Here is a 143161-nt window from a genome sequence, read left to right on the forward strand (position 1 = left end):
GCCTCCTACATACAGATGAACTCTGGGTAAATGTTTGACTGTGAGCTTCTCTACTCATTATACTTGTTTCATGCCAGTAAGGGTCTTTGATGGGGGGGGGGGACGTTGGAACAGACACAAAGAACCAACCCGACTTTCATCGTGTGTAATTATCCTATTTGAAGCTGCTCGTACTGTTTGTCTGCCGCACCGTTAAGCTTTCAGTCATTATTTACTTACTCAAGCCCTTAATTTAATATTTGTTCAGCGTATAAACATGACCACACGGCGCGTACACTTAGGGCTCACTGTTGAGATTCATCAGATGAGGAGGCCTCGGACTCAGGAAGGCTTTAAGGATTTACTGCGAGGTTGGAGATGAATGATGGCAGGCAGAGGTCCAGGAGCGAAGAGGGCGGTGGCGAGAGGGTGTCGGGGTGGGTTGAAGAGGCCGTGGATGGCGCGGCTGAACACTTCATACGGGCGAGTGTGAGAGAGAGACACAAGGAGGAAAATGTGAAAGCAATCCCACGAGGAACAAACGGGAAGCTTTTAATTACCACCACGAGAACAGCGGCTACAACTGTGGGGTTGAGGAGGATCTGGAGGAGACCCGTGGAGTAGATCAGCGGCTGCTATGGAGGAGGTGGGGGAGGGATGAGGAGCAGGTGTTCAGGGGCCTCGGGAGACTAACGGGGAGAAGAAAGCAGAAAGCGAGAAAAACAAGGCAATGGCGGTAGACACCATCGTTAGTGTTTGTTTACGTTACGCTGTGTCTAAATAATGGTGTTTTTTCAGTTCACGTGTACATTATCAGACGTATAACACAGCAGCAAGCAGGATATAAAATAGGCTTTTATTTTATTACGTGTAGTTTGTTACAAAAGCTCATGAAACAAAACGGGTTCTGAGTGGATTTCAGCTGGAAGCCACAGTGACTTTTCAGCTGGGTGAGACATTACTCACGAATCTGATTTCCCATGGTCGTAGTTTCTGTCTTAAAGGAATATTTCATCCATTTAGCTCTGCGATCATGTGGAAAAGTTTGACACATTTACTGGTTTAGCTGTCGTAAAGCTTCCCGAAAGGCCTCTGTGTGGAGAAGTAGAGCAGGACTGATGTGCTAACAGCTAGTCCAAGTGACGCCATGACAGATAAACAAAAATCAGTTCGTGCAACATTACTTTAGAAACTGTTACAGATGCCAACGGTTTTCGTATTACATTTTCACCACACCTCTCCCTCCTGCTGATTGAAAACAGAATTACAACTTTCACAAAAAAAATCCTGCAGTAGCTAGTGCTAACAACGAGCTAACACTAACCCCTATTTCACATCAGCAACGGAACGGTTTATGGTAAATGGTAAATGGCCTTGGGGGGTTCCAGGTAGAGTCCTGGAACCCCCCAAGGCGCTTTACAACACAATCAGTCATTCACCCATTCACACACACATTCACACACTGGTGGTGATGAGCTACGATGTAGCCACAGCTGCCCTGGGGTGCACTGACAGAGGCGAGGCTGCCGAGCACTGGCGCCACCGGTCCCTCCGACCACCACCAGCAGGCAACGTGGGTTAAGTGTCTTGCCCAAGGACACAACGACAGTGACAGACTGAGCGGGGCTCGAACCTGCAACCTTCCGATTACCGGGCGAGCACTTAACTCCTGTGCCACCGTCGCCCCCGTGAGCTTCAAAGAGGGTAAAGGTCACAATTCGGTCAAATGTCCGTTTTACCGCGGGCGTCAGATACCGACGCTCTGGCACAGCGCAGGGTCACCTGCTGTCTTTTCCGAGGACTGCATCTTGCGGGTCATTATCCCGTGACAGCGACTAGTCTAAGAACGTCATAAAAAGTCACTACAGAGCAGTGAAGTCGACTAGTTGAGACAACCCCTACTGCATAGATGCAATACTTTTAATTTAAAAATTACTGGAGATTTTACACTGAAACCGTGTGTGATTTCCTGTCTAGCCCCGCTTTAACTGCGGGAATTGTCGTGTCCCAGAAGTGGCTCAAAAAGAACCGGGTCCTATCTTCAGCGGCGCGGCGTGCTGCTTCTGGAACGCGTCTGAAAACTGCTGCGTTGCGGCTGGTTTGGAACACCCTCGTAGCCTGTAACGGATTCTACTTGAAGCGGTGATGTTCCGCTGCCGTTACGCACCGCAGATGCGTTTCTGTTTCTCTAAACAGAAACTATTCAGGAAACAAACTATTATAAAATAAATTAAAATAAATTAGTCTGTTTAAAAAGCTTCTAAAAGACTTCATTAGTCAGACTTTGGTGGAAAGTTACCATCTCATAAAGATCTACCAGCTATGCCGAGCTTTTTCCACCTCCATGGGAAACACGGTCTCCTTGCAATTTAGAAGCATTAAAATATAAAATATTCTTCTTTCTGGTTGAAATTCTGACATTAATTGTGGCGTTTGGTCGGCATGTGCTCGTGCATTTACAAATGAAGAGCAGAGAGGCCAGTGTGTGGTCACGGCAGTCTTTAAAACTCTAAATTAAGACCACCAACACTTCTGCTCTGTTAGTCCACCACTTGCATTTCAGCTGGAGACTGCATGCGCTGATGCATTTAGACGAATTTCACAGGAAAATGCACTTTCCCTCCGGAAAACTCAAAATGACAATAAACAGACTAAGGCCAGATTGCCTGAAGCGTCATTCTTTTTCTAAACGGGTTCATTTATTTTATACATTAATGAAATGTAACATTTAAGCCAATTGCTGGACGACTTCACAAACCTGTCATTGTGTAAAATAACTCATCAATTTATCATGATGGCATTTTATTAGCACGTTTAGGAGCCATTTTTTATTTAAAGCATGTAAAATTAACTTCAGTAGATGTTTAAAGAACAGATTCACGCAGAAACCATTTTTACTTATTAGTTTTGAAAATTGTCAACCACTCTGAGATTTGCTTGCAGCACTGAATGTGTCTTCTACCCCGATTTCCTGCGTTTGCTTCTGAGAAAAAAAAGGACAGAAAACACTCGATTCAGAAAATCCTGACAGATCCACGTCACTCCACATTCACGGACTCCCCATCTAGACTCAGGACAGGAAAAGCTGCCGTTGGTTTAGCGTCCAGGAAACAGCAGAGAACATCTTGAGGAGTGGAAGATAACAGTTAACATTAGCAACTCCATCACACAGCAGAACAGAAGATAAAACATCAACATTGCAGAACGGCCAGAGTCGGTGGTGAGTCGTGTTGCTGTTATCCAGTCAGAGGTTAGAAGTCCAAATATCAGGAAGTAAGACTCTAAATCCTGCTGTCTGAAGCTCCCCTCTAACCTGGAAATCCTGAAACATAAAACAAGCATTCACGCTGAAAAGGTTGATCAAATAAAGTAAAATGAATAAATACTGCAATTTATTTCATTTAAAGGGACATTACGGAGTTTTGAATTTTTATGCTCGTGATCGCCCCCTCAGGCCAAAAGCGTAACAGCAGCTTCAATAGTAGGCTCGTGCACGAGGCGCGCATGCTGTACGTGCACACTCCTTAACGAAAATAACAGCTGAGACAGTCCCGTGTGTGTGTGTGTGTGTGTGTGTGTGTGTGTGTGTGTGTGTGTGTGTGTGTGTGTGTGTGTGTGTAGCCCAGAGGACAGAGGACAGGAGAACGCGCAGCTAATTAATTAAATAATTTGGTTCTGTACCTTTCTCTTCAGCACAGCCGACAAAGGTTTATGATGGGTCAGTCCTCCTGCATGCTCAGATCATTCCCTTCCCTTGCTTGAAAAATTGTTCCAAAATGAAAGTTGAACCCACATCTTTTTTATCTGTGAATTCAATGCCGTTCAGCGAGTCTCTAATAAAAATTTGGGCATCTTACTGTAAAAAAAATATACCATTAATGTAAAAAAGAAACTCTAAATGAACTATGTTCACATCCAGAATTGAACCCAGGTCTTCCGCACAAGAGGCTGCCATCTTACTAGGTGAGCTAAAGCACCAGTGATGTCTTTTGTATCTGTAACATTTATATCCTTGATGACACCTGAAACAAAGAACGGTTCGGAGCAAAAATGGCTATTTTGTTGCTAATTTGCAGGAAATATCTAGAAGAAAGTTCTACAGAAAGTAGCTAAGGGTCCTCAGAAATGTAGCTAGCTTTGTCACTAGGCGCTAGGAACAGCGACAAAGTGGCACTGCCTCTCTCTCTGCTGCTAAAGCTACGGATAGCAAATGCTACGGGCGATGCCTGAGCGTGAACATGCATGAAGCAGCCTGCTCGACCCGAGCATCTCTCTTTTTCTGTGATTTTACAGAAAAACAGGCAATCACAGTAAAAATGCCAGGGCTCATTCTACAGGACCAGGGCATTGCAGGAGAATGTATGAAGAAGACATTTATTATTTCTATTCATGTTTTGGCTGTCAAACTTCCATAATGTCCATTTAAAACTAAGTTTCTTTAATTAAAAATACATTTTTATTATTATTTCGTAAAGCTGACATTCTCATATGTAAGAAGGTTAAAATTGTTGTACTTTGCATAGTTTATAGTTGTATTTTGTCTTTTATTTAATCGATTTATTGAAAGATTTTATTGTTGTCATAAAACAATTAAAATGATGAAATTTGGACTCTGGCTGCAGATACTTTATATCGGGCAAACACTCTTTTCATTCTGTTGATATTTTCTGATTCTGATTTAATAATAGTACAAATAAAACAAGACATTTGTAACAAAGAAAAATAAACGTAAAACGACACCTCTAAAGCTGAACCCGCTAGTTTGCTCGTGAAATGTACACAAATATTGTTTTAATGTTTTTTTTGTGTGCCAGTAAATCATAAAGAGCCATAATTATTTATGTAACCATTCTGAAAACCTAGTTTTACATCTTTGTGACTGGTTTGCCGTGTGCGTTTGCTCTAAAAACTATTGGGAATAACAGAGATTAATGCAACAAAATGAAATTAGACATGGTTTTTGTGTTTAGGGAAGAAAACGTTGCCATTAGCGAGCTGTAATAAACACTGATTAATCTGTGACTGGGTTCCTACAATTCTGCTCACCAGAACATCTCTGGTATTGGTTGCTAATCCCAGATAATCTCAGATGGTCAGAATGTACACTTCTTTTAAATGACCTTCATAACGTCCTCTCAGATTTCGTTTCTATAATGTTCCAGTAATCCATTAAAACAACGTTTGCCGTTTGTGATCATTAAAAAAGATGCCATTGATTTAATCTGTGATGCGCGTCTATTTCCAAGGACACACAATCATTTCCATCCCTCTGCATTCCAGCGTCCTCTCCCACTCTTTTCTAATTCTCACCCACACTGCTCACAGTTAAACGTCTGTCTGTGGGAGTTTTCCTCGCTGAAGTCTGCGGGTTTTATCAGAGGTGTCCCACCTGGAGGGAATCTGGGAGTGAAAACAGCTTCAGACAGATTTAGAGCTCTTTCTGCTCCACAGGAATGAATGGACAGTGTTTGTGTTTGAATAGCGCTCTATTTGGAGTGACTTTCACGTAAGTGGCTCCCTGAGTGAGAGGATGCACGGACGGGACGGATGCAGGGTAAAAACGCTGCTTCTGTAATAAAAACAAGAATAAAGACGACAAAAAAGCATCTGGGGAATCATTTAGAAAAACAGAAAGAAAGTTAAAAACTCTTGGCCTGAAACCAGTTTTCCACATGTAAACTTTCTCCTTTATAACATTTGTGTCCTGAGTTTTCATCACCTCGTTTATCGGCAGAGCGCTTGATAGGAACATAAATTTGTCAGTTTAAGCGTCACAATGAAAACACTATAAACTTGAGCTGTTGGCATTTATTATATGTTCTCTGAGGATGGCTGAGAAAGACATGTGTTGAGCATCTGTCTGCGTTGAGAGCTCCGTGTCACTTTAAAATATAGTCTGGGACCAGGAATAGTTATGCTCCAGGGCCCGGAATGTGACTCCGATTAGACTTAGCCGGACTGCGAACAACTTTAACAAAGGTAACTCATAAAAATCTCAACCTTATGTAACATGAGGCCAAACGTCTCTGCTACTTTTTGCCCACCTCCAAAGAGCAAAACAAGGTTTTTGCCGCCGTGCGTGCGTGCGTGCGTGTGTGTGTGTGTGTGTGTGTGTGTGTGTGTGTGTGTGTGTGTGTGTGTGTGTGTGTGTGTGTGTGTGTGTGAAATATCTCCCAAAAGACTAGACAAATTTTCAAACTCCCAAATCGTCTTCAACAGATATACATCTTTGACTCTTTAATGTCTCCAAGATGGCCTCCAAAACAAATTAGCATTGCTAAAGTTGAAGATAGTTATTTGTATCTTTATTCTCTGCCCGTCAGTGGCGGTTTTACCATTAGGCATAGGTCAGCGGCCGCCTGGGGCCCCCTGATGTTGGGGGCCCCCTACAGCTTGGTTTATGCTTGACGCATTTACTCTCCGCTTGGTGATGTGGCTCGCGGATGGAACGTGCTTCACAACTCGCAGCGTTTATGGTTCATGCGGCTTGTCTCTGCGGTGAGCTAATATTCTCCCAAACTGTAGGGGGCAGCATGGAGCTCTACGGCATGCATCCAACACTACACCATAGTAGAAGTAAAAATGACTGTTTACAACATGGCATTCCAGCATTTTTAACAGCGTCCTCGTCTTTTCCGACAGTGTGAGCTATTTCTCTCCAAGAATTATTAACAACATGTTGATCACGGTGATCTTTGAGAGCTGAATCATACAAATGTCTGTATTTACGAACCTCTGCCGTACTAGTTCTTGCCAGTCCGCCATGTTTTTCCGCGTCTGACCGTACGCGTGGTTAGAAAATTTCCTAGGTGCGCGGTGCGGAAAGTTTGGGCCGTGCAGAGGCGCGGTGGAGGGGCGTCGTTGTTAAAATGACGTAATTTCGCCGCGCGGAGCCGTGCGAACCTCACGGACGCGTCAAGCATAAACCAACCTTAAGCCTGACTGCTGGCACCCCTCTGTTAATGCCACAATGGACTTTTCCTTTAAGACGGCGATGCACAAACAGGAAGTGATTGGTAGTCATTCCACTCCGATCCGGTTGGTGGCAGTAATGCACCAAATTATTGTTTGCCAAGTGCCATAAGACCACAAATAATAAGAAGAAGAGAGGCGGGAGCGTTCGCAAAAAAACTCAAAGCGGTAGTCAAAACATGAAGCCTGAACTGAAGTTATCCTAGTGGCTCCAATTAGAGAAAGAAGCAACATGCTTCAAAAAAGCTTTCATCTTCACTTCCGAAAGTGAAGTTTTTTTATGTAAACATCAAAAGGAAGCAGAAAAGGAAAGACAATAGAAAACGTTTAAAGGGAGGAAAACGTAGACCAAAATGGAAAATAGAAAAAATAAAAAAACAAAGGCAAAAGCACAGGAGCACTGACAGGAAGAAGAAAGCAGAGCAGATACTGAAAGCACTCAAAGAGAGGGAAAGACAGGGAAAACGAGGAGGACTAATAAAAAGTGTAAATAACTCGTGTCAGAAGAGGGGAGAGTTAAAGATGAGATTGTCGACAATTTAGAGTAAGGGGGCCCCATGTCTGTGTTTGCCTTGGGCCCCCAAATTGCTAAATTGCTAATTGCCTGTGTAATTTTTTGTCAGTCATATTTGGTTTATTACCCTAGAAATCTAAAAAAAAGGTAAACTAGGCGACGGGAGGAGTATCTCACACACAGAAAATCTGCTCTTACTAAACAAAAGCTCTGATTTAACGTCTCATCTGTCTGAATTTTAGCTAAACGAGATGAACCGCTGTACAGACTGAGGATACAACCTGTTTTATTGGAAATCCACTTGTCACCACATCACTTATTACCTGACGTGGTCAAACCAATTCAAGATGTCTTCCAGAGCTAACCTAATATGTAGACCACAAAAATGCCCAGTTAACACTTTAGAATAAGGGTCCTTTTATTAAAGCTCCTGATATTGTTAAATATTAAATGTTCTTAAGGTTAGGACGAAGGGTCAGGTGGAGAGTGTCCGCTTAGTAATGCATTACATAATGTGCTTAAGCAGTTGTTAATTGTTTATTTGACAGTTTAATAATGCTTAATAATGCACTAACTAACGTTAATAAAGGGACTCTTATTGTAAAGTGTTACAAATGTCCATAACTCAGTGAATTTCACCAATATTGAAATCAAATCTGACATGGCTGCTGCTAAGAGTCATTCACAACACACAGTTTAAGTGCTAACAGCTTTCATTAGATTACGGTTGTCAATAATTTGATCAAAACCACTAAAACTTCGTAATTTCTCAGCATAAGATGATCTTGTTTTTTAAACTGGATTGAAAAGCAGCAGGTAAGGTGCATAAATTCAATGAATGGAAACTGGTAAACTAACTGCTTGGTTGGGCAGGTTTGACCCTCCATACCTAACTCGGGAAAAAACAGACATTAGTAATAAATTCTAAAACAAAAATGGATGTTTGCATACCAACATTTATACTTTCACATTCCATTGTTATTGGTTGTGGCAAATTTAATCTCATACAGTTATCTTCATTGCCCCCCAAAGTTGAAATTGAATGCTTTTCTTCTCACTGTGGAAGTTAAAGAGTTAATTTAGTATGTACAATAAAAATTGTACCATATTTTTGCATATATTGTATGGTACAATGTGTAAAACGACATATTATGCAAGGCACACCTTTTATATCATCCTTTTGGGCTGCCATGTGTGTTTAGACTGCTTCTGTAAATGTTCCAAACATGAAAAAACTTTTTTCTGTCACTGTGTCCAAAACAAGCCGTTTCAAAAAGTCCCCATTTGTGATGTCACAAACCAAGAAATTAAAATAAAACCACTGCTTCTGTGCAAGACAAAGCTGCTGCTGCTGGAGCGGTTCTACTTTGAGCCCTTGCAGATTTCAGAGCTTCTTAGCTGATAGCAGCTTGATAGAAGGATGGGTGGGCAGGGCCAGCTACGGCTTGTTTTCCTTAAAGTGACAGAGTGCTGACATGGCTCATTCTGGAAGGTACTGAAAATGACAAGAATAAAATCACTTTATGTGAGGGACTTTTTATTTATCAACCATAAAACTTTTATAACTTAAGAAGAAAGTCGCAATGTGTCCCCTTTATATAATATAGTAATCTCTAGTGTCCAGCTCATGTGTTTTAAGATTCACATGTGACTTAATTTATTTCCAATGTACAGAGTTTTATTTTCTATCAAATTTAGCCTTCACTTTTCCTCATAAACATTGATTTTGCATTGATAAGTCAGCAGTTTCAGTGATTTCTTGCAGAAGACAATGCTCTGAAGCTCTGGATGTCCGTTTGCTTCCTTTTGCAGCTGTTCTGTTTTTGAAACTGGGACAGAATTAGCCTCTGCAGGACTGGGTTGGTGTTAAACGGGGACACAGAATGACCAGACGAGGTATGACAGAGCTGCAGTGAAGGAGTCATGCATGTCTACCTGTATGGAAGCAGAGGAAAGGAAGAGATCTGCGGGCTAGACAAAGAGAGGGAAAGAAAACTCACATCCCAGTGGGAATAAAAAACACAGCATGCTGCCGTTGTTGTTCATTTTTTATTTGATAAAAGACACAAACATGGTTTTGTTGACAACTGCAAAGCAAGACAGTGAGAACAGGCACTGTCTTAAAGTGTAAAAAAAAACATCAACAAATTAAAAATCCGTGCTTGCACATCTGTTCTGTATAATTAGAGAGGGAGAAGGGCGTCAAAATAAGATCAAGAGAGATTATTGGAACAAGGTGAGAGGAGAGCAGGTGTCAAAAGGTGCTAATCTGAAGCTGTGTGCTCTGCTTTAATGATGCTGCTGCTGCCTGGTCAACATCAAGTTAAAGTCGGGTTACAGGGTCCAATCAGAGCACGAGAGGTCACGATAACAGGGAGGGCAGCAGGTACAGCACCGACAGAGGACCAAAACACTGGCTCGTATCAACCAGTTTGCTCTGTTTTTAGAGCAAAACATCTGCTTTTTATCTTGTTTTTGGCATTATGATCTAATCAAGTCTTTAATCGTTTATTTATAATGACTTAATTACGAATGCAAGAATGTATGCGAAGACTATCAAATGAACATTTAAGGCCTGAAAAACTTTATGCAAGCTTGTTTGTGTGTGACAGACGCAACACCGTACCTGCATCACCTCTCTGCTGTGACACCTGCGCTACCAGCAGCACTGACATTACACACCAAGTGTTTTCAGAGCCCAGCTACCATCTGAAAGCCCCGTGCTTCGTGCACAGAGGCCTGCAGGGCTGATTTCTCTGATAAGCTTCACTTAGAAATCCAGAGATGGAGTCCATGTGTTCATACCAGGAGCGAAACCGCGTCTGTATGAAACAGCTTAATGAAAAACATCAAGAGATTCCATAAAGTGCACCTGGACGCAAATATGTGGGCGTCTAATGTTCTCCAGGCTATTTTAAGGGCAGATGAAGGTTTCTGTTCTGAAAGGACTGAGCATCTGAGTTCTGTATTCACTATAGACCATCTGACTCACCCACACATCTAAATGGTTTGTTAAAACTTACATTTTTTTAGTGATGCACCGATATGACATTTTTGGGCCGATACCGATATCCGATATTAAGATCACTGTTATGGCCGATAACCGATATTAGCCGATATCGATACACTGACATTAATGCTTCTAAAATCAGCAGATTTTGCATAGAATGAAAACGATTAAAGCTGAATTTACATTATGTTTACACAACACAAATATTTAAGCTTCTGAAACAGGCAAACAAATGGAGACAAGATGGAAAAAATATCGGTTGTTAATATCAGCCTGGTTTTATTTATCGGACCGATACCGATACGTTAAAAAATGACTAACATCGGCCAATACCGATACCGATTGATGCCGATATATTGTCCATCCCTTTTTTTTCCCCAGTTTCATCTTCAAAATAAAACTGAAAAATACTTTTATGTGCAAACTCCGTGCATTTCCTCCGTAGCTATTGGTCTTCTAAAGATCAAGTTCACTGATAAACCGTTTTTGTTAGTTTTGAAACACGATCGGTCCCTCTGAGGTTAACATGCATTAGCCGCGGATGGAAAATAGACGGGAAATACTCGGATCAGAAAAGCCAGACAGATCTATGTCACACTGAAAATTAACATTCATGGACTCACCCATCTTGGCTCGCGTCGGGGAAGGCTGTTGTTGGTTCAGCACCCAGGAAACAGCAGAGCACGTCTCTGCCAGTAGATGCTAACCATTAGCATTAGCAACTCCATAAAAACTCCTTCAGGCTTGTTTTATTTTTGTTATTTATACATCAACGTTGCCAAATAAAGTCAGTTGTAGAATTGTGTTGCTGTTAGCCAATCAGAGGTGAGGTACCCAAATATCAGGATATAAGCCTCTAAATCCTGCTGTTTCCTGCTCAGACTAACTTCTACTTCCTGAAACGGGAGCGAGAGAGCCTTTCATCCCACAGAGATTGTCTCACAAGTTAAAAAAACAAGTGAACTTGGTTTTTAAACCATAACTCAGCATTTTAAAGCCCTTTAAGAACTTAAACAGAAAAAGACTTGACCAGTTGTATTTGTACAAAACTTGGAAGTCTTGGGTGGAAAACATGTTTGAACAGTCTAGTGTTGCTCTGAATCTTTTTTTTTCCCCTTCAGAGCGGACCTACGTTTAGGCCACATAAAAATAGGACATTACTGCACTAGAGTCTAAAAACAGGAGGGAAGGCATGCGCACCGTGTCAGATCTTTCTGCTAAACATAGAAAATGGAAAGCTCTCACCTTTAGAGTTCAGATAAAGTCAGACACCAAACTTCGTGTTATCAGAGAAACTAAATACAAAACATCTGGAGTAGCTTGAATCACCTGTATTTAAAAAATCCAGATTTCTTAAATTTGATTTGATCAAAAACATTTACATTCATAAAAACACAAAAATATTATCAGAAACTGGAATTTGTGAGGGAAACTAGTTTAAATGGAATGAATTAAACGTTTTTCATGGCTGAAATCGCACATTTGTGATAGTGTTCTTGACATTTTCTCTCCTCCACGACAAAGTGAGACTGATGTAAGCGAGCAATGATTTTGACAGCTTAATAGCTGAAAGAATGCCCTCTTTCCTACAAATGTGCTAAGCAATGATTCACCTAATGCGTTTAACAAACCCTTTAAGTCGCTTGGTTGTCCTCTTCCACGCTTTCTCTGGCTACAGAGGACGGCTGCGGTCAGGTTGAGGTATCACTGAAATAATCCGATCTACGACTAAAAAGGAGGAAAAATGACTGATGTGTTTCATTAAAGCAGTTTATTTTTGATTTTCTTCCTTTGTGCTTTCTGCTGAAGCTATTATAGCACAATCCACTGTTCTCATGAAAAAAGGAGAAAAGGAAAAAATGTACATCACTTGCCTGGTATGGACTTAACCTTAAACATGTCATGTTAACTCATTTAAAGCTATAAGTCATCCACATCTGAAACTGGGTTAAAGGTACAGCCTCTGGCTGGTGATTTGCTATTTAGTCTACAAGCAGAGATGCTAAACCAAGAAAATACCACCTGACAATCATCTGTTCTCGCTAAAATGGTATTTAGCCCACATTAGACTAGACTATAAAAATAAATGATGTAAAAAATTATTTCAATAAAGCTACGCATGAATATATGTACAATAGCTGTTATCTGCAGTGGCGCCCCGAAGGGGTGGCTGAGGAGGGGGCATGGCCACCCTTGGAAATTTGCTGGCCACCACAGCGAATATAACACCCACCCCACCTTTTAAAATCATATTCATATTCATACAAAGCATATCTCTTTATTCTAGAGATGAACGTAAAGCCAGTAAATAAATTTAATTAACGCGTTAATTTAATTATTGAGCAAAAAAAATCCTAATTTCAATACACTTTGCTTTAAAAAATTACTAAGCATCAGTAGTTTTTGTGCATGCAATTGTTAGGTCTGAAACAGGCAAATTAAACTATTCTAAAGCTATCAATTTTGAAACGAGAACTAAAATAACCACTTGAAATTTTGTCTTTTTCCTGAAATGTTTGTGTTTCTCAAATTTGAGATACATTTATTTGATGCTTTTTAGTGATAAAGAATAAAAGAGTGTGCAGTGCATCACCATGGACTAAACACTCCCATAGATACCAAATAAACCAAATTGGTGTGCCACTCCAAAATCCTCAGTGGACCCATTTGGCCCCCACTGTGAAAACAGGTTCATCAAGCAGGAAGATGTTAACCAAAAATGCTCACTATCAGTTCCTTCAGTGCAGCCGACCTACTTCCAAGGACAGTTGGTGTTTGAAGAAAACAAAGTGCTGTAAGAACATTTTGTGTTTGAATCGCTTTTGCATTCAAAGTTCAGCACCCCATTGATTTTCCTTTCAGCTGACTAAATGTGAGCCCATTTGTCCAAAGTATCTCCTGAATCATCTAGTGCTTAAATGAATTTAAAGCAAAGCTACAACATGTTTGAGAGAATTACAAATGGGAGGGCCAAAATGACTTCACAGCAATAGAATGATTTAACAGAGAACAGGCAAACAAGCAGGGCAACATTTACCAAGACTAAGTGAGGTAATAGGCTTCAAAACAACTGCCTAGCATAAGAAAGGCACACTGTGAGGTTCAATAGTTCAGATTTTTCCTTTAATTTGTTGCAGCCATAGAAGAAATTTACGGCCTCTGCTGCCCTCTAGAGGCGGTTGGTGTATTTGCAGAAACTACTTCAGCCTGTTCACAACTGTATTTACAGTCTATGGTTCACAATCACAAACTTAAACGCGATGATAAACGATGCATGTTTATCAATATCAATTCATAAATGATTACTGAGAGTTTTGAAGTATTTCTTGACTAAGAAAAAAATTGCAACTAGGTCTTGCTGCAGCTGTAAACAATTTATTTCGAGTTAGACAGAGATTTTGTTGTCGACGTTTACGTAAATACGCAGCACATTCATCGTTTCATTTCTGCATTCAGAAACGCGGGTACGCAAATAGTCATTGCTAGCAATTTGCTTCTTAATGGCTGGTGTAACAAGTTGAATAGATTCACAGTTCGTGCTAATGATAAATTATGGACTAATAGTAGCTAACACCAAATCAACTGTAGCTGATTTTTTATGGTTTTAGCTGTGGCCTTAACATAATTCTAGATCTAAACCACAACGTATGCGTCCGTTAAAAAGACCAGGACTGAACGGCCTGAACCATCTGGTCCCATGGTGTAATGGTTAGCACTCTGGACTTTGAATCCAGCGATCCGAGTTCAAATCTCGGTGGGACCTCATCCTTTTTTCGTTGTAAATTTACTAGTATCATTATTACACTCAAACTTTGAACGATTCAAATGAAGAATAATCAATTATAAAGGCACAACAATGCTATATTTACCCAGGTTTAACTTTGTTATGTGAAATCCTTTTTTTACATATAATCAGAATATACTCAAAGCCCCTTCCATTTTGTGATCATCAAAGAGCGGATAACATAGGTTGTTGAAACAGTTTTATTTTCTCACAATTACAAACACATATATAAAACATTTCTTTGGCTGCTTTTTTTCCCTGGAATGTTACTTAAATCTGTTCACCAATGACATCTGTAATGTTGGCCAAAGTGAACTGATAATCTATTTCACAGAACCCTCACATTCCCAGCTGTGTTCTCACAACAGCTGTCTTATTTACCACACATCTGCCTGCTATCTCTATGATGCTTGTGTGGGTTCATCTTGAAATTAAAGCGATGTTATTTTAAAAAGAGGAGTTTCTCAGTGTTCTGCTGAGAATGAAAAGGCAGTTATTGTAAAGCAAGTGATAAAACCTTTCTAAATGGCATCATTTTTAACATTGAACAGCTACAGATATGGATACAACATTAATGTCAATAAAAAGCAATAATAATAATAATAATAATACGTCTGCTTCCCATCTTTAATTTTACAAACCTGATTTACCTTTCTGTTGTTCTTGTCATTTTTATTTTAATTTTCAAGGAAATAAAAGCTTTAATTTGTAAAATATATATTCTGCAAAATATTGTTTCTAAGGCTCTCTTGTGCTGAAAACCCCTCAGCTTCTGGAGTGATTTAAAATCATTTTAAAACTTCCTTCTTAAAGGTACAATATGTAAGAATTTTACAATCACAAAACAGTCAAATGTCTCAATGTTGGAATGAAGGTTACATTGAAATAGATTTCCTTTTCAGCCGGCTGGGGGTTGTCAGAGTTTCTTCTTTAAAAATGGCTGAAGATGGTTGTAGTCTCTGTTTATGACCTGTGAGCCTGCGGGGTTGGCGAATCACCACGGAGTCAGCGATGAAGCTGGCCAAATGTAGCAATGTTTTTAACTCATTCACTGCCAGCCGTTTCCTGATCACTAACGGCCTTCGCTGCCAGCGTTTCTCACCGTTTTTACTGTTTTTTAAAGAGTCACAGAACGTTGCACGCTAGCATGATGTCGATGCCAAAACAACCAAAACAAAGAGGAGACTCACCTCTTACATCAGGAAGAAGCAGCGTGTTTTGAGCGTTATCCGTTCTTTCATAATCCGTTGTCGAATTGTGATCGGCAGACGCTTTTCCGGTCCGCGCCTCACTTTTTTTACCGGAACGGCCCAAAACAATCTCCTAACACATGGCTGTGCTGCTTCCTGATCATGTGACATGTGTCGTATGCGGACGAAGATCGGCTTCAGGGCTGAGATGTTTGTTCTCTCAGCGCGGGGGCTCGTTCCGATGCTCAAACAGTAAAAAAAAATGCAAATGACGACTTTAGTCGTCATTGGCAGTGAATGAGTTAAAAAAAATCTAAGCCAATTACATGAGCAACCCAGAAGTTATTTGTTGTACCCCTACGTAGCCACAGCATATTTTTAATATTGGGATTAGAAAGCTAGAGGCTAACATTGAGCTAACAATGCTGACAGTTATTTAGAAGAAAATAGTCAGCTCTACAAATATCTCGAGCTACATTATTAATTACAAACAACTTGATATTACAGTAAAATGTATTTATCTACTAATCAATCTTTAGTGTATGACTCGTTTTAACTCATCATTTTGAAATTTCTAGGGCTGAGCCATAGTTTGGGCGTGCTGCAGTAATTAAATTTGACCACAAGATGTCAGTCTTAACTCATTCTTCCATAATGCACCTTTAAAGCAGCAATTCAGAGTTTTCTTCCCCCTTTCAGGAATTATGAATGAATTTTTTTAGAAATCCATGAAAGTGACAGTGTTACCCTGTATTGTTAAATATTGTAAGAAATATATAATTTTTTACTGTAGATGCAATTTTAATGTTGCGCTGCTCAGAATTTGCTAATAACTATAGAAATCTGCTGACGTACAGATTGTCAATCACAGTGTGTGCACACATTTGCACTTACGCAGAATTGGCAACATTTTTATTTACAAGTAAGTCTTTAAAATGTATATTCATGAATAAACAGGAGAATAAAGATTCCTCTGTTGCCCAGCTACAGGTGTTCACTAACGAGGTGTTACTTCCAGTCCTAATCACGAAAGTGGGGAGGTGGGCTTAAGGTGCGATCATTTCCTTCTGCTTCTAGATGGTGCGCTCTGAGAAAAATGCAGTTTTTCTGCTTCAAGACTGCAACCCGATTATTGAGTGTATTTATTTATTTTCCCTTTTCCTCAAAGGATTAAACACAACTGGTAACCAGCCTATAATGATCATTGGTCACAGTGTTTTTTGGATAAAGCATTCAAGGATCCATAAGGCAACAGATTACACAAAATAACACAAAGAAATATACATCTCAGAGAGGAAATTTGGTATTTTCATCTTTTCAATCTGGCTGAAAATATATAAAAAGCCCTAAAAAAATACATGGATTCACTTAAATACAGCAACCAAGCAAATAAAAACATCAAGGCACAAACAATAAAGCTCTTTTTCTTTTTGTCAGTTCTAATAAAAAAATGGCTTCTTTTTTTAAAAATGTTTTATGTTTATTATATATTTTGGTGTATTATATACAAAGCAATCCCCCAACCCTTATTTTAAATTATTCCATTTAGTGTTTCCTGTGTGTACATGTGTGTGTTTACTCAATCTGTTCAGATGTCAGTGGTCTCCAAGTTGGAGACTCCAACGTGTTGGGAATGTCCACCTGCCCGTTGGTGCATGCCTTGCTCGTCCTCTCCTGCCCGTTGGTTTTGTGCTGCTTCGCGGTCCTGGTCAGCTGAAAAGACGACGTGGGGGCCAGATGCTCTAAGCCGCCATGGCCGGTGGCTCGACTGGTTTCCACAATGGACGAGTTGGTGTGGGAGCTGCAGTGGTTGTTGGTGGCGGGTGTTTGTCCCCAGCCAGTTTTCCCCCAGGCTGACTTCCACTGAAGCCACTTCCTGCGCAGCGCCGTTTGGGCCTGCAAATCAGCAACGAGAGAATTTAAACGTTTAATTCACATTCTGATTTAGTGTCCTAACTTTCTAAGATCTTATTTTCTTGACTGTGAAATTAAATTTCTCCCAGCTGTTTGGGATTGAAAGCACCTCATTAACACACAAAAAAGTGTTTTAAAATAATTAACTTAGGCAATCCTGGTCCTTGAATGACGCTATCCAGCATGTTTTAGTTGTTTCCGTTTTCCAACACACCAGATTTTAATCGGTAGGTGATTAACAGGGTTCTGCAGAGCTTGATGACCTGGTAAACAGGTGATTCAACCACTGAATTAGGTGTGTTGGAGCAGGGAAACAACTAAAACATGGTGTATAGCAGCACTTGAGGATCAGGATTGCCTACCCCTTTCAAGTGCATTTCTCCTTCTTTAGAACTGCTCCAATGATACATACAAATGTTTTTTAATCCTCCCGCATTGTTAATGGGGTCAGATGGACCTCTGGTGTATTTTTATTTTTTATTTTAATATTTTTTAAGGGGTGCATCAATTCACTCTGTTTAACCACCCCCTGTCCTGGCGGGGTCACCTGATAGGAAAGTGGACAGGTTAAGGCTATATTAGCATTAGCCAGTAAATAGTTCAGTTTTACGCTATGATGATGATGATGTTTAGTATTTATTATGTCAGGGTTTAAAGTACAACATATACTAAAATAACCCCCCCCCCCCAAAAAAAAAAACACATTGTTGAACTATTATTGATGCCTTACAATTAAATCACGAGTGTTTATTTATGAGAATTGCAAGAATTTAACTTACCTCAGCATTGCAGAAACAGAATATGATGGCCACCAGGAGTCCCTAAAAAATAAGAGTCATTAGAGTGAAGCATTTTAAAAAATCTGTGCAAATATTTCTACAAAACTAACCTGCTCTGTTTGAAAAAGAAAAACCAGATTATTTTTTCTAGCGGTAGTTGTACACATATGGAACATTTGATAATTACACCCTTTTCAGGAGCACAATGTAAGCATTTTAATATTATTTTAAGTAAACAGTGTTTATTGCAAGGTGCAAATACCCATAACCCTTTAATTTATTCTAATAATCCATTTTTATTTGTTTGGAGCAACAAGGGTTATAGTAGCCTAAAGTGTAAAACAATAATAATAATAATATCACCGTAAACATTGGAAGGTAATAATGATCAAACTGTGTAGCAATAGTATTTTCCTTATTATTAAAACAACACAAAACCATGAGCTCAAATATGATTGGCTCTGGAACCAGGAAGTGTGGAGGCGGGGCAGATAGTGAACAAGCTTCGTTAGCACTTAAAAAGGAGAAAAGCTGGCATCCAGCCAGCTGAGAAAATCTGTTTCAATGTAACCTTTCATCCAGCACGTTCGAGACATTAGGCTGTTTTGTGATTTTTTTCACTGTAAAATTCTAACATGTTGCACCTTTAAACAAAAAGTGAATTTGTTTTAGGAAAATAGTTAAAACATGTCATTATTGCATCAGTCACAGTACTAGGTTTCATTCCCACACGCACCTGAAAGCTGGTGAACAGGCTCATGAAGAAGTCATAGACAGTCTGGCTAATGCGTCCCTCGGGCCTCCATGGAAGGAGGATGAAGGGGATTCCCAGCAGAGGGACCAGGATGAGGGTGGCTCTCACTGCCTTCATGTAGGTCATGGACTCAGCACAGTGTGTCTCCTTCAGCTTGGTGATCAGAACCCGCACAATGTTCAGGAGAAAGAAAAGATTTGCCTACAGAAAGAGCAAACAGAGGAGGAGGATTTAAAAAGCAGAAAAGTACAAAATTTTAAGGAGTGAGTGGTTCTATTTTGACTGAACTAATGCAAGGCAGCCAGATAGTGGCGCTAAAGCCACAGGTTCAAGTCAGTCACCATTTTCTCTCCCTTTTTTTTTTTATTGTTTTTTGAATGCTTTGTAATTCCAACCAGACACGGAGACAGAGGTGAAAAAGAAAGGAAGAGACAAAAGGAAGAGGTGTGGGGGGGTCCCACAAAAATTAACAATCAATGATGAACAAGAGTCGACTTCTAGACCTGTAGAAAGAGAAAAACAAACAAAACAAAAAGAAGGGGACACACAACAATACAACAAGAGCAAGCTATCACTGCATCAACCTGATGAGGAAATGTAAAATCAACACTGTTTTACTGAACGATCACGATAATAAATCACAGTGCAATTAGTGCCAACCACAGCCTTAAGCCACGTGTTGAACGTGCCCAAGCCCATACTTATGAGAGCACCATGTGAGCACCTGTGTGTGTACACGCGCTTGTTTATGTAAGGTTTCTCTATAGGAGTGTCCAATAGAGGATGTGAGGGGCCACAGATCTGCCCCCCAAAGATGCATAGGAGATGGAGGGAGCTCCAAGTCCCAGAGATCCAGGAGCTGCCCCAGAGCACAGGGACCCCAAGGAGACCATGACCAGAAAAGCAGAGGATTGACCCAGGGGCCACAACCAGCAGCCAGCAGAGTCCCGGAAGATATCAGCGGCAAGCCCACAGGCCCTCTCACAGCCTCCCACCCCCCTCCCAGCCGACCGAGCCCGGGACCCAGCAACCCGGGACCCAGGGGTGACTAGCCCCGCCGGGGACCCAACAAAGCCCAGGGACCCAGATCCCACCAGGCCGCCACCGGGATCAATCAGACAGATGCCAAAAATCTTAAACTTCCTGACACCAGAGCTGCGAACACTCAAGCAGACCAAGGCACCGCACTCCACACCAAGTGTGGCGGGGGGAAGGGTAGGTGAAGATGTGTAGCAGCACAAGAAGTCCCAGGAGAGTGACCAATCATATTTCACAAAATATCACAACATTTCTGTGTATCAATATTTTCATACATCTTTTAAAAATGTAAACACAAAAACACTGCTTATAACAGGGCTATGCAATTCCAGGCCCGGAGGGCCGGTGTCCAGCACGTTTAACTGTTTCAACACACCTGATTTCAATCAGCAGGTGATTGACAGGCTTCTGCAGAGCCTGATGAGCTGCTGCTCAGGTGAGTTAACCACTTAACCAAGTGTGTTGGACTAGAGAAACCACTGAAATGTGCTGGATGCCGGTCCTCGAGGCCCTGAATTAAACAGCCCTGCTTTCAAAAATTGATACTTACAAGCAAAGCAACTTGGATGGGTCCGTGGGTGATGTGGACAAGATTGGTGCGAGGGCTGATCCAACACCTAAACCACACAGACATACAGAAATTCTTCATAGCGCATCTCGTTTCCCACGTTGGTTTCTTTCAGCCTAATTTAAACTAGATGGAATATATTACTTTCCTCAAAGTTTTACACACAACACTGAATAACGACAACGTGAAAATAACTGATTTTTGTTCTTGTTTTTGATACTTTTGCAAATTTACAAAATAAGGTTTCTCAGCTGTTGCCATAAAGCTCAAAGCTGAGCTCAGACTTTTTTCTGTTTCAGCTAATCATCCTGGAGATGTTTCTGTAGCTTACCTGGAGTCCACCTGCTGTAAATTCTCTTGACATACTTTAGAAAAGCACAGACTCGTCTAAATAAGTTCCCTCAGTTGACCGTGCATGTCAGAGCACAAACCAAGCATGAAGTCAAAAGAATTGTCTGCAGTCCTCCAAGCCAGGATCGCCTCGAGGCTCAAATCAAATCAATTTGTTACTAGCGATGCAACGATACCACTTTTTTCCAAACCAATACGGTACTTAGATCATAGTACTCGCCGATACCGATAACCGATACTTCTACCACACAACAGGAAAAGACTGTGGGGTAGATAAAAAGTAAAATATATGAATAGAAATTATCACAAAACTAAAATATCGGTGAACAGAAATGACAAGTTACAGTGAAGCCACTTTCAAGCAGCGGTATTGGTATCGGTTAATTTTTATTGATACAGATACTGGTATCGGTATCGGTGCATCCCTATTTGTAACCACCAGGATTTTTTCTAGAACTAGCCAAATATCTAAAGTCCTGCCATGTTGTGGAGTTGCTTATGCTAACAGTTAGTTCCTACTAGCTGAGACGTGCTCTGCTCCCTCCTGGATGCTAAAATCAACACAACCTTTCCCGTCGTGGTTAATTTAGAAAATAGTGGTAGAAGACTATTTTGACGTTCAGCCTGCATGTTAAACTCGGAGTGACCAATAAAAAAAAATAAGTAAAAATGGTTTCTAAGTGAACTTGGCCTTTAAGGTTATTCAAATCTTAAAAATTATTAAACTTTCAACTTCAACCCTAACTCCAAACTCGTTCATTTCTGTGTGAAAATCTTCAAACAGATTAGGAAAAGCTAATAAATATACAAAGTCTTACTCGTCGTTGTAGAAAAGCCCACGAGCAATCGCATATGTGATAGCAGGAATGATGGGGAAGCCTGGGAAGAGAACCAAAACAGACCTACATTGTAAAGGCCCAAGTCAGGAAGGTAATATATTATTCAACTGAGGCAATACTGCAAATAACATTTATTATACATTTTTAATCAAACAGTCAAATATTGTTCTTTTTTTTAGCTTGGTTAAAATAATACAGAATAAAAAGTAAAAACAACATCTTTAACATGCTTGTCAAGTTTTGCTGACAATATTCCATGTATGGAAAATTGCAAAGTGTTAATTTTATAAAACAAAGTTGTGCAGAGAGGAAAAAAACATGACTTTGGCTTCATAAGTGAGTCGTAGCTAATGTGCTACATGCAGGACATGAAGCATGCAGGGCGATCCGAGTCACAGCTATAATAAAACATGAAGAGATTTTGAGATACATTAAAAATATCAGTTTCCATACATTAATGCAGGTTGTGGTTTCGCAGAAAGCCTCGCTAAGTGCTTCTTCTGAAAGCCCACTTATCAGAGGACGGGCACATTCAGTTGGCAAGGTTACATCTTTGTTCTGATTTATGTTGAAAAGTCAGTGCAAGAAAAGCAAGCCCAGCTAAAACCACTGACTGTACAATGTGCTGATGTGGATCATTTAAGATATGTTAAAGGTAGGATAGATGTTCCTGGAGAAAGGCGCTTAAGTGAGCTAAGTTTTGGAAAAAAAGCAAACATAAAACTTTTCTATGGTCCAACCCCCTTTCTTCAGGCTCCCTGCTAGAGTCACAAGATCTGATAGTCATAGAAAATGGTTTGGGTACTGTCAAGCAACCATGAAACAAAAAGGATGTCTGGTGTGTTCGACACGCTGTTGGCACCTTTACTGCCATAATCCCTAATGTAACACCACTATGTAACCATACACCAATTCACTCCACTAGCTGATACAGTGTGGTGTTTTAACGGGGATGAATTAGGTATTTTTAGTTTTCTTGGTTTATCCAAAACTTTAAAATTACAGCAGCTCAGTGCCACCAACAGTCTGGGAAAACACCACGAACAGCAGATGAAAACTTTCCGAACCCAAGATGTCCTCCCATTGGCTCTCTCCACTTGGCCAGCTTGGATCGCGACCAAGCCCCCACAATGCGGCTCAAAAATTGAAGCAATCCCGGAAGTACCAAAAATTGCAGTTCCACCCTCATCCGCTGGGGGCTGGTGTCAGAAGCGAGCAAATCCTCATTGACTCCCATGTTAAAAATACCAATTTCACAGCAGAAATAAACATGTTTACAGCCTGGTACCAAAACATGTTTTTGGTTTAAATGATCTAGTTTACACTCATGACAACTCTGAGGGGGGTGAATTTTTTTCTCACTCTTCCGTTTAAGTGTATTAAAAGCCTAATATTCTGTATAATTAATGAGCATCCGACCCACGTGACCACAGAGCTAGCTCCGGGGAAAGGCCTCAGTAGAGCCTCGGTCTGGCCTGGAAACTGCTCCGGGATTTTTAGTCTCCGTGTTTGTGTATTCTTTTGTGGATATTATTTGTGCAATTGTTGGACAAAATGACTTGATGTGGCATTAATTGCACTAACAGAGCGTCCAAGGAGTCTCCACTTCATTTTTTTCTGTAAGTAAAATTATATTTATGTATTTTAGGTCACTGCCGAGCTGAGCTTAGATTTTAACGTGTACTGTTTAACCATGAAATTTAAATGTAATAGGGTAAAACCCAGTGCATTTAACATAATGCTGCACTTTAGAAAATGGGTTGAAATATAACATGTTGGTGGAGCTGGGTTCCGACTATCGGCTTGTGGAGCTCTCGGGAGACCGATGTTTTCCACCCGTTCTCCCCTCCCCGCAGCTCGGCGCATTTCTGTCTGATCGCGGCTTCTGTCTGCTGCGCGGGCTGCTGGCTTGTGGAGCTCTGGGATGGAAACCTTTCCACCCAGTTCTCCCCAGCGGCAGCTCTGCGCATCTCAGATCGCAGCGGCGCTTGTCTGCTGTGTGGCTGCCGGCTTGTGGAGGTCTCGGAGACCTCTGTGTTCCACCAGGTTTTACCCAGCGGTCAGCCCGGCGTATCTCTGACTCAGAAGCTCTGGTGTTCTGCACAGTTAACATGGTTGTAGCTAGGTTGCTACCTCCATTAGCTTAGCTCCCACCTTCGCGTTAGCTTTGGGTTATCTTCAGGTTAGCTTGTAGCTAGTTCGACCGGATGTCGTCATTTGATCCCGGCCTTACAGCCCCACCCTCAGCTCCACCTCTCTTCCCTTTTGTGGAATTGTCTGGGCTTGACGGAACCTGTGACACGGTCAAAATGGCGGTGGTGGCCACCTCCATTTTATCTTCAAAAATGTGTTATTAGAGCTTATGGAAACCTATTGTCCTATATTTATATGTCGACGATCGCGACACACACACGTTTGTGTGCGTTAAACGTAGTTTATACTTCTATGATGGCAGGTTTAAACTCACATATTGATGGAGACATTTTCCTTATACTTCTTTGCTGGAGTGTCATTGTTATGCCTCCTGCTGTCAGCAAAGTTTGTACTCCGTCAGTCATGGATGTATTAACGTTTAAATCATCTGACTTTTTCCACAAGACATTCTTCAATCTGCTCCATGTCTGTCGCTAGATATCTTCAGCTCTCGTTTAATCTCTTTGAAGAGGAATAGGGAGCTAAGTCTCCTCCCTTTCCGGTCGGCTCATGGGTCTCCGTAAGAACAAAAAAAATTAATTCAAGACAACGGGGCTAAAAGCATTATTTTCTAATCCGCTTTACCTGACGCCTTGGATCGCACGTGTTGTACTGCAATTTAAATGAAAAGTAATTTAAATTGGATGTTTCGACCACGCCAGTCACGTACTTTGAGATTTATCAGCTTGTAAAAGTTTGTAATTAGCATGACTACACACCAGAAATCGGCACGTCGCATATGTGACATCACCACATAATCTCCTCTCCCTTAGCGTAGCTGCTACTTACCACACGACCAGATTTATGATGGTTCTTTCCTCCTGTGGGAAGTTTGCTGAACTTAAGCCATTTTCCCTCCTTTTTCTCTGTGTCTGGTTCGATGACGTCACTTTCGTGAAGCGCATTTGTATTCCTGGACTTATTTTCACACAAAACCTAAAATAAAGTTTTCCCCCGTTTGAAAATAACCACGTTCTTGGTATCAAAATGTGTCTTTAAAATTCACAGACTAAACAATAACGAAAATAAACAATCAATGATGTACAAGAACAAGGGCAAGCTATAACTGTGTCAAATTGATGAAGAAATGTGAAATCAACATTGTTTTACTGAACAATCACACGATAATGAATCACAGTGCATTTAGTGCCAAACACAGCCTTAAGCCATGTGTTGAACGTGCCCAAGTCCATACTTATGAGAGCACCATGTGAGCACCTGTGTGTGCACACGCGCTTGTTTATGTAAGGTTTCTCTATAGAAGCGTCCAATAGAGAGTGTGAGGGGCCACAGATCTGCCCCCAAAGATGCATAGGAGATGGAGGGAGCTCAAAGTCCCAGAGATCCAGGAGCTGCCCCAGAGCACAGGGACCCCAAGGAGACCACGACCAGAAAAGCCCCTGCCCCTCTCGAGAGGCACATGGGATCGCCCCGGGGGGGCCACAACCAGCAGCCGGCAGGGTCCCGGGGGGATATCAGCGGCAAGCCCACAGGCCCGCCCGCATCCTCCCACCCCCCAGCCAGCCGAGCCCAGGACCCAGCAACCCGGGACCTGGGGGCAACCACTCCCGCCGGGAACCCAGCAGAGCCCAGGGACCCAGACCCCACCAGGCAGCCACCGGGATTGGTCAGGCAGACACCAAAAATCTTAAACCCCCTGACCCGGGAGCCACGAACACTCAGGCAGACCAAGGCACCACACTCTACACCAGGTGTGACAGGGGGAGGGGAGATGAAGATGTATATTAATTAACAAAAGAAGTCCCAGGAGAAGGAAGGAGTTAAAGGCCCCACCTGATATATACAGTCATACACAGACACAGTCACACACTCCCTCCTTCATGCTCACACATACACATACAACCAAAGACTTACAAAAATGCATGCCGGACACCCACTCATGCTCCCCATACATACCCTATTCACTCTGGTCCCAGTACTGCTGCACATGGGGTACAACCATTACCGGTTCCCAGAGTTCGACCCTTTCTGCTGGGGTGCTGATGAGCAGGCTCGCCCGCCCAACGCTGAGCAAAGCAACCCACCACCCCAGACCCCAACCAGATGGCCAGATCTCCCTCCTAGCCTCCAGCCCCGGAAAGCCAAGTGACAACAGAGGTGTGCTAAGACCCTAGTCTCCCTCCGCCTGCTTCAATTTAGTGTTAGTGAGTGTTGATGAGGTGCATTCCATGGCTGTGGTGAGCGGGCAGTGCGGTCATCATCTGGCCTACGCCAGCTGATGCCACCACACTACCCCACTTGCATCCACAGCCCTCAGTGTCTATGTGCAGTTTAAAGTTGGAAGTGGGCACCGGCACTCGGAATGAGGCTGAAAAATCCCCCTGCCAAATGCCGTTGAATGTGCCCACTCCCAAGGCCCTAAGCGTGTGTTTGCGTGGAATGTCGTTGGTGGAAGTGTTTAAGGTGCAAATAAAATTGGGGGGCAGGTTGCCACAGGAATGCGGAAATGGGGTACATACCCGCACCCCCTGACTTGTCCACCCCCTAAGGTCCTATGTGCATGATTGTGTGATGATGTGAGGGAGCAGGAGGAAAAAAATGTGTAGGGATGGGGAGGAATGGCTGGTTGGACTTAAGCCCTCCAGGGAGCCAGCTCCCCCACTGGCCCCAATAGGCACCTCTGTTGCCAAAATGCCACCCAGAGCATGGAGACCCCAGCCCATCTTGCCAGGGCCCAAAGCAGCAGCCTCACAGAGGCTCACGGAGTCCGAGGGCACCAACCCAGCCCCATCCCAGCAGAATACCTACTCCCATCCCTGTATTTGCACAACTTCTGGATTATAAAAGACATAGGACATCCAAGTAAGGTTGGGTCCTCCCCCTCCTGGACATCCCCCTCCCCTGTGATGGAACAGCAGAGGAGCCAAGGTCTACCTGAGGCCCCTGAGCCCGGGCCAGGCACTGCCACATGTTCCTGCCTTCTTCCCGGCAGCATACACGTCAGGACCCGACCCCAAGGCCCCGCCCAGATCCCCACACGGGGCCGGCCACCTCCACACTCCAAGCCCCCAGGCCCCCACCCAGACACGCTCAGGGGCAATGCAGCTGCCAGGCAACAACCCATGGCCACCGCCAAGACCCCCAAGGGGCCCCACTCACAACCGCCAGTAGTCCACCCCCCGAGGCAACCCAAGCACCGCCAGAGGGGGGCAGAAGCCCCCCAGTCCCAGATACCCCCAGTAAACCCACCTCCAGGGAACATCCGGGTACTCCAAACTCAGACCCTCCACCCCATCACCCACATCATCCCGCAGGACAATATCAATGATACCCCATCATCGCTATGTGATGGAACCGATCAAAGGAGCCCAGAGAGATTGATTTGAAGTGGAAGCAGAGGTTGTATCAAGTGTAATATGATCTAACAAAAGATTTCTATACTGGTTGATGGAAAGATTATCTCTATTTTTCCAGTTCAAGAGGATAGTTTTCTTAGCAATGCACATGCCAGTCAGAACCACGTGAGCCAAAGATGTATCAATCAGGACATCGTCCAGGTTTCCCAGTAAACAAACAGGGGGAAGTTGGGATTGGGCATTTAAGACACTTTGACAGGTCTTCACATACTCTACCCCAAAATTCCTGGACAGGTGGACAGGACCACAGTGCGTGGATGTAATTGTCAGGAACGTTGTTTGTGCAGTGTCTACAGGTGTCAGACGACACAAACCCCATCTTGAACATCCGATTACCTGTATAGTGTACTCTGTGTAGAATTTTGTACTGAATTAATTGTAAATTGGGGTGTCTGATCATTTAAAAATTTTTTAAACAAGTTTGGGACCAGAAGTTCTGGTCATAGTTGAGTGATAGATCCACCTCCCATTTTTCAATAGGGCTTGCTATTCTATCGTCTATTTTGGACTGTGTCTTATATACTTTAGACAGTAGTTTGGGGGGTTTCAGATTATAGCAGTCAAATACCCTTGGTGGTGTTTGTAATTCTATTTTATTGAGCTTAAATTTTTGTTTCACTACAGATTTAATTTGGTGATGTTCTAAAAAGCTATTCTTATCCGTTCCAAATTGGGAATTTTGTTAAATGGGATGAAGTCCAATCCTTCATATATGCGTTCCAGGTATAGGATTCCTTTATTTTTCCAGTCCGGAAGGTTCATCATTTTATTATTTTTCAAAATATCAGGATTATTCCAGATAGGTGTGCGTCTGCATGGTATTATTGAAGACTGTCATTTTTAGATACTCCCACCATGCTGTCAGATAGGTGCTGATACTAATACATTTAAAGCCTTCATGTTTTCTTATGCTTGAATAAAACATCATCTGCATAAAGACTGCTCTTATGTTCTATTTTCTTACATTTAATGCCTTTAATACCTGTTGTTTGTCTAGTTGCTACTGCTAGTGGTTCGATAAAGATAGCAAACAGTGAGGGGGGAGAGTGGGCATCCCTGCCTGGTCCCCCTCTGAAGACAGAAGCTAGCTGATATTTGGTCGTTCGTCCTGACACGTGCTGTTGGTGAACTGTTTAATGTTTGTAGCCAGTTTATGAAGAAGTTCCCAAAACCAAATTTATGTAAAGTTGCAAACAAGAACTTCCAGTTAACTCTATCAAAAGTCTTTTCCGCATCTAGAGATAATATACTAGTTTCTATGTTTCTACTGTAAGAGAAATCTATCAAATTAAGTAATCTACGTGAGTTTGTGGATGACTGTCTACCCTTGATGAAACCAGTTTGGTCAGGGTGTATTATGAAAGGGGTTACCTTCTCTAATGTTTTTGCCAGGGCTTTACAAATTATTTTGAGATCAACATTAATAAGGGAAATTGGGCGATAGCTGGTAAGAAATGCAGGGTCTTTGCCTGGTTTTAACAAGAGACTAATGTTGGCTGAATTCATGTTCGGCTGTAATCTGCCGCTCTCTTCGATTTCCCAAGCGACATTCTAACCAATCGGCTTGCGGAGCTGTTGCTTTCGATGGATAATTAAAATCTCTGGGAACGTCCAAAATTTTGTTGAAAAATATTAACAGCTTCGTAACATGTAATCACAAAAATCGGGTCTAAGTCTGGCGACGCCTCATTAGACGCCATGCTTCCTTCTACGAGAGCAGATATGTGTACAACTGTCTTTGCTTGGACAGGTCTAACAGCAACATATCTAGTTGGAAGTTGTTGTAGACCTCTTAACTTACCCCACCCCAGGATGTAGTACCAGAAGAGCTGCTGTTCCTCAACAAAAACAGCCACTATGATGAGTGTGTGGAGGTAGATGCCCTCACACAGCATCCAGAAATAGTTGGACATGAATGTGTACTGAGTCAGCACAGCCAGGATCTTGCAGCTCACCTGATGGTGAAAACAAGAGGAAAGAAACCTCCTCAATAGATTTGAGTACAACAGAAAGCAAAGTTTATGCAGAAGTCGGGCTCACGGGGTTGCTGGAACTTATGGTTTTATTGTTGGCCACAGAGACTGAAAGCCACATGATGGTAACAATAGAGTTCAGGATGAAGGAGAGGAACGTGTTCTTGTGGAGGGAGATCCTCTGGCAGCTGAGACTGCTGCAGGAGACAAAATCAGTTTGCAGAACATCCAGAAAGTACTGACAGAACATCATTCAGCTCAGGTTTCAGCAGAAATATGCACTGATGGAAGATTAGTTTAATATTGCATACTTGTTGGTTTTTAAACTATCTTTTTAAATAAATACACAAAACATGAATTTCTAACAGGAAATTGTTCAGGAAGAAAAACTCTCACTTAACTCACTTCAGATAAGAGAAGATAACCAGACTGATGATCAGGGAGATGATAGAAAGACCATGACCCACCAAAGCCAGGTAGTACATACTCATTGCAAACTGTGGGGACAGAGCGAAACTGATTATGGAAAACAAAAACACAGATGTGTGTTTGCAGAGCCTTGCATGCAAAATTCAGAGCAGAAAGCAAGAAGAGGGCATGAATACATAACATAACTTCCTGGGAAACAACTACAAATGATATGTGACCAACCATGAATTTAGATGCACTGATAAAAATATTTATGACCTTTATTTTGTGATTGACTGCATCTTATTCAGGAAGGAGCTCAACACAGAGAGAATCAAGGTAAGCAGGTTTCAGTCAGGTGCTAAGTTAGCCTTCGATTCCCAACAGGAATTCTGAGCTAATTAGCTACTGTTGACCATCTCTGGTGTTTGTTGCACAAGTCATGAAGTCAAGACTGATCTCTGCACTCAGGCTGTTATGCTCAGCCATGCTCGGTTCTGTTTCTGGATTGCTTTTCAGGATATGGAATTTATATGGAAATGTGGAATTTGTTGCTTTCAGACACTTTTGTAAAGATGGAAAATTAAGTCATTCAGGAGAAGTTTTGTGCACAAAAGATTTGTGAAGCTTCAGGTAAACGTTTAGAAAAGGCCAGAGAAGCATCTTCTCTCCGCTTATCTGGGTGAAAGAGAGGCAGCTCCAGCAAAGAGGCTCAAACATACCTTACCCCAGAAACCTCCACATGATCCCCAGGCATTCCCAGGCCAACATAGAGATATAATCTCTCCAACATGTCCTGGGTCGACCCGGGGGCCTCCTGCTGGAAGGATGTGTTTGAAACACCTCCCCTGGGAGGCGTACAGGGGGCACTTTCATCAAACGAACTCAGCGGGCTCCTCTCGACATCTAATCTCAATCCCTCCCAAATGATCAAACTCGTCATCCTCCCTCTAAGGTTGAGCCCAGCCCCCCGACAGAGGAAACTCATTTTGGCCACTTGGATTCCCGATCCTGTGCTTCCGGGCATGACACAAAGCTCCTGACCAAAGGTAGGGATTAGGATGAAGGTCGCCTGCTAAACTGAGAACTTTGCTTTCTGGCTTAGCTCCATTCGCCACAACCAACCAGTTTAGCATCCTTAGCATCCATCTCTCTTCTTCCTCCCCTCACCTGTGGAGAAGACCCCGAGACACACTCCCCCACTTGAGGTAGGACCCCAGCACCAACTTGGAGTTAGCAATCTACCTTTATTTGTTCTGGAACCATGTGTTTAGAGGCACTGATCGTCACCCCAACCACTTCATACTGGGCTGCTAACCTCCCCAGCACGCACAGGTCAGTATGATGGAGCTAATAGGACCACAACATCCGCATAAAGCAGAGACTCAATCCTCCAGTCACCAAACTCAACAACCTCCACCCCATGACTGGGTAGAATTTCTGTCCACAAGGACAACAGAACTGCTGAGGAAGGACCGCCCTGGCGGAGTCCGACCCTGAAGGGACTGAAGGGCCGTAACAGAGGGCCATCCACCTCTAGACTTTTTAAATCTGGTTCAAAACCAAACAATTTCAGATGTGGTTAAGCAGCATGATGTTGGTTGGTTTTTTTTTTTACCTTGAACTTTTCATTGCGGATTGAACATTGTGAGTAATTAGTCCAGATTCTGTTGCTCTCCGGATGGCGAAACCACTGGCCATCAGGATTACACACTTTGACCACTTTTTCTGTAAGAAGATATGCATTACACACACACACACACACACACACACACACACACACACACACACACACACACACACACACACACACATATTGAGAAAACATTTAAAATGGGCTTGTTTGGTGTGAAAGTTATGGCCTCACCTTCAGGATCAAAGTCTGCATAATATGAAGGACAATACTGATGGTGACTCCCTGGTGCTGAGTCTCCCCAACACAACCACCCATCCCAGGTACGGTTGCAGTAAGGACCTAAAGAGGGCAGGACATATACAGGTGACGCAGTGCATTGTTTCCAGTCTAAATCAATCAATCAATCAATCAATCAATCATCAATCAATCAATCAATACTTTAGTAATCCCAGAGGGAAATTAGAGTTTCAGTACACACAATTAAGAGATCAGACATACATGGGCAAGACACATGACAAGAATTGGTGACTGTGGTCATTCGCAACCCTGAGTCGTGCTACCTTAATAGAGATCAGAGGGTTTACATGAGGATTGGTTCAGGTGAAGGGAAAAAAAGGCACTTCAGAGTTACCCTCCACCAGGAGGGCAGCTTTAATCTGCAAAAAAACACCTCAACAGATATGCAACAGACTTCAGACAACACAACATAACATGAGACTCCAATAGGAGGGGGGGGGGGGGGGGCTGGGATCCTGTTTTCCCCAGCGAGAGCAGCCATCTACGGCGCTCATCTACTGTACAGTCACAGGTGGGAGGGAGAATTTGTTTGGGTCAGGCTGAGATAATTTTCCTCTCTGCCTTCAGTCTTTAAACTGATCGTTTCCAGTCCTTCTGTGAAGCCAATTTTGGGTTTTCAAACCTGTCCATCCATACCGTCCGGTGACTCTCTCCGAGATGACATCCATTTTATGCACCAATACCGGTATTGCAGCTAGAACATTGTCCAGCTTACGGTTCACCTCGAGTAACGTCCCAGTCTGTGAAGTCTCCACACGGACGGCGCTTTCCGTGGGTGCGGATCACCCTCCAATCGCTACCGTCTTCCCAAATTTCCAGAAAACCAGAAATCTTCCCACTCCAATCAGGAGAAATCCAGTGATCATCAGGCCGAATATCCACACGTCTTCGATATCCTCAATGGACAGCTGGCAGAGGCATATGATCTTCCACTCCTTCCAGGAATCCAGCATATATCCCACCGGGTGTGTCCCCTGTGGACATGTGGGAGCCCCTGCTCAGTTCTCATTGTTGAAAAAATCTTATCGATTGCATTGAATGACCAGTTTATCAAATCCATGGTTAGTTGTTCAGAAGAAATGCAGAGAAGTGCTCTGTGAGCAGACAGGACAAAGAGCCTTGGGAGAAAAAGATAAGGGAGCGAAAGAGAGAAGTGTCTGTACTCCTCGAGTGCCTTGAAGAGATTAAGATAAGATTGTTTGTTTTATTTTTGATCTCTCAGGGTAGATGTGAGTGGTGCGTGTGATTCATTTGTCTGAACAGGAAGGGGTGAAACAGTTCTGCTCTAACTGCATGGGATTGTGGACTGGGCTGTTTGTGAATGCTCTGGGGGAGGGTTAGGGCCCAGGGTTGCATCATGTTTCTAACGCCTCATTTACACTGAGTGCAGAATGCATACAGACCAGTCTCCGGACAGCTTCCACATGGACTGTCCTTTACGACTGTGGGTTGTGTGCAGAGCGTTTCAGGAAATTTGCTCCTGCGAGGGCACTACATTATTTGAAATTGGACATAATACATTTAAAGATTGTCGTCATCGTCTTCCTCCGCTTATCCGGGTCCGGGACGCGGGGGCAGCATCCCAACTAGGGAGCTCCAGACCGTCCTCTCCCCGGCCACCTCCACCAGCTCCTCCGGCAGGGCCCCAAGGCGTTCCCGGACCAGATTGGAGATGTAGCCTCTCCAACGTGTCCTGGGTCGACCCGGGGCCTCCTGCCGGCAGGACATGCCCGAAACACCTCCCCAGGGAGGCGTCCAGGAGGCATCCTGACCAGATGCCTAAACCGCCTCAACTGACTCCTTTCGATCCGGAGGAGCAGCGGTTCTACTCCGAGTCCCTCCCGAATGTCCGAGCTCCTCACCCTAACTCTAAGGCTGAGCCCGGCCACCCTACGGAGGAAACTCATTTCGGCCGCTTGTATCCACGATCTCGTTCTTTCGGTCATTACCCAAAGCTCATGACCATAGGTGAGGATTGGGACGTAGATCAGCCGGTAAATCGAGAGCCTGGCTTTGTGGCTCAGCTCCCTCTTCACCACGACAGATTGGTTCAGCGTCCGCATCACTGCAGACGCTGAACCAATCTGCCTGTCGATCTCCCGATCCCTCCTACCCTCACTCGTGAACAAGACCCCGAGATACATTTAAAGACATACTCGTAAAAATAAGGTGAACTGTCATACGCAAAGAATTGATATTGCTGTTATTAATAATAGCTAAAAAGCGAGAACAACAATGCAACACTGGTTTTAGTTTGAAATACCGGATGCAGTGGCGTTTTTATGTTTGTTGATGCATGAGTGGCACCTACAGTCATCCTCACAAAATCCTTCTCTTTTTCATTCTAGTGAATTTGTGAGCTCCACATTGGGCCATGACCAATTATGTTTCTTCTTCTTTGTCTTCTTCTTTATTGAGCTGTGTTGTGGTGGTTAGCATCCCACTTCTTGGTGCACCACCAAATGGAGTGGAGTGGCACTGGGATCAGGATTCTTCAAGGGTGGCATGTGCTACCCCAGGGCACTCCATGGACATGCCCCTAAGCGGGTGCACCTGAAATGTCTGGGTCATTTAATTTCTTTAACTGATCAGGAGGTGTGAAGGTCCAGCTTGACCTTTATGGAGCCGGAGCATGTAGAAACAGCCGCGGCAGCCGACCACCAGTCTTGAGATACTTCCGGGTCACAACAGTTTGTTGGCATCTAGCGAGGCCCAAAACGGGGTCGTGATGGTTCAGCTTTTATTCTGAAAGGAACCGTTGCGGCAGTTGGAACAGCAACAGGTTTTATCCAGCTTGTCGTTGGTTCTTTCGGCTGAAGTGGAAAGTTACGGATTGGCCACTCCGACAACTTCTCTAGAACGCTTTGAACTGGCGTTAAAGATGACGTGGGCATAGTTTTATACTTCGGATGTTTTGGTTTATGGTCGAATGGAAAGTTGACAGATTTACCAAACACCACCAAAACCACGCCTCCGTCAGATCTGGCAGATTCTGATTGGATCAGTAAAGCAATGTGTGATGTGGCTTAACCTTTCGTGTAATCAGTCTCTAGTGGAAACATTTAACCCTTTGGTGCATAATGGTCACTACAGTGGACAGGTACTCAAAATTGTTATTTCCTTATTTTTGCTATTAAGCACAGCTGTTGAAGACTTTATTGCATTTAAACCCCTCCTTTTGGACTTCAGTAAGTCAAACCAACATATTTCATGTTCAGAATGCACGCTGTCCACTGAGATGGACATGTAATAAATTATTTGTAAATTAACAAAATGTTACAAAAAATATTTGTTGAAGTTTGTTTCATTCACACCTAAAAATGAATGAAAAAAATTGTTTAAAAAATCTTGGTTGAAGATTTCATAATTCATGCATCAGACGGTTAAAGTCATATTACTTATTATATTCTATAGGATTATAATAAAGTAATTAAGATTTTGATTTCACAGATTGGTCACATCTTATTATTGACTAACACTTTGTTTGATTAGCTTTATTAAAATAGAGTTCTTTGATTTAATAAAAGGAGAGAGTCTTTTTCTTCATTCTTCCCTTGGGCTGAATGCATGAGACCTTGAGGCCAAATCTCATGCAGACTAATTCTGTGTCAGAGGAAAGGGGGAAAAATGACTTTTGGTGGAAAACAGTCATTTCATTCCTTTACACCTGTTGATTAGCTTGTAATGAGAAAACTTTAGAACAAACTCTGCAAACTCAAACTTTATCAGTTTATTCATCTGAAATGTTTTGGCCCTCGAATCTTTCTCAATATCAGTGTTTCAGCTTTGCCAAAACTGGCAGGCAACTTTTAAAATCCGACAGGATTAATAAAATAAATGATCTTCTAAACAATGGTGTGTCATATTTAAATAAACTGCATCTCGCCACAGCCTGCTCTAACAAAGCTTGTCAACAATGGGCGGAAACCTGCCGGTAGCAGGTCGCGCAGCGGCATGCTGGGAAACGCTGCACAAAATAACTTTTCAAAGGCAATGAATGGGAGTAATAGGAGACAAAGGGCAAGTTTCCTTTCTTTCAAACTGACTTCCTTCTTCTCAGTCCCTTGCATGGATGCAAGCACTACGATGTTTGTAGGAGAGACTAGCGATGCAGCTAAATAAGCACATTTTATTGAGGGAACATTTCCAACAGCAAGTTCAAACTGCAACGAGAAACAATCACTAATCAGTTGAATTTAAAAATGATCCAATTTGTTTAAAAACATGCTAAAGAAATCAAATAACGTCAGCTTCATTTAAACATTGTGCACTAATGTCACAATGATTTACCGCATTCTTCGTTTATGTCCAATTTATGAAATTATCCTCCTAGAAGCTCAATTTTAACGAATGCTTGTTTTTGCACATGGATTAAACTCTTGTGCTGTGTTCATTTGAGTTTTGTCATTGGTCAGAGAAATATATATATTACATTACTTAGAAAAATATATTCTGAGAGAAAAAAATAGATGTGCGATAGTTACATTTGCACATGATTGCAGGCTGTTGCATTACTAATAGTTCTTATTAATATCAGACCCTAAAAACTTGTACGGTGTTGAGTTTGATATTTATTCTTAGCACTTTTTTCAACAATTAGTACTTTCATATATATATATATATATATATGTATGTATATGTATATGTATATGTGTATATATATATATATATATATATATGTATATGTATATGTATATATATATATATATATGTATATGTATATGTATATATATATATATGTATGTATATATATATATATATATATGTATGTATATATATATATGTATGTATATATATATATATATATATATATACATATATATATACATATACATATATATATATATATATATATATATATATGTATATATGTATATACATATACATATGAGAGTAATGGTATAACGGCCAGCTCGAGGCGTGCATTCCCGAACACATGGTGTTGCTTCCATCCATAGTCACAGAAGTAGTGCGAGGGGCTTAAAGTGGCAGTATGTTTTTCCCCCTCTAGATGGTGCCTTCTGAGAAAAAAACTTCAGATTTCCGCTTTTAGGAATACAAGATGGGGAGTTTTCTGTGAGGCAGTCACCTTCATCCGTTCGAGGCGGATCATTGATCATCCTCAGGTAGCACTCAAACTGGGACGCCAAGATCTGGCGCCTTGCATCTCCAAGTAAAACCGACAGGTCACTGAAATTCTCCTGCATCTCCTCGGGCTTTTCAGCTGCAGCCGATGGTTCCACATCCTGAGACTGGGAAACCAGGAACATGCAGTCAAGGACAGAGGCTATGAAGTCCTGTAATGCGTTTGTTTTCATTATTGCGTTAATTTGCATTTACCTTCGTTCCCAGTGAACAGGCAATCGCCACTAACAGTGTGAGGCTCCTCCACATGTCTCTGAAAGTAGAAAAAGGGCAAAGCTGCAGTTAATTATTTAAAAACAAGTCCAAAATACGTGCGGATGCACAAAATGCATCAAGGGGGACTAAAATTGCCTTTTGGCTAAAATTGGGTACATTTACACTGTAGAATGTTTTTAATGCACACTGTCCCTCTACATCAAATAAAAGTTATTCATTCATTCATCATTAGACAGATTACATGTCAAATGTTTTATTTCCGATCAAATACATCTGTTTTTACGACTACACTGGGCTATGTTTGTTTACGTTTTGTGGATTTTCTCATCTGTGTGGACAGGAAGTTAATTCTCCAGGAGTCATTCGTCCCCGCCGTCCACTCAGGGTCACAGAAACAGATGTGTGTGTTTATTATTATTATTATTTTGGGGTAAAAGGGCAGTAAAATTCCTCAGAGGTTTCATTTTAATGAGATATCCCATGACACAGCAGGGACTCCAAAAAATGTACATGCAACATTAATGTAAACAGGATGTGTTGGGCTTTACTTTACTTACATAATTACTCTTTAAAACATTTTTGTTTGGCAGCTATAGAATATTTATTTCAGGCTCTAGTTCACCAAAGGACTGCAGGCTTTTTGCAGGTGGAAATTAGGATTTTGTGCTTCAGTCACAAGAGAATTTTGCACCAGAAACTCAGGTGCCAATCAAGCGGCATCTCTCTGTTTGATTTGTTGAAAGTAAAAGCATCCGATTGTCTAAGACTAGCAAGAAATATTTACCAAAGCCACAAAATCACCGGAGAGTTGCAACACCACGCGTGAATTCAGAAATCCACATGATAACAAGCAAGGAGAAAGACGGCTGCTTCAAAAAGGTCTGTGGCTTATTTTTTGTTCTGCTGAATGACGTACGTTTATCTGTACGTGACTTTTATTTTGAAAGTTTACGAACGTTTTACACTGCTTTCATGTTTGACTTCCTGTCCTGCCCGATCTAAACCGTGGAGTTTGACGTGTTTTGAAAGTGTAGTAAAACATTGATTTGAAACGTACTGATATGCTTCTGGGATGCGTCCACAACGTTTCACTTTGCTGCCGGTGGAAAGGAACTCGTCCACCATAACGACAGCTAACTGCCATGTGGTACGTTTTCGTGACCGTTTTGCAACGCTTTCACGTCCTGTGGAAAGAAGGGATCACTGTTGTGACCTGTCATAAAACCAAAGTCATAACCAGAGGCACTGCATGCCGACAGGCAAGGCAGGCAAGTGTTTGGGGCCCCCAGAGGGCCAACAAACTTTGAAGTCAAAACAGTATTGAGAGAGCTTTTCATTGGAGCTCTGTTGACCGTTTCCTGCCTGACGGGTCTTCCTACTACTTCCTCAACACACTGCCCCCACCCACCCCCGATGAAGGAATTTGACACGGAGAATAAAGGTTGGTTTATGCTTGACGCGTCCGCGAGGTTCGCACGGCTCCGCGCGGCAAAATTGCGTCATTTTAACAACCACGCCCCTCCACCGCGCCTCCGCACGGCCCAAACTTTCCGCACCGCGCACCTAGGAAATTTTCTAACCACGCAGATGGACGGACGTGGAAAAACATGGCGGACTGGCAAGAACCAGTATGGCAGAGGTTCGTAAATACAGACATTTGTATGATTCAGCTCTCAAAGATCACCGTGATCAACATGTTGTTAATAATTCTTGGAGAGAAATAGCTCGCACTGTCGGAAAAGACGAGGACGCTGTTAAAAAAATGCTGGAATGCCATGTTGTAAACAACAGTAATGTTTACTTCTACTATGGTGTAGTGTTGGATGCATGCTGTAGAGCTCCATGCTGCCCCCTACAGTTTGGGAGAATTTTGGCTCACCGCAGAGACAAGCCGCATGAACCATAAACGCTGCAAGTTGTGAAGTGGGTTCCATCCGCGAGCCGCATCACCAAGCGGAAAGTAAATGCGTCAAGCATTAACCAAGCTTTAGCAGACGGTGGGTGCTAATGATGCACAAACAATGAAACAAAGAAAAGCAAACAGGTGCTGTGCATTCTGGGTAAATCTGGGCCTGTGCGAGCTCTTCAGCACACAGAACGTAGTTATAACCTGTAACGACTATTTCCTCTGGCGTAGCCTGTATGGAAACCAATAAACAAGAGAAAGTGATGCAACTGAAAGAGGATGAACCATGCATGGAAACACTACAACGATCTACTTTCCCCTGGACTCATGCTGGTTTCTCCAATCAGCATAACTGTACCACACAATGACACATAACATTATAACTCACGGTTCCATCCTTCAAGAATTAAACAATGAATGTTTTTCTGTCTGTTTTGTACGCAATTCCCTCCAATAAGTGTTAGAACATCAACACCTCTGAGAAGAATACATCACATATTGTGACTTTTTGGCAACCCTGGGTCTGTTACCATCACACATAAGATCCAGAAGTTGGTGTCCCTTCCTCTACTCTTGTCTTTTTGTTCTGACTTTCTTGTAAATGAAAGTATTACAGAGTAAGAACAACACAATAACAGAACAGCATGATAAAAATAAAACTGCAGCTGTAGTCGAACATGTGGGGCGACGGTGGCACAGGAGTTAAGCGCTTGATCAGTTTGTCGCTGTTGTTGTGTCCTTGGGCAAGACACTTAACGGAGGGACCGGTGGCGCCTGTGCTCGGCAGCCTCGCCTCGGTCAGTGCGCCCCAGGGCAGCTGTGGCTACATTGTAGCTCATCCCCACCAGTGTGTGAATGTGTGTGTGAATGGGTGAATGACTGATTGTGTTGTAAAGCGCCTTGGGGGGTTCAAAGACTCTTGAAGGCGCTATATCAAATACACGCCATTTACCATTTGTCACCAAATAAAGCCCAACATGGTTTTAATCAGAAATGTGGCTTTTGAAAAATAATAAAAACACACTGATGGTTAGGGTTAGTTTTCAGCCTTTCTTAAAAGGCTCCACAGGCTGAAGCTTGTAAATAATCCAGTTATTATAAAGGGTTCCCTTTGGCTGGGGGCTGGTGTCTTGAGTGTGACGCCCTCTGACTGGGCCCCCTTCGTCCCTGGGCTTGGGTTTGGGCTGGCCTATTGGTGCCCATCAGCTGCTGGGGCATGTGTGACCTCGGACTCTGGTGCTGTTGGCAGCTCATCCCTCATCACAAACACAACAATTAAAAACAAAACACTCTTCCACTTTCAAACACAGCGATTCACACACACACACACACACACAGTTTAGAACTGCACACAAACATACACACACACACACACACACACACACACACACACACACATGAACATATCCTATAAAATAGGGCTGCTCGATTATGGCAAAAACAATAATCACGATTATTGTGACTGAAATTAAGATCTTGATTATTTAAGATGATTTTTCAATTAATGTTGATTTTATTTGTTTTTATTCAGTCATAAAACTGCTCAGGGCACAATCAGGACAAAAATAGATAAGAAACAAGATGATCACTAAAATAACTCCTGATTCCCAGTATAAAAAGACCAATATAGGGCTATAGACCTTGGTTTAACTCATTTAAGTCTAACCAGTACAGACCCAAATACCAATATCTTGCAAATACTGACAGCAAGAATTATGCAGTGGCATTTATAACAAATACATGCAAATAAATTGATGTTCACAAAATGTTGCATAACATTTATTTAGTCGTGTCAAGGTGCTGTAGGAGAGTGCACTAGCACCGTGTCCTCAGAGAGATTAGTTATTATTTATCAGCGTGAGGAACTTATTTCTACCTTATTTATAAACTATTTATTTACAGGTCCATCAGTTAATGTAATAAATGTCCCACCCACAGCTGCAACCCCCACCCCCAACCTGGTCTCACAGCAATCACGGGCAAGCTGCACGTGTGTTTAGCACGCCGCACGCACACATTTAGCTGTTTTTAGCGGCTCAGGAGCCCGCAGGTACGGTGTGTGTGTCACTCACTCTGGTTAATCCAACAGGGAGCCGGCTCTGAGAGCCGTTTCTTAAGCGACCGACACATCACTACATCATTCCCTTTCCTAATGTTGTGAAGAACGGTCCGGAACGCAGGCGGAGTGTTTAGCTAACCTGCAGGAAATGTCGACGACAGTTATCCAGAAAGTAGCTAAGGGTTACCAGATATGTTTCTGAGGTGTTCGCTAGGTACTTTTAAGATTTAAAAAGTCAAGAAGGGGGTCTGAAAAGCTGTTGGAAATAGCGTCAAAGTCACTGGCAACACTGTGGGAGGAGCGCTTCATTTGCTACTCAGGGCAGCGCAAGTGGGAGGAGCAAATAATCGGCTTGTTTTGTTTTTAAAATCGTTCAAAACTCAGATCGTAATTGGGATTAAAATTTGATTAATTGAGCAGCCCTACTGTAAAATATAGACACACACACAGACACTGATGCACCTTTAAAGCGACTCATTCTGGCAGGTACTGAAACTGTCAAGAATAAAACTGCTGAAATGTATTTATTTGAGAGGGATTTAGAGCAAAGAACTTCATAAACATGTTTGATATCGACCACAGAACTATTAAACTACACTATGTACATAAAATTGTCATAATATGGTAAGTTTGGTCTTCATAACCTTCTTCTTTCTTGCACAGTTTCTTAAAATTACTACTTGGAAATCAAAGAAAAAATGTGTATAATTGAAAATTAGATATTTTCTAGTATGACTTAATGGCCTTGAAACCTACTTTCTTCCATAGACTGAGCTCGAATAGAAACAGCAGAGCATGACGTCTGGGTCATTGTTGGTGTCTGTGCTGAGCATTCCTCCAAAGTGCAATATTTTCCTTTAAAGGAGTCCTGACCGCTCTCTCTGCGGTGATGTTTAGACGGTCTGGGGACAGTCATTGTCAAACTAGAACTTGTGTCTGGTCACATTTGTGGAAACAAAAAGGAGTCTCGGGTCCACCATAGGGGCAGACGTCCTGGGGCTAAAAACATGAGTTATCTGATCAAAAACAACAAGATGGCTCTCATTTGTCACATTAGAAAACATCTGGCAAAATCAATAAATGATGAGAAGAAATGAACACAATTCAAGTGTAAATGTAAGATTAAAAAAGTTTAAATACAATTTCCAGACGGATATTTCTTTCACAACACTATTTTTTTGTTGTTCTCAATTTTTACTCAAAGATCTAAAACCCAAAATAACTCTTAAACATTGTTCACACATCTCTAAATCTTAGTGAACCGAGACAAATCATCCCACGTCACAAGCGCGCAGTAGCACCCCCAAGGGGTGGCCAGGGGTGCACATGGCCAACCTTAGAAAATTGCTGCCCCCCTGGAAAGACCAGTGTTAATAAAATCATATTAATGTTCACTCAAACCATGAGTTAATCTTACTTATTCAAGACATAAATGTAAAAAACAACAAAAAATTATGCAATTACTGAGTAAAGCAAATTGAGTTGCCTTTGTGTAGCACATGTGCTAAATAAATAAAGCTGTCTGGTCTAAAGAAATCATCTGTAAAAAAAATCTATATGTATATGTTTCTGCTGCTCACCATTTAAACAAAGTTAGTATCTCTATAGTTTTTTTGTGAAGACAGCAACGGGTGAATTAAACTAAAAACAAAACATAATTAATTTTAAAATAAGATTTAAAATAACTTAAATGCAGTTTTCTAAAATGTTTGTTTCTAAATGTTTTCAATACATATTGTTTTTTTAAAAAGGATTAATAAAGGATAAATGCAATGCATCGCCACACGCTAAGCTCTCTCAGAGTTACCACACGGACCGGGTTGGTGTGCCACCCCATAATTTTCTTTGGCCCCGTCTGGCCGCCCTTATCAACATTTTCTGGGGGCGTCATCGCAGGTGCGGCAAATCAAGCTGCTGGTAAATATGAATTTTGCACAGGTAAGTTCCAGGGTTAGATCGTCGTCGTCTTCCTCCACTTATCCGGGTCCGGGTCGCGGGGGCAGCATCCCAACTAGGGCGCTCCAGACCGTCCTCTCCCCGGCCTTCTCCACCAGCTCCTCCGGCAGGACTCCAAGGCGTTCCCGGACCAGATTGGAGATGTAACCTCTCCAACGTGTCCTGGGTCGACCCGGGGGCCTCCTGCCGGCAGGACATGCCCGAAACACCTCCCCAGGGAGGCGTCCAGGAGGCATCCTGACCAGATGCCCAAACCACCTCAACTGGCTCCTTTCGATCCGGAGGAGCAGCGGTTCTACTCCGAGTCCCTCCCGAATGTCCGAGCTCCTCACCCTATCTCTAAGGCTGAGCCCGGCCACCCTACGGAGGAAACTCATTTCGGCCGCTTGTATCCGCGATCTCGCTCTTTCGGTCATTACCCAAAGCTCATGACCATAGGTGAGGATTGGGACGTAGATCGACCGGTAAATCGAGAGCCTGGCTTTCTGGCTCAGCTCCCTCTTCACCACGACAGATCGGCTCAGCGTCCGCATCACTGCAGACGCCGAACCAATCCGCCTGTTGATCTCCCGATACCTCCTACCCTCACTCGTGAACAAGACTCCGAGATCCTTAAACTCCTCCACTTGAGGTAGGACCTCTCTCCCGACCCAGAGTTGACAAGCCACCCTTTTCCGGTCGAGAACCATGGTCTCAGATTTGGAGGTGCTGATCCTCATCCCAGCCGCTTCACATTCGGCCGCGAACCTACCCAGCAAGAGCTGAAGGTCAGAGCTGGATGAAGCTAGGAGGACCACATCATCCGCAAAAAGCAGAGAGGAGATTCTCCTGCCACCAAACTCGACACACTCCACACCACGGCTGCGTCTAGAAATTCTGTCCATAAAAGTGATGAACAGAACCGGTGACAAAGGGCAGCCCTGGCGGACTCCAACCCTCACTGGGAACAGGTCCGACTTACTACCGGCTATGCGGACCAAACTCATGCTCTCCTGGTAAAGGGACTGGATGGCCCTTAACAGAAAGCCACCCACCCCGTACTCCTGGAGCGTCCCCCACAGGGTTAGATCTTTTAAGGTAATGTTTTAGACTCTTATTGTGAAGGAAGAAAGCAAGAATGTGCAGAGCCAATATTTTCTTTAAAAAACAAACTGTAGAAGCTCAGAAGGAGTCGAGTAGGTCGAGTTTGCCCTTTGAACTCCTGAACTGAGTCCAGGAATCAAAGCCGCCCCAGCCTTAAGACACCTTTGTTCATCTTTGATGGACGAGGCAAAAATGAAAATGAAATTAATGGATCGTTCGTTTTCCGTAATTAATGTTCCAGGATTCCAAATAAGGATCGCTTCTACGTCAGCGGCGGGGCTACGCGTGGGTGGGAGAGGCAGAAGTGATTTAATCAGCAGAAAGATCTGACAGGACCTTGAATAAGGAGAGGGGGCAGCACAGCACGTCTCACAGCCTCAGTGCGTCCCGCTCTTTGGAAGTAACAGATGTAATCTGGATTCACGCTGCTCCTGTGGTGTTCCCTGTTTAGGATTACGGAGGCAGGATTCTGTAAACATCAGTCAGATTAGATCAGTAGCAGGAGGGGGGTCACCTGATCACGTGGGTCTCCGTGATGATGGGCGTCTACAATGAATTACAGGAGTAATGAACGGAGGGCTAAAGCGGCGACTGAGGTTGTTTTTGCCAGTTTAAACTGGTTTCTACTAGTCCAGTTAATACAGAGTCTAAGTCCCCGTCCGGTCGGCTCGTGGGTCCTCGGAACAAAGAAAATTCAATGGAAGGGAACGGATCTATAAAAGCTATTTTCTTACGCGCTTTGCCTTTTGCCCTGAGTCACACACACACACACACACACACACACACACACACACACACACAGGTGCGGCATTAAATTAGAATATCACAAGTTGATTTATTTCTGTAAATCTATTAAAAAGTGACACTTGTATATTAGATTTATTCATTAGACACAGGCTGATGTTTTCTAAATGCTCCTTTTAATTTTGATGATTAGAACTGACAACTAATGAAAATCCCAAACTCTGTGTATCAGAAAATTAGAATATCCATTAAGGCCGATGTAAAAAAGGGATTTTAGAAACGTTGGCAACTAAAAAGTATGAAAATGAAAGTATGAACAAGTACAGCACTCCGTGTTCATTTGGGGCTCCTTTGGCCTGGAATACTGCCGCCATGCGGCGTGGCATGGAGTCGATCCATTTATGGTTTATATAAATCATTTATAGTTTAGGTTTTTCCAGTGATCCACCTTTATCTTTAGATGCTAATGCTTATTTTTTGGTCAAATATATGTGCTTTTTCCACATGCATAGTTATTCCCACTGTGGGTCATCAGTTAGGGTGATGGTAATCCCAGAATTCAACTCATCATCCAGTTAAATGAGTGCAGGCGCTGTTATGACTCAAATCTGGGTTTCATTCCAACTCCAAAGGCTATTATTGACTCGGAGTTTTTGAATAAGTTCTCAGTTATTAAAATCACATGTTAAGTTTTTCTGCATTTGTGTTAAATTTTCAGGGGGAAAAAAAGGATTTTTGTTGTGATTAAATGTAAAAATGTGTTCAGTCCTCTCGGCTGCTGGACATGTTTCTGTTGCTGTCGACTACTAAAGCCTGACAGCATAATTAAGGTGTGTTGTTTTCCATCCATCCATCCGTTTGCTGAACCCGCTTGTCCACGCAGGGTCGCGGGGTGTGTTGCTTTAAAGATAACTAAATCAAATAATCTGAAGGCAACAATGACACCGTGCTGGTCTACAGATGGGAGTGTTAGACAGAGATAAGGTAAAAACACCACGGAAACGGAAAAAGCAACAAAACAACCACAGTCTGGAGCTGAGAGCCTCCAGAGAAAAAGTTTCAAGGTGTGTGTGCGTGTGTGTGTGTGTGTGTGTGTGTGTGTGTGTGTGTGTGTGTGTGTGTGTGTGTGTGTGTGTGTGTGTGTGTGTGTGTGCGTGCATGTGTGTGTTTTAGTTTATTCCTGCTTGCAAATGCTCACATGTGTCATATTTACTGCATTTTTATTTAGGGGAACATCATATAGGCTGGTACTGTTGCATTGCAGCAAGAAGGTTGCGGGTTCAAATCCCGGCTGCAACTGTGGCCTTTCCGCATGTTCTCACCATGCATAAAAGGGTTTTCTCTGGGTTCTCAGTTTTCCTCCCATAAACCAAAAACATGCATGTTGGATTAGTGTGTAAATTATTTTGGATTAAAGCGTCTGTAAAAACAGAAACAAAAACATCAGTGAAGAGAGAAGGTGAAGGCAGGATGAAGAAGGGGGAGGACGTGATTATCTTCACTTGCACTCACTTCCTGTGTTCCCTCAGCTCAGCACTTCTAAAGGACCCAACGGGTTAGGGTTAGGACAGGAGAACGCGCAGCTAATTAATTAAATAATTTGGTTCTGTACCTTTCTCTTCAGCACAGCCGACAAAGGTTTATGATGGGTCAGTCCTCCTGCATGCTCAGATCATTCCCTTCCCTTGCTTGGAAAATTGTTCCAAAATGAAAGTTGAACCCACATCTTTTTTATCTGTGAATTCAATACGGTTCGGCGAGTCTCAAATAAAAATTTGGGCATCTTACTGTAAAAAAATATACCGTTAATGTAAAAAAGAAACTCTAAATAAACTATGTTCACACCCAGAATCAAACCCAGGTCTTCTGCATGAGAGTCAGACATCTTACAAGGTGAGCTACACTCTAGTTACATTTACAGTATCTGTAACATTTATATCCTTGATGACAGCTGAAACAACGTTCAAAAAACGGTTCGGAGCGAAAATGGCTATTTTGTTGCTAATTTGCAGGAAATATCTAGAAGAAAGTTCTACAGAAAGTAGCTAAGGGTCCTCAGAAATGTAGCTAGCTTTGTCACTAGGCGTTAGGAACAGCGACAAAGTGGCACTACCTCTCTCTCTGCTGCTAAAGCTACGGATAGCAAATGCTACGGGCGATGCCTGAGCGTGAACGCGCATGAAGCAGCCTGCTCGACCCGAGCATCTCTCTTTTTCTGTGATTTTACAGAAAAACAGGCAATCACAGTAAAAATGCCAGGGCTCATTCTACAGGACCAGGGCATTGCAGGAGAATGTATGAAGAAGACATTTATTATTTCTATACATGTTTTGGCTGTCAAACTTCCATAATGTCCCTTTTAATAATGTAAGTTAATAAATTCCCTAACCACGGTTGCTCTGGTGACCTGGTAAACATTACCAGGTCTCATCTTGTCACGTTTTAATGTAAGAAAACATTGATTCACTGAAATGTTGCAATATATTGTCTTATGATACTGAATCAATATTTTAAAGAAGGGTATTTATTTATTTATTAATAATTTTAATATACAAACGTGCTGTATTTCTTTTGCTGTGGTGCAATTCAAACTCCCACTGCTAGGTGGCAGCAGTGTTTGCCGCCTTCGCTCGCTTTTTTTTTAATTCTGTAGGAACAACGAGATTTCGCGATTTCGTCTTAAAATTTGCAAAAATTATCTGGCTTTTAGCGTAGCGACATGTTTTATCTTCTCCCCTGAATGGCGATTATATTGAATTCAGTTCAGTTTACTTATTTAGCGCCAACTCACAACAAGAGTCGTCTTAAGGCACATTGAAAACCTTGCAGAAAGCCTTTAAAGACACACAATCATAAGGGAGTTGACAAACACGTCAAAAAAATACAAATTGTGATTTTTAGGATGGATCTTAGTGTGTATATTTTAACTGCAATCTGACCATAAAAATAACAGAAAAAAGAATTTGTGAAACAAATCTGCTATTGTTTTTTGTGTGTGTGTATTCTGCATTTGATGTGTGTGTGTGTTTGTCCCAGTGATTGATGGTCCATCTTCTGTCCCCCGTGTGTGTTTCAGGGCTTAACCTCACTAGAAAGTGGTCTCTTGACACACTCTGATCCCATAAATCACTTAGAAGTAAAAACCAGCAACATCAGGATTTACGGCGACTGAGCTGGATGTGTGTGACCAATTATGGATTTGTGATGTTCCCATAGTCAGACTCAGAAATAGCTCTTTTAGTTTGGAGCTGAGCCATGATGTGCAATTTTATTACTTCCTTTTGTAAGTTTGTCTGTCAGCAGTGAAGAAACGATCTTCGGTCCAAACAAGCCAGGCACTAAAAAGCTGAGGGCCAGGAGGTAATAATAACATTAAAAACTGAGAGACACTAATAAAAAAGTTGTTTCCGCAGCCATAGCAGTCTCCTCCATGTATTACTTTTAGGAGGCAGCACACCCTGACACCTTCCTCAGATATGGTCAGCTTGACACCATCATGCTTAAAATCTTGGCTCTGATTCAGTGTTTTGCTCATTTTTGGAACGTTCTGCAGCTTAAATGAGCACAAACTTTGGCTCGCTCCATTTGCTGTAACAATTTAATCATATTATTTACTATAAAAGGGATAGGTTGGTTTTTTTTAAGTGTATATCTGCACAAAAGCCAAATAATTACAGTCTTACTCATTGCGGATAGCTTTTCGAATGGCCTCTGTTCAAGGAAATGGTGATTTAAATCTGCTGGATGAGCTAACAGCTAGTCCAAAAGGAACAGTGACCAATTGTTGCAGTTTTAAAGGAGTCATTAAATGAGAAACAGTGCAATACTTGTTATTTTTTAAATTCAGTCACTCTGTCATGCTGGGTGGGACAATTTTCTCCAATGCCCATCACCTACATCAGCCGCAAAACGGAAATAGATGGGACAATGATTGGATCAGGAAAAGTCCGTTTTTTCTACGTCTACAGGAAATTAGCATTCATGGCCTCGCCCACCTTGGCTTGGTACCATATAAGACTGTTGTTGGTTTCGCATCCAGCAGAGCGCGTCTCGGCTAGTAGAAGCTAACCATTAGCATTAGCAACTCCACAACATGGAGGGCCAACTTCAGGCTTGTGTTATTTGTGGAGATAAAACATCAATGTTCCATTCTTTACCCCAGAAAAAAGAGCGTGCAAGGGCAGTGAAAGACGTTCATTGCTGTTAACCAATCAGAGTTGACGTATTTGAATATCATGAATGTTAATTAGTAGGACTAAAAATCCTCTCTTTTCCACTCACCGCTCCTTCAAAAAACTTCTAGCGCCAATGCTCTGGCGCGACATTGGCACAGGAGTTAAGTGCACTCCCTGTAATAAGAAGGTTGCAGGTTCGAGCCCAGCTCAGTCTGTCTCTACTATTGTGTCCTTGGGCAAGACACTTGACCCACCTTGCCTGCTGATAATGTTTGGAGGGACTGGTGATGCCTGTGTACAGCAGACTCGCCTTTGTCAGTGCACCGCAGGGCAGCTGTGGCTACAGTGTAGCTCATCACCACCAGGGTGTGAATGGGTGAACGGCTGATTGTGTTGTAAAGCACCCTGGAGGGGGGGGGGGGTCCAGGACTCTAGAAGGTACTTATCAAAGGCCATTTAACATAAAATGACTCAAAAGGCAGTCTTTCATACTGGAAACCAAAATGAATTAGAAAAAAAATCATGGATGGGACTTTTATAACAGCTCCAATCTCCAAAATGTCTCCCAACACACTCCATTTGATTCTGTTTCCAAAAACGTTTTATGTGTTCTCTCTTCCTATTTGGACACCCAAGCTTCTTCCACAGCAGCTTTTCTCTGTTTTGTTGTCTGTCCACCTAAAACAACTCAACTCTGCCCCCGCTGACATTAATTGGTAACTGCAGTTTGCCTAACACATGAACTCTGGATGAGTGAGTCTTTATCAGATATGTTCTCCCATACAAACGTGCTTTCAAAACAAAACCTTTTGGTAATAGATTTAAAAAAAATGATTGTAAAAGTATACGCAAGTAAAAATGCACAACTATATGTGATGGGACAGACAGATCTTGTCTGGTCCCACCCATCCCAGTAAAGAGCCAGGTGGCTCACATGAGAGTGATTTCAGGGTGGGGTGAGTCATAAGGGACCATTCCCATCTGTACCTGGTTCGGCCAGCCCGGATCGCTCCAGTCGGCCCCAGCCTGGCCCGGTTGATTCCACACATCCTTGCTTAGGTATGCAAGGAATGCAGTCAGAGACATTTTCAGCTTCTAGGTAATCAGCATGATAATGAATGATAATGAATTGTGCATGCCTTAAGCCCATGTGGGCTGATTCTACCCACCAATCAGAGGCTTGCTCTAATGGGGTACTGAGAGACTCCAGCTAAAAGCTGCATTCGTAAGTACTCTCCCTCCTCTGTTGCCTGTGCGGCATTAGCTAACGCTCGTTGCTCCATCTTCCTTTGTTTTGTATCGTGTGATCTCAGACTGATGCTGTTAGTGTCGAACTGCACCCAGGTACTCCTAATCAGATCTCTGCCCATGTGCGGCAGCTGTATTAAGGCTGATCTCATTCAGCCGCGCTACGACCGTAAGTCGTTGCCTCTGACTGGGAAGGGTTGCACTGATCCAGGTGGACCGTGCCAGTTTGTTTGTTTGCAGTGTGGCTGCCAGTCTGGTTTGCCCGAGAGCCTTTTTGTCATCCGGCTTCGCCTGCAGCGCTCCACCGAGATCAGCTGAGCATCTGACATTGGCGGCGGTACACCGGCCCCTCTACTGCTCCATCTCGCCGTCCTGCCATGAACAAGTCCATCTCAGGAGCCGGTGGTGTGCCGGGAGGGCCGCATCACTGCTGTTTCGACTGTACTGATCTGTTTCATCTACAATGATTTGTGTTGATTAGGGCTGCACGATATTAGGAAAACCTGACAGTGATTAATATTGCGATGACGATATCACTTGCGATAAATAAAAACTTAACTCAGGAACAAAAATAATCGAAAACAAAGAAATAAGAAAATCATAAAAATGAGAAATGCAAAAGATGTGAGGAAAGGGAAAAAGAAAATGATCAAGGAAAGGCGATCAGTGATCCCGGGAAAAGCAGAATCAGCAGAACAAAGCTAACTCAGGTGTTTGCTAACCATTAAAATTAAGTGCCGTCCACCTCGGGGGCGGGAATCTAACCTACGAGAACCCACCCGATTGGCCAAATGGGTGAAGAGCTCTATTTGATTTGTTAAACATCACGCTTCTGTTTGATTGACAGAACGCATTATGTGAAGCAAACATATGAGCTGACCATTCATTGCGATATTTTTGTTCTTCGCGATATGCATATGGCTCATGCTGATATCGCGATAACGATATATTTACGATATTTTGTGCAGCCCTGGTGTTAATGAATTGTTGGGTGTCGGACGCCTGGTTGCTGGGGCAACCACCATAAAGCCTGCAGGCTTACAGGAAGTATCCTATTTCGTTTGCCATGTGTTTCATATGTTTGATTATTTGGTGTGTTTATGTTGAATTTGTGTTGGTGGAACTTTTAGTATTTGTTGGCTCTGGGCCAAAGTGGTTACTTCTGGTGGACTAACTGGTGATATTGGACTCCGAGCACGTAACTCCCTCTGTATGTTTTTAGTATAGATATTTTAATAAAGATTTGTTTTATTGGAAAGATACCATCTGTTCCCCATTTGTGATTTTTGAACCTACGGTCCTTTATTCTGCCCTTCTCTGGGGGGTGTAACCCAGGGTGGTGTTGTTGCAACCTTTTTAACCAATAATTTGTTACGACTTCCACTTGCCATATCATGTCATAAATAATGAGTGTACTGAGCATTCCAGTTGAATAACTGAAGTGTTTCCCAACTTTTAATCACATTAAATCTGGATTTATATATATTTTCCCCCAAATCAAGCAGCTATTTTTCATTTATTAAGGTTGTTGGACTTTTTGTTTTTCTATGATTTCCTATAATGCAAAATTACTTTGCTGGTGTTGCAGCTCCTTCACCTACTCAGTCATTATTTGCAAACCGATAGCAACTCAAGATGTTATCTACCACTGACGCTAAAATAGGCTTGTCTTTTCTTTATTTAAACAAACCATGAGGGGGGGTCTTGGGTTTGCTTCTGCTATTAAACTGGACAGCCAGCTGGGGGATGGGACCAAAGTAGTGTCGAAGACGCCTATTAATACACTGATGGGTTCCTGGCAAGAGCAGGCTGTTCCAGTCAAAGTCGCACAGGCACACTGGCTGGGTGGGAGGTGGCGAGAGGGTAGAAGTTTCCCACGAGCATGTGCAGACTCAAACTGGAGTCCAGGAAGCAACGTGAGGCATTCAAAAGTCAAGCTGGTCTAAGATCATTGTCCCAAATGTGAGAAAACCCCAAGTTAAGCATGGAAATACATCACTCAAAAGGAAAATAGATTTAAAACAGCTTCTTTTAGTGGTTTGTTATGCTTTCTTTATGATTGTATGGGGCTGAAATAAATTTACCAAGATTTGCTGTTAAGTAGAGTTTATACAGTGCACTTCCAAGAGTCACAGCACGCAGCAAGAAAACACTCAAGACAAGAATGCAACTCCTTCCAGTCTGCAAGGGGCTGTCTGCTAATGCTCATGCAAAAGTGGATGGGGAAAATGCAAATTCAGTATAAATAACAAAGGATTGGCCAGTGCAGAAAACCTGCTGAGAGCGATCTAGTTTCTGCTAATTTATATCTGGAAAACATATCTTTGCTCTGTTTGCAGCGCGAGAAGAGCCGGTGTGCAAAACAAAAGACAAAAGCAAGACCTCTCTCTCTAAAACAGATATATTTAGCATTACTTTAAATCTGTGCTTTTAAAAAGAGAGGTTCGGGTTATTTTGACTTTGAGTGTTGCTAATAAAAGATCGCACCATCAACATCTATTAAATCACAGCCCTCTTCACTATCGGATGTCACTCACATCACACTGGCTTACTCTAAGCTCACTGATGCTGACAGAAGACTCATCCTTCAGCTGTCATGTTTAACATTAATGGAGATTATCACAAAGATGCTGTGTTGTTCTACTTAGAAATACAATAATAGATACAGGCAAGAAGCCAGTCATGGGTGCAACCTCTCCCCAATGTTCAACTTCTGGTTTATAGCCAGAAAAGAAGAGGTAGGTTTTAATGAATAGAAATTAATAAATTAATTTATTAGTTGTCACGGAAAATATGAATTATTAATTTTAATCTTATTTCCAGTGATATTACAAAATGACTACATTATACACATCCCACAATTGCAAATTATAGGAACTTTTCTTGTTGATTACCTTGCCACAGTCTTTTGTTCCATATGATTAAAGCAGTAATAATCCTGAGCTGCTGTATAGAAACTGTTTCTGTGTTTTTATTATTTACAAGACTACCACACTGTCCAGTAAAGCTTCATGGAACCACATCAATGAACAAATCCTGCCTGAATCACTGGAGCTGAGATGCGTCGCTTACCTTTTCTCTGAGTGAGATGTCAAACTGGTGTTTTCTGCAAATATCCCACAGCTTGCATGTTTCGAGCACAGAAGCCTCTCATGCTGCCTTTCTATTAACACTGACCAAGCCCAGACACTCTGCCACAGCAGTCAAGCCATGCAACTAATGTGCACTTCCTGTTTACACTTTCAAAATAAAGCACTCGAGGAGCTGAAAATTAATTTGAACCATAGGAACCCATGGTTACTTAGATGTAATGTGTCAGAATAGAACAGAGTTTATTAGAATATAATTGACTTTATTGATCCCACAGTGGGGACATCCACTTGCTACAACAGCACACACACACTTAGAGAAAAGGAAGAAGAAAAATAATAATAAGTATAGGTAAACACACAAAGGCATTAAGTTATTATTGTCACCTTCAGCCGCTAAAAAGAACGAATAAAACAGAAACTTGGGTTTCCAGAACTGTGCAGCATAAGGAACACAGACGTACTGGTGTACATCCGGTCGCTATTGCACAAGTAAGGCATTACAAGGCATTACAAAAAATGAGGGAAGCTTTTATATTATTTTTTGAAAATATTTTACTGGTAAAGAGAACATAAAATATTGATTTTTTATTTTAAATTACAACATAAGCTAAATATTTGTTGTGAGACCACTAATTTACTACATCTTTTATCTTTAGCAGGACTGTTCAATTGTGGTGCCCTTCAGCAAGACTGTGGTAAAACAGCGCCATCTGCTGTTTGAAGCTACTTATTAAAAGATGCTATGTAATTTTTCTAGAACGAGTTCAAACTAATAATTTTTACTGTGAAGTCCTGGCTTGGCTGACACAAATTTACTTTTAAATATATTTTATGTCCTAATGTGGAATGCAAATAGTTGGTTCACTCAATTATACTTTATTTTATTTTTATAAATAATATATATATATATATATATATATATATATATATATATATATATATATATATATATATATGTGTGTGTGTGTATATATTTATATATATATATATATATATATATATATATATATATATATATATATATATATATATATATATATATATATATACATGTATATATATATATATATACTATTCAGCAGAAAATAAAAGCACTACTTTCGCGCACCCGAGCCCCTCGACGGACCCTGAATGCATCACCGTGTTTACTGAACGTTCATTGGTTCACCTTGTTTCCGCTTTGATCCAATCACAGCGTGACGGAAGAGCGGCGTGCGCCCCACCTTGTTTCGGTCACGTGACGGAGGCTTACGAAGATGGTGGAAGTTTCTTCTTCCTCGGAGTGAATCCGGATATAAACCAAAACACCCCGCTATACGAGGGCTGGGAGGATATTACAGCGTTACCAGATACATTGTACCACCTCTGCTACGTTCCGAGTAAGTTATTATCCCGGTCTGTGTTCATTAGTGGACCGTTTTGTTGTAAAGCCGTCGGACTTTGGGATTTCCATCCTGCCGTGATGACACAGGCCAGCAGCTAGCCGGGCTGGGATGGCAGCAGGTTGTTGTCAGACCGGGTGACCAGCTGACATTCAACACGTACAAAACAAACGCACGAGCTACCCTTTCAAATGTACTTGAACAGTGTTTAGCAGGTGACAGTTCATTATCTTAACATAAACGAACCGTTCCCGCTGCTCGGCTGTGTTACTTAAATGACCAGTTGGACCAAATTATCTCATCTTTGTGGTGTTTAAGTCCGACATGCGGCACAAAGACAACGTTCTGGTGAGAAAAATGTCATTTATAACCCCATACCGTCATGCTATTAGGTGTCCCTTTTCTGTGTCTGGCTTTCATAGTGTCATTTTAGTGATAATCTGTTTAGTTTACTGCTCACAGGCTAGTTTCTCCTTCAAACATAAATAAAACGTAAACTAACACTTTCACAAACTCTGCAGTATGTTAATCTGTTGCACCATCTTTTACTTTTGTGGTTGTTCATTTCATTTTACAGCCACAATTGAAGCCACATGTTTGCAGAGTTGTTATACTTAACAATTTCCCCATTGGTATTGTTGTTCATTTTTAGTATTTATTAAACATTATAGTGCTGGCAGTACAAGCTCCCTTCGTGAATTGCATAAATTATGTCAAGAGAACAAAGTTTTTCTCACATTTTATACGTAGTTTTTCGTTATTTAATCATTAAAATCCGTTTAGCATAAAACAGTGTGGTTGATTCTCTTAAAACATTTCTATACAAGGGCTTTCTTCCTAAAGCGTCACAATTAAGGAACCTGTTTTTCCATTTCTGTTACTACCGGTAATCATCGCCAAAGCATGTTATGCTGATTTACAGCATTAGTCACGATACGTTTACTAAGGTGTTACTAGTTTTTAAAAATTTTGATTTGTTGGAGTAGGTCTGTTTATTATATCCCTGGAAAGTTGATAAAAGGAAGTAGACACGAATGTTTTATTTGACATTTGAATAGCAAATACAACGTAGAATAGAATAGGCTTTATTTATCCCAAAGTGGGGAAATTCACTTGTTAAGGCAGCACATACACTTAAAGATATAAGAAAAAATAATACAGGTAAATACACAAAGGCAGTAGGCTATTATTGTATCTTTCAGTGCTTAAAAAACAAGAATAAAAATAGAGTACAAATAGAAAATTGAGTTTCCAAGAAAAGACAACATAAAAGACACAGGTATACAAATGTGCATCCGGGTATTGCACAGGTTTCACATGCATTGAATGTAGCACGGATGTTGGCGTGTAACTGGCTAATGACGGGAGTTAAGCTGTGGAGTTACACACACTTACTGCTGGGTGACTCAATCTGTCGCTGAGCTGTCAGTGGCCTCAACATTACAGCATTTCACATAAAAAAACTGTATTTTCTAAATTTTCCTGCTCATGATCCAGAAATTCAAAATGCTCAAGGTCTGTGACTCCAACTACCTCTTGTCCAAGAACACTCATGTTCGAGTACTTTTATCTCGCTGCTCCACCTCAAAAGTGCAGATGGTCAGAGACAGATGTGGCTTTTTAACTGGTTCCAGTAAAAGCAACAGTAACCATCTCCTTTATCATTTGGGTGTTGAGGCTAGGTTTGTGTGCTCGCCTGTCTGCTGCACCACCTCTTTCTTTTATGCTGACTCATCTTTGCCAGTGATAAGACTTACAACTGTGGTCTTGGTGGCCAACTTAATGATGTTTCAGAAACTAGCACTTGTGTGATTCAGCGGGATGAACTGTAAAGGGCTCTGCTCACACCCAGCTCAATGCTGTGATTTAAAATTTAAAGATGCCAGTTTTGACTAGTACTTTCTATGAGGAAGTATGGGTCATTAAGGTGTTTTGCACGCTTCTGGACAAAGGTCCTGGATGATGTCTAATTTGGAAGCCATCTAAGGATGAATGGAGAAAACCCTCTTTGTGTTTGCTGATATTTAAAGCACCCATCTAATGGCAGTTTGCAAATTTGTGAATGTTAGTTTTAAATAAATAAACTCAAGTCCTGAGTAGTCAATAGAGTTTAACATTCAGCAAATATGCTCATCTACAGAACAAGTTTGGTCGACTTGTGGGGTTGCAATGTCAGCTGTTGCGATGAATAATTGACCAAGATCAAAGCTGCTTTCAGACTGAAAGTTTACCCATGAGCTCCTGACTTTCTCCTGCTCTGCCATGTGCATTCTTTATGAGATGGAGCCAGGGTATTACATTATTTAAACTCTGAGCTAATAAACCAAATTCCAGAACAGATACCAGTGCCGGTATTTGTTTGGCTTTGCTTGTAAGAGACGTTTCATTAAATGTGTTATTTGTTTATCTGCGATTATGCAGGTGTTACTGTAAGTAATGCTGAACAAAAATGGTGCAGCATTATGTCGTGTTTTAAGTTTTATGTCCTGTCGCTGATCTGTGGTTCAAATGTGCGCAGTTGTTTGTTCTGCTTAGGGTTGAACTTTGATCCAGGAGGGATGTAGATCCATGCAAATGTAAAATTAGACATATAAGGAACAGTTTCAACGCTGACAGGAAAATATTGACCGTTTTCATTCATGATGCCATTGAAAGGTGGAATGTTAGTTGTTTTTCTTGCCATTCAAGCAAGCTACTTTTTGAATATACAGTCGTGGACAAAAGTTTTGAGAATGACACAAATATTAATTTCCACAATGTCTGCTGCTGAACTGCTTTTAGATCTTTGTTTCAGTTGTTTCTGTGATGTACTGAAATATGATTGCAAACACTTCATATGTTTCAAAGGCTTCATCAACAATTATATGACATTTATGCAAAGAGTCAGTATTTGCAGTGTTGGCCCTTCTTTTTCAGGACCTCTGCATTTCAACTGGGCATGCTCTCAATCAACTTCCGGGCCAAATCCTGACAGATAGCAACCCATTCTTTCATAATCACTCCTTGGAGTTTGTCAGAATTAGTGGGTTTTTGCTTGTCCGCCCGCCTCTGGAGGATTGACCACAAGTTCTCAGTGGGATTTAGATCTGGAGAGTTTCCAGGCCATGGACCCAAAAGTTCAACGTTTTGGTCCCCGAGCCACTGAGTTATCACTTTTGCCTTTCTTTATTCATGGCCGTGTTTTTGAGAAAATTTGTGAGTGAACCCTTGGATGAGAAGCAACCCCACACATGAACGGTCTCAGGGTGCTTTACTGTTGGCATGACACAGGACTGATGGTAGCACTCACCTTTTCTTCTCCAGACAAGCCTTTTTCCAGATGCACCAATCCGAACGGGGCTTCATCGGAGAATATGACTTTGCCCCGGTCCTCAGTAGTCCATCCGCCATACTTGTTGTAGAAGACCAATCTGTCCCTAATGTTTTTATTTTGGAGAGAAGTGGCGTCTTTGCTGCCCTTCTTGACACCAGGTAATCTTCCAGAAGTCTTTGCCTCACCATGCGTGCAGATGCACCCACGCCTGCCTGCTGCCATTCCCGAGCAAGCTCTGCACTAGTGGCACTCCGATCTCGCAGCTGAATCCTCGTTAGGACATGATCCTAGCGCTTGCTGGACTGTCTTGGACGGCCTAAGCCTTCTTAACAAGAATTGAACCCCTTTCTTTGAAGTTCTTGATGATCCTATTACGGCCGGGACTTTAATGCATTAATTATGATTAATTAATTAGAAAAAAATAACGCGTTAAAAAAATTAACGCATTTAATCGCAGCTTGCATTTCGAGCACGGCGGAACCTTTGTCATTGCACGACTTCCTCGTAGACTGAATATCACTGACGCACACAACAATGCACAGTGCTAATGGCTACTAAAATGGAATAAAAACAGAAAGAAGTTGCCTTGCTTGGACTGATGCAGGATTTAGGAAATTCTTAACTTGGAAAAAATAAAACAACTCCAGACAACAACGAAGTCCGTGTCGCGGACATTGTTCAGAGATCGATACTGCTGCAGCCGCCCGGCGGCACCGGAAACTTTACAAAAGTTGCAGTAAGCTATATTTTTTACATTTACGTAACATCTGTGCGGCGCTGAAAGCGCCAGACAGAATAGTTCTGTGTCCTAACAGTAGTTTATGAAAGTAAGACAAACGAGAGGCACCTGGCTGCCGCTGGGAGAACGCTCCGTGTTCTCACTACTCTGTAAACAATCACAGACAACGTGTCTTACAGTTGAAAACAGAAGTTTAAGTTAAAACAGAAACACTCTGAAACTTTTCTGATGATTTTCTAAACAATTCTGTCAGGGAATTATATGTTTCTGAGACGAGTCTCTGTCTAAACATCGCATGCATTACTATCATTAAGCAGCGAGGTGTGTTGAAGCTGTCATCAGCTAAGGGGCGGATGCTTCAGTGCATCAGGGGCAGCGAGGAACGAGGAAGTTGTGTTCAGGCTGGAGATCACACCAGATTCGCTGCTGCAGGTGTGAATCTGCGGGTCTGCAGCATCCCCTTCTCAACGTGACATCAGGACTTCCCATGTAAGGAAGGTCCGCTCACCTGTTCGTCAGATCATTATTTCCTCGCCATGATCTTTTATCTTCCCATCATCCTCCAGTCATCCGACTGGAACCAGTTAGTGTTCCTGATCATTCTCAGAATATGTCACACCTGCTCTGGTGTTAAAAGTTAGTACATTTAAGTCCTAGATCATATTTGTGCCTGTTCTACTGTCTTTTTGAAGGATTATTATTTATATGTGTGTTTTTACTACATTATGAGTAGAAATGCTAATAAAAACTCCCAATTATACAATCAAGTGAAACTGGAAAAAATAGAATCTGGTGCAAAGTCAAATTTATTTCAGTCATTCAACTAGACAGAGAGACTATTTAAAGGCTCAGGAACCCTTTGCAGGTGTTTTCTATTTGTAATTATAAATTTTAGTTGATTTGGGTTTTGTTTCATATCACACAGTGACATTTGAATAATTAAAATGCATGTTTATATTAAAAGCTTTAGTTGACAGTAATAACCATGTCTAATGTTTGATTCTGTCTCATAATTTTAATTAAAAGTTTTACTTTGAGAGCACATTTTCCTGAATGATTAAAATGCGATTAATTTAGATTAATTAATTACAAAGCCTCTAATTAATTAGATTAAATTTTTTAATCAAGTCCTAGCCCTAGATCAGGGGTGTCAAAGATGCGGCCTGCGGGCCGGATTCGGCCCACGAGATGGTTGTGTAAACTTTATTTTCATTCTTTACAATGTAGAGTGAAAATAAACTTATCTTTGTGAGCAAGTTCTCTCTGTAATGAGTATAAATAAAGCAAAGCTGCGCTCAAGACTCACACAAGAACTTGAATCACATCCTGAAGTTGGCTGCCACTCAGGATGTGACTTCTGATATTGATGTGCTGGTGAAAGCTAAAAGATGTAAAGTAAAATGAGTCAAATATACTTTAAGTGCTGCATGAAACTGATCTTACCATGTGATCTGTAAGCTCTTTGAATCACTAAGGAATGTTTATTTATTTATTTTTAATTTTTTTCAAGTACACTTCAGGTGTTATACTTGTACTACACTGTCCTCAGGCTCCAGCCTTGTTTTATATTGATTGAATTAAAACAAAGAAAACAATTTGAAGTTTTTTTTTTTATGTACCGGTCCGGCCCACCTGGGACTAGATTTCCCTCAATGTGGGCCCTGAGCTAAAATGAGTTTGACACCCCTGCCCTAGATCCTATAAATTGTTTATCTAGGAGCAATCTTAAAAGTTACAATACCCTTGCACATGAAGCCATTTTTGTGCAACGCAATGATGGCTGCACGCGTTTCTTTGCAGGTCACCGTGGTTAACAATGGAAGAACAATGATCGCAATCATCACCCTCCTTTTAACATGTCAAGTCTGCCATTCTAAAGCCGGGCGTACACTGTGCGACTTTTTCACTTTTTTGAGCCGATTTTCCAGTCGTGCGTGAATCCACGACATTGGGGCGAGTTTTGCGCCGAGCGGTCGTGTAGTGTACAGGGGGTTATGAGAGGCGATTAACACCACGTGACCAGCTACCGATCAGCAGTCGTGAGGTCGCACGGACTTCTGGCGTATTTAATATTTCGCTCGTCCCTCGTGAGGGTATCGCACTGTTGAAGCGGCGCTGCGAGCAGCTGCAACCCAAAAAGTATCAGAACCGCTCACGGCGCAATCCTGCATCAACACCGCTCCCCGCTATTTCCCTAATAACACACGTTGTTCGTTTTAATTTCTACACATTTTTTTACTCACAAAGATTGTCAAGAAAGCGTGTTTGTCGTGTTCATGTCAAATTAAACTGATCGCAAAACACAGATTTACTTTCTTTATTTTGTTTTCCTCATCCAACCCCCACAAATCGCTGTGTGTCCTCCTGCAGCACTCCCGAAGGACAACAGGCAAATTATGTGTTGTGTAAAAACTGCTATTTTTAGCATATTTTTAGGGCCGATGTTTTGCTACCAGACGTGCAGTGTGAGCAGTCAGGTCGCATCCGAGAACTGGGTCATACAGTGTGAGCGCATGGCTCGTGAGATCTGCTCTGCGAGGAAGTCGTACAGTTTGAGCTGAAGCTGAGTGCTACGAGTGAAAAAGTCGCACAGTGTCCGCCCGGCTTTAGCCAATCAGCCTGAAATAAGGATCTCCAGCCTTGTGCTCGTCAACATTCTCAGCTGAGTTAACAAGAAGATTACTGAATTGATCTCAGCAGGTCCTTTAATGACAGCAATAAAAGGCAGTGGAAATTTTGGGGGGGGGGGGGGGGGGGTACATTAATTTCCACGGCGAAGAAGGACTATGCAATTCATCTGATCACTCGTCACAACATCCTGGAGTATTTGCAAACTGCTGTTATAAAAGCTTAAGCAGTAACTTTTCCAATTTCCCATATTTGTGTCATTCTCAAAACATTTGGCCACGACTGTAGGCTACACAATCCAAAGGTTCAACCCCCTTTCTTTACAGAAAGGCCCAATTGACATGAATGTTGCCAACCTACGCACATCTTCATTTTTTTGTTATCAAATTTATTGACATGGAAAAAATGACCTCTAAGAGTCAGACATTTTGATAACGATACATTTTGGATTTATTTCCCAGCTCTAACTGGAAATAATGGTTATTACGTCTCTGTTATTGTTATACCAACACATTTGGTTTCAGATGAGTTTTTTCCCGCTATCACTGAATTAACTAAAAACCAAGGAATCAAAACACACGTTGTTTGTGATGAGATTCTGTTGTTGTTCGCTAGATATGTTCCAGTCATGTTTTTTTTTTCTTTTTTTTTCCGAGTCATTTAGTTCAGAGTTTTTGCCAATACCATCCAGTGTGGTAGATTTTCTCCTATCTTGGCATATTTGCTGACAATGTTTTCAATTTTTCAGTGTCGGCTGGCTCCGTGTTTTTATTTGAGTTGCTGCAGCAAACGGAGCAGGGTTTCTCTTTTTTGTAGTTTGGCGTGTCACATTAGTAGTGTTGAATGCAGCACTACTCTTTCCACCATAAGTGCCGAGTTTGCATGCATTACAAGCGTCTTGCACTCGATTTGCTGTCCAGTTTCTAATTCATCACAAATAAAGACATTTTCTCTCACCTGAGGTGAAAAGTAAGCTCTTTGTTAGCCTGCTAGCTGACAGCTACATGTTAGGGTGTCTGAATTTGTAAGCTACCTCACATTGTGGGACATTACAGTGTTGTTGTCATTTGTGAAAATGTAAAACTAAGCCATTGTTGATCCATTTGAAAATATCTATCTCAGGATGAATTTAGAAAGTGATATTTGTTGTTTTATGAGGTTATATCCAATCTTTTCCACCTGATTCTGATCCTTTGAAAATTACGTGATCGGGTTTGGAGTATCTCTAGTGTTAGCAAAAGTGATTTTATTTTCTATGGAACAGTTGGATTTGTTAAAAATATTCAATACAAACAACGTGAGTGTATGATGTCCACCAGACGAGTGTTGGAGCTGTTAATGGGTTTAATACTTATTGCAGGTTCGGACTGGGGGGTATTTTATTTGTGGACCAAACACACTCTTAAGGGTCGTTTTGGCAGAAAGGAACTCATTTGTCGCCATTTGTTTTGACTGCAGGCCCTCTTCCCAGCCCTATGTCATGGCCAGTGGCGTCACCAAGTCAACCACTCCCAATGGTTACCCCATGAAGGCACAGCTTCAAATCCTTGGTAAGTCTCTCGTTCTGTTAGTGTAAAACCAAGAATAAAATATTTGAATCGGTGGGAATGGGAAGAAAGGTGGGTCCATGGGTATGGGTTCTGTTTATAGAAAAATAACTTTTAAATTCACAATCTGTATCTGAAAGAGCCAAGATTCAAATTTTGGTATTTTCTTATTAACCACAATTAGTTTTATTTTGTGTTTAGGGCTCCACAATATATCGCAAACGTATCGTCACCGCGATATCAGCATGTGCAATACGCATATCGCAAAGAACAGAATGAACATATTGAATTGTCAGCTCAAATGTTTGCTACACAGAAATGCATTTTGTCAGTCAAACAGAAGCATGATGTTTTTAACGAATCAAATAGAGCTCTTCCCTCATTTGGCCAATCGGGTGGGTTCTCTTAGGTTAGATGCCCGCCCCCGAGCCAGACGGCACTTAATTAGGATGGCTAGCAAACACCACCTGAGTTAGCTTCGTTCTGCTTTTCCCGGGATCTACTGATTGCCTTTTCTTGTTCATTTTCTTTTCCCTTTTCTCACATCTCTTAATCACAATTTTTGCTTTTCCAGCTTTTATGATTTTTAAAATAATTTTTATATTTTTTGTATTTCTTAGTTTTTTTATTTTTTTGTTCCTGAGTTAAGTTTTCATTTATTGCAAGTAATATCGTCATCGCAATATTAATTCATTTTATCGCGTATCGCAGGTTTTCCTAATATCGAGCAGCTCTAGTTTACATGAATTTATATTTTTATATTTTGTATATTTATATTGGTGTATTTTACTTCAGCGTATACGCCATGAAGCTTGTCTTGTCACCCAGGCCCTTTAGGCACTTGAACGACTTGTGTAAATTGTAACTTGATTCCTCAAAAATTTCCTGGAGTTTCAATTTGTATTTGCTTTCTTGCAAAAAACACCATAAATACGCTAGATTTTGAGATGATTTCTTGCTTTATGTTGAACCGAATGATGTTTATTTGCCAACTTGACTTTCGCCCATCAACATGCAACTTTGTTTTCCCGAATGATTATTACCTCATATATCCAGATTTCTGGTGTAAGGCCTCTTCTTTCTGTTGCAGTGCTGTCAGCTAAACTAAAAGAAAACAAGAAGAACTGGTTTGGCCCCAGTCCTTATGTAGAAGTGACGGTCGACGGCCAATCCAAGAAGACGGAGAAATGCAACAACACTCACAGCCCCAAGTGGAAGCACCCGCTCACTGTGTGAGTCTTGTAATTATAGGAATGTTAGACTCGCGTGACACAAAGTCATCCGTCACACTCACACCTCCATTGTTAGTGCTTTAAATTTATAATTTCCCTCAAAAGACCTGTGATTTAAAACAAAAAAACTAAACTAGTGTGAGTTTAAATAGCAGTTATCTGCATTTGCAGCTGAGGAAACAGAACCTTGGCTTTACTGAGCTTTGCGGGCTGTGTGTACCTTTTACTCACCTTAAAAGTTACAATTCTGGTTTTTCAAGGACTTCAAGACAAGTTTTTAATTTATAGAAACTTTTATTTAAGTTATTCAAACCAACTGTTATTCACAGATTTGACTTGCACACTAATTTTGTTTCACTAAACCATTTCCTGCTTCTCCCTCCTACTGGTTGAAAATGGAATTACAACATCAATGTTCACTCTGAATTTAGCTCTTTTCTACAGACTGTTTACTTTTAGCTCCTCGTCTCTCACAGCTTGCATGGCATAATACAAGTTCGTCTTATAGGTGCACAAAAATATCCTATGAGTAATTTCTGGTTGAATAATATTTCTCAATACTTTTCCCGCTGCTGCTTGTATTTATTTGTTTTATCCAACCTTATTTCTCAAATGATTTTATGATTTTTCTAAGAGTTTCGTATGTAGTTTTTACTAATTAGAAGAATCTTCGTAGCAAATTTGTAAGTCTTACTCAGACAACACCAATCCTGAGGTGAATAAAATGTATTTTCATGTTCTTTCTCATGATTTATTTATAATGTTTAATGAGGTTTGTGGTGTTACTGCAATACCTGACAGTCTTTTTGCAGTTGTTGCTGGTAGTAGCACTGAAGTAGCATCACACGTGACTAAGTTTACGTTCTGCCAAGCGACCTCTGGCCAACCTTGAGCTTCCAGCTGCAGCATAAATAGAAGGGAACGCAGTGTGCTCCCCGTAGCGGCTCATGGTATTTATACTGTACCATATCATCATATCCCCAGCCACCTCAACTGGCTCCTCTCAATGTGGAGGAGCAGCGGCTCTACTCCGAGCTCCTCCCAGATGCTTCTCACCCTATCTCTAAGGGAGAGTCCAGCCACCTTGCAGAGAAAACTGACTTCGGCTGCTCATATCCTTGATCTTGTTCTTTCGGTCACTACTCAAAGCTCGTGACCGTAGGTGAGTGTAGGAACGTAGATCAACCGGTAAATCGAGAGCTTCGCCTTCTGGCTCAGCTCTCTCTTCACCACGACAGACAGGTACAACATCCACAGTACTGCAGATAGGGGTGGGTGAAAAAAAATCATATCACAATTTTGTTTTTGCAAAATCACGATTTAATCACGGTTTTTTTCTATTTTGACAATTCAGACGTTTTTGAAGTTATTTACCATTAAAATGCATCAATTTAAATCATACCCATTCACAAAAAATCTGATAAAAGATTTCAGAATCCTAAAAAAATCTTAAAATTCCATTATCTCTTTATTCAATTCAATTCAAGTTTATTTATAAAGCGCCAAATCACGACAGGAGTCGTCTCAAGGCTCTTCACATAGTAAACATTCCAATGCAGGTCAGTTCATTAACCCAATCAGAAAAAGGTTTCCTGTATAAGGAACCCAGCAGGTGGCATCGAGTCACTGACTAGTGTCAAGAGTCTTTACAGCAATCCTCATACTAAGCAAGCATATAGCGACAGTGGAGAGGAAAACTCCCTTTTAACAGGAAGAAACCTCCAGAGGATCCTGGCTCAGTATAAGCAGCCATCCTCCACGACTCACTGGGGATCGAGACAGAGCACACACACACCCACACACACTAAGTAGTGTTTCTATGGTTACATTGTGATGTCTTAGTAAATATTCTATTTGGTGAGAGATAAGCTTTATTGTATTTATCCTAGTGAATCTATAATTAAACGGGTAAACTAGTAGTAGCACATGCAATGTGAATGAAAGTAAAATGTTATCAGGAGAGGGAGAATGTTTAAATGGTTAACAACAGTGTTCAAGCCAATGGCCCCCTCCATGAGGCTACCATTTATCTCTCCCTCTATCTCTCTCCTTCCATCCATCCATGCACAGGCACAGGTGAACATAAGTAGACGGTTCTACGATCTCCGAGCTTTGGTAGATCGCCATTTCTTTCTAATCCTTAACGATCTTATATCTTATACCACTGCAATGCCTTTAATGCCAGTCTGAGTCCGGGCGCCTTGCACTGCTCCAGCTCATCCAGCTGCGAGATTTCTGACAGGCACTAGGAGCTGAGAACATATCACTCCGGTTCTGGCGAGCTTTCACTGGCTCCTGGTGCAGTACTGACGGAGCCAAATTTAAGATTCTCTTACTTGTGTACAGGGCTCTTCAAGGCCCTGCTCCTGTCAGTACTACTGCACTACAGACGTGTCCCATCCCGGTCTCTTCGCTCGGCTGAGCGTGACTTGTTGGTGGATCCCCGCTCCAAGTACAAATTGAGGGGTTTGTGCATTCTCTGTTCTGGCTCCAAGGCTTTGAAATGAGTTGCCTTTAGGCAGGTGCCATCACTTCTGGTTTGTAAGTTTTGCTTGAAAACTCGTTTTTATGTGATGGCGTTTCAGCATTAGGGACCACAACACCTTTTTTTGATCACTCCCTGTTTTTTTTTTTGACTCTCTTAATGTTTTATGATTGTTTTTGTTTTTTTATCTTTCATTAAATGTTTCACGCCACTATATTTGTTTTTATTGTGTGTTTTGTGTCCAGCACCTTGGTGTGCTGATAAGGTCGTGGATGGTGCTTTATAAATAAATAAACTAAGCTGAGTAATCACAACCGTTTGTTTCAACAGGATTGTGACTCCATTCAGCAAACTGGTGTTCCGTGTGTGGAGCCACCAGACCCTCAAGTCAGACGTCCTGTTGGGCATGTCCACGCTGGACATCAGTGACACACTGAAGTCCAACGACATGAAAAGTGAGTGCTTTAAAGCAGTTAGCGCCTTGTGTTCATCTTAATATTCAAAGTATGTCTTTGGCTACCAGTTGTTGTTGAGCTGAGCAACAAGCAAAAGAAAACCAAGAAAACTCGCCTTGTGCTGTTGCAGAGTTTGGTTTCCGAGACCTTTTCTGCATTCAAAGCTCTACGAGCTCAAATATCGTCATAAAATGTGCAGATTTGTGAGAAGCTCAGAGCGTGACTGGCATTTAAACCTGTACTGCACATCGCTCTTGGAATTTGAGAAACGCCCTCTGGATGCTTTTTGTTTGTTGACTAGAGTTTACTGCACGATGCTGCTTCTGTTGTTTGCCTGTTTGTTGTTTCACCTGTGTGTGTGTGTGTGTGTGTGGGGGGGGGGGGGGTGTTTCTGGAGTGTGTTTGAAGTGGTGACACAGTGAGCAGTAAAACAACTTTTGTTTATTGTGTCAGATTTTTATACCAATACATTTTAATTCACTTCTAAATGGTACTAAACAGACTTCTGCTGCTTTTCTTTTGTTTCTTCCAAACGTTTGTTTCTTACTTAGCTAGTTTTAAAGGGGTACTACAACCATTATTTTTACAATAGGAAACTGTTCTTTGAGCCTGTATAAAATATAATATGAAACTGTTGGGGCTCACAATGGCCGAGGAGCCCTGATAAAATGGTCAAATACACTGCCAGACGCAAAACAAAACGTGTTGTGAAGCACTTTAGAGGATTATAAAACCCTAGAAAACACTCTACAACTACAAGCCATTTATTAATCGAGCTGCATGCTGATTGGTCGGTTTACTCCTATGGCTCTATGACGCTGCCTTATGTCGGGAACACACTGCGACTTTTGGCAGTCGCACAGGATTGTTCATGTCGCACCGTGAGAACTCCAGAAAGGTGGCGCACTGCTCGACGTCTCGCTCCAGCAGAACACATCATGAGCGCTCCTCCCGAAGCGTGCGTCACTAAGCGCTGCCGTGAACACGTTTTCATATTGTCCGCTCATGACCCAGTTCATCTTCCTCAAAGAGGAAGGGTTGTTTTCAAAACCCTCGCTTTGGCCTCAGACTCCTTTCCTGTATTCCAGCAGATCTGTTTGCTGGACATTCATGCTTCTCATCTTCCTTTATACATAAATAAAACAATAATCAACAACAACAAGATACATGCAGTTTTGGATTCTGGAACCGTTTTAAAACGAAGATGTATTGAAGGGATGGCTGATTGGTGCGCCGTAGTTTGGATTAAGCAGTGAAGTGAACTTCTTTGTGTTCATTACAAATGATCTCTTGGTTTTTTCCTTCAGGAACATTCTGCCTGAGCAAGACCTGCCTAGCAACCAGTGTTGTGTTTTTTGTGTGTTTATTTTAATAACAAGTTATAATTCAGTGTCCTCTGGGCATCTTTGTAACCATAATCTTCATTCTTGATCACTGTAGTCTCCGAGGTGGTGCAGACCTTGCAGCTGTACACCGACAGAGACCAGACAGACGTGGTGGGAGACTTGTCTGTCTGCCTGGACGGCATGACCGTGGACCCTGAGATGTTCGCCTCTGCTGAAGCCGACCGAAACAGTGAGTCGCGGTAGAGCCACGTGACTGTGGTGATTCAGCTACTCCACTGCATTTCAGCATGGTTGTTAGCCTTGTGATTTTGCAGATATTCTCATTTGTTAAACTTCATTTTCTGGCTTTTTAGGTACATCAAATGAAGAATCGCAGCCTGACGCGGATCCTCCCATAAGGTAAAATCAATCTCAAGCAGAGTTCCTTTTCTTAGATTTTCTCATTTCCTCGTTTCTCCGTCCTCCCTGACAGACCCAGTCGGGACAGTTCTCCAGCTGTGAACGGTGTGGAGCACAGGCCTTCTCCCAGCGCCCTGAGGGCAGCAAATGGCAGAGGGTCTCCCTCTGTGTCTTCAGCGGTGGGTAGGCCTATTCGACCACCGAGACCTTCCAGGCCTCCTCCTCCAACCCCTCGCAGACCAACCTCCTCACCCGGTCAGGCATTTCCTGAAGCAGATCTATTGTGTTTGTTTGTAAAATTTAGTTGTGGTCATGCATTTATTGTCTGATTAAAGTGGGAGAAACACAAAGATAATATATTTATAACCGTTTACCTCGGGGTGAGTTCATCTGGTGACTCAGATGAGTCATCAGAGTCACCCTGACAGACATAAAAAGAAATAAAATGTTTTTTTCAGTCTGTTATTTAATAAGTATAATAACTTAAGGTGGAATTACTGTTAATATTAGGTCTGAATATTACCTCAGCCCCCTCCAGCAATGGCTCCGCTCCAGCAGATGGTGGTGACGCCCCGACAGGTTCTGATCCACCAGTCGGCTCGTCGGCCCCAGGACCCTCATCAGCCTCCACCTCGAGCCCGTCTACGTCGTCAGAGAGAAACTCGCTGGCTTTAAGCTCTGGAGCTGCTGCGACCAGGCAGCCAGCCGGCATCGCCACCCCCGCTGTGCCCCCTCCCAGAGTACCGTCCGTCAGCAGCGGACCGCTGCCCCCTGGGTTTGTTCTCATTGTTTAAATTTTTATTTATTTATTTTTTAGAAAGAGTCATTTAAATGAAATTAAAGAGGGGGAAAAAAAAACAAGTTTCAACAGAAAAAAACTACTGGAAGAGAGAAGTGAACGAGTCATCCTGGGAAGCACAAGTATGTAGGAAGCCAACTTATTAAACTCAAGGCTTTTTATTCATGCCAAAGAAAAACACATCGGGATTATGCTTTTCACATACCGATGGCAACCAGTTAATTAAATGTTCTGTCAAATTTGTAATAATTTTAATCACCTACCTCTGAAACTTCAAATCCTGATCCGGGTCACCCAGACTGTTGGTGGTGTTGAGCTAATGTGATTTTGAAGTTGAGAATAAACCAAAAAAGCTAAGAACTGCCTTGATTTTCATAATAAAAATGCCACACTACGTTTTAGGGATGTGTGTTGGTGAGATTTTGGCGATACGATCTGCATCACGATACAGGAGAGACGATACGATGTATCACGATATATTGTGATGCATTCAGTCAGACGTTATTAGCCATTTTTTTAGACTGAATTAATTGTAGGAATATTCAATAACCAGTCCAAACTGATAATTAACATGTTTAATATGAGGCGTCTGAACCATAACAGAGGGATTTACTTTTTAATGGTGGAAACCAAATCCATTGCACACTGCTGCCATCTAGCGGCTGGCATTTGAATTGCACCAAAAGAAAAGAAAAAACACAAATGTTTGCATGTAAATTCTTCCAAAAGTTAGATACACGGCTTTTGAATATTGATATATCGCAGGAAAAAATATTACGATGTATTGCCATATCGATATTTTTTTATGTCCCTACTATGTTTGCTAGCGTACTAAACTGTTATATTGTTATGTAGGTGCATTACATTAGAAGTCATGGCAGGAAAGTTGTGACCAACTAGCCTAGAAATCTCTGCATGTTGGTCTAGTGATGCTCCATTGGAGCCTCAGCAGCCCTGGTCAGTCTGGTGATTGGCCAATCACAGCGCTCTATCTGTTTGTTGGGCAGGATGTTAATGCGACTGAATGAAACTGGTGACAGCTTGGTTGAAATGGCTTTGGCATCGACTTTGGACTATTTAGACTTGGGCGGTTTGTAGGGTCAAGAGCAGATAGAGGTTCTTAAGTCCTTTATTTAGAAAAAGGATGCATTTGCATGGCGGACTGCCGCATTGACTGACATCCGTACAGTCCAATCACAGCGTGGTGGGCAGGGTGTTACTGTGACTGAGCAAAACTAAGATGGAGACGGCTCGTTTGAAACATCCTTGGCTTCAGTTCAAGACTATTTAGACTTGGGTGTTTATTTGAGTCAAGAGCAGAGCCGTTGAGCTTTCAGTGGGTTGTAGGCAGACTATGTATTCACATACATAGGATGGTTTGCCAGGCTAGTTAGCAACAGGTCAAAATGGGCTTATGCCTTTAGAATTATGTAATTTTCAAATGTAGCTTGCTCCAACATCTCCTACGCCACCTTTAACGTGTAAATACAACTCAAATGTTTGAGAACATGCTCCAGATGTCCCTTTCCTGTTGTAGATGGGAGCAGAGAGTGGATCAGAATGGCCGACTCTATTATGTTGACCATGTGGAGAAGAGAACAACGTGGGAACGCCCTGAAGCACTTCCCCACGGGTAAAAACTTCCCGTTACTTATGAATATCGCACAATTAACGACACTATTTGCACTTCTTACTTTAAAGCATATCAGTAATGGCAAGACTCACGTTCACCATTTTCTTTGTCTACAGATGGGAGCGACGGGTCGACCAGATGGGGCGGGTCTACTTTGTGGATCACATAACTCGAACCACCACGTGGCAGCGCCCCACGATGGAGACGGTGCGTAATTACGAGCAGTGGCAGCACCAGCGTAGCCAGCTGCAGGGCGCCATGCAGCAGTTCAACCAGAGGTTCATATACGGGGTAAGACTTCCTGCTTCCTATGTGGTACTGAAAGGAATGGGTTGGGCATTTGTGTTTCCTGCTGGTGAATCAAAGCAGAATTGTCCTTTCTCTACATTAGTGGAGAACTGGATCAATATTCTCGGCTGTAAATGAACGTATTGAAAAAAATCACCCCGCTGAAACTGTTCCTCAAGTTATTTTCTGTTGCATTATCACCAATGTAGGTTCAAGACCAAGCTACGGCCAGTCAGAACAAGGAGTATGACCCGATGGGACCTCTGCCACATGGCTGGGGTAAGATCATAAACGGTTTTAGTTATTTAGTCACTATTGATAGTTGTTTTCAGCGTGTAATTCAGGAGACATCTTTGGCCTTTATAATGATTTACTGTTATAAACATCCCAATAGAGTGCAGTGTTACGTACAAAAACAATAAAAAAAGTAGAATTATACATATAAAATTAATTAAATTAATAAGGCATTGTTAAGTATGTTGTTTGAATTTGATCAGTGAGTTTAGTGATATCAGCATTCTTTCTTTTCTATTTAAATATAGATTTTAATAATTTCTTGTTCTTGTTTATTTATTTTTTGTAAATAAATTTGTAATTTCCCCCATTACCCATTTCTTTCAGCTTGTTTTATTTAGTTCTATTTGTACTGAATTCATCTGGGAATACATTAGGTTTTTCCACTAAATGGCAGTTTATACATCAATTATTTCATAATTATTATTATGATTATTATGATTATTTCTTTATTTGAGCAGATTTTATCCTGTAAGTTAAACGGATAAATCTGTCTGGATTTATTGCCTTTCCAGAAAAGAGAACAGATGCGAACGGCAGAGTTTATTTTGTGCATCACCCAACTCGTTCAACACAATGGGAGGATCCTCGAACTCAAGGGTTTGTTTGTTTTCATTCGTTTTATCGTCAAATAAGCTTTTCTTGTTTACGGTAAATGCTTTTTTTCTCTACCGTCTGCATGTATTTGTCTTAAAGGGTTTCTTTTTTTTCACTTTTCAGATTGTTGAATGAAAAGCCTCTTCCTGAAGGCTGGGAGATGAGGTTCACTGTGGATGGGATTCCTTATTTTGTGGACCACAACCGGAGAACCACCACCTATATCGACCCTCGGACCGGAAAATCTTCACTGTGCGTCTGTCGCCTTTTCTACTTTCCCCAAAAATATTCCGTCTCGTCTAAGACCGGTTTAATGAGGCCGACTAAAAAACAATACCCAAGTTTAAATAACACATTTTACACCAACTGGGATTAATGCAGAAGTACTGGAAACGTCCTAAGCCTTGTTGTGATTTTATAAACAAGGCATTCTGAGAATTCAGGAGATCACTCTGGATTAACATAGAACAAACGGATTTAATGTAACTGGAAATGCATAAATTAAATATTTTATTACTTGATATATAAGAAATCTTATTATGTTAAAATTAAATAGTTAACCAACAGCTTTTTTTTTAAAGAAGAAAATAAATAATTATTTTTGGAAATGAATTTAAAAAATTTCATATCATTTTCCAATCAGTATTTTTGAGAAATTCCTCTACTCTTTTATTTTTTTTTTTATTTATTTTTTTTTTACGGGGAACATGTGCATTATTCTGAAATGATTTGTGGGTTTTCCACAGCATTCTTTTGTGTTTTTATCATTTTGCCTCCCGTCTCTCGTGTGCGCCTGGCGTGGGCGTGATTTCTTCTTCTTCCGGCTCTTGGGAGAGTTCAGAGTTCTTTTTTCCTCCTCTCCTCCCTATCTTATCCCAATGCTCTTTGTCTGTCTTTGGGTGTACGGCGTTTCTGCATTTTTTCTGGAAACTGGAAATTATTAAAATGGACCTGGTCAGTTGGTCTCTCAACGCGATTGACAAAATGTTTTCAACGATGAGAACAGGAGAAGGGGCTCCTGGTTGTCCCTCTGGGACAGAGCCAGCTGGGCAGATCATGGACTCCTGGAAACAGTGGAACCTGATCAGCCTCACTCAACTGTCTGTAGAGGATTCTGAAGACGTCTGGATATTCGTGGTGTTGGTGTCAGATTTCGTGCTGTTTGGCCTGGGAGGTTACCTGACTTACCGGAAAATTAATGAGCTGTCGAGGAATATTGGCTCATTCCCGGAGCTCAGGGATTGATTACACCGCGCTGTGAACACACAGACTCATATAATTGTCGAGATGAGTCGTAAGCTTGGAACTTTGGCTGAGATTCAGACTCTGGCACAGAAGTTGGATCCGATCAAGGAGAAAGTTGACGGATCAGCACGGATTGGGATAGATTAATTACGCCATTATTGGATTTAGAGGGGTTGAGGAACAACGGAACTTTAAGACAGAGAGGAAATTATCTCTGGCCCCAAAACAAATTCTTATCTGAATCTGGTGCCCTTGAGCCTGTGAGGCTGAAGCGATAAATCCCCCTCAGAAGAAATGTGGAATGCTGCCGTTGCCATGACAACTCTGTCTCCCAATCCCAGCCTGGGCGGGACTGCGACCGGTGAAGGCCGTTGAATCGTTCCAGGAGTCAGTGTGCTCTCTAAACCCAAATACCTCCCTCCCCTGTCCAAACGGAGGTGACGAGCGCTGCTTATCGTGGCTGCATGCACTGATGTGAGGAGAGACCCCAACCCTATCTCCCCACCTAGTGGACACTTGTGTTGTGTTGTCAGAAGTCTGTTGCATTTCTGTCTGAGGTATTTTTTGCGTAGCAAAGCTGCCCTCCCTGTGGAGGGTAACTTTGAAGTGCCTTTTTTTCCTCCACCTGAACCAATCCTCATGTAACCCTCTGACCTCTATTAAGGTAGCGCGACTCAGGTTGCGAATGACCACAGTCACCAATTCTTGTCATGTGTCTATGCCTATGTATGTCTGATCTCAGAATTGTGTGTACTGAAACTCTAATTTAATAAAGTGTCTTTGAATTGAATTACTTTTGTGTGTGAGGTGGTGGAAAAGCAGGTTTGGCAAAGGAACATGGTTGTTTAAGCTGATGAGCTCTAACATCCTGACCCAGGACATTATCACACCTCTGAAAACATTTGAGGCATTATTAATTTCCCTAAAAATACTGGAAGTTATCAACAAAGCAAACAAAAATAACTTAAGTGTAAAAAATATTGATTTAAAATAACATTTTTGGTGGGGATGCTACGATTGCACTATAATATTTAATGTTATCATAGATTTTGACTTTATTTTTCCTCTTTTTTTCTGTCAGTGAAAATGGACCGCAGATCACTTACGTTCGAGACTTCAAAGCCAAAGTTCAGTACTTCCGATTCTGGTGCCAGGTGAGCTTCAGACCTCTTCAAGCAGGAAGAAGAACAAATATTTACAGTTTCTCCTTTAGGCTGATGTCACTAGAAAACAATCGGAGTTTAAAGGTGTGGTTTACTCGTGTACATAAAAGCCTTATGAGTCTTTAAAAAAAAGCTGTGACGCTCCTGTTCTGAGATGCAGAAGTTTGCTGGTGCAGAGGTGGGCTGAAAACAGCAGGATTACTCATTATTAATGATATGCACACACCTTGCTTTTGATTGGCTAACAGAACACGTCCAGCCATGTTGCAATGTCACCATCACCAAGACACTCCACTCTCTCTCTTCGCTGTAATAAATGTTTTGGAAAAAGCCATTCTGTGGGTGGGTGCGAGCTACGTTGGGCGAGACCATGAATGCAAATTCACAGTGTGACATAGATTTGTGAGGATTTTCAAATCCTAGCATTTCACTGTCTATTTTCTATCTGAAGCTAATGCAGGAGATGGGTGTACGAGACTGTTTTCATGTTCAGCCTGCATGAAAACCTCAGAGTGACTGATTATAATTATATTATAATTAGAAAATGTTTTTTTTCTTTCAGTCAACCACACCTTTAATGTCACAATAAAGCAACTACGTGATTCAGCTTTGCGTCAACAGATATTTTAATCAACGGGTCTGTGTCCACCAACGGAGACGCCGTGTAATTTTATTAGAACTTCACAGTACGCGCGTGTCTCTGTTAATTCTTGCTGATTGGATGCAACTCGGTCGGAAATTATATTAGTAAATGTAGCCAAACAACCAACATTTATAAAGTTGGAAGAATTGGCAGTGAAGCCAAATTTTGCGAAAAGAAAATAGAGGAACCATGCTAATCTACACAAAACAAGGTCCCACATCTTTTCTTGTACTACAGGTTTTATGTTTCAGTGAATGGACAGTAAGTGGACAAAGAGGGAAGGACATGTGTCAAATGATCACAGGCCTGCTGAGGTCCGAACAGCCCTCTGGTGCATCGTTCTTCCCATTTGAATGGAGGAGCATTGTCCATCAGTTTGAGCTCAGGCTTCTGTCTCTGACCTTATGCAACGTTGCCCCTCTTCATACAGGCTGAGGTCATCTGGTCAACGATTGCCAGTAATAAATAACACAGACGCATTATAAGATTAGGGATTAGGTCCAACTAGTCTTGATTTTGTAGTCTAAATAAATCCGCTGAACCTCCATTTCAGCGTTTAACTAAAAGCAGCTTCTATGAATATTTATTGTTTTTCTACTTTGTGTTTTTCCCACTCCAGTACTCTTGTTTTTATGTTTATTTGGTTTACTCTTAGTTCTTGTGAAAAGTTCTGCTTTAATTTACTTTTTGTAATGTTTTATAGCAACTGGCATTGCCTCAACATGTCAAGATCACTGTCACTAGAAAAACCCTCTTCGAGGACTCTTTCCAGCAGGTAAAAATTCACCAGAATTTTAAACATTTCATTTAAACTTGCACGTTGGTGTAAGATAAAATGGAACGAGTGCAGCAAAACTGGATGGGGTTTAATGGAGTGGTTTCAAACCTGTTTCTCTACTATTTTGCTGCTTTTTTCTAACGGTGATCTATTTTGTTTTTAGATCATGAGCATCAATGCTCAGGATCTACGGAGGAGGTTGTGGATCATCTTTCCTGGAGAGGAAGGCCTCGATTATGGAGGTGTGGCCAGGTAAGTTAAAAAAAATCAACTTTATCCTAACATGATTATTTCAAACAGCGGTGCCCAAAGTGTCGCCCAGGGGGCCAACCGCGGTCCTCAGACCGAACGTGAGCGGCGCTCGTGTGTGATTTAGAACTTTTCAGAATATTTACGTTCAAATTCTAACCAACAATGTCGTCGCGTCGTAAATAGGACCGCAAACTTTCACTAAATTCTACCAGAAAACTGAGCGTCACCATTCATGAAGCTGGACTAAATACACCAAGAAAGAGTGACTCATCTGCAGTTCTAGTTACTGATAATGAGCTAAGTTTTAATTCCAAGATGGAGAAACTAGAAGACTCTAAACACAACAAATCCAAAGGCAAAAAGGCAACGTCCAACCTTTTTAAAAAGCTTTGTGTAGAAAGAACTTTCACCTGAACAACAGAAATGCACTTTTTTACCCAAGAAAGAAGAGCAAACAAAAGCAGGGTTGCAGTGCTGCTAGCCAGTCAGATGCTAATATTATAAATATTAATAAGGAAGACTCGGAACATCTGACCCTTTCAATATTCTCAGGAATTTCTGTTTATTCTGTCTTCCAGAGAGTGGTTCTTCCTGTTGTCCCATGAGGTGTTGAACCCGATGTACTGCCTGTTTGAATATGCCGGCAAAGATAACTACTGCCTCCAGATCAACCCTGCTTCCTACATCAACCCTGACCACCTCAAATATTTCAAGTTCATAGGACGCTTCATTGCCATGGTGAGTAAACTATTAAGAATAGATTAAAGCTTGTGCTGAGAGAACATAGTCGCACGCATTTCTGAGCACTGTCTTCCCCCATCAGGCACTTTTCCACGGCAAGTTCATCGATACGGGTTTCTCACAGCCGTTTTACAAGAGAATGCTCAACAAGCCGCTGACTCTCAACGATCTAGAGTCAATAGATCCTGAATTCTACAATTCTCTCATGTGGATTAAGTGAGTACATTTAACTTGATTGGAATAGATGTGTACTTCTGTTGTGTTTACCCAAACTGACTAAAGCCGGGCGGACACTGTGCGACTTTTTCACTCGTAGCACTCAGCTTCAGCTCAAACTGTACGACTTCCTCGCAGGGCAGATCTCACGAGTCATGTGCTCACACTGTACGACCCAGTTCTCGGATGCGACCTGACTGCTCACACTGTACGTCTGGTAGCAACACGTCAGCCCTAAAAATATGCTAAAAATAGCAGTTTTTACACAACACGTTAGATTTTCTTGTCTTGCCTGTTGTCCTTCGGGGGTGCTGCAGGAGGACACACAGGGATTTATGGGGGTCGGATGAGGAAAACGAAATAAAGAAAGTAAATATGTGTTTTGTGATCAGTTTAATTTGACATGAACACGACAAACACGCTTTGTTGACAATCTTTGTGAGTAAAAAAAATGTGTAGAAATAAAAATGAACAACGTGTGTTATTAGGGAAATAGCGGGCGAGCGGTGTTGATGCAGGATTGCGCATGCGCCGTGAGCGGTTCTGGTACTTTTTGGGTCGCAGCTGCTCGCAGCGCCGCTTCAACAGTGCGATACCCTCACGAGGGAGGAGCAAAATATCAAACACGCCAGAAATCTGTGTGAGCTCACGATTGCTGATCGGTAGCTGGTCACGTGGTGTTAATCGCCTCTCGTAACCCCCTGTACACTACACGACGCTCAGCGCTAAACTCGCCCCGATCTCGTGGATTCTCGCACGAGTGGAAAATCGGCAGTGTACGCCCGGCTTAAATTTATTTACAAACCAAAACAAGTTTTGGAAGTTGCAAGCAACAGGGTAGCTTTCATTAACTCATTCGCTGCCAGCCGTTTCCTGATCGGTAAAGCCCTTCGTTGCCAGCGTTTCTCACAGTTTTTTTCAAGAGTCACAGAACGTTGCGCGCTAGGATGACGTCAACGCCAAAACAACCAAAACAAAGAGGAGACTCACCTCTTACATAAGGAAGAATCTGCGCGTTTCGAGCGTTATCCGTTCTTTCATAATCCGTTGTCGAATTGTGATCGGCAGAAGCTTTTCCGGTTCGTGCCTCACTTTTTTTACAGCAGCAGCCCAAAACGATCTCCTAACACATGGATGTTCTGCTTCCTGATCATGTGACGTGTGACGTTTGCGGATGAAGGTCGGCTTTAGAGCTGAGATGTTTGTTCTCACGGTGCGGGGGCTCGTCCGACGCATACACAGTAAAAACATGCAAATGACGACTTTAGTCGTCAATGGCAGTGAATGAGTTAACAGGTTGTATAAACCCAAAGTCTTATCTGTTTCGTTTGATTTGTTAATACAATGAAGTCCTGCAAAATATTACAAAGAAGCTTTGACCTCTGACCTTTTACCATCTAGGGACAACAACATCGAGGAGTGTGGCTTGGAGATGTTCTTCTCTGTTGACAAGGAGATCCTCGGGGAAATCACCACCCATGAGCTGAAGCCAGGAGGAGGAGACATCCAGGTCACCGAGGAGAACAAGGAGGAGTACATCAAGTGGGTTGACTCTTCATGCAGTGTAACAAAAACTTTTCCTGCAGATGCATTTTAAGATGTGTTGGGTATTTATCGAAATGAAACTTCAGTTGTGTTGACCTTCATGAGATTAAGTGTGTTTGTTGGTGTCTTCCTCTTCCAGGCTAGTGGCAGAGTGGCGTCTGTCCAGAGGAGTGGAGGAGCAAACACAGGCTTTCTTTGAAGGTTTCAACGAGGTCCTCCCTCAGCAGTACCTGCAGTACTTTGATGCAAAAGAGCTAGAGGTAAGGTTAAAGCAGAAGCTCTTAGTAAAGGATCTATTTGGTCTTGATCAGTAGCTTTCTGAGAGGCGGGGCTTGACCAATAGGAAGGATAGCTCAGTACTTTTGTTGGTTGTAGAAATCACAAAGATCTTGTGTTTTTTTTCCAGGTGATGCTCTGTGGGATGCAGGAAATCGACCTTGGAGACTGGCAAAGACACGCTATCTATAGACACTATACGCGGACCAGTAAACAAATCGTCTGGTTCTGGCAGGTAAAACACACTTTTGACTTGTTTATTTTTAAACTCCTTTTCTTCTTGGAAATAATTCACACACCACTTGTGTGTGATACAAATTCAAGCAAATTCTTGATGCTGAATTGGGCTGAACGATTATCGATTTCTGATGGAAATTGCGATTTCAGACAACGCAATCATTTGTTCGCCAAAGTTGCAAAAGTTTTTTTAAGGGCACCGGACTGACCCAGGATCTGTTGAGTCAACTATTTTCTACATCCAGGGTTTTCCCCAGGTTTAACGGTTTTTAAAAGCAGGGGTTGACACAATGGCACAAAACTTCACTTCTTTAATAAGCTGACTTTTTCTGATGACACAAACTGTTGGAGGTACGGTTATTCAAAGTACCAATTCAGAAATGTGTCAGAGTACGGTGTTAGTGGTGGTCTTAACTCATTCACCGCCAGCCGTTTCCTGATCTGAAAATTCCTTCGCTGCTGACAGAGGAAAAGTGGTTTTCGTTGACATTACTGCTTAAAAAACATAACCACCTTTAAAACACCTGGTGCTTCATTAAATGCAAGTGTTATCCTGTGCCAGTCCTCCCATCTCAACAGGGAGGACGACGACCTTCCTCAGGTCATGCTGTTCGGTGTTATCAAATATACTCCCATGAGAAATAGAATGAAAGCACCTGGGTTTGTAGGAGGAAAATGTGACATTGTTTTCACTCCCTACATTAAACAGCTTTCCACCTGACGGAGCAGTTTTGGAGTGTGATGTGTGCACGGTTGTGTTTGCTTGGTATCCTAGGAGACGAGCCTGTAACTCTATAACTCGAGAAGGCCCCGCCTTCTTCGTCCTGTCTTTTCAATAAAACTTACTGATGGACAAGGAGGGGCAGAGAAGTATGGCGGAGACCCGGAGGGGTTTTTGCCAGGTCTTCCCTCCGCTGCTCTGGCCACACGGCGTAAAACGACCTCCCTCCTCTTTGTGTGTGTTCATTTCAGGTTTAAGGGTTAAGGGATTTATAACTAACCCAACAGCTGCCATCGCTTTTACAGTTTTTTTAAGATCACTGAACGTTGCGCACTAGGATGATGTCAACGCCAAAACTACCAAACCAAAGAGTAGACTCACCTCTTACATCAGGGAGAATCAGCGCGTTTCAAGCCTTATCTGTTCTTTCATAATCCGTTGTCAGCGCCCCAAAACGATCTCCTAACACATGGATTTTCTGCTTCCTGATCACGTGACGTGTGACGCACACGGCTGAAGATTGGCTTTAGAGCTGGGATGTTTGTTCTCACGGTGCGGGGGCTCGTTCCGACTGTAAAAAAAATGCAAATCATTCATTTGCAGTGAACGGTTGGATTTAAAATGCTGACTTTTGTCTTTAATGGCTGTGAATAAGTGAAGCCGGTGCGGACACTGTGTTACGTTTTGAGCCGATTTTCCCCTCTTGTGAGAATCTTGAAGATCAGGGCAAGTGTTGCGTGTTGCTACCGGACTTACGGTGTGAGCAGTCAAGTCGCACCCGAGAACTGGGTCATACATGACTCATGAGATTTACTCTGCAGGGATGTTGTACACTTTGAGATGAAGCTGAATGCTACAAGTTAAAAAGTCGCACAGTGTCCGCCCAGCTTTAGCGAGATAAACCATTGAGGTGGCTAGCCGTGGTAAAACGACGCAGGGAAAATTGAGCATGTTTGTTTGCATTCCTGCATTAGAGTAATAGTTTTTATTGTTTTGATGGTACAATGTCATTTCTGTCTTGTTTACAAATGTCACTGTACGTTGTGATTATTCAACTGAAGCTTTGTTTTAAGAAAACTGTACATTGAATAGAAATCGCAATTTCTGCCAGAAAAATCGCATTTCAGTCCTTTCCAAAAATCATTCAGCCCTGATGCTGACTGTTTAATTTTTCCAGAGATTGCCGTTTTTTAAAGTTTGCCATACAAACCTCACAAGGCTTCCATTTATACTAGAGACCCTGAAAATTTGAAATGAGTTGGTGTAACTCTGGGCTGCTGAGATATTCTGGTCTTCTGTCCCTTTAGCACAAGTTTAAAGGGACTATTTAAACACCCCATTTACATACAAACAATGTGTGTACTTGTAATCTGATCTGTGCGTGAATGTAGTGTTGCCTGTGGGTATCAGGCGATTCCTGCGTGCTCATTTAATGATGTGCGTGCGTAGGAGTCAAAGTAGGACACGAAAGGTAAACGCGCGTTATAAATCAAGATTTACACACAGACTGATCTTTTGAGTCTGTTTTTTCTCCATAATCAGTCAAAAAGCTGAATAACTGTTCTAGTGACCCATGAAAGTGGTAAACATTGCTCCGTGCATTTTTTAGTTGATGAAGGAAATGGACAACGAAAAACGGATGAGGCTGCTGCAGTTTGTTACTGGAACCTGTCGCCTGCCTGTAGGGGGCTTTGCTGATCTTATGGGTAAGAAATGCAGTAAATCTAAAAAAGGACCGAAACAGCTTTGTTGTTTCTTTTGAGATTGATGATAATCTCTTTCCCCTTTACAGGAAGCAACGGTCCTCAGAAGTTCTGTATTGAGAAGGTTGGGAAGGAAAACTGGCTTCCCAGAAGTCACACATGGTGAGTTTAGCTAAACATCAGTAAATCAGACAAATTACAGTGGGCTTAAACCTGTTTAAAGGGGGACACATTATGCTAAACTCGCTTTGAATCCATTTGTGCTGCCGTATGGGTCTTTACTGCCTCTAAACACTCCAGATGTGAGTAAAATCTATCCATCCATTTTCTGTCAACGTTTGGTTTAGGATTTATGTGCCCAAAACAAGTCTTTTAAAAAGTCCCTGTTTGTGACATCATAATAAGGAAGATTAGCGTAGAAACCCCCCCACCCACCCACCCACACACACACACACACACACACAAAAACCCCTCCTAGATATCAGTTTCTCTGCTAATAACAGCCAATTAGGGGGTGGGTGGGCGTGGCCAGCAACAGCTTGTTTTATTATAGTGGCAGAGCCTTGAAACAGCTCATTCTGGAAGGTACTGAAAAAACTTAGACTAAAACTGATTTATGTGAGAGGTATTTGATAAAAATATTCTGTAAAGACCACATGACTTAATTTAAACATGTTTCCTTTCAGTCTAATGTTTGAACATATCTGAGGTTACTAGAGGGAAAAAGCAGTAAAAATATAGTACTTTCCACATGTCCATAGTCAGTGCTTTGTCAACAATGTTTGGTAAAATATAATAAATATGTAAATATTCCGGAACTGTGCTGCTCTGGGTGGCTGCATGTTGGAGTAGCTCTGTTGACTATATGTAAGTTTAGCCTTTTCTTGGACATTTTTTCTTCTAGTTTCTCAAGAAAAACTGTATTTTTTGGACATTTTACTTTTCTGTTTGTGGTGCTGTGAAGCTTAGAGGACTTTTTAGTGCTATTTTTTTCACTTTTTGAGCATTTGTTACGATGCGTAACCATGGCAACAAGCTGGTTTACAATTTGGAGCAGCTGATTAACATTGGAAAGGCTGAAATAATACCTCAACTGAAGCCACAAATCCCAAATGAGCTCAAACGCAAGAAGCGTGGGTGTAGAGCGGGAGCAAAACAGAGACAGAGAAAGAGGAAATTCAAACCATCTCTTCCTTCGATCACAATGGGCAATGTGAGATCACTGGCCAACAAGATGGAGGAACTCCAAGCCCTTTGAAGGACTCAGCCAGAGTTTCTGCAGTGCAGTGTTATGTGTTTCACCGAGACGTGGCTACAGGACCATATCCCAGATTCCAGCGTCTCTCTGCCAGGATTCCTGACTGTACGAGCAGACAGAGCTCTGAAGAGGAGGGGAAAAAGAAAAGGAGGTGGAGTGGCAGTGCTTGTCAACAACAGATGGTGCCATCCAGGTCATGTTTCAGTAAAATGTCGTCTCTGCAGCCCAGATGTTGAACTCTTGGCAGTAAGTTGTCGCCCATATTATTTGCCAAGAGAGTTCACCAGTGTTGTCCTGTCAACCATTTATATTCCACCTTCAGCCATTGCTGAAAATGCATGTGATGCCATCAGTTCCGTTGTCGCTAAGCTACAAACTCAGCACCCCAATGCATTTGTGGCTATATCTGGTGATTTTAATCATGCCTCGCGCTCTGCTACACTTCCAACAGTTTGTCAGCTGCTCCACCAGAGAAAACAAGACATTGGATTTGTGTTATGCAAATGTAAAGAATGCATACATGTCCAAAACAAGGCCTCCTCTGGGACAATCAGATCACAATCTTGTTTTTCTCTGCTCAGAATACAAACCACTTGTTTAGAGGCAACCTGTGACAAGAAGAACTGTGAGAAAGTGGTCACAGGATGCTGAAGAAGCCCTGTTGGGTTGTTTTGAGACCACAGATTGGATGACTCTGCCAAGGATATGAAGAGGACATCAATGCCATGACTGGATGCGTCACTGACTATATAAACTTCTGTGTGGACAATATTATACCAACCAGAACAGTGAGATTCTTCGATAATAACAAACCCTGGATCACCAGTAAACTGAAGAATCTGGTAAATGAGAAAAAAGTGCCTTCAAGGAGGGAGACAGGGAATTATTGAAGAGTATACAGAAGCAACTGAAGATCAAGATCAGAGACACCAAGGAGGCATACAGGAAGAAGCTTGAGAACAAACTACAGAGGAACAATATCAGAGATGTCTGGTCAGGGATGAAGAAGATCACAGGCTTCAAGCAGAGGAAGGATTGCACAGATGGCAGCCTGGGCACAGCCAATGAACTGAACAAGTTCTTCAATAGGTTCAGTTCAGGAATAAAACCCAGCATCCTCTTTGCCTGGCCCCAGCCAATCAGACATCCCATCCTCCTCTGATCCAACATTTTCCTGTCACATGCCAGCTCTTTTGTCCACTAACGCAGTCATGGACGCTTCTGGTTCTATAAATCTGACTTCAACCAAGTCAGGAGATGCTGCTGCCCCATTTACCTCCCCCTCCCACCTATCTGTCTCTAGAAGTCAGGTGAAGAGGCAGCTGGAGAGACTGAACAGGAACAAGGCTGCAGGTCCGGATGGTGTCAGCCCCAGAGTACTGAAGGCCTGTGCAGAGCCGCTCTGTGGGATTCTGCAGCACCTCTTCAACCTCAGCCTGGCCCAGGAGAGGTTCCAGTCCTGTGGAAGAAATCCTGCCTTGTCCCAGTTCCAAAGAAAACTCGCCCATCAGTCAATGACGACTACAGACCGGTTGCCCTGACATCCCACACCATGAAGGTCCTGGAGAGACTCCTGTTGGTCCACCTGAATAAGCAAACTAGGACATATCAGGACCCGCTGCAGTTTGCTTATCGCCATGGAGATGGAGTTGAAGATGCCATCATCCAGCTGCTTCAACCAACCCACTGTCACCTGGACAAAGCAGGCAGCACTGTGAGGGTCATGTTCTTTGATTTCTCCAGTGCATTTAACACAATCCAGCCTGATGTACTTTGCCAGAAACTCCAGAAGACACAGGTGGGGAACTCAACTATCGCCTGGATTAAAGACTACCTGACAAACAGACCACAGTTTGTGAGGCTGAAGAACTGCACATCAAACCAGGCGATCAGTAATATTGGAGCACCACAGGGGACTGTACTCTCACCATTCCTATTCACCCTGTACACCTCAGACTTCCAGTACAAATCAGAGACCTGTCATCTACAGAAATACTCAGATGACTCTGCAGTTGTCGGGTGTATCAGAGATGTACAGGAAGCTGAGTACAGAGAGCTGGTGGAGCACTTTGTGGCATGTTGTGGAAACAATCATCTGACCTTGAACGTGAACAAAACAAAGGAGATAATTTTAGACTTCAGAAGAAACAGGGTGGAGTCAAACACTGTTTCCATCATGGGAGAAGAAGTGGAGGTGGTTGAGGAATACAAATACCTTGGAGTTCACCTGGACAACAGACTGGACTGGAGAAAGAACAGCAAAGCCGTTTACAAGAAGGGACACAGCAGACTGCACTTCTTGAGGACGCTTAGGTCCTTCAATGTCTGTAGCAAGATGCTGCAGATCTTCTACAAGTCTGTTGTTGAGAGTGTAATCTCTTCAGCCATCGTCTGTTGGGGTAGCAGCATCAGAAGCTGGGACCTGAAAAGGCTCAACAGCCTAATAAAAAAGGCTGGTTCTGTTCTGGGGACGACTGTGGAACCGCTGGAGGAGATGATGCAAAGAAGGATTCTCCAGAGAATCAAGAAAATGATGGACAACCCTGAGCATTCTCTTCACAAGACTGTCTGACAACGGAAGAGTGTCTTCAGTCAGAGCCTTCTTCAGTTTGGCTGCAACACTGACCGCTACTGGAGATCCTTCCTGCCAACAGCCGTTGTAATATACAACAACTCTTTGATGACTTGATTATTATAATTATTCTGAGCTACTACAGCAATCAATTTCCCTCTGGGATTAATAAAGTATTTTTGAATTGAATTGAATTGAAAAGCGAAGTCCAACATAGCGCTGATGTTTCTATTTTTGCCCCCCCAGCTTCAACAGACTGGACTTGCCACCCTACAGGAGCTACGAGCAGCTGAAGGAGAAGCTGATGTTCGCCATCGAGGAGACTGAAGGCTTCGGGCAGGAATGAGAGTCCTGCGTACGTGTTCAAATCAGGGAGCTTCTGCACACTGAGCTGATGATTTAGTGCTCATTCATGCACCTTTAGGGTACCTGCATGGGAACAAGGACAAGACTCTTGTCTTCGTGATTCGAACATTTACTCTGCTTACTGAGTATGAGGATTTATTTTTAATTATTATAGTTTTTAACCAAATTATGGAAGCTGCTCCTGACTCGGGGAATGTGCACAAAATTCTGCATGGGATCCTGAAAGTTCCACTTCCTTCCAAGATTTCCATTTACCTTCGCTACTCCCCATAAAGTGAGTCGTCACATGATCTCAACTAACACTGGTTCTAACTGAAATGGGGCGCAGTTTTAATGCAGCTTTGAGGAGGTGGAATTTGTTTTTGCAAAATAAGGTTAATTTGCACCCAAAAAAAGCACATTTTTGTTTCACCATTTCTGTACTAATAATTAAAATTGATCTATTTTACAAATAAAGCTAATATTTAAGAAGAAGGAAGAAAAGATCATTTCTATAGCGCCTCTCAAGATGAAAATCACGAGGCGCTTCACAAAAACAAAAAATGTAAAATATGAAAAAATAATTTAGAAAAATGGTTACAATATATTTAAAATGAGCAAAAAATAGACAATTGTGAGTAAAAAATTTAAAGAAAGAGAGAGAGTGAACAGGAAAGAGGGACATCAGTGGGTCCTGGGGAAGGTGGAATAGGTGGGGAGAGCAGAACAAGGAGAGGGTGAAGAAGGTCACACCAAAACCAGCTTCAAGTGAGTCTTCAGCTGCTTTTTAAAGGAGACCACTGAGTCCACTGATCACAGGCTCAGGGGGAGAGAGGTCCAGAGTCTGGGGGCCACAGCAGCAAATGATCTGTCACCTTTGACCTTTAGCCTGGTGCTGCACAACAGTAGGCTTTGATCACTGGACCTCAGGGACCTGCTGGGGGTGTAGGGACTAAGAAGATCACCAATGTAAGATGGTGCTTGTCCATGTAAGGCCCTATAGACCAGAACCAGGATCTTGAAATGAACCCTGAAGTTGACTGGCAGCCGGTGAAGCTGGAGGAGAAGCGGGGTGATGTGGGTGTGTTTGGAGGACTTGGTCAGAAAGAGTAGAGCTTAAAAAAAAATCAGCGCTTCAATAACAAAGACACACTTGGTGCTTGGAAGAGATGTCTGTTTTCGTGCTCCGGACGTTCGATCTGTCTATTTGATTCATGATTGTGAAAAACAAAGTGTTGTAGCCTCCACTGTTGTAATGATGGCGGCAGACGTGGGGACATTTTTGGACCTGACCTTAGTTTTATAGGGTCGGAGTTTACACACTGTGACGTGGAAGTCTTACTGGACGCATCTAAAAGGTTAATAACAGCTTTAATGACGTTTTACAACTTCTCTTTTTGTGTACACAATGTTCTTGTTTCAAATAAGATCCTGAGGAATGTTTTATGGTAAGTTGTTGATTTGTGAAAATAATGAAAAATCCCCGAATCTTGTCGAACCAAATCCACCTTTAACTCCTAAAACGGTGACTATGGATACTAGATTAGACCGATCGTGACTTTTCAATAACAAGTTTGAGTTTGGAGTGACGGCTCTTGCCTTTTTTTATTCTCCACAACATATCTTAAAAAATGAATCGTTTCCGAGAAATCAGCAGCCTTCGATAAAAGGCTTCAAGGAGGATTTTTCAATTGTTTATCTTTTCAACAAGCTGAGCTTCTCTGTTAGTGGCAGGTTTTTGGACATTTAATAATTTAGTTACAGAAACCAATCCCAGATTATTGTTTGACTCCTCGTGTGCGTTCTTAACTTTTTCCCAGTGATGAGGTTTACTCAAACCATTTTAGCACTAATTATTTCTTTGTTTCTTTTGTTTGGTGTTAATAATCTGATCAACGTCAGAATGAAAGATGATTAATCTCAAAATGAAGTTAGATTATGACACTGAACTAGTCTGAGTGAGATAACCGCGGAGCACTTGGGTTCAGGCGGGATTAAATCTGACTACACACATTTCTTGCTCTCTGTCTAACCTGATGGCTGCGGTGTACGTCTTCGATGATCTCGGTCGGTAGCCTTAATCCCACCCTCAAGCATGAGTTGTTTTTATTTTAAATTTCAGGTAGTCTGAGATTAAATAAATCATCTTGCTCCATAAAGGCCCTTTACTGAACTTTTTTTTCTCAGAATTCCAACTTTTGTCATAATTCTGAGGTTAAAGTCAGAATTATGAGAAAAAAATCTGAATTCTGACCTTAATCTCATAATTCTGATTTATTTTCTCAGAATTCTGGCTTTTTAACTTCTAAGAGAAAAGCCAGAATTCTGAGATTAAAGTCAGAACTTGGAGATTTGTCAAAATTCTTTTTATTTTTTTTCTTTTAATGTGCCCTAATCCTCTTCTGTGCAAAAATAAGATTAAAATGAAGTTTTCTTAAGAAAATTGGCAAAAAAAATAAATAAAACGGTCAAACAAAAGCAAAACAACTTCATGAATGTATCGCCACGAAAGGCCGATTCGTTACGTTGCCTAAAGTTTTCTGAATTCTTTAGTTTTTAACGTTTTAAAATTCTACTTGAGTAAATATGTAAATATCACTAAGTATTGCTCATTTCTGCTGTGTGTGTGTGTGTGTGTGCGTGTGTGTGTGTGTTTTTTAAACTTTCCCAGAATTCTCCCGTAGCCAGCTAAACCACCCATCACTCCTGTATATGAAATAAAGTTGTAAATTGTGTCAATAACAAATTTTCTTTTGTAAAAGAGGTTTTAATAAGAAGTTTATGGTAATGCTCTATTTTCTTTCCCCTCTAACTCCTCATGTACATGAAAGATGTGTAATATAGAAAATTGTCACATTAATAAAAGAAATCAATCATGTTTTTGTGAGTCTTCACTGAACTATGTAGAAATTCCCACCTCCCACTCTGCGGGAGGTCTCGTCCCTCCCAGCTCAGGTCCTCTACCAGAGGCCTGGGAGCTGGAAGGTTCTGCAGGAGCTGTTCCTGGAGCTGCACTTTTCTGGACTGAGATGTCTGATGTGCTTCCTGGGATCTGCGTTAGTTACTCCTCCAGTCTGTGGGTTTCTGCCCCGATGACCACGGGCACCACCGATGTCTTCACTCTCCAGGCTTTCCAGTTCTCCGAGGCCCTGGTACTTCTCTGGTTTCTCGTGTTCCTTTTTCCTGATGTTGCATCGCCACATCAACCACAACAGCTGTCCTCTGCCGCTTGTCCACCAACACAATGTCTGGCTGGTTCACCGTCACCATTTTCAGTCAGGATCTGGAAGTCCCACAGGAGCTTGGCTCTCTTAGTCTCAACCACCTTAGAGGGTGTTTCCCACTTTGACCTTGGGGCTTCCAGTCCGTACTCTTGCACAGGTGTTCCTGTAGAGCAGGGGTGCCCAATCCTGGTCCTGGAGGGCCGGTAACCAGCAGGTTTCGTGGTTTGTCCTCTTCCAACACACTTGATTCAGTAGTTGAATCCCCTGTGCAGCAGTACATCAGGCTCTGCAGAAGCCAGGTATCAGGTGTGCTGAAGCAGAGTTGAAACTAAAACATGCTGGATACCGGCTCTCCAGGACCAGGACTGGATACCCCTGCTGTAGAGGATGCCAGCCGCCTGGTTGTGGCGTTCCATGTTTGCTGTACCTGCCAGCATCTTCCACCCTGCAGTTATGTGGTGGACTGTCTCAGGGGCCTGCACCTTGGGTCTCGTCTGGTGTGGTAGATCTTGGCCTCTGTTGCTCTGGTGTTCAGGGCCTGTTCCTGTGCAGCCATGATGGGTGCCTCTGTGCTGTCCTCCAGACCAGCTCCTTCTAGCCACTGGTAGGATTTCTTGATGTCAGCCGCTTCGGTTATCTGTCGGTGGTACTTCCCGTGTAGGGGTTTGTCCTCTACGATGGCATTTCCAGCGCCTCTGTTCGCCATCGTCTGAGACATTCACTGAGCACGTCATCTGGCGGTGCCTTATCCTTAATGTACTTATGGATCTTAGATGTTTCATCCTGGATGTGGCTCTCACACGCACTAGTCCTCAGCCTCCTTCCTTACGGCTAGTGTGGTCTCAGGGTGCTGGATTTGGGATGGAACCCTCCATGCATGTTTAGGAACTTCTATGGTCTGATTCCTTCCTTTGGCCAGCTTTTCCCTGCAGGATATCGGATTACTGGCATATTTGGTTGCTGCTTATTGCTCAGATCTTGTTCTTGCCAATGAGCTGACCGACTTCTTAGGACTCGCCTTACTTGTAGGTATTTGGCTGTGGCTCCTCCTCTTGTGGCCTCGTCGAGGTGGCCCTTTGATACCAAGGTAAGTAAACGAGTCGGTGAACCACAGACGCATCACCGAGGGAAACAGGTGTTTGAATAAACTTTTATTTTTTAAAAACATAAAATTACTGAAAATGTAATCTTTATTTTAAATTAAAAGCTTTCCTGGAAAGTATGCACATCATCCACCTCTTAATCTGAGGCCATCTGTTGTTGGAGTTAACCTCTTCTCTAATCTACTCTCGGCTACCGTTGCACCAAATGTCGTCAGATTTCTTGAATTAAGTCGAAAGCACCGTCCGCCTCTTTAAATGTTTAATATGTGACAGATCAGATCAATGTATCATTGATATGTTGATTTTGATCTAAGCGAAATGATTGTAAACGCTAGTTAGTTGAGGTTCTTCCGTGGAACATGAACGCATCTTCATATCGACTAGTCTGTGCTCGTCTACGTGACGGACACTCATTTACACCAATCAGAAAGCTCCGGTTTCTCTTCGAAGGAGTCATAAACGCTTTACACAAAAGTGCAGGACCGGTTTCATATGTTGGCAAAAAGATGAGTGAAAGAGGATAATTGTAACGGCTGTAGAAAAATTAAGTTTTATAATTAAAAAAATTGATTTCCCTGATGTTTTTCACTTCTAATTAAAGGTTGAATATGGAAATGAAAAGCTGCATCGTTTGATAATAGACCCTCCACACGGCGTTTGGAGGCGTGCAGAATGAAGGTACAGTGTTTTATGTTTCCACTCGGTACGGTGAGGCTGGCTGAAACCGGTAGACTCGGCGAGTCGAGCTGCTGCTTCTGAGCCCCGAGGATGTCGTTGTCCTCCTCAGAAGAGGAGCGACCATAAAAGACCAGAGTGAGTTCAGGTGAAGCCTGCGACAGATGGACCCTGATAAGAAATGTCGCGTATCTGCAGCGAACCTGATGTCCGACGAGTGGAAACCTTGCTCTAATGTTGCAGCTACAACCTCCGCACACTAGATGTCGCTTTGGTGTTCCATATTCCACCTTTAATTAACATTTGACTTAAAAAAATAGGACATTTCCAGGTAAAGTTGGAGCATTTTCACAACTACAAGCAAGTTTGCTGTGAACCGTTTCTGTCGCTGCTGCGGATCTGCTCCAGCACCTCGCCACCTTTATCCGTCCCGCTGTCCTCGTCCCCTTCAGTCTGTCCCTCAGTGGTGCCGACAGCAACTCCACAGCCTTCATCTGTCCTTTCTCCGTCTTCTCCCTCGCCCTGTCGTGTCCCCTCTCGGTGTTCATCTTCCTCCGTCTCTGCATCTCCCCCACCACTCTGCGACCTTAGAGATTTTCTCCTCCTGTCGCGCTCTCCACCGATCTCCACCGCTCCTGCGGCCTCGTCTCCGTCCGCTCCTCCCTTTGCCGCCGTCTCGTTTCCTGCCGCGGGACATTTGTGGTCTCTGTAATAGCTCTGTCTGGTGAAGCCCTTGCTGCAGGTGGAGCACCTGAAGCGGTAGTTGTCTGTGTGGGACTGCTGATGCTCCAGCATGTGAGCCCTGCGGCTGAACGCCTTCTGGCAAAACAGACACTTGTAGGGCTTGATACCTGACGGGGGAAACATTTGCTTTAAAACCGAGCAGCTTGAACAATATTTATTAAAAAAGGGAAAAAAACAAATAAAGTCATTGGCTCACCAGAATGTGACAAGATGTGCGCTTTGAGTTTGTCGGGTCTGTTGAACTCTTTGGTGCAGCCAACATGTGTCCTGATGAGGAAACAGAAAATTAGGTGAGTGTGTAAAAAGGGTCTGGTGTACGCCAGGCTGGTGGTTCCTTTAAAGGTCTCATTCACTCGTTTTCTTCCATAAATCTGCTGTAGCATCTAGTATGAACGAATTTCCCTTGTGAGCTGTTTTCCGTGGAGAAAAAGCTCTGGCGCTCTTGTTTCAGAGAGTATAATTATGTCTGAGGAGTGTGTGTGTGGGGGTGGGGGGGTGGGGGGCAGAAATACAAATCCTACACATTAATATTCATGACATGAAAAGCTCTCTCCTCCGATTGGCTAACAGAGGGTGCAACTCTTCCGCTGCCATCGTTCGCTCCTTTACCCTGGATAAAAAAATGCATCGCTAGCGCGACAGCTAACACAATCCTGACTGTTCCGCCTTAGCCGTGTGAAATCGACCCTTTCAGGCCTTTGCTAAGACGTCAGCATATCGCGACCGTGGCAGTGAGTGGACGCCCAGAGGTGTCCACGAACATCAATAACATTCAATGTTTTATTGCATCAGAGGACTGGGAAAGCAACCGTGTGACGTAAAAAGTGGCGTTCAATGACCAGAAGAAACATCGTTTTTTTTAAGGTGCGCTGTAGGGGGAGGGGAGGTTAGAAATGCAGATTTTTTTCCTTCTATTCCAAAATAATTTTCTACGAAGTTGCAACCAATCGGCATTAAAAGGACCACAGATCCCGGCCAGGGACTCCACCAGGCCATTTCTGAGTGTTTCACAATGTCAAGGAGCCTTGCCTTGATGTCTTGGCCCCGCCTCGGTTGCCTAGGAGATACGTCATCGGGAGCCGCCAAGACGTGTTCCAATGTTCATGTTCTACCGAGGGTTGTTCTCCCTTTGTTAGCCGTTTAGCTAGCTGAGCAAAGTCACATGGGAGGTGTCTTGTAGCCTAGCCTTGGTCAAAAATTACCCAGAATACACCGCGGTATTTTCAAAAAGACGGCGGATCAGAAGCCGGCAGCTACTTCAGGGACAATTTTCAAGTTTAAAGGTAAGTCAACTAATTTAAAATGTTTTTTTTAGATCCAAAGCAGTTATCTATGGTTGGTTAGCTGCTTAGTAGCTGCAGCTTCGGTGGCTAGCGGGTAGTAACTCACTTATATATTTAATTTAACAAACATATACACAATCTAAAAAGTAAAAGGCTCGTTATATAGTTATATTGAAACTAATACATATATAATATAACGTTATCTCCCGTGTCATGTGACGTTACGTCACCGCCGTGGAAGCCGCGGTCACATGAAGCAAGTCTGTTCCATTTAACCGTTTTCTTTGACCAAGGACGGACCGTGTCCTCGTAAGGCCAGGCGCCATGACACTGAGAAACACCCGAGTGCCAACCCCAGTTCAGGTGCTCGGTTCGTCCCTAAAATAGCCCAGAAGTGTTTTTGGTTTTATTTTTTCAGACCAGCTCGGTGAAATGGAGACAAGCGCAGACTGCGAAGGTCTGGTACTGGAAACGAGCTAATGCTAATGGTTAGCTTTTACTCTGCTCTCTCCCGGCCACAAAATCAACAACAGCCTTCTGCTGTCGCAAACGAGGTGGGCGGGGCCGTTAATACGAAGACGTAGACGACGTAGAAGAGACTTGCTTTTTCTGACTCGGTCTTCTTCCCGTCTACTTCCTGTATGTGGCTGAAGGAGGCGATGGGGTCGACGTTAATGTTGACGGCCAGCGTGCATCGCTCACCTGAAGGGACACTTGTATTTCTTAAAAGGCTCATGGATGAGCATGTGTCGCTTTACTTTGTCCTTTCTGTTGAACGTCGCCTCACAGAGGGAACACTTGAACGGTTTTTCACCTGCAAACAGAAATTATGGACACGTTGAAGCAGATTTGGATTGGGAACCAGAAACTCTGCCAGCGGCTCGGAGACCTGAGTGAATCCTGGTGTGCAGCTTGAGGTAGTGCTCTGTCTTGAAGGCCTTCTTGCAGACGGGACATTTGAACCTCCCTCCGACTCCGTGTGTGGGGAGGTGGCGTCTGAAGTATCTCTCACATGGGAAAACCTGGAAATGACGTCAGACTGAGCCAAACGAAAAAGCCAAAATGTCTCTAAACCCAGACGCATCGGGGATACAGCGTTCTCTGTGACACCGTCAGGTGTTGACATACCTTCTGACAGTGTGGACAAGGGAAGCTGTGTGAAGCCGTCAGCAGATGCTGTTCCAGAGCTTCCTGAGTTGAATATCTGCTCTGACACTTCACACACCTGAAGGAAAGCACAAGCGAGCGTGAAGAAAAGCTACTTCCCCCTCTTTCCTGTGGTGTTCGGGCGGACCGACCTGTAGACGGCTGCCTCCTTGCGTGGGTTCTGCTGTGGGCAGAAGCAGTGGGAGTACTGGTGGACCCCCAGTTCAAACAGCGAGGGGAACACCTTGCTGCAGAGGTGGCAGCGGTACGTCAGCTGCTCCTGGTGGGTCCGGATGTGTTCGAGGAACTGATCGAGCTTCTGGAAGGTCTGGGAGCAGGACTTTAACACGCATTTATAGACCTGCAGGGAAGCAGAAAGGCAATCTAACTACGCTCCTGCACTCCGACTGCTGGGATTTTCCAGAATTTAGTGACTTTTCCTGCTTAAAATTCCAGCTATCTTATAAAAAATGGTGATAAATAAATTTTCCTTGAGGAATCTTCATGTCACATGGTCGCATTGAGAGACGGGCACCTACTCTTTACACAATCATGCAAAAAAACGTGTTTTTATTGCTCAAACTAGGCGTAGTTAACGTGTCTTACGCGTCCGGCAGAAAGAGCGACCCTAATGTGCCGTCACAGGAAAACCGAATCACAGCAGACGTGTTTTGATCTCCCAGAGACGAAGCGTGTTGGTCAAACTTCAGTGAACGTAGCAGTAACTGGTCACAAATGCTGAATTTACAAGCATCAGCTGCAACAGTGCTACTTCCTGGACGGACCGGACCCGTCTGGCTCTCACCTGCTCCCCTTTGTGCTGCGTCAGGTGGGACTTGAGCTGGAAGTAAGTCTTGAACTTGCTGCTGCAGAACCGGCACCGGTAGGTGTTGTCTATCACTACCGTCTGTTGGTTCTGGTTGGACAGCGCCTGGATCTGGACATGGGGGCGACCGCTCTCCTCCTCTGCCGGACCAGCGTGAGCATCGGTCACATTCTCCTCCAACTCCCGCGGTGCCTCTGATGTCACGCGTTTGAGTTTAATTTGAAAGCTGGAAATCTCTCGTTTAAGAATCCACTTTCCTTTTCATCACCTGCTTGCTCCGACTCCTGTTCTTGTCCCGTTTGGTGCTGTGACCCGTCCTCGTCCGTGTCGCCTCCCTTCTGCTGCTCGCCTCCCCGTCCCTCTTCCCCCGCCGACGCCGGGACCACCTTCACCGTAACCGGCAGTCGGGACACCGAGCTGGCCACGCTCATCGGCCACACCTTCAAGGTTACAAACGTCTTAGCGTTAAATTTCATTCACCTCTGAGCCAAAGCAGCACTGCGGCGTAACTCCTTCTAATAAAAACATGCATCTTAGGTTTTGGGAATGGAAGAATTGAATAAATTTCCCCCCAAAATTGGGAAAAGCAACCTTGTGAGTCTGCATGTGTTTCTTCACATTGGATTTCTGGGCGAAGGCTCGTCCGCAGACGATGCACTGGAAGGGTTTCTCTCCCGTGTGGCTGCAGAAATCAATCACTGCTGATATAATTCTGATGGATTTACGGACGTTTGTTTTATGGATGCCGACAGACCACTTGCCTCCTGATGTGCTGCTGGAGATCAAAGTTCTTGGAGAAGATCTTGTCGCAGAAATTACACTCCAGCTTCGAACCTTTCCCCTTCAGCTGCTCTGCTGAGAAGATCAAATCAGCTCGTGACTAAAAGCTGCAGACTTGGATGATTTTAAGGGTTGAGAGGAATTCATATTCGTATCTAAAGAGAATTTCTAGCATGGTGGAAAAAGAATGTTTGACGTAAACATCTCCCACTGCAGCTTAAACCCAAAGCCGAACTTAAACGTTTCTTTTCTCTCACCTGCGGCTCCACTGGAGCTCTTCTTGCTACTCCGGGGCTGTTTGGGAATGATGACCTTCTCGAAGTCGCCCAGCTCTGTCAGGTTGTTGCTGCAGCTCTTTGTTTTGGTGGCCTGCTTCCCAGGACTGTACACGGGAGTGCTGCTGAAGGACTGGCTGTCCACACACTGACCCGGGGCCTGGGATCAGAACAGGAACGTTTCTAAGGCTCTTCCTGCTGCCACGATGGAGATGGAAGAGCTGGTTCGCTCACCTGAACAGGATGATGGAAGGCCTGCAGTCCTAGGGCGTGGATCTCTGCTGCACCCCCACCGGCCCCTGCCATGTGGGGCATGGCGCTGTAGACCTGCACCACGGAGTTGCTGTGGCTCGCTGGGACCTGGGATGAGAGTGACTGTTGGGGGGGTTGTCCAGCTGGGAGGGGGTGGGAGGACTGTTGGTGCTGCTGCTGCTGCTGCTGCTGATGATGATGATGGTGATGGTGCTGAAGGTAGGATACTCCAGCTGTGTGCATGCTCAGGTTACTCTGCAGTAAAGACGAGAACCAGAAGGAAAAGTGACTGATTTTATATCCAGAGGACAAAAAGGGCGTTTTGCAGGGTTACCTGTAAAGGTGCCTGCATGGTGGCCATGGGCTGTTCGATAGAGGTAAAGGCTGAAATGGCTGACATGAGAACGTCGTCACTGACTAGCACGTTGCCTTGCACCAGCGTGTGTGTCAAAGGTGAAGGAGGCACGGCGATGTAGGTGGACACCTGATGAACAGAGAGGAATGTAGAGCTGATTCATCATAAACAGCCGTTCGTTCGTGTCTCACCTGTCTGTTGGCTGGAGCCTGTGGGACGGAGCTGATAGACGGGACCGGCGCATAAGCGTTCGTAGAGGCCAGAGACACCGTGGACAGCGAGGGGGCACCAGACTGACACTGGTCCCTCTTGTGAGTCATGAAGGCCGGTAGCGAGTTAAACTGCTTCTTACATTTGCCACACAGGAACACGTCTTCATCGTCTGCTTGTCGAGGTTCAATGCATATTCCATAAACGAGAGAACGACACAGCAGTCACACCGTTAGGCTGAATAGGCTTCAAACTACACGACTCACTAAAACACCAAGTCGGTGTTCCCCAAGGTTCTGTCCTGGGGCTCCTTCTATTTCACATTTATGTCCTCACTGCAAAACTAACTAGACTTAACACTTTAAGCTACTTCTTTCAAACTGGTTTTAGTGGTTCTTGAGCCAGAAACTTGAGCAACTTCACATGGGACAGCACTCAGCTGACCACTGACTGCAGTTCTGTGGTTCGGGTAGGAACACTAGTGAGAGCTCTCTACTTGCTTTATGGAAACAGCTGTTTACTGAGCCCGTAGCTAACATTAAGGCAATCAAGTTAGCTTTTTCATTTCACCGACCGTCAATAAAATGCACACGAAGAAGAATTTCCCCTTTTGTGTTGACATCACGGTGGAACCCGGAAGTAAAGTACGATGGTAACGTCTTTGTAGTTGAAGCAAAGAGCTAAACCCGGAGTGAACGTCGGCGCTGCCTGCTCTTGTGTGAGGGAGCTAAAAGTGGCTATGAAATCACGGACTGACGGTGACCTGGCTTTGTTGCTACTGGACTATGTAATAATGTTTTTTATCCAACACTGTGAATCTTGGCTTATGTTAGCGTTAGCTAAAGCAGGTTGTGGCAGGGTTGCAGACAACAGTTGTAATTCTGCTTTCACCTGTGGGCGACGGTGGCACAGGAGTTAAGTGCTCGCCCCGTAATCGGAAGGTTGCAGGTTCGAGCCCCGCTCAGTCTGTCGCTGTCGTTGTGTCCTTGGGCAAGACACTTAACCCACGTTGCCTGCTGGTGGAGGTCGGAGGGACCGGTGGCGCCAGTGCTCAGCAGCCTCGCCTCTGTCAGTGTAGCTCATCCCCACCAGTGTGTGAATGTGTGTGTGAATGGGTGAATGACTGATTGTGTTGTAAAGCACCTTGGGGGGTTCCAGGACTCTAGAAGGTGCTATATCAAATACAGGCCATTTACCATTTCAGCCAGTAGGAAGCAGAAGCAGGAACGTGTTGCTTTAATATCGATTTCCTCTGCTACAAAGACGACATCCAGTTCTACCTTTCCATGCTCCCCTCTGATTTTCTTCCTCATGAAATGGGCATCATCGACCCGTTTCTACTCTTCAATCATTTTTAAAAGCTCATCTTTTAAAAAATCCATTTTGTGTCCAGCTGCATTTTTGTCCCTGCTTTTATTACGTTTTTTTTACCTTTGCTATTTCCCCTTTTTCTTTTATTAAAAAGGAACCTCGAATTGTATTATTATTATTATTATTATTATTATTATTAAAGTGGTTGTTGTCATTATTTTTATTTTAACCAACAGCCAAATGCACCTTGCCCTAAATAAATTATAAAAGAAAGCAATGACAGCCTAACTTATATGCTAGTGCGTCCTACTGCTTACCCATAGACTGAATAGTGGGCGTGGTTGACACATTTTGATTATTTGGGTCAGGAACTCCAGACTGGCCATCAAGCAGAGACTGAACAGCCAACACAGTCTGGTTGTCCATGCCTAGAGAGAGTGAAACAACAGAGGGGGGAGGAAACAATGCACGTGTTTACATTTAAAAGCTCTGCTTGATAATCTAGTAGCACAATAATAATCAACTACCTATTAAACATACGTAGTGTAATTAATCACCGTTATTGTTTACATGTACATACCAACCTAGCAGGGTGGTTTGATTTTTGTAACATTAGTAAACACCTATGCATAGTTTCACAATTATTTCCACATTTTAAAATGGCTCTAAACATGTTTATCTATAAAAAATATTTTCTGACATGTAAACATGTTGGTAGCTATGTAGTTAACAAAAATATTGCTACCTTCAAGCACCTCGAATATTGCCTGCGCCATCTTGCAGATTTCTGAGAGATAGGCGCTCGATTAGCAAGGGCTGCTACCTAAAGGACATTTCTATTCTGTAAATTCGACGAGATTTTTACGAATAATTCGTGTTTGAAAAAATATACTGTTCAATAGAGAGCTGCATAAACTGTTTATAATATGATGTGGACATTCCTGACAGTCTTAAAACAAAATAGCTAAAACATCAAATGTTTTAAATAGCATGCAAAATAAAATACAAGTCACGTAAGGACTTTAATTTGTAAGTTCGGTCACGGCTTTTCAATAACTAATATATGTTATTAAATGTTTAATATGTGACATCAGATCAATGTATCATTGATATGTTGATTTTGATCTAAGCGAAATGATTGTAAACGCTAGTTAGTTGAGGTTCTTCCGTGGAACCTGAACGCATCTTCATATCGACTAGTCTGTGCTCGTCTACATGACGGACACTCATTTACACCAATCAGAAAGCTCCGGTTTCTCTTCGAAGAATGTGCATCTTTTTGGCCAATGGCGAGCGTCAGATTTCCCCACGTGCAACTTTCGCGGCAAAATGGATTTCGCGCGAAAACCGACCAACGCTTGTTTAGATGTAGATCAGCTGGGACAATAACAACAATAACGGCTGATATCGGGCTCGGGTGGACACTTTCATGAGAGAACCGCAGCCCTGGTGAGCAGCTGAAAGTGCATCGGCGGCGGTTTTAAAGCATGCGTTTGTACTTTGACCGTTTTGTTTCGTTTTTTTAATTCCAGTTTTGTCTGACTGCTTCCTGCAGTGCCCCAACAAAACGAGGGGACTGAAGAACTGCGGCTAATGACTAAAGCTAACATGCTAATCTGCCCTACATTTCCACACTCAACATAGTAACTGTTATAAGGTCTTTGTTAGCCAGACGTTTTCATAAATACCCAATCAATGATGCTTTTGAGTCACGGCGATGCCGTTCGACTTCTCTGTATTTTGCTTTGTTAGCTAACTTTGAAAAGCTGATTTAAAGTTTCCGTAGCTTAACCGTTGTCCCAGTTTCGGATGTTTGGTGATTGTGGTAGTTTTACGGCTGGGAACGGCTCGTTCCGCGCCTCCTTCGAGAACTATTCCGAGGCTTTGTTGTTGAGCCATGAGTTAGCCTGCTAGCCGTGTCGGTAGCTGTGTGTTCAGGCCGCGGCCGAACTCTGCTGACAGGAGGCACGAAAACAAAAGATTTGCTCGCTCCGTCGCTGGCGTCCTTATGTTTAGCGTTTATTCAGACCCGCGGCAGGGTCTCGCGACCCTGTTTTAGGTGCTAATCCCGCGTTAGACCCTCATGGCGTAGAGATATTGTGCAATTTAGCAATGATCTGTCATTTTCCTGTTTGGCAGAACATCCAGTTTCTCCGTTCGGTCTGAAGTTGATTTGGCAAGTTCTGTTTATTTATCACTCTTTGAGTTAAACTGTAATAAATGTTTGTCTGTGAGGAAAACAACTTGTTCCAATTTGGGACGTTTGAGCATTTTTTACTCCTGCTCCACGAATTTACAGAGAACTACAAATGTCAGCAGGTGCTGATGTGCTTTTAGAGTACACCATCTTAGCCTGTGACCCCTCCCAGCACACCCAAAGACTAGTGAAGGAGCACTTGGTGACCCAGTGCAATGTCAGAGACTCTGATAACAGGGCAGACATCGGAGGATCTGTTGGTTGACTTTGAGACCTTGCTGAACTCTGGGAGTATAAAACTGGGCGAGGACCATCAGGTAGTCATCATCACCAGCCCCAGCAATGAGGGACTCCACCCTGTTGCAGCCCCGACCAGCACGGGGGAAATCCTGCTGTTCGCCACGCCACAGGGGCCCGCTGACGTGGGGGCCCAGGACAAGAGGCGGCCAGCTCTGGGAAGACCTCCGGTGAGGAGAGTGGGAGTGAGATGAGGTTAAATGAGAAGTTTCATGTCATATTTTGCTTTTTAAGCATTTTCTTCAAGGTGCAACAATAATTTTACTGTGAAATAATCCCATAACAGTCTAACATCTGAGTGGTATTGGAAGAACGGTTACGTTAAAAACAGATTTCCTTCTCAGCCGGCTATGGGGTCGTCAGGTTTCCTAGTTTAACTTAAAAACCAAAGAGGAAGGTAGTCTTTGTTTACAATCTGTCCCAATTCAGTACTTCCTGGTTCCAGAGCCAATCATACGTGCCCGCAGGTTTGCCAAGTCTGCACCGACATTTGTAATTTGACATCGGCCGGCATGATGCTGCGGCGTTGTGGAACAAAATGGAAGTCAGTAAAAAGAGCGACGTTATTTCATGTAACCCCGAAGAAGCCACGGCCTCTTTTTGTTGTGTTCTTAATGCAGAGGCTAACATTGAGCTAACAATGCTAACGGTGGATTACAAGCAAACTTCGATACTACAGCAAAATATATTTATCTACTCGTCAAATTACCGCGTATGACTCGTCTTTGCTCATCATCTAGAATCTTCTGGTGCCGTGCCGTAACTGGCAACAGTGGCTCAGAACAGACTCGTTTGTTTTGATTCACGGACTGCAGTACCCAGATTTGACCACAGGATGTCGTTCTGACTCCGTGCATCTTTAGGTAACACACAAATATAACGTATTCCATGCTTCCATCTTCAGGTAAAGAGGAAGTTGGACCTGGATAGTGACCATCAGTACATCAGCACCACCCAACCTCCCACGGGTCAAGCTCCGCCTTCTACGCCTGCTCCTCCCAGAGGTATGCACCCACAAACGCACTTTTGAGTTTTAGTATAGTGGATTTTTCAAATTTAAGGAACTGTGCTTTTCTTTAGAATGAAAGTAAAGTACAGCGACGACGAGCCTTAAAGGGACTTTACGGACTTGTGAATTTTTATGCTCATGATTGCCCCCTCAGGCCAAAAACGTAACAGCAGCTTTAATAGTAGGCTCGTGCACGAGGCGCGCATGCTGTACGTGCACACTCCTTAACGAAAGTAACAGCTGAGACAGTCCCGTGTGTGTGTGTGTGTGTGTGTGTGTGTGTGTGTGTGTGTGTAGCCCGGAGGACAGAGGACAGGAGAACGCGCAGCTAATTAATTAAATAATTTGGTTCTGTACCTTTCTCTTCAGCACAGCCGACAAAGGTTTAAGATGGGTCAGTCCTCCTGCATGCTCAGATCATTCCCTTCCCTTGCTTGAAAAATTGTTCCAAAATGAAACGTTTTTGGTTTTCTGTGACTTCAAATGCCGTTCGGCGAGTCTCAAATAAAAATTTGGGCATCTTACTGTAAAAAATATACCATTAATGTAAAAAGTAAACTCTAATTATACTATGTTCACATCCAGAATCAAACCCAGATCTTCTGCACGAGAGTCAGACGTCTTACTAGGTGAGCTAAAGCGCCAGTGACGTCTTTTGTATCTGTAACATTTATATCCTTGATGACAGCTGAAACAACGTCAAACCAAAGAACGGTTCGGAGCGAAAATGGCTATTTTGTTGCTAATTTGCAGGAAATATCTAGAAGAAAGTTCTACAGAAAGTAGCTAAGGGTCCTCAGAAATGTAGCTAGCTTTGTCACTAGGCGTTAGGAACAGCGACAAAGTGGCACTACCTCTCTCTCTGCTGCTAAAGCTACGGATAGCAAACGCTACGGGCGATGCCTGAGCGTGAACGCGCATGAAGCAGCCTGCTCGACCCGAGCATCTCTCTTTTTCTGTGATTTTACAGAAAAACAGGCAATCACAGTAAAAATGCCAGGGCTCATTCTACAGGACCAGGGCATTGCAGGAGAATGTATGAAGAAGACATTTATTATTTCTATACATGTTTTGGCTGTCAGACTTCCATAATGTCCCTTTAAGGAAGTAGGAAGTGTGTTAGATGTAAATTTTAAAGCACATGATATAAAAGGAGAAAGTCACATTTGTGCTCAGTTTTTATTCCAGTTGGGTGTTTTCATCGTCTGTTTCCTTCAGATCAAACAGGATGAGGCAACAATCTTCCTGTTCTGAAGAGTGAGGCGCTGTTCCTCCTTCAGCTTGCCTGTAATGTTGACCTCTGTGCAGCCTGTTAGCACTAGAGCAAAAGCAGAGACTTGCTGCATCTTTATCCGTACATGTGTAAGCAGGATGAGAACTCCTGTTCTGTTTATATTTCTGCAAACCGTTCTGCTGTTGTGAGCAGAAAGCTCGCCGTGCAGCAACAATCCTGCAAAGCGACCTGTTTTTGGTGAAACTGGCCGTCGGATCTGTTGAAGTCGTCTTGCATCTAAACGAGCCCGCACACGTAGGAGCCTAAATGTGTTATTTTTTTTCTACGCAGTTCCTCGAAACGCATCAGAGAAGTCGCGTTACGACACGTCCTTAAACCTGACCACCAAGCGCTTTCTGAACCTGCTATCTCAGTCGGCCGACGGCGTGGTGGATCTGAACTGGGCTTCGCAGGTTCTGGACGTCCAGAAACGGCGCATCTATGACATCACAAACGTCCTGGAGGGAATCCAGCTCATCTCCAAGAAGTCCAAGAACAACATCCAGTGGCTGTGAGCATAAAGCCGTCTTACGGCAAGGATGAAAACCTCGTTGTGTCTGTTGGAACAAACGTTTAACAAGGGTCCTCGCCTTTTTTCCCCTGGCAGCGGCAATCGGATCGACGCCAACCTGGTTTCCCGGCACAAACGGCTGCAGGGGGAGGTGTGTGACCTTACGGAGGCCGAGGAGCAGCTGGATGAGCTCATTTCCAAATGCACCCTGCAGCTCAGGCTGCTCACAGAGGACCCACAGAACAAGAAATATCCTTGAACCAGAACCGGGTCCCCTGGCTGCAGCTGCAGCGGTGAGCTCTGGTCTGTAGCTTCGGCGGCGCCCAGTTGGACCGCAGGCTGCAGATGTTGATTCATTTAAATTAGTCCTCACATTAAACCTCTAATCCAGCACCGCTAGTGAGTAAAGCAACGTGTGGCTTGAACATCTTCTCCCTTAACTTCTGTCTTCACGCTGGGTTACGTGCGCTGCCAGGACCTGAGGAAATCGTTCGACTCGCCGGACCAGCTGGTCATGGTGATCCGAGCTCCACCAGAAACCCAGATGCAAGTTTCAGAACCCAGCCAGGTGAAGGCCTCAGTCATATAATTGAACCCTTTTTTTAAGCACCTGTAACGTTTCAGTTTGTGTGGTTTTGTCCTGACAACGCGGCGTGTCTGCCTCTCAGGGTTACGAGGTGTCGCTCAAGAGCACGCAGGGTCCGATTGACGTCTTCCTCTGTCCAGAGGACAGCTCTGGCGTCTGCAGCCCTGTGACAGGAAGCAGTCCCTTGAAAACCAACCCAGATTCATCCCGAGTGCCGTCTCCATCGCACACCGCAGAGCAGTCCAGAACGTGCACAACAGCCCAAGATGTGGTTGCGTCATCGCCGGCTTCCACTTCGTCCACAGTAACGGCTACATCCCAGCAGGAAGCTTCATCGCTGGGCGTAGGTGGCGACACGGGTGGGTAACTAGAACATTTAAGTCCTGTTCGTCCTTCTTTCTGACTCCACTGGTTAGGCAAGACAAGTGACCATTATATATAACAGCTGGGGAAGCAAGAATCCGTAGAAATCTGTGCAGAGTCTGTTTTTCTCATGGAAAAATTCATCCATCCATTTTCTGAACCCGCTTTGTCCTCACAGGGTTGTGTGTGTGTGTGTGTGTGTGTGTGGGGGGGGGGGGGCAGCAGTCAATGGGCAATCAGGCGGGGTACACCCCTGACAGAGAGCCAGTCCATGGCAGGACAACACAGAGACACACAGGACAAACAATCACACACACTCACACCTAAGGACAATTTAGACAGACCAATTGGACTGTGGGAGGAAGCCGGAGCACCCGGAGAGAACCCACGCATGCACAGGGAGAACATGCAAACTCCATGCAGAAAGACCCCAGGCCAGGAAGCGAACCCAGGACCTTCTCGCTGCAAGGCAACAGCTCTAACCACTGCTCCACCTCGCAGCCTTCATGGAAAAACCATTATTGGTTCTGTGCAGCAAGGTTGAGGGTCTAATAAAAGTCCTCCAATAAGATGGTTTGTTCACGAGTCTTTCATCCACAGTCCAACATAACAATCCTTTGAAAACATAAAAAGTCTCCGTCAGATTAAAGCTGCTTTAGCGAATTAAGAGAACAAGCTAGGCGGTGACAGAACACTGACCCCTTCCCTCGGGTATCTTCCCTAATGACACTTACACATTAAGGGCCGTACGGTCGGGGAGTGTTCACGTAGTGTTCTCAGAAATGCAGAAATCCCCGAGTTCACGGGCGGTGTTCAAGACGTGCGGGAAAGTCCGGGATCCATGATAAGATGAACAGAGGAGGGCATGAGTTGTGTTGTTTTTGAGGTCTGAACCACGTCATTTTATTCATTTGCTGTGTGTTCTCATAAAACTGTTCTCTGCTCCTGTGGGACACACACACACACACACACAGACAGACGGACGGACGGACGGACGGACGGACGGACGGACGGACGAGCTTTCTCCTCCCACTGAGCAGCTGTGTGTCGGTACAAGATCTGCTCGGGTGCAAAATTGGTTCGGGGTCCGTCAACTGCTGATGACGTCTAAGTAGTTGATTGGCTGAACATGAACCTTACAGAATTACGTAATCACGTTACGTTGTTATCACGTTACGTTGTTATCACGTTACGTTGTTATCACGTTACGTTGGTCCAGGCAAATCTTTCTATTGGAAAGATGGACAACTTTTACAAAGAAATCCATCATTACCTCTTTGAAAATACACTTTTAGCATAGAGATGCATGTATATTAGGGCTGAATGATTAACTGCATGTGCAATTAAATTGCGATGTGACAAAAGGAGATTTTCTAATCTCAAAGGCTGCAATTTGGCAGCGAGTGGTTAGCGCAATGCTAATATACGTGGAAAAACCCATAGGAATGCTAATGCTAATATCACCGATTACATTCTTACAAATTATGAATTAGAAACGTGCCAAATGATTACATTTGGAGTCTAATAGAAAGTAAAAATACCATCAATCAAATAAGTACAGACAGGTATTTTAGTAAAGCCAGAAAACTTTTAACTCGAGTTTTGGCTAGCAGCTATGAGCGTAACTGAACTACGCATGGACAAGACGTCAAAAACTAAACACAAAATACTTCAATAAACGGGACACACTTCTTTCCTGCAAATACTATTACACAGGTGTTGCTAATACCTATGGTCCTTCAAGGGATGTGCTCAAAGAGGAGTTCAACATTATGAATACAATATAGTGTTTTATTTTACAAATACATTATAAACACAAACGTACGTTGTAAGAAACATTATTTTAATAACGACACTGCTAAATTCTTTCCAACCGTATAGATGTGTAGTGTATTTTGTCTGAGTGGGTTTGCCGTACTTTGACGTCATCGGCAGTCGACGGACCCCGAGCCGATCTTGTACCGACACCGGGTTGCTGGAGCGAGGACAGGGCCACACACGCACAGAAGAAAATATCATTTCTATAGCGTCTCTCAAGATAAAAATCACGAGGCGCTTCACAAAAACAAAAAATGTAAAAATATAAAAAAACATTTAGAAATTGATTAAAAATATATTTAAAATAAGCAAAAATAGACAATTGAGATTAAAAAAATGTAGAGAGAGAGTGAACAGGAAAGAGGGAAGTCAGTGGATCCTGAGGAAGGTGGAATAGGTGGGGAGAGCAGAATAAAGAGAGAGTGGTGAAGAAGGTCATACAAAAGCCAGCTTGAACAAGTGAGTCTTCAGCTGCTTTTTAAAGGAGACCACTGAGTCCACTGATCTCAGGCTCAGGGGGAGAGAGGTCCAGAGTCTGGGGGCCACAGCAGCAAATGATCTGTCACCTTTGACCTTTAGCCTGGTGCACTGCACAACCAGTAGGCTTTGATCACTGGACCTCAGGGACCTGCTGGGGGTGTAGGGACTAAGAAGATCACCAATGTAAGATGGTGCTTGTCCATGTAAGGCCCTATAGACCAGAACCAGGATCTTGAAATGAACCCTGAAGTTGACTGGCAGCCAGTGAAGCTGGAGGAGAAGCGGGGTGATGTGGGTGTGTTTGGAGGACTTGGTCAGAAGCCGAGCACAGGCGTTCTGAACCACCTGTAGACGGTTCAGGGAGGTTCTGCTCAGACACGTGAAAAGAGAGTTACAGTAGTCTAAGTGTGAGGAGATGAAGGTGTGGAGAACTGTCTCAAGTTCAGAGCGGGACAGAATGGGACACAGCTTAGCAATGTTCCTGAGATGGAAGAAGGAAGAGCGAACAAGAGAACTGACATGAGAATCCAGGGTGAGAGCTGGGTCAAAGGTCACGCCAAGATTCCTGACAGAAGGTTTGGTGTGAGAAGCAAGCTGACCAAGAGACGGCTCTCTCTCTCGTCCCGTTACCGTTGAGCGTGAGCTTCGTGCTACCGATGTTTACTCAACAGCTTCCAGCATGAAAATGAATCACATGAGGGCGGGGCTGCTAACAAACACACACGTCAGAACACACACTTTTATTCAATAGCTTTTACTGAGGAGGAGTGTCGTCAATGGGAGGTTGTCACATTCTTGTGCAGTCCCACCTGGATTTTGTCTGATCTTTTAAATGTTTTTACACTTTTATGTCATTTTTGTTTGGCCCTTGGGTCATGTGAAGGCTCCGTATGAACAGGTGTGCACATAAGTGGTCCGCAGGTGCGCATGCGCTGTCAAAATAAACAACGCGCACCTGAAAAAAAGCTGCAGCACGCATTTGCACACCTAAGATTTTGTGGAGTAAGGAAGACATTTCTGGAGCATTTTAAAGATGTCCAAGAAGCAAGCTCCATTAAGTAATTATTTTGGCGTTCCTCCGCCTCCAAAAAACACATCAGACTGACTCGGAACCGCAAAAGAAAAGAGGATTCACGGAGAAGTGGCTGCAGGAGGTCGGCTGGCTTCAAACAAACGATGAACGTACAGAGATGTGGTGCAGATTACGCCGTGAAAATCCTGCCCTGGCAGACAAAAACAGCTCCGTTTACACAGGCACTAAAAACTTCATTCATCCAGCGTTTGATAAACATGCTAACAGCAGAGAACATCAGAAAGTTGTCCTCTGCTGTGTGTGAACCGGAGGAAGCCAGTCAGGATAGTGAGGATGAGGATGATGATGATGAGAGTGTAGAAATAAAAACGGTATTTATGCCATTTTAAAAACTTCAGTGCTCTGAAATAGTAATCTTTTTAAGTGCTTTTTAATTTATTTTATTTGATTGTTATCACAAAAGCAGCTGTTTACACGTTGTGTTCTACATTCAGACAATTCAGTCATGTTGTTTAAAAACTAGAAGGTTTAAGTTAAGCTGGCGATATGCACCAGTTGTACTTGTTGTTTTCAGTCAAAATTAAAATATGTTGCATCGTCAACGCGTTACTCTGTTGTGTTCCTGTTGTGGGTTAAGAATGAGGTGCATTAAAAAATGTGAGAACCAAGCAACAACTATAGGTTCTCCCCTGAGTACCAACCCAAAATTATTATGTGCACCCCCGGATATAAATAAAGTTGGTTGATTGAATACCAAACAACAGTTTTCTACGTCCAAACGTTTTTGGTTTTCTGTGACTTCAAATGGCGTTTTTCTTTTTGGGACTCCGGTAGCTTGTTGAAGAGGTAGCAGCCGGCTGTTTCTCCTTCTCTGATGTTACTGAGAGGAGATTCTCTCACACCAGCGGTGTTCTGTTGCTAAATACGCGAGTGCATATTAAATGGAGGACCCAGGTAATGCGGCGGTTTGGTGGGACCCAACAACTGGATGGTCCAGTGGTTGCTTTTTTATGTAGGTTTTGTCGCTAATTGCTAATCTCATTTATCGCAATTTTCTTCACTGAAGTCGAGAAAAAGCATTTTCCGTTAGAAATTGGCCATCCAGCGTGTGCTGTTATTGATGTTTTTTGTCCTTGATGCTTGCCGTAGTTGCAGGGTGAAGGGGTTGTTGGAGGAGGAAGAAATAAGGAATGAAACCAAGGCTTTGGGATTGGTTTTTATTCGGCATAAACACGACAAACAAACTTCCTTGATGATCCTCGCCATCTAAAGTGGAATTTGACACATTTGAACTGTGTTGTGAAAAGATTAGGTTGTTTGGCACCAACGACCCGATGCATTCAGAGATTTAAAATAAAACACGTTCTTGTGGCGTTGTATGTTTTTGCAGAAATAACCAGCTCGTCTACATTACTGTGTGAGGTAAAATAAAGGGCAAAGCCACTCCGCCTAAACATTTGTCATTTTTCTTTTGACAGAATTTCTCCTTGGTGGAGACCCGTTCTCTCTCGGAGACATCGGGGACTTTGATCTGTCGCCCCTCTCGTCCTCGGACCTCCTGAACGGAGAGGGTCTTCCTCTTCCGTTGGACAGTTTCATCAACCTGTCCCCCCCTCACAGCCACGATTACCACTTCGGACTGGAGGACAACGAAGGAATCAGTGAACTGTTTGACTGTGACTTTGGCGACTTGTCGCACGTTTTGGGGGATAGTTGAAACGAAACACCAAGGAGGAAGTGCTTGTGCACAGGTCATTTTGTGTTTCCACAAGAAGCTAACTGCATTTCATGGTTTCGTCGGACAGACGAGCTTAATGATTTTACTGTGGGCTTTTGGGAAATTATCCCTCGAATACCCCCGATTACGAAATCTCCATTTCCTTTAATTGTACATAACTTATCAGCACTAGGTGGCTGTTTAAAAAATTAGACAGACGTCATTCAGCTTTAGTATAGCTATTTAAATTATTTATATAAAATTTATTTTGAGGTTTTGTACCAATCCTGTTGTTTGGATAGTGGAGGTGTTTGTGTGCATGTGTGTGGCATCGCAACCTTTTGGGTTGGTTTCCTTAACACTGATTTAATACTCCCAAAAGTTCTGTCGGTTTATGCAGAGGAGAAACATGTTGGAGCAGTTTCACACCCTTCTTAAATATTTTCCCATCAGCAAAAAAAAAAAAGAAAGCTTGTAAAAAGCAAAAATAATCACTGGAATCCTGAAAAACTGGAGGAATTTTGTTGTTTTGAATTTGGCATAAAAGGCCCAGGTTCAAGTCAAACGCCTATAGGCTGTTTTTTAATCATCCAGTAATTAGTAAGTAAAAGTAAAATGCTGTAAAGTAAAAGTATTTATACTTTAGATGCTTAAAATCTCTTTTTTTTTTATTAGGATTCCTCCGCGTGGTTAATGTGAAGTAAAATCTGAAGTGTGTTTTTTTTTCTTTTATCAGTGTGTGGGAAACCAGTATGGTGTGTATTTGAGAACATCCTCAGGTCTTGGAGAAACTTTCTCAGACATCGGATCAAACTGCATCAGACCTCAGAAAATGGAGGAGAAAAAAAAGCATCAGGGTTCATTTAAACCCCCCGATGCTTGATTAAACGATGTCGGGGGAAAAGCTCTCAAGGAAAACCGCATTCAGACGAAATATCGCCAGAGGAAATTATCCTGCTGTCGGGTGAAGCAGACTTTGTAGAGATGCCGTTAAACAAAACAGACTTCGGAAAAACGCTGTCAGCCTAAACTGACTTTGGAAAAATATCGTCAGATGAGTCGGATGCTGGAAAAACGTTGTCGGACACAACAGACTTAGGAAAAATGTCATCAGATGAAAAGGACCGCCTCCGTAAAGCATCCTGTAGGTGGCGGCAATTTTTTTTCTTCTTCATTTAAATGGCTGCGTTTGCTACCAAACATCACAACAGGCAGTGGAAACGAACAAGAACAGAGGAAAAGAAAAGTCGCGGCCAAATTGTTTACTAAGCGCGGACGTCAGATTCAGGTTCCTGATACTTATCATTGTGTCACTTCCACGACCTTCCCGCAACTTGATATATCTGTAGCAAACGTACAGGGAGAAGTAATTAAAACAACTGTGGTTTAGCTAGAAACTTGCGTTCTGCCATTGTGGCACATTGATGCCTTGTTTCAACAATTTGGCTGTGAACTGACAGTGGCGCCACCCGCAGGATGTTTTTGTTTAAGTCACTTCTACGTCTGTTTATTTGGCTGCTTTTCTCTTGAGTCTGTTTTGTTGTACGCAATTTTCCTGAGTCAGTAATTTTTTTTAAATTCTTTTAGTCTGACAGCTTTTGTCCTGAGCCTTTTTCACTTGAACTCTGGAGTAAGATTCTCCTGAGACTCGTGTGGCGGCGGTGGTTTGCCCAAGTCAGACTATTCTAAAGGCCTTTCTCCTGAGTAATTTTTGACTGAGGACATTTCTCTTTTTTTGTTGGATGGTGTTTTTGCTTGATTGATGACTGTTTTCCTCAGTTTGTTTTGTCAGACAATGTTTTGTCTGACAGTTTTCCAGAGTCCGTTTTGTCGGAAAATGTTTTGTCTGATGACAGCTTTCCTGAGTCCGTTTTGTCGGACAATGTTTTGTCTGATGACAGCTTTCCTGAGTCCGTTTTGTCGGACAATGTTTTGTCTGATGACAGCTTTCCTAAGTCCGTTTTGTCGGACAATGTTTTGTCTGATGACAGCTTTCCTGAGTCCGTTTTGTCGGACAATGTTTTGTCTGATGACGGTTTTCCTGAGTCACTTTTTTTCTGATGACGTTTGAGTCCATTTCATCATTTGTCTGACGAAGTTTGTCCTGAGACGTTGTTTTCTGGCTGTTGAGTCAGACGTCTGATGGATTTTGGAATGGCCTCCGATGTGCTTTTCTTTATGGCATGTTGTCTGATGCCACTTGATCTCATGTCAGAAGAGGTTTTCCTGAGACCAGAGGACGTCCCTAAAATTGCACCATAAACCAAGTTTTTTAAGACTGCTGCAGTTATGGGTAACAACTAATACTGATCATGTTCACTATTAGTTCTTTAGGCGCTTAGCCGTAGTCTCAGGTGTTTGGAGCAGAGCAAAGTCTTAAATGCGTTTGTTTCAATGATGTTTTAGTGAGATTTCTTTAGATGGGTTTTGTCTGTAAGTGTTTCCAGGTGTGTTTGAAAACTTTGGCAGAGTGAGAAAAGTTCAGCAGATGCTTTAAACCTCGCGTGAAAAAGAATAAAACTCAGAATGGTGAGTTTAATGGAGCGAGTGTCGCCTTTAAGAAGGATTAAGACTCGCCAAAGGATTTCAGAACAGGAACGCCCTTGTTATGTTTCAATATATGCACTTCAGATCAGCTCAGAAAATTCTAGTTCATGCCTTAAATTAATTACCTGTCAGGTAACGTGTTTTGTGTCTCGGCACCAAATCATCAGCTGTTTTAAATGAAGCTTTTTTCCCGTGGATATTTTCACTGCATATTAGCAATTAGATGTTTTACTTATAAAATGGGAAAAAAAGTCCATGTTTAATGTTCATAAAAATGGTGTGTTGTCCTAAGTTATGTAAGCTAACATGATTTTTTATTTTTGTTTTTTGCTTTCTCTAATTATTGGATTTTATTGTGTGTTGGTGTGAATGTTTTTATATTTATTTGGAAGAAAAAAGGGTTGAATTGAAAAAGGTACAAGCAAATGTTTTCCTTTAGTAATTCAGTGAGGGGAAGATTTTATTTAAAAAAAACTTAAATATTAATTGGTCAAATTTTCTTTCAGTTATGGTTTTTTGTATAATAGATGCTGCTTTTAGTGCATTTATATATATATATTTTATATTTACCCCTTCCAAGACCGTACTGTTAATTTTCTCTTAACCCTTTTTCTCGACTAATGAAACCAAAATGAAAAGGAGTTCACCGTTTAAGTCATTTTAAAATGTCTAAATAAATGTATTCCTTAAACTTCGATTAGCAATTGTTTTGAGCAGATCAAAAGTTTTCAGAACGTGTCCTCAAATGCATATGAAAGAATAAAAAAAAAAGCTTTGTTTTGTTTAAAACTCTGGAATTTTCCCCTTTTTCTATAAGCAAAAACAAGTTTTAAAGCTTCTAACTAACTGAACTTGTTTGCTTTAATGCATCTTCACCCTGCATCTGTTGTCTCCTACTGCCTTAAGCTCAAACTGTTGATGCTTTTGTAAATTTGTGATGTCTTGTCCTGTTTTTGGTCCCTGCAGGACTAACTCAGTGCCTTGTTGAGGTAAAATTCACATTCAAACTTTTTTGCAGTGAAGGATTCATTGGTCTTTTTTTGGGAGGGGGGCTCATTAAGGAAGTTTGCACCTTTTTTGTTTAAAAGAAAAAAGCAACTTACGTAATCTGTGCTTAATATCAGACAAAGTGATATTCTCTGAAATTCTGCATTAGGGCTGTGTTTGATCCAACCTCTATGACACTATATTTTCATCATTTATTTTTTTCCCCCAATGAAATTAATTTTCCAATAAATACAAACAGACTCTTGGCCAGTGCGGTGCGTCGTTTCATTAGAAAATTAAGAAATAAGATGTTAAAACTCAGTCCTTTTTTTTTCATCCATAATAAAAAAAAATAAGTCTGTTACCCGTTTGTATCAAAGTGTCTTGTCAATGCATTCGACATAAATAAAAGTTATCTATTTTGATTTGACACACTCGCACCAGATATGGTCATTATTGTGTAAGAACTTGAATAGCAACAATTTATTTTGGGGGGGGGGTGGGGGGGGGGTATGTTTGTCTTTCAAACTGTGGATAACCAACAATGTGACATACCGCTACAGATGTCAATGATGGAGTCTGCCTTACTTTGTCAAAGAAGATGCAAATACATCCTTTTTCCATCTGTTCTTGACTCCAAGGAAAGCCCAAGTCAAAATAGGTCAAAATTGATGCCAAAGCTGTTTTAAACAAGCCATCCCACCTTTGAATCAGTTACATCCTGCCTACCAACAGAGTGCTGTGATTGGCCTACCAAACCAATAAAACAAACCAATAATTGGGCCGCTACGAAGCCGTGGCCATCTTGGTTTCGTAAAGTCACAGTACCATCCTGCCTATCTGGCTAATAGAGTGCAGGGATTGGACCACCAAGCCAAGAGAGCGCTATGATTTGACCGCTACGGATGTCAGTCAATGGGGCAGTCCTCCATTACATCGTGGAAGAACTACATCAAACAAAAAACTTTCAATAATACATTGTTTTTCTAAATAAACATGCTGTGATTGGCCAGCCACAATACTGGCTGGGACTGCGAGGATCCAGTAGTATATTCCTAGACCATCAATTTTGCTTCGGCAAAATTATTGTTAATTGGATGCTGTTTTTTTTTCAGTAGGGAACTCTTGCAGTAAAATGTATTTATCATCATCTAAAATCTTCTGTTGCTGGTCTGTAGTTGGCAACAGCCATGAAATTCACGGAACATCAGTTATAAAGTTCTTTGGAAAACGCATTCTTCATCCTTACATAATGCACCTTTAAAGGTGTAGAACACAGACATTTTTATTTATTTATTACTTCTGATTATAATGGGGCACTCTGAGTTCTTCTTGCAAGCTGAACGTCAAAATAACCTCCTACGCCTATCTCCTGCATTAGCTTCTGATCGAAGATAGACGTTGAAACTCTGGGATTTGAAAAGCCTGACAGATCTTCCTCATACCGTCGCAACGTTCATGGACTCATCCGTCTTGACTTGTGAGGAGAAGGCTGTTGGTTTAGCGTCCAGGAAGCAGCAAAGAACATCTCGACTTGTAGCAGCTAACCGTTATCATTAGCAACTCCACCACATGGCGGAACTCCTTCAGGGTTGTGTTATGGTGGAGATAAAACATCCATGTTGGAAGTCAGTGGTAGTTGCGTTGCTGTTATCCAATCCAAGACAAGATGTACAATTAGACTCTAAAGCTCAGCAGTGATGTGGTTCACTTCTAGTTTCTTGAAATAGTGCACTGGTGTTTTTTTGCCCCTTGAGTACGACTTACAAGGCATTCATTCCTTCTAGAAACCACTGCAGATGTGTTGATTAAACGAGTGTTCTACACCTTTCAGAAAAATACATATTTTCTTTTTCTTAATTAGATTTATTAACTAAAAATTCAGAAGTTGTTCTTTAAAATAGAGGAACTAGTGCTTTATGTCCTGAAAAATGCTGTTTTTTTTAAATAAATTAAAGAAAATAGATAAGAAACAATACAAGGGAAGGGTTTATCACAGGGAGGGTGGAGCATGCTTCTCATTCCTTCAGTCACCTGTGAGTCCTGTTATCAGATCGTGGACAACATGCAGCAGACGACATACGGCACAAATGTTTGTGAGTAAACCAGCTACACTTTAAATGTCATTTTTCAAAACCCTGTTGGCGGTGAGATCATCAGGTTTGATCATTCAGACGTAGATGGGAATAAAAAAGGCTTTAAATATGACTTCTTTATCACTAAAAATAATTGCTTTGACCTTTACGCAGGGAAGGCGTGACAGGTGAAAACAAACGCAACACATTTTTGAACCTTGAAAACATGCTTCAACTTAGGTCTTTCATTTAATAATCAAATTAGCCATGCATAACTTATTTTAATAAGCGGTGTGTATTTAAACAGATAGAGAATAAACAGATTATCGTGAAAATTGCGTACAAACGTGGTTTTGAAAGGTGTTGAAATTGAGATAGAAGCAGCCAAAATCACCTAAAACATAAAAAACTTTAAACTTAACAGAACAGTGGAATCAAGTCCAAATGTTGTGTTATATGCCAACTTAGTGGTTTTTTTCTTTAGTGTACACAAAGCCAGTAACTGTGGCCAACAAAACTTTGTGTGCATGAGGCATGGACGTAGTTTTTTTTTTGGGGGGGGGGGGGCATGTCCCCCCCCACTTTTTCCAAAGTCAAGTTTTGACCCTTGCACTTTTTACCATCCAAAAACATTATTATGCTATATTAAATTGATACAGGTTGAGCTCTAGGACCAAGCGGAAAACAACCGTTTGTGTTGAAGCCTGTTTCCCATTAGAGCATACTGTAAAGACCCCCCCCCCACACACACACACACACACACACACACCCACACACACACACACCCACACACACTTCTAAAGTGAAAGTTACGTCCATGGCATGAGGTGATTTATTGAAGATGTGCAGAACATTTTTCCGTTATTGTTTTCAGTCAACTAGAGATGCATGAAAAGAGACAGGAAGCAGACTGGTTTCTTTTCTAGCCAGAAAGCTTTATGGACTGTGGGTAAAGGGGCTGATGGAATGCTGAGAAGGAATAAACAGTTATGTGGGATTCGTCCATTAAACCGGGTGTGACAGAATCAGAATCAACGTTATTGTCAGTGCCCCAGCGTCCTGAAGTATAGAAACTTGTCTCTGCAGAACAGCCTGACCAAGGTTACACACCATACCATATTTATTTATAAAGCACCATTTCAAAATAGCATGGCAGCTAACCAAAGTGCTGTACATAAAAAAGCCAAATGCTTGAACAAGAAACACAATAAGAACAGGCAAAATACACAAGAACAAAGCATAAATAATCGGACATAAAAATTCCTACTAAAAACAGTAAAATAGGAGAACAGTTAACAGCACTATAAAAAATAAAATCATGCGACGAATGATAAAAACATTTGAAATGGCACAAATAAAACGAAATAAGCTACCAGATGGTGCGAGGTGCCAAACGTGTGCAACTGAATCATAAAAACGGAATCAAAAGCTCAAATCTGGTGTCCCCCAGAGAGAGCGGCCGTCCTCAGAGGCGCTCATTCAGCAGCATAAGGAATCGGACAGAAAGACCACAATTTGTGAATCTGAGCAGACAGGTGGGCTTCTGGGAAACGTGTCTCAGAGACCACCTCCATTCACACGCTTGTGGAGATGAGCTACGATGTAGCCACAGCTGCTCCGGGGCCACTGGTCCCCCCGACCACCACCGGCAGGCAAGGTGGTTTAAGCGTCTTGCCCGAGGACAGAACAGCCGCATTCTCTGGTCAGAGCCGTGATTACTGGACAACCGCTCTACCTCCTGAGCTACTGCTGCCCCATAACTTAAAGAATGTTGTTGAACAGTAAATACCATTTCAGATGAAAAGTGATGCAAACAAACCTCCAAAAAGCATTTTGAGGGCTCCATTCGAAGCCCTAAAAATGATGGATGTTTTGTTTTTACGTGCTCTGTCTTTTTATGTTTCAGTTAAAGGCCCCTTTGAAGTGGGGCTGGTGAACTTTGAGACCAGTGAAAACCACGTTTCCCATGAGACCCAGGGGTTAAGCAAAAACCACCTGGTGGTGCGACGAGGACAACCGTTCAAAGTCACTTTGCTGTTCAAGGGCCGGGTGTGGGACCCCTACCATGAGAGGCTGGTTCTGGAGGTTCGATTAGGTACAGATCGCAGACTGATCCGGTTCACTGCTTATATCAAAATAAATATATATAAATGTAGAATGGTACATAGAAGGTCTCATCAATGTTCTTCTTTCGACAGGGAGTCTGTCATGTAGGTTCCCAGTTAGCTTTTTTGAGGGGCCGCATCCCCAGCTGGACTGGTCAGCTGTGATTTACCCTGGAGACAGGCACAGTCACTCGGCCTCCGTCCACATCTGTTCCCCTGTTCTGTCCTCGGTGGGTCTGTATCAGCTCCTGGTCCACACAGAGAACGCGCATCGCAGAACAACTTATATGGTGGGAACTTTTGTGCTGCTCTGCAACCCTTGGCTAAAAGGTGGGTCTGTGTGATAATCAAGAGTCAAGAGATCAGTTTCAAAACCAGATAACTCAGTTTTTAAACATGTTTTAACAAAAATTATTTCAGGTGAAATCAGGTAAAAAAAAAAAGGGAATTTTGATCAAAAGAGATTAAGCATGCTGTAATGGTCAGTTTTTAAGTACAGTTTGACCCTTCAATATCTGGTCGACATGGAGACACAAGTCTGCATGTGTTTCCTTTCATCTGCCGGATCCTGCATCCCATCAGCTGGTTCAGAGCCTCTCTGCAGCTCTGAACACATGATAACGTACTGTCAACAATCACGTTCCCTCCTCAAGGCCTCAAGTTTCCCTTATCGTTCTACAGGACTCCTCATGCCTCAGAATAAAGTGAACACTCTCAGCTCGGATTAGTTGCTTAATCAAAGAATGAACTCTTAAATATAATGTGAACATTATAGGTTAATTAATCACTAAAGAATAATTTGGTTGATGAGCAAATGTTATATGAACACTAAATGAAATGTTTTGACTACTCTGTGAAATGACGTGTTACACTGATTTATATATGGATCAGTGACGTTTGATATGTCAAGGCCATCATCATCCACACTCACGCAAGGACAAAGTAAAGTTAAGTCAAACGCGTGACACAGATATTTTCTTACCCACAAATCAGAACCTGTGTATCTGAAAGAAGGCGTGTGTTTCTGAGATTCTTGGTAATATCCCTTAATATGGCACACTCTGATTTGTTAAGAAATTAATATGAGAACATAAAAACAGAATCACTCTGGTGATTCAGCAGTCGGAGTGGTCCAGCTCTACAGAGTTGTATAGGAAGCTACGGAAACGGTCGTCCGTAGTGAAGCCTCTTTAACCAGAAGCAACCTGTTGGGCCATTCCCATCTATACCTGGTCGGCCCGGCCCGGATAGCATAGCTTGCTTACATATCTTGGTGGCCTGCCTCTTTTCAGGGTGCAACGAGACTGTTTTTCAGCCCTCTTTCTGAGGTTGTCTGCTTCAGGCTGACCAGGGCCAACACACCTACTGCTGACTGAGCAAATTCACACCTTCCATTAGAGCAAGCCTCTGATTGGTGGGTAGAATCAGCCCACATGGGCTTAAAGCTTGGTTTATGCTTGACGCATTTACTTTCCGCTTGGTGATGCGGCTTGCGGCTGGAACGAGCTTCACAACTTGCAGCGTTTATGGTTCATGCGGCTTGTCTCTGCGGTGAGCCAATATTCTCCCAAACTGTAGGGGGCAGCATGGAGCTCTACGGCACGCATCCAACACTACACCATAGTAGAAGTAGAAATGACTGTTGTTTACAACATGGCATTCCAGCATTTTTAACAGCGTCTTCCTCTTTTCCGACAGTGCGAGCTATTTCTCTCCAAGAATTATTAACATGTTGATCACGGTGATCTCTGAGAGCTGAATCATACAAATGTCTGTATTTACGAACCTCTGCCATACTAGTTCTTGTCAGTCCGCCATGTTTTTCCGCGTCCGACCGTCCGCGATGTTAGAAAATGTCCTAGGTGCGCTGTGCGGAAAGTTTGGGCCGTGCGGAGGCGCGGTGGAGGGGCTTGGTTGTTAAAATGACGCAATTTTGCCGGGCGGAGCCGTGCGAACCTCGCGGACGCGTCAAGCATAAACCAAGCTTAAGGCATGCTCAATTCATTATCATTCATTATCATGCTGATTACCTAGAAGCTGAAAATGTCTCTGACTGCATTCCTTGCATACCTAAGCAAGGATGTGGGGAATTAACCGGGCCAGGCTGGGGCCGACTGGAGCTATCCGGGCAGGGCCGACCAGGTACAGATGGGAATTGCCCATTTGACATGCCGCCAAGGTTGTTGCAAAGCTGACACAGCAAACGGTTCCTGCAGAACAAAGCTGATTTTGTTCCGACTCCTTAAGAGTCCCAGATGTGCGGTTCCATCCATCTGTCGTGACCCGAGACATCTCTGGACTGGAGAAGTCGGTGCTGTGGTCAATCTACTGGATCTGGGTGCCCAGAGGCCATCCGACCTCTCTGACCTTCGGATCCACGAAGAGTGTCTCCGAGAAGGATGAAGTAGACACACAGATAGCATCTGATGCTTTTTGATGATAATCAACTTCATAGCTTAACGCAAACCAAATTATTTTCCTTTACACCCAGAACTCAGCTTTCCTAGATACGAAAGTTCTGATAACATCATATTCACACATAGGCACCACATACCGCATCTCCTCCATCTAGATTCATCCATCACAGTAAATATTAGTTAACTTGTCATGTTTGAATTGTTTGGAAAATAAATTCTTACTTTTATAAACCTGACTGTTTCCTGAATCAAGACGACGTGTTTACAATCCCTGAATAAACAACGAATCCTAGAATCTTCTGATTAAACATACAAAGACCAATCAGGTTGATATTATATATTTATATAGAGTATCACAGCTTATTGGTCATAAGTAGAGATAATGTATTAAGCTCTTAAAACACTCAATTTACCAACTCCTACAATGCAGATGTAATAAGTTTTAAGTACTTTTACTGGTAGCAATTCTGTCACAATGTAAGTTCTGCATCTTTAAAGTTGCAATGGCTAATCTGCAGACAAACTGGGTATCTTCCCTGTTCTGCGTTCGCCAGAATTGGAAACCCACATTGCCAGAGGAAGTGAGAGAGTACTAAACACCAGCCACCATTTTCTACGTCTTTTGTTGTTCGTGACTTCAAAAAGTGATTTTCTTTTTGGGATTCTTGTAGTTGGTCCTAAATTTGAAGTGGCAGCAGCCGGCTGTTTCTTCTTCTCTGACATTATTGAGTGGAGATCCTCTCACACCAGTGGTGTTCTGTTGCTAAATGCATGAGTGTGTGATGAGTGGAACGCCCAGGAAAACGCAGAAGTGCGATGGTTAGACGAGACCGACAACCGGATGGTCTGTGGCTGTCATTCCGAATCGCGTTATTGGCTGAGGGTTTTAGAAAATGCGAGAGAACCGCTTTATTAATTTCCACAATATATTTATAGTTATGTTAGAACATTGCTAAGAGGCATGGAAAATGTGTTTTAAGTGAACTTGTTTTCCAGATTTGCTATTGTAGCTTTAAGGGAAAAGAAAACACCCGAGCTTCAGTCATATCTCAAAACTTGTATCTTTCAAATAAAACATAAAAGCTCACATAACCATCGGAGCTGCTCAACGATAAAGCAGAAATCTGGAGAATTTTCTTTGATCTTGATTCTATTTGCACTTCTTGCACAGTTTGCTAATGGAAATGTTTGCATTTTTGGAATGCCGAGTTGGAATTTTGGGCACCGGCTGCAGTGGTTCACTTCAAAATATCTTCCGGATTTTTACGTGTGACAGGATGAGCGTCCTGTCGCTGTATCCCGACTGATGATGCACCCTGGCTACTTGGACATATGCACATCCCTTTGGCTCACCCGCGAGTTTGGGAATCGAATCCCATCCGGGTCCTCGTTTCTCCACCTTGCCACATTTGGCGTTGTTGGCAGGATCCATGTAGTACTGTGAAGTAGGTCCATGGATTTGAAACTTGTGGCACCCTGCGCGGGAGCACGGGGACGTGGTTGTGGAAAAACGGGGGAAGATGTGACAGGGTGAGCGTGCTGTCACCGTATCCCGATTGATCATGCGCCCTGGCTATTGGCCACGGGGATATCCTATTGGCTGACTAGTTATCGCTCATAACTCTCACCCGGGAACGAGCCCTCGTTTCTCCACCTTACCGTATGAGTTTAACAGTTTAATTTAATACTGCTAGAGGACATGATTGTAACTGCTCTCATTGTTTCAGACGATCCGGTGTTCATGCCACTGGATGTTCACTTACAGGAGTACATCAAGAGCGACTATGGACTGGTCTACATGGGCACTCCTACAAATGTTCACGAGCGGCTCTGGTTATTTGGTCAGGTACACGATTAACACTAAAATACCATTCAAGGGCACATTTCCACTTGTAAACACACGTTTTCTGCAGCTTTATCTGTGTTTGGATTCGTTCAGTACGAACCTGGAGTTCTGGAGGCATGTCTGAAGCTTCTGCAAGTCAGCAACCAGCATTTAGAAAACAGCCAGAAAGATTACATTTTAAGAGCGGACCCTGTCTACCTCTCCAGGGTGGTCTGTGCTATGGTAAGAGGACGTTTGATGCACATGTGCTGCCTCAGCCACAAGCAAAAAGATTCATCTGCAGCTTTGCTGCAACAGTAACAGTTGAAAAATCTCTTTCTCCCCTTTGAGGTGAACAGCAACGATGATCTTGGAGTTGTGCTTGGGAGGTGGGAGGACGACTACAGAGACGGAGTGAAACCGACAGACTGGTGCAGCAGTGCCGATATCCTTCGCCAGTGGCTGTCGTCCGGCTGCAAGCCTGTGCGCTATGGACAGTGTTGGGTCTTTGCATCGGTCCTCTGCACAGGTGCTTAAACAAATGTTTAAAATTACTACCAGCAGTTTACCATCATGAAACACTATTTTTAATACACTACAGTCCAAACTGTCAAATAAATACATTTTATGTATTGTTTCTGCAATGCACCTAGCCATCGTCTCTTTACAATACTCAGTCGTGCAGAGGGCTTCAGTGAGAGACCCTTCTGATTCTGAATCAGATTTAGGTTTTCCACTTAGAAGGAAACAAATGCAAATATGCAAAGCAGATGTGCAGAATATTCTAAAGTGTGAATGGAAGTTAAACCGACCACAAACATGCATGCTTAGGACATTAGTAAGGTTTAGGGAGAAGATACTGTCCAACAACTGATGGGAACATTTCTATGGGTCCAATGAACTGAGGCACTGATTCAGATTAAATGCAGCTCTAAATGTTTACTTCCAGGGGAGAGAGAGCAGCCAATCACCTTCTCAGCAGAGCTGAAGACCTGCAGTATAGCTGGGTCATAATTTAAATACAGGGCTAATAAAAAAAAGACAAACATCAGCTAAATATCACTAACAACGTTTCATTGAAATTGCAAAATTAACAAAAAACATATATTTTTACTGAACTGTTATGCTTTTTGCAACAATCTGTTCAAAATTGAAGAAAAAAAACATGTTTGTTTTTGTTAAATAAAATCAAACCCTGAAAACATTTTTATTTCCCTCCAACCCAGTTCTGAGAGCTCTGGGGATTCCCTCCAGGGTGGTGACTGTTTTCAACGCAGCTCACGACACTGACGGCAACACAACAGTCGATGAGTATTACACGTCCAGCGGTGAGAAGCTCAGCCTGACGAAGGACAGCATCTGGTAGGGCACGGTTCTTATGGAAACTAAAGACCTGTGACTCATCATACTGTGACCTTTATTTAGATTTGTTTACACCTTGTTATCGGCCCGTGCTATCGTGAAGGGTAAGTTCTTGTACCAACAGGAACTTCCATGTGTGGGTGGAGTGCTGGATGAGGAGATTCGACCTCAGTGCAGAGTTCGATGGCTGGCAGGTGGTGGATCCAACACCCCAGGAGAAGAGTGGAGGTCTGGGCTTCTGCTTTGAATTAGTCAAAAGTCCGGTTCATATCAGGTCAAGTTAACACAATCCAGACGAAGTGAATGATGACACAGTCTGTTCCTAAGAGAGCCAGGTCCAAAAACTACAACTCTTGTCTTTTTGGAATTTAAAACCTGAAAGTTAAAGTTGTCCAGGTGTTTATGTTATTCTGTCTGATTTTCTGACTGGATGATACAGTATGTCTGAGTAATTTTTCCTGTGCTGCCTAACAGTTTGACTTAGTTGACGCACATGCAAAATATTGTACTAAATACTCAACCTTGAGGAACCCCATGACTAATCTATCAGATAAATGTGAATTAAACCAGCTTAGTGCTTTTCACTTGACCTCAATGTCACATTTGAGCCTCTGTGACAAAATATTGTGATCGACTCAGTAAAAACATGAACACCTCCTTCTCTTAGGGGTGTTCTGCTGTGGCCCTTGTCCAGTAGCTGCCATTCAGCGCTGCATTAATGTGCCGTTTGACACCCGATTCCTCTACGCTGCTGTCGATGCTGATGTGCATCGTGTGATTTTACGTAACGGACAAGTGGTGGGGGAAACGTTGAGCAGCCAGTGTGTGGGACAGCTGATCTGCACGAAAAGCATCGGCTGGGACAGACCGCAGGATCTGACGATGACCTATAAGAGCATTAAAAGTACGGGGGGGGGGGGGGGGGGGGGGGCATCTGTGATGATGAGAAAAACCAGATTAGCATTTTCATGTATTATGTTTGTTTTAAGGGGCATATCAACACAGAACACCTCAGCACAGGCAATTTCTGGGTGACAGACGATCATTTTACAAGTCCCAATATGGTAACTAAACTTTTTTATTCCTTTCACCCAAAAATATTGAGTTTGAACCTCTGAAGTGAATTTTTGTCCACTCTCTTTGTCTTGTTACCTCCAGGCTTACATGTTACCAGTTCTGTGTTGTCTACTGCATCTGGTAATTATGTAGACGTCCATTTTCATCCTACTTTTGTGTTCAAAAATGTATAAAATATATATACTTGTGCCATTTTTACAAAACCAGCTTCAAATTGGCTTTCAGCTCATGAAAACTACAAAATGTTTGCAAGTGAACCTAAATCTGCAGTAAAATAAAAATGGCTTTTTAAAACTTTTGCATTTATTTACAGCCCACACACGCTCATCGTACTCCCTCTTTCCTGCTCAAGATGCTGCAGGTAAGAATCTAGAATCGCTCTTTACTGCTTTAGTCAAATGTTGGTAAAATCACCATGTTGAATAGGTTATGGTAGATTAACCTTTTTTTTATTAGGGTATAAAACCTTCCAAATCTATCAAAGTTCAGATCCCAATATCACCTCAAAATACAGTCAAGGTTTATGCTTGTAGGTTAAGAATGTCTTCTTGAAGACATTTGGCAGTCTTCAGAGGAGTCTTTTCTGTTCCTAGCTCAATTTCGAGCTCCTTTCATTGAAAAGCTATCGAAAACATGCATTGCCGGAGAAAATGAGATGGCGCTAAACACCAGTCACCGTTTTCTACATCTTTTGTTGTCCGTGACTTCAAAAAGTGGTTTTCCTTTTGGGACTCTGGTAGTTTGTCCTAAAGTTGAAGCGGTAGCAGCCGGCTGTTTCTCCTTTTCTGATATTATTGAGCGGAGAACCTCTCACACCAGTGGTGTTCTGTTGATAAGTGCGTGAGTACGTAATGGAGGACCCAGGAAAATGCAGCAGTGCAGTGGTTCGACAAGACAGACAACCGGATGGTCTGTGGCTTCATTCGATGAATTTTCATTCATTAATGTTCATTCTCATAGGTTCAGAATGTGTTCTTGAAGACATATGGCAGTTTTCAGAGGAGACTTTTCTGTTCCTAGCTCAATTTCGAGCTCCTTTTGTTTAAAAGTGAAATGTCTCCAAGAATATAAAGAAGTTCAGTAGCCTTTATGTTTTTGAGGTTCGAACACCCTGCGTAGAAACACTTCAGCCGCTTGTATCAGTGATCTCCTTCTTTTGGTCACTACCCTAAAGCTCGTGACCATAAGTGATGGTTGGAATGTAGATCGACCTGTTAATCAAAAGTTTTGCCTTTCGGCTCAGCTCTCTCTACATCACTACAGACCGATAATGTCCACAGCACTGCAGATGCAGCACCAATCCGCCCATCGATCTCACGCTCCAGCTTTCCCTCACTCGTGAACAAGATCCCGAGGTACTTAAACTCTTCGACTTGAGGCAGGACCTCATCCCTGGCCCGCAGAAGGCATTCTACCCTTTTCCAACTCAAGACCACAACAACTGATTTTAAATAGCTAGTGAAGGACTCCTTTAAGCCTGATGGGATTACCATGGCATGGACGTTGGAGAACCCTCACCAGCGTTAACACTAACACCTAGTTTCAGAAACTGAAATGCACTTCCCTTCAAGACTTGTTTGCTCAAACAGCACCAGTGTCTTCAGGTTCCAGGAAGGATCTCAGTGTGAAATCTATGAACAATGCAGTGGTTTTTTTCTAGGAGACTTGCCATCCCATTTGGAGGTGTCCGTAGTGGTAGAGGGGTCACCTTTACTGGGGGAGAACATTAACCTGTGTGTGACAATCACAAACCACTCTAGCAGGCAGCGGGCCCTGCTGGAGCACATCAACGCTCAGCTGAAAGCCTACAACAGAAATCCGCACCAAAGCTTCTGGAGCACTCAGAAGGAGGTGTCCGTACGGCCACAACAAGGTGATCCAGTTTGTAAGAGTTGATCCTTCTACTCAGATTTGACCGCGCGCGTTTGACTTGCTGCGATCTCCACAGTGTTGACGCTCCACCACACCATTCTGTACTCTGAGTACGAGTCCATCCTGAAACTGGACAGCCTTGTGAACGTAGGGGTGGTGTTGCAGGACATGAGGACCAATGAGAGAGTCCTGGATGCACATGAATTCAACATGAGTACACCTCAGATAACCGTACAGGTAATGCTCAGCTTCCGTCCTCTTCTCATGAATTAATTACATTTATTTTTCTTTCTTTCTTTTCGTCTCTTCTTTATTGTTCTCTCTTTGATCTGCTCGGTGGTTGTCAGCTGCATGTGACGAGATCGAGTTATTGTAGTGTAATCAAGTGCAAAGACAGAAATCACATCAAAGGAGCACTGATGTCAACTTCCTCTCTCTGACTCCTCTGGAAGACAGTTTGGTGACCTAAATGAAACTCATCAAACTAGGCTTCATCACAGTTACAGTCACCTGACAAAACTTTGCCTTTGGAATTGAAAATGTGGTCAGATTGATTGTTCCTCTGAGCACAAAAAGATTTCGGCACCTTGAGATTTTGACGGGGGGTGGTGGTGGTGGCGGGTTAAATAGATTTGCATCTTCACTTTCTTATGTGGTGTCAGTGGAGGGGAAATGCATCCCAGTAGTGTTCATTTCTTGTGTTTTGCTGTAGCTCTAAGGCAGCATCTTTCTTCCTTTTCATCATGTTGGATGAGTCTAACTTCCATTCATTGTCTCATATCATCTGGGTTTGATAAAAATCTTGACTTGGTTAGTCGCAAAGATTTTGTAGTTATCACTAGGGTGTTTTGTTTGTTTGTTTGCGTTTTTGACTCCAAAGACATTACTCTCCTACTTTTACTTCCTGGCTCTGCCATGATGCCAACAAAAAAAGCCAACTTTTTTTCCTTGTGATGATCAGGGAAGCAACTGAATAAGCTAACTGCTAGCCTTTATATTAGCTATCAGTAGAGGAAACAGCTAACAGCAGTAAAGCAGGTAGAGAGCTCCCCCTAGGGACTTACCCATCCAACAAAGTCATTCGCTGCCAGCGTTTCTCGCCATTTTTACCGTTTTTTAAGAGTCACAGAACATTGCGCACTAGGATGATGTCGATGCCAAAACAACCAAAACAAAGCGGAGACTCACCTCTTACATCAGGAAGAATCTGCGCGTTTCGAGTGTTATCCGTTCTTTCATAATCCGTTGTTGAATTGTGGTCGGCAGAAGCTTTTCTGGTTCGCGCCTCACTTTTTTTTACAGCAGCGGCCCAAAAACGATCTCCTAACACATGGATGTTCTGCTTTCTGATCACGTGACGTGTGACGTTTGTGGATGAAGATCGGCTTTAGAGCTGAGATGTTTTTTCTCACAGTGCGGGGGCTCGTCCGACACCCACACAGTAAAAAAAATGCAAATGACGACTTTAGTCGTCAATGGCAGTGAATGAGTTAAGTGCAGTTTCTGGTCAGCAGAGGGTTTCAGAGTGCTGTCCAGGGTGAAGCTGGTAAATTTTCTACCAGATTCACTGAAACCCACTTTAAAAAAATAGCTTTAAGCGTTCAAACACACGCACACACACACACACACACACACACACACACACACACACACACACACACACACACACACACACACACACACACACACACACACACACACACACACACACACACACACACACACACCTCAAAAGCTTATTAAATAAATTGTTGTTGTCTGTTTAAGCTTTATCAGACAACAGAATCGATAAACTATGTAAAAATATGTTTGGAGGTGAATGGAGGTGGACATTCCAGCATTAGTTTCATCACTAGGTCACCTTTTTCTATTGTTTTTTTTTTCTTTAGCCAATGCTCCTTGGCAGGAGTTTTGCACACTTTTTCTTTGTCAGTTGACGTGTTATAGCTTGTAATTTATTACGCTTCCCTCTGTTTTTACTTTTTTCTTTCCCTTACTCACGCCCACCTTGCATCTCTCCTCCCTCTGGAAGTAGTCCTCAGTTTTTTTCACATTTTCACCTGGTTTTGATTTATTGGTCATGCTTTGTCCTCAGTGGGAGCCTTCCTTCCTTTTCACCTGCACCACTACATAAATGTCATGTGGTCTGTGGGTTGCCAGATATTATGGAATTGTGATAATAATATGACCATTATATATTTGGTCAATAGGATGTTTAGCATCATGTTTGAGTTTGTAGTTTAACCCCCCACTGTCTTCAGGGGTGACCCCGCCAGGAAAGTTGACCATTGAGCACGACTGATGGTTTATCCCTTGAGATCCACGTGGCAGGGGTGAGGTGGTGCTCACTCCTCACCCCTGCCACATGGACCCAAAGGATAAACCATCAATCCTGCTCAATGGTCAACTTTCCTCGCCGGGTCACACCCATTAGGACAGTGGGATAGGTGTGTTTCTATTGTCAGAACTCCAGGGTAAAATCTGGGAGGGGGAAATTGTTGGGGAATTCCACCATGTTTTCCGGTGTTGGGAGTTTAGTAAAAAGAATTTTAAAGCAGCGTGATCTTTGGTTTTTCTTCTTTTCCTTCCATTCTGCTTCACAAGCAACTTTTCTAATTTTACTAATGCCGGTTGATTTGGATGAGGTCTGTTGTAGTGTTGTCAAAAAAATCGATACCTAGATATAAATCGATACTAAAAGTGGTATCTAAATTACATATTCCATCCCTGTGGTATCGATATTATGGACTATTATACACAGCCTTCTTCAAGTACACCGACACGCACGACAGCCAGATGCCGTAAAGCAGCCTCCGCCTCCCAGACAAACAGAAGAAGACGCCGCATGGCTACATTACAATTTCCCACGCGAGCTGTCTCCGATCCAAGTTTTGTCTGCCAAATAAATAAACAAAAACATAAATAGCGAATTTGGGGGGCGCTTCACAGCCCAACTTAATTAACATACCAAGTCCGACACGTAGTTGTATATTCATGCTTATGTGCTTAAAGGAAACTCCCGTTTATTGCAACCCGGACTTAATTTCTAGCATACAGTACGTTTGTTTACTCACGCTGACAACATTGGTGCTACTTGGATTCCCCGGGGTATTTAGATCCATCGGCGAATCGCCATCAGTGTATATCCATATAACGGGTGCGGACGGGCACCCTTGGTGCAGCCTCGAAATAAGACATTATCTGCACCAAAACATCTCAATGTCGAAAGGTTTTGTTAGGAATCATTAACGTGATTCCCCTGCTCGTTTGGAGCGGGTCTGGTCTGGGATTTCTAGGCGTAAACAGACTAGCTGCGGCTAATCTAACCGGCGCTTTTAATGACGTCACTGCCGTGCGCCAGTCTGTTTTTATTAAGATTAACGGTAGATGTACCTTTGTCCTACTGTGGAGAAATTCGTTTTCTCCCTTTATTGACCAACAGAGTTGTTCAAAAGTACAGAACAAAACATATGGCATTACATCTTATGACAAAAATGCACCTTAAACAGAGTTTAAGCAGCAAAACATCACTCTGCAAATAGTGTATATATAGTGAGACAATTCATGATTTAAAGTGTTAACTTTCGCCAGTTTTTGTATGCACCTTTTTAAAAATGCTGATACTTGAAAGGTTTAAGCACTTAATACACTTAATTCTTAAAATTTAATTTTTGTAATATAAATTGAGGAATGTTATTTTTTGAATAAACTTGTTCGATAAATGGGTGTTTTTAAATAGTATCGAAATCGAGTATCGAGTTTTTTTTCAAGTATCGAATCGAGTTTGAAATTTTAGTATCGTGACAACCCTAGTCTGTTGATGTCATTTCCTGTTGAGTTACAACCAATCACGGCGAGTTAACCAAAAGTTCCGCTCAGCAACTCCACTGAGCCATTCCGAGCACCAACCCCTGATCAAGTAGTCTGAAAGTTCGTGAAAACGGCCGTTCGGCCAGTCCGATGCAGTGGTAAAATCACATGCTGGGCAGTTTCGGTAAATTTACCCTGAAGTTCCGGTAGTTGAAACACGCCAATTATGCTGTATAATGAAGGGTTGCCATATTAGCTGCAAGGATAAAATACAAACAAAGCTAGACTATCCATATCATCAGATGCTTTTAATAATACATCTACAGACTAAGGACTTAAATAAGGAGCAAATGCAAAGAAAGTTAAGCAACCATTCAATATTGCCATCTTGAGGGATTCATGCTGTCATTTCTTTGCAGGTTGAAGGCGGTGACAACATCCAAGTGAAGAAAGAGAAAACAGCTCATGTGACTTTCATCAACCCGTTTAACAGACCTCTGTCGGGCGTTGTTTTGAGTGTGGAGGGATCTGGCTTGCTGAAGGGGAAACAGGAGGCCAAGTAGGTCTAAAATATGAATAGTTTGTTAACGCACTCCAGTTGCATCTTGTAGATGTGAGCTGTGAAGAGAGTTTTTTCTTAGTAATGCAGTTTGGGAAAGCTGTCAAGAAGGATTCCAGTTTGTATCGCAGCAGGAAAGAAGAGGAACAAAATCCACACACTTAGATCTGCGATAATATAATATTTAAGCTTTCGGTCAAAAGACAATTCCTGATGAAGGTCTTTTGACCGAAAGCTTGAGAAGAATAAATATTATATTATCGCAGATTGATGTGCGGATTTTCTTCCTCTTCATTCAGTCTTTTATCCAGCACCTCAACCCAGATGAGCGGTGTTTCTTCATTTTTATTGCAGCAGGAAAATAATGTTGACACAATTTAACTATCTATTCAGTGGTCCTCAATAGGCGGCCTCCTCCTTCTGGCCCCTGGTGCTCCAGCCCCCATCCCCATACACCCCCCCATGACTACCATATGACATAAATGTGCATGCTGTACCAGTGCATTAAGCTTCAGTTGCACGCCTGTGTGTTAGATGTTAAGCAATGACATTGAAATAATAAATAAATACATAGATAGATAGATAGATAGATAGATAGATAGATAGATAGATAGATAGATAGATAGATAGATAGATAGATAGATAGATAGATAGATAGATAGATAGATAGATTGATAGATTGATAGATAGATAGATAGATAGATAGATAGATAGATAGATAGATAGATAGATAGATAGATAGAAAAATAAATAAATGCCAAACATTGTGCCAACACCTCTGAAATTTTGCCAATAATAATATTTTCTGTATTTGACAGAATTGGTTTTAGATGTCTGTTTTTCCCAGCCATTATAACATTTTGTTACTAAATGAAAGTTACATGTTGTGAAACAAAAGTTACGTGTTACAATGCAAAGTTTCATGTTACAATGCAAAGTTACATGTTGTGAAACAAAAGTTACGTGTTACAATGCAAAGTTACATGTTACAATGTTACATGTTGTGAAACAAAAGTTACGTGTTACAATGCAAAGTTACATGTTACAATGCAAAGTTACATGTTACAAAATGAAAGTTACATGTTGTGAAACAAAAGTTACGTGTTACAATGCAAAGTTAGATGTCACAAAAATGAAAGTTACATGTTACAAAATGAAGTTACAAGTTGTGAAACCAAAGTTACATGTTACAAGGCAAAGTTACATGTTACAATGCAAAGTTACATGTTGCAATGCAAAGTTACATGTTACAAAATGAAAGTTACATGTGGTGAAACAAAAGTTACGTGTTACAATGCAAGGTTAGATGTCACAAAAATGAAAGTTACATGTTACAAAATGAAGTTACAAGTTGTGAAACCAAAGTTACATGTTACAAAATGAAAGTTACATGTTGTGAAACAAAAGTTACGTGTTACAATGCAAAGTTAGATGTCACAAAAATGAAAGTTACATGTTACAAAATGAAGTTACAAATTGTGAAACCAAAGTTACATGTTACAAGGCAAAGTTACATGTTACAATGCAAAGTTACATGTTGCAATGCAAAGTTACATGTTACAAAATGAAAGTTACATGTGGTGAAACAAAAGTTACGTGTTACAATGCAAAGTTAGATGTCACAAAAATGAAAGTTACATGTTGTGAAACCAAAGTTACATGTTACAATGCAAAGTTACATGTTACAATGCAAAGTTACATGTTACAATGCAAAGTTACATGTTACAAAATGAAAGTTACATGTGGTGAAACAAAAGTTACGTGTTACAATGCAAAGTTAGATGTCACAAAAATGAAAGTTACTTGTTACAAAATGAAAGTTACATGTTGTGAAACCAAAGTTACATGTTACAATGCAAAGTTACATGTTACAAAATGAAAGTTACATGTTGCAAAACAGAAGTTACCTGTGATGTTGCAAAAAGAAAGTAACGCATTACACAACGAAAGCTACATGTTAAAAAGGTTAGTTAGTTTTGGGGTTCTTGAGTTGAGAACAAGTAAAAAAGTGAGTTCTAGAAGCAAAAACATACCCGGACCAGGGGTGTACCGATTAACCGTTTCATTGATGCATCATGGGACACGTACCGAATACAAATAGATTTGTAAATGTTCATAAATGAATATAAATAAATGACGAAAAACAGCTGCAAAGCATGACAGCAACATAAAAGTTACAGTACCGTCTGGAAAAACCAGTGGATAAAACAAAACAACAATGATGGAAGCTTGTTTGTTAGCTTTAGCCACTGTGCATGAAATTCATTCATGCGTGATCAAAGGAAAGTGGTGTAAATTTAAAATAAAATACAGCAGCAACTCTACCACCATAAGACAGCACCACACGTTTCCATCGCAGGTTAGATGAAGAGAAGAAGCCAGCAGTTCTTTCTAACTAGCCAACAATCGAGGAAGGATTACCAAAACTTACCCAGAACTCCAGCCTGTTTCATAAAACCACGGCGTTACTTTGCAGCAAAGCTGAGGCAGCACCAGGGTGCATTTGGTTTTTTCCCAAAGATTACACGATGGTTGTATAAAGTGGGAGTGGGGGCCTTCTCTGCACTGTCGTTGACTTTCCTTTAGCTTAGCTTCAGCTCTAAACACCAGAAGATCTACATCTCTGCATCGCTCCTGTTTGCCGACTCTCATCTGATTCTGTTTACAAAAGCGAAACTGACTGCACGTGTTTTATTTCATTTTCATTATTCACGTTTACCTCGTAGATTTTTTGCAAACATATGTAGGGTGTGTGTTCAGTTTGAGATGAATAGGATAGTGGAGTCACAGGTATTTGGTAACTTGAATTAAAGTTTGCTGAGTTATTTTGACAGTATCAAAAAGCTATGATGTGAGTAAAAATCTAAAAGGGCAGAAAATGCATCAAAAATAGTAGTAACCATGATAATCATTTAATAACCAAATCAAAGGACCCTGAATCAAAACTGAATCGAATTGGGAGGTACCTAAGATAGCACACTCCTAATCCGGACCCTGAATAACTGGTACCATTTCACGCTGCACAGCATCAAACCCCTCACCGATTCCTCGCTGGATCTCTGAACCGTTTCAGAACCCTGGAGATAAACTCTTTATGTCTTTGTTGGAGTTGACATTGGAAGATGAACTTTTTCTTTTTGATCCCTCAGGCTGGTTCTCCTGCAGCCAGGCGAGAAAATAGAGAAGAAAATGTCCATCATGGCCACTTCACCTGGCACTAAAGGGCTGATGGCCACTTTGTCTCACAGCAACAACTCCTCTGTTGTTTCCAGGCATCACTGCAGAATTTCTGTGATTTCTGCATGACTGCGGAGCTCATTTTCCCTGGAAAGACAATGGAACAGAAAAGTATAAATGAGTTACAACATTTTGATTCAGTCTTGCCATATTTAGCAAACATATTGTAAACAATAGTTGAAGTTGTCTTTTGATTTTCAATGTCAGTAGTATACAGTAACTCTTCGTAAGATAAAAAATAATAGTTTTTCATTGGTGAAGGGTCTTTTTGATGATCTGATTCATATGTTTTAGTGGATGTGATGAATGTACGGTAGATTTGTCATGAATAGACAAAATAAACAAGGTGTCATGTTCTGCGGGTGGAGATGGCAGACCATGTGTGGTGGTGGGTTTCAGGAGGCAGAAGAGCAGGCAACGGATGAAAAAATAAAAATTGTTTAATTGTAGACAGGACAAACGAACATGCACAAAACGACAATGATCCGACGAAGACAGCAACAAGGAGGGAGGTATAAATACACAAGGGAATCAGGAACACATGGGCAGAGTAATGAGGGACAGGTGAAAACCATAAGGGTAATCAAGGCAGGAGAGACACAGTCAGGGAGGCCGGGGTGGATCATGACAGTACCCCCACCTTAAGGGGCGGATACCAGACGCCCTCAAGCCACACAGCACAGGAGACTCTGGAACGAACGAAGTCTAGACTCGGGTACACATGACCAGGGAACACAGAAGACGTGACCAGGGAACAAAGGACTCAGTCCGGGGCTGTGGAGCAGGGGCCTCTGGGATCAGGCGGCACAACTCCAACTTACAAATGTCTCCACGAACTCAGACCAGGGTCGCGGAGCAGGGGCCTCTCGGACCAGGCGGCACAATTCCAACCCACGAAGGGTCTCTCGAGCTCGGACCAGGAAACTCGAACTTGAAGACTTGACTTGGGACGGACCAGGAAACTCGAACACTTGGGACCAGGAAACTCAGACTGGAACACTTGACTGGAACACTTGACTGGAACACTTGACTGGAACACTTGACCAGGAACACTTGACCAGGAACACTTGACCAGGAACACTTGACCAGGAACACTTGACCTGACCAGGAACACGAAGACTTGACCAGGAACACGAAGACTTGACCAGGAACACGAAGACAAACTGCAGCAGCAGGCGTGGGACCCAGCAGGAACTGCAGCAGCAGGCATAGGACCCAGCATAGACCCTGCAGGCGTGGACCAGGAAGTGGGACGAAAACCGCAGGAGCGACGCGAGGGAACCAGGAGCGGCAGCAGATACTCGACCACGGTTCTGAGCAGGTGCATACCGTGACTCGACAGGATCCTCAGGCAGGCTCGGGTGAAGGGAAGTAGACCACGGAGCAGGAAGACCAGCCCTCTCACCCCGGAGAATGATGGCGTGCGTAGGGGGTTTTACCTCCATCAGAGTACTCCAGGAACAGCAGCTTCCGTGACGAACAGGACGGAGCGAAACAGCAGGAGAGGAGAATGACCCCGACCATCCCGAAACAGCTAGGATACGCCGGAATCTCCCAGAGGGCTCGACCACCCCGAGAACAGGTAGGATGCGCCGAAAAACCAAAAAACTCCAGGCCGAAATCCCCCTCCGCTGAAAGGGAACAAAAAGAAAAATAATCCTCAAGAAACAGAATGGTAGGCTCACCACAGGTCCAGGTTTGGTCGTATCATTCTGTCATGTTCTGCGGGTGGAGATGGCAGACCATGTGTGGTGGTGGGTTTCAGGAGGCAGAAGAGCAGGCAACGGATGAAAAAATAAAAATGGTTTAATTGTAGACAGGACAAACGAACATGCACAAAATGACAATGATCCAACGAAGACAGCAACAAGGAGGGAGGTATAAATACACAAGGGAATCAGGAACACATGGGCAGAGTAATGAGGGACAGGTGAAAACCATAAGGGTAATCAAGGCAGGAGAGACACAGTCAGGGAGGCCGGGGTGGATCGTGACACAAGGGGTACTAAGAAAATAAAATTCAACTTCACCCAATTCAAAACTGTATTTTATTTGAATTTTAAATTAAGTTTTTGAGAAAACTTTTCTCACTTGGCATCAAAAAGCTTTGGAGGGAGCTAAAAACCGGTGGCTCAGGAGGTAGAGCAGTTTGTAGGTTCAATCCCGGCTCCTGTCAGAGAATGCTGCTGTTGTGTCCTTGGGCAAGACACTTAACCCGCCTCGCCTTCTGCTGGTGGTCGAAGAGACCGGTGACAGCAGTGTTAGGCTGTCTCACCTCCCAGGGAAGCTGTAGCTACATTGTAGCTCATCCCCACCAGTGTGTGAATGTGTGTGTGTGTGTGTGTGTGTGTGTGTGTGTGTGTGGGTGGGTGGGTGGGGGGGTTTTTACGCTAATCTTCCTTATTGTGATGTCACAAACAGGTTTTAATGTTTCAAAGAGGCTTTGCTTGAATCCAGTCATGTAAAAGCTGTTCAAGCTCGCTTCTTTTAACAGCCACTGTGCACAAATCATGTGCAACAAGTAAATACTGCGTACATAGGTAAATGTTAGGGGCTGTGAGTTTTTTCTTTTTGTATTTGGATCACACAACATGCACTGTTGGAGATGGAGCAAATACAAGTGAAACCATCCCACTTGGACACGATGGTGTTGATCTTTCATGATGATGCTCTATCGGCTCTGCACTAGATGAGAACATGCAATAATATTTGAAATTTAAGAAAAGATAATAATGTAAAGGGCAATCAAGAACCATCCTTAACACACATTGCCTTATTTTCACACCAAAACTAATTTTTTAAGTCCATAAACCAAACATTTCATTTTAAATGTTTCATAAAAAATGTTTAAAGTGAAATTTCAGGTGATCTATAAGAGGTTTGTTGTCTGGAAACATTTAATTAATAACTACCCATTTTAGACATTAACAGTTCTAATTAAGACTAGCTTAATTACAACATTGACTTTGTTGCACATAATCTATTCTTCATCAGTAATTTGCCAACATTTATTAGTTTATTTTTAGTCTGATGGAAAAGTTTGACATCAGTCTGTTAATCCAGATTAATCTCCATGATGTAACTGCACCTTTATCTACTTCATTAATAAAACTTTGTACCAAAAATTATGACTTCAGCTGAATTTTTCATGTATTTTTTAGGGGCACATGGCTGCCATGTTTGACAGGATGATGTAATGATTATGATCATCCACCAGATGGCAGCAGAGAGCTAAACCAGGTAGGTAGGTAGGTAGATTTGGTCGGATCATTTGTTCAGCATTGTGAGGCCAGGATCTAAGTTGAAAAGTTGGTACAAATAGGAACTGATTTGCCCATTAGTAAAAGCCACAAGGACCTGAGGGTTATTTACTGGAGCACCCGGGGATTTGCACATCTTGAACAACAAAAGCATCAACTGAATGTGCAAGCAACCAGCAGAAACATGCACTTCATCGTTTTCCCCTCGTCGCTCCTCGTTCTTTAATAGTTTTCCCCGTCGCTCCTCCTTCTATAAAATCTAAATGTTGCAAAATAAACCACAAGTAGATTTAGCATTTCATTAGGTGGATTAGAAATACAAGTTAGGCTCATAATGCTGGCCGTGGCTTTTCTTTTAAAAGGTTGCTGTTTGCTTTTTGCATCTTTGTGTGTGCAACGTTCTTTTAAAGATGAGGTTTGTGTTTAAACAGTGTCATTAGATGGAGATAGAACACTGACCCTTTGATGATGGATGTGAAGACTGAGCAATCAATGAAACCATTACAAACCTGAGTCTTACAAAAGTCCTGACAAATGAGAAGCCAAAACAGATGTGACGTATACGTTTTGGTATAAAACAGCTTCAGCCAGGTGCAAATGAATGGGAAACTCAAAAAAATAAAAACAAATAATAAAAGCACGTCTCTAAAACCTTCGTTTTTGGGCTTTGGATGAGGAAAAATACATCTATACCGATGCTTTTAGGTAAGCTGGGATTAAATACGAAGGTTTCTTTTCCCCAAGACACTCTAAAATTACAGATGAGAGGAAGAAACACCTGCATGTCCTTTAGTCCAGTTGTGTTGTGTAGACATCTGGTGGTCTCCATGGCAACACTTCATTTATGTATGGTGTTTGGTATCATGAGGAAAGACCTCAGTGTGTGCATCAAGGGCAAATGCAGTCAGCTGACCTTCCTTCATCCCCCCCCCCCCCCACACACACACACACACACACACACTGGGACCACAGAGGGGTCATTAGTTTTATAAATAATATTGGCCAACATAGATCTCAATTAGAGGTGTTACACAGCTGGATGGCAAAGTCTTTACAAAATAACAAGACGATCTGTTAATTTAAAGCAATAGATACCATACCATACCATACCACCTTTATTTATGTAGCACTTTAAAAACACAGCCATACGGCTGACCAAAGTGTTGAACAGTTGCACAATAATAGAGATAAAAAACATAAAACAGTACTATAAAATACAGCCAACAATAAAAAAAAGACAAGCCGACATAAAAAAGTACCAATAAAACCAATGAAACCTTACAATGGACGATATAATAAGAGTAGTAAAAGCCAAACTAACAGCTAATTGTTAAAAGCAAGGGTAAAATAGTGTGTCTTTAGTCTAGACTTAAAATCTGCCAAGATGGTTGCCAGTCGAACTGTGACTGGAAGTTCGTTCCACAGTTTAGGACCGGCAACAGAGAAAGCTCTTTGTCCACATGATTTGTAACACCCTTTCGGGACCTCGAGGAGCAACAGGCTGGAGGACCTGAGTGTGCGACCCGGAGTGTAAATTGAAAGAAGGTCAGATAGGTACACGGGGGCAAGACCATGGAGGGATTTGAAAACATAAAGTAGCATTGTATACTGGACCCTGAAAGTGATGGGCAACCAATGAAGGGATTTGAGAACTGGTGTTATATGCTGGCGCCTGTCAGTACATGTTAGGAATCTAGTAGCTGCGTTTTTAACGAGTTGAAGTCGGGCAAGGGTTGACTTATTGACACCCAGCAAAACTGCATTTGAGTAGTCGAGCCTAGATGTGAGGAAGGCATGAACAACTGATTCCAACTTTTTTCTAGATAAAACAGCTCTTATTCCATGCTGTAGTTCTTTTTTAAAACACAGAGCAGTTTTTGTTTACCTGTTTTCCCGCTACGTTTCGTTTGCGGCTGCAAACTTCCTCAGGCTGACGCTCTTAGTTTGGACGGATGGCGGAGTTGGAAAAAACAAGATTTTACAGTGGCATTGATCTGGGCAGATTCCTGACAAAGTAGTACGGATGGTGTACGAGGCTGTGAATGATAAAAATGAAAACACATGCCACAACAGTCACATATAAGAGGAATGTTGTGAAAATACCTTTAGCTGAGGTGTGATGTACCATTTTTGGCTCAGTGTGTAATGACAACGAGGCATTATTCATGTGGAAGGTCCTATGAAACTAATATTTCAAGTTTTATAAACAACCGAAACAAACTCAAGGGAATTCAGACTCCAAGAAGGAGGAATGCTTTAGATGAAATGCTTCTGCAGATACAGCTTATCATTCATCTCCAGGAAATGACTGAACTTAATTGGCCTTCCAAGCTGGTTCTCCATTTTTCAGGCAGGAGGAAGAAAATGATGATCATATTGACAAGTGACCCGACGTGACGAATCAGTTCGATGTATTAGTTTAGTCAGTTTCCACCAACTTCACGAGCACAAACAAAAGTAACGCCAGAGATGTGGTTTTGCTTTTAATCTCAATGTGATTTAGGATTGAAGCTCAGTATACACGTGTTTCTGGCTTTTGTAGACAAATTTCTCACCATTAACATGATGAAAATGGTGAACGTGAGGATTATTTCATTTGCAGGTATGGAATCGTCCAGTGTGACTGACCCAGTGTTGCACTTTGACATTATGAAACTTTTAACGTTACTGGGAACGCGTTTCCGCGCTGATAAGTGACATTACTCACTGCCGAAGCAGCCGTGATATGATGACATCTGTGCAAAGTCCTGAAAGAGTTGAACTTGTATGGAGACACAACAGCTGAGAGGACCGGGACGTTGTATCTCCCCGTCAATTCCCCCATCCCGGAAATTAACCTGAAGTTCCAACAATGGAAACACGGCTGATGATGTTTGTGTTACACTTCTATCCAAAACCACTGAGGCAGCAAGGCAAGTGAAGTGTTTGCGCAAGCAAAATGACCAGGAAGAAGCTGGAACTGAACCGGCAACCCTCTAATTACTGGCTGACCTGCAACACATCCTGAGCCCCCTTTATCGTTAATAAAATAAAACGTTGAATTATTTCATTTCCATTTGCAACAAAACATTATTATTATTTATTTATGTATTTTTCAGGCTTTAAAGGGTTAATGAAGACATGGCAAACCAAAGTATAGCAATAGAGTTGTATATGGTTGGAAGGTGATTAGTACATGAAAAACAGCTGGGCTAATTAACAGATGGGGCACAGGTGAGCGAGGGGGAGCTGAAAGGAAACTAATGAAAAGTGGCACAGGAAGGAAGCGATAAGAAAAGTACCAGAAATACTAAAATAACTAAAAAATAAAACATATTTATCAGATTTGTTTGTAATATCCATACAAGATCAGTTTCACACTTTAGCAGCCCAACACATGCTTTGATGGGAGAATTTGAACTGAAAGTTGACGTTTCTGAGCAAAAACGCCTCAACTTGTTTGCACCAGACTGCTTTTGATAGTTTGTTTCCACACTAGTTGGTGGCGGTAATGCACCATTTGTTGTGTGCCAACTGCCATTTAAACCCCAGAAGAAGAAGAAGGAGAAGATAGTTTGCTAATGACAGGAACTGTTCATCAGAGAAAAGGCGTGGGCTCTTATCCAGGAAGTCAGCGGATCTCTCCTCTTTGACTTGTGGTGGCGTCAAAGGTCATGCATGCAACGATTCTTTTGTTGCTGCTAAATTGGAGTGAAAACCAAGGTTAGAGCTTTTCTTTATTTGTAGAAGCTGAGCAGATGGAAGTAAGACTCCTTTTGAAAGTAATTAATTTGAGATAGAAATAAAGGAAATGCACGGATCCCTTCAGCTCTGATTGTTCTATAAAAGATGATTACATTTTCAAGGCTTGCTGTGGGAGTGCATGCTTGTTTTTATCTAAAAGGATGAGAGATGCATCATCTTGTTGTATAACAAAGTTTGCTTTAAACAAAATTAGCCAGGTGCAAAAAAAGAAATGAACTCAATATTTAGAAGATCCTCCTTTTGCAGAAAGAACAGCATCTAAATGCTTGCTATAGCTTCCAGTGAGAGTCAGGATGCTGGTTGAAGGTATTTTGGACCATTCTTTACAAAACATCTCTAGTTCATTTGTGTTGCTTCCTGTGCATGAAAAATGCTATATAAATAAAGTTTGATTTGATTTGATAAACATGCTGGAAATGTGCTGGAAGCAGTCTGCAGTGCCAGGTATGTCAGTTCTATTTTTCCCCAACAGAGCGGCCCGCCAGTCTGAAGTTGCAAGTGGAATATTCTGGCAACAGAGGGTGGTGGGGCTGGGTGGCCTTTTATTAACCCTGTAAAGGGTCATTTTAGCACACACTGTAGCCAGAGATTTATAAATGAAAAAGCTATCTTCTTTTTCCTTATTTAACACAGTGAAGTAATTAGATGTTTTCTACCTTGGGCTGACATGCCTTCATCAGAGCCTCCAGCTGTTGGCGGTGTCACTTCCATTTATGTGCGGGCAGCAAAGGACGATCTCGCCCTCTGCTGCCCGCATCTTTCACGCTGATAACAGTCCCATGTGTGATCCAACGACGATGTTTACATGTTGGATGTCGGATGAGTAGCTGGTGGCTCTGATGAAGGGCGAAGTTCTGGCCAAACCCTGTTAGCCGAAGGTAAAGAAATATCTAATTACTTCACTGTGTTAAATAAGGAAACATAATTACACAGAGAGCATACAGAAGAGTAATAAACATAATATTGTCCTGCAGAAGTTGTTTATTTCTGTTCCATTGGTTCTGAATGGTGGAATTGAACTTTCAGACTGTCTCTTCCTCTTCTGTCTCTTCCTCTTCTTCCTCTTCCTCTTCTTCCTCTTCCTCTTCTTCCTCTTCTGTCTCTTCCTCTTCTTCCTCTTCTAAAGGTTCTCGAGGGAAAGCATAAGTCTCCATATTTGTAAGTCCAGATATCACACAGCAGCTCAAAGAGCTGCGGGACACGTTCATGCTGCAGATTTTAGTCCACCGATTGGTTGTAGTACTGTAGAACTCAGCATTGGAAGTGGAGGAGAAGACATTCAAGCCTCCAACAACGATGAGCTTGTCTTCAATCACTTCCAGACCAAAACTGCAGCGAGGAGTAAACATGGGTGGCACGGCCACCCAAGTATTGGTTTGCGGATTGTAGGCCTCAGCACTGCGCAGACATTCAGTACCGTCATAGCCGCCGACCTGTTGGGAGAAAAAGTCTATTCAGTCTGACCTAATTGGAGGTATTTGATCTTTTAGAAGTTTATTTTAGATGTTTTCATAAAAGAAAACATCTAAAATACTGAACTCCAAACTCAAAATCTGCATTTTCAGACTGTGTACTTTGTATAAAAGTAATTCCAAATCTGACGACAGCCTGAAAGACTGGGGGTCGCCTGTGTGTTAGTGAAGCAGACTGAGGGGAGCCTGAATGGAGGATGGAAGAAGAAGAGCACCTCTCAAGATAAAAATCACGAGGCGCTTCACAAAAACAAAGAATGTAAAAAAGCATTTAGAAAATGTTTAAAAATATATTTAAAATGACCAAAAATAGACAATTGTGATTAAAAAATGTAAAGAAAGAGAGAGAGTGAACAGGAAAGAGGGAAACCAGTGGATCCTGAGGAAGGTGGAATAGGTGGGGAGAGCAGAATAAAGAGAGAGTGTTGAAGAAGGTCATACAAAAGCCAGCTTGAACAAGTGAGTCTTCAGCTGCTTTTTAAAGGAGACCACTGAGTCCACTGATCTCAGGCTCAGGGGGAGAGAGTTCCAGAGTCTGGGGGCCACAGCAGCAAATGATCTGTCACCTTTGGTCTTTAGCCTGGTGCTGCACAACCAGTAGGCTTTGATCACTGGACCTCAGGGACCTGCTGGAGGTGTAGAGACTAAGAAGATCACCAATGTAAGATGGTGCTTGTCCATGTAAGGCCCTATAGACCAGAACCAGGATCTTGAAATGAACCCTGAAGTTGACTGGCAGCCGGTGAAGCTGGAGGAGAAGCGGGGTGATGTGGGTGTGTTTGGAGGACTTGGTCAGAAGCCGAGCACAGGCGTTCTGAACCACCTGTAGACGGTTCAGGGAGGTTCTGCTCAGACACGTGAAAAGAGAGTTACAGTAGTCTAAGCATGAGGAGATGAAGGTGTGGACAACTGTCTCAAGTTCAGAGCGGGACAGAATGGGACTCAGCTTAGCAACGTTCCTGAGATGGAAGAAGGAAGAGCCAACAAGAGAACTGACATGATAATCCAGGGTGAGAGCTGGGTCAAAGATCACGCCAAGATTCCTGACAGAAGGTTTGGTGTGAGAAGCAAGCTGACCAAGAGAGTCTCTGACTTTGGGAACCAGCTTGTCTGGGGCACAGATGAGGATCTCAGTCTAATCTTCATTCAGCTGTAGAAAGCTCCCAGCCATCCAGGCTTTGATAGAGTCTAAGCAGGTGTGTAACAGCTGCAGCTTAGACATCTCATGGGGCTTAAAGGAGATGTACAGTTGGATGTCATCTGCATAAAGATGGTAGGAGATTCCTTTGAAGGAGCTCAGGATGTGCGGAAG

At 42.5% G+C, this 143161-nt stretch overlaps 6 protein-coding genes and 1 non-coding gene across 11 annotated transcripts in view; 4 read left to right on the forward strand and 3 right to left on the reverse strand.

Moving 5' to 3' along the window:
• Positions 1-14166: 14166 nt before the first annotated feature.
• Positions 14167-14238, forward strand: trnaq-uug (transfer RNA glutamine (anticodon UUG)). Its single transcript has one exon. It is a non-coding gene; the product is annotated as a tRNA-Gln (tRNA).
• Positions 14239-16578: 2340 nt separating this feature from the next.
• On the reverse strand, positions 16579-53325 carry LOC107391320 (calcitonin gene-related peptide type 1 receptor). 2 transcript variants are annotated; one of them, XM_054746174.2, is made up of 13 exons: positions 53181-53325; positions 36917-36974; positions 36666-36828; positions 31511-31618; positions 31262-31371; positions 29641-29732; positions 29303-29429; positions 29064-29217; positions 21672-21732; positions 20485-20551; positions 18879-19097; positions 18143-18184; positions 16579-17345 (listed from the first exon to the last, which is right to left on the reverse strand). In XM_054746174.2, exons 2-13 carry the CDS (start codon positions 36968-36970, stop codon positions 17025-17027), a joined length of 1518 nt encoding a protein of 505 aa, XP_054602149.1. In that variant the 5' UTR covers positions 36971-36974; positions 53181-53325; the 3' UTR covers positions 16579-17024. The 2 variants fall into 2 exon arrangements, with proteins under 2 accessions (XP_054602149.1, XP_015824065.1); XM_015968579.3 differs by having other exon boundaries at positions 29303-29432.
• Positions 53326-54424: 1099 nt separating this feature from the next.
• itchb (itchy E3 ubiquitin protein ligase b) lies at positions 54425-88910 on the forward strand. 2 transcript variants are annotated; one of them, XM_015968577.3, is made up of 24 exons: positions 54425-54579; positions 62721-62812; positions 63900-64041; positions 66857-66981; positions 68422-68556; positions 68681-68726; positions 68800-68981; positions 69237-69501; positions 71063-71158; positions 71275-71449; positions 71656-71725; positions 72256-72340; positions 72461-72589; positions 74664-74736; positions 76092-76163; positions 76330-76418; positions 76997-77156; positions 77242-77375; positions 78777-78917; positions 79060-79180; positions 79327-79431; positions 81764-81860; positions 81947-82019; positions 85934-88910. In XM_015968577.3, exons 2-24 carry the CDS (start codon positions 62743-62745, stop codon positions 86031-86033), a joined length of 2685 nt encoding a protein of 894 aa, XP_015824063.3. In that variant the 5' UTR covers positions 54425-54579; positions 62721-62742; the 3' UTR covers positions 86034-88910. The 2 variants fall into 2 exon arrangements, with proteins under 2 accessions (XP_015824063.3, XP_015824064.3); XM_015968578.3 differs by having other exon boundaries at positions 69255-69501.
• Positions 88911-90392: 1482 nt separating this feature from the next.
• Positions 90393-99015, reverse strand: znf341 (zinc finger protein 341). Of its 3 annotated transcripts, none has more exons than XM_015968573.3 (16): positions 98962-99015; positions 98534-98644; positions 96887-97077; positions 96675-96824; positions 96323-96595; positions 96071-96248; positions 95795-95888; positions 95625-95715; positions 95302-95473; positions 95013-95227; positions 94360-94568; positions 94190-94286; positions 93951-94083; positions 93764-93875; positions 91975-92045; positions 90393-91885 (listed from the first exon to the last, which is right to left on the reverse strand). In XM_015968573.3, exons 1-16 carry the CDS (start codon positions 98990-98992, stop codon positions 91389-91391), a joined length of 2625 nt encoding a protein of 874 aa, XP_015824059.3. In that variant the 5' UTR covers positions 98993-99015; the 3' UTR covers positions 90393-91388. The 3 variants fall into 3 exon arrangements, with proteins under 3 accessions (XP_015824059.3, XP_015824060.3, XP_015824058.3); XM_015968574.3 differs by having other exon boundaries at positions 95795-95885; positions 96887-97080; XM_015968572.3 differs by having other exon boundaries at positions 96887-97080.
• Positions 99016-99550: 535 nt separating this feature from the next.
• Positions 99551-113464, forward strand: e2f1 (E2F transcription factor 1). Its single transcript, XM_015968576.3, has 8 exons — positions 99551-99665; positions 99749-100880; positions 101615-101714; positions 103284-103503; positions 103600-103752; positions 103957-104071; positions 104172-104448; positions 109262-113464. Exons 2-8 carry the CDS (start codon positions 100629-100631, stop codon positions 109498-109500), a joined length of 1356 nt encoding a protein of 451 aa, XP_015824062.3. The 5' UTR covers positions 99551-99665; positions 99749-100628; the 3' UTR covers positions 109501-113464.
• Positions 113465-115049: 1585 nt separating this feature from the next.
• Positions 115050-133729, forward strand: LOC107390987 (protein-glutamine gamma-glutamyltransferase 5). Its single transcript, XM_054746172.2, has 16 exons — positions 115050-115130; positions 117016-117204; positions 117308-117544; positions 121359-121477; positions 121571-121699; positions 121808-121985; positions 122683-122818; positions 122943-123046; positions 123486-123722; positions 123808-123882; positions 123977-124015; positions 124209-124256; positions 125556-125768; positions 125844-126004; positions 129997-130136; positions 133286-133729. Exons 1-16 carry the CDS (start codon positions 115100-115102, stop codon positions 133440-133442), a joined length of 2193 nt encoding a protein of 730 aa, XP_054602147.2. The 5' UTR covers positions 115050-115099; the 3' UTR covers positions 133443-133729.
• A 7611-nt stretch (positions 133730-141340) lies between these two features.
• LOC129164796 (kelch-like protein 10) overlaps positions 141341-143161 on the reverse strand; it is a 13939-nt gene continuing 12118 nt past the window's right edge. Inside the window, exon 6 of the mRNA XM_054746171.2 lies at positions 141341-141810. Within this exon, the coding sequence (XP_054602146.2) occupies positions 141400-141810 (411 nt within the window). The 3' untranslated portion in view covers positions 141341-141399. The remainder of the gene's footprint in view (positions 141811-143161) is intronic.

This window comes from Nothobranchius furzeri, chromosome 15 (assembly GCF_043380555.1).
Source record: "Nothobranchius furzeri strain GRZ-AD chromosome 15, NfurGRZ-RIMD1, whole genome shotgun sequence".
Classification (NCBI taxonomy): Eukaryota; Metazoa; Chordata; class Actinopteri; order Cyprinodontiformes; family Nothobranchiidae; genus Nothobranchius; species Nothobranchius furzeri.

Excerpts from the sequence above, each read along its gene's own strand:
- e2f1 (XM_015968576.3), top strand. The coding sequence starts at position 100,629 with ATGTCAGAGACTCTGATAACAGGGCAGACATCGGAGGATCTGTTGGTT. Across the intron at positions 103,504-103,599 it reads AAGAACAACATCCAGTGGCT|CGGCAATCGGATCGACGCCA; the intron begins GTGAGCATAAAG and ends TTCCCCTGGCAG. Across the intron at positions 103,753-103,956 it reads GAGGACCCACAGAACAAGAA|GCTGGGTTACGTGCGCTGCC; the intron begins ATATCCTTGAAC and ends TTCTGTCTTCAC.
- LOC107390987 (XM_054746172.2), top strand. The coding sequence starts at position 115,100 with ATGCAGCAGACGACATACGGCACAAATGTTT. Across the intron at positions 115,131-117,015 it reads GACATACGGCACAAATGTTT|TTAAAGGCCCCTTTGAAGTG; the intron begins GTGAGTAAACCA and ends TTTATGTTTCAG. Across the intron at positions 121,986-122,682 it reads TGCATCGGTCCTCTGCACAG|TTCTGAGAGCTCTGGGGATT; the intron begins GTGCTTAAACAA and ends CCTCCAACCCAG.
- itchb (XM_015968577.3), top strand. The coding sequence starts at position 62,743 with ATGGCCAGTGGCGTCACCAAGTCAACCACTCCCAATGGTTACCCCATG. Across the intron at positions 76,164-76,329 it reads TCGAGGACTCTTTCCAGCAG|ATCATGAGCATCAATGCTCA; the intron begins GTAAAAATTCAC and ends TTTTGTTTTTAG. Across the intron at positions 79,432-81,763 it reads AAATCGTCTGGTTCTGGCAG|TTGATGAAGGAAATGGACAA; the intron begins GTAAAACACACT and ends TGCATTTTTTAG.
- znf341 (XM_015968572.3), bottom strand. The coding sequence starts at position 98,992 with ATGGCGCAGGCAATATTCGAGGTGCTTGAAG. Across the intron at positions 94,569-95,012 it reads CGCAGCACAAAGGGGAGCAG|GTCTATAAATGCGTGTTAAA; the intron begins GTGAGAGCCAGA and ends GCTTCCCTGCAG. Across the intron at positions 92,046-93,763 it reads AAATACAAGTGTCCCTTCAG|GACACATGTTGGCTGCACCA; the intron begins GTGAGCGATGCA and ends TTTCCTCATCAG.
- LOC107391320 (XM_015968579.3), bottom strand. The coding sequence starts at position 36,970 with ATGTGGAGGAGCCTCACACTGTTAGTGGCGATTGCCTGTTCACTGGGA. Across the intron at positions 21,733-29,063 it reads GTACTACATCCTGGGGTGGG|GCTTCCCCATCATTCCTGCT; the intron begins GTAAGTTAAGAG and ends TTCTCTTCCCAG. Across the intron at positions 17,346-18,142 it reads TCTGTTTCTGCAATGCTGAG|GCCCAAACGGCGCTGCGCAG; the intron begins GTAAGTTAAATT and ends GCTGATTTGCAG.